The sequence below is a fragment of the Pteropus medius genome, unplaced genomic scaffold, assembly GCF_902729225.1.
Source record: "Pteropus medius unplaced genomic scaffold, Ma_sr-lr_union100, whole genome shotgun sequence".
NCBI lineage: Eukaryota > Metazoa > Chordata > Mammalia > Chiroptera > Pteropodidae > Pteropus > Pteropus medius.
Genome location: NW_024354503.1, coordinates 7,670,131 through 7,807,981, shown reverse-complemented (window position 1 = coordinate 7,807,981; position 137,851 = coordinate 7,670,131). Strand labels below are relative to the sequence as shown.

Here is a 137,851-nt window from a genome sequence, read left to right as displayed (position 1 = left end):
CCCCCTTTATCCTATCTACCTCCCCTCTCCTCCCCGACCCTCTGGTACCACTAGTCTATAGTCCATGTCCATGAGTTTCTGTTTGTTTGTCCTGTTCATTCGTTGATTTTAGGTTTATATCCCACATATAAGTGATATCATGTGATTTTCAATTTGTTCAGTCTGGCTTATTTTGCTTAGCATGATCATCTCGAGGTCTATCCATGTTATCACATATTCACTGTCTTAAATCATCCAGGCTATGGAGGAGTCCTTTACCTGACTTTTCTTTGTCTAAAAATCAAGTTCAATAAACCTATTCATTTCTTTCATTCCATTCTGTTTTATTAGGTTTAGTAAATGATTGGGGATCTTCTAAATCTATAACATCAAGAATATGGAGGTAAGACATCGTACCTACCCTCAAAAGCTTGCAGTTCCATGTGGGAAAGAGTTAAGCAAGTGTCATACAATGGGAAAGTGGTAAAATCAAGAGAAACACGGGATGGCACTGGGACACAAAAGTAGAGGCCTAACCCAGATTCAGACTTCTGGAGCAGATTATATCTGAGCCGATGCTTGAACAATACACAGGAACTATCCAGTAAACAAAAAACATTAGTGGAAAATATTAAGCAGCTATCAAAGTACAAAAAAGCATAGAAGTAAAAAAGCATAGTTAATTCCAAGTCCTAAAATTCATTACGAAAGACTGAAGCGAAGGGTCTACCTAAAGGAGTGCCGAAGGATGAGACTTACCAGATAAGCGGGACCCACGGCATGTAGGCAGTAAAAAGAATCTTGATATTATTCTCGTTAGGGTTAAAATAAGTGCCAACCGTGACTCTTTGTGCCTAGATTTGCTGGCTCTAAAATGTCAGAGGAAAGAACAATGACCTTTCAATGTTCATTTTACTTCCTGGTTTTATAAATTACTCTCTTGATTTTCCATTCTTCCATGTTTAGTCTTCTACTTTGAGAGTTCTGCCAGGTAAATGCTCTTCTGATTGAAGAGTGAGTTTTCTCTAAGAGGAAAATGCAAAAGATTTTAATGAAAGGAAGAATGAACCATCTGAGCTCAGATCCTCTCAGCTTCTGGTTTAAAAGCCTCTGTTTGCTTTTCACCTTCCAAACCATGAAGGTCAAAACCTTTACTTCTCATCTCCCCACCTCATCCACTACCTGCCCCACTTACCCCACAACCTGGTCACAGTTTGCCTTTCCAGTCTTGCCTCCACACTTTCCCCATAAAACTTCATGCTATAGCCATTCTTGGTGGGTCACTATTGCTAAAATATATCACACACAGGCCCTCTGTTCATGACTTTGCTCATGCTCTTCCCTAGGCCTAGAATATCTTTCCCTACTAGTCTAGCTGGAAAATGATTTTCTCAGGCTTCAAAAACTAGCACAAACATTACTCTGTATCTGAAACTTTCTGTAATTCTGTTTTTACTCTCAACTCTCTGATTTTATTGAGAAAAAAATTGCTTCTTTGTCAGTCCTCCCATTTTACTTTATAACGCTATCACTTTTCATGCTGCATGACACTCACTTGTGCTTGTGCATCTTAGTTTTTACTGAGTTGTAAGGCCCTCAAGGATGAAAACTGCTTTTTATTCATATTCCTGTCCTAGCAACTAGATGAGGCCCACCAAATACTAGATGTTCAACACATATTTGCTGAATTAAAATGAAACTTTGTCACAGAGGAAACATGAGTTGGGTTCCTCATGCCCAACTATTTTATTTATTTTGGTAACTTACAGAGAAATCAATCATGCAACAATTTATAAGAATCATAAAGAAGACCAAAGAAATCTATCCCTATGGTAATCTTGTTATTTTTACGGAAGAAGGAACAAGAATGAACATGCAAGTTAGATTGGTTTGGTTTGTTCATATTTAGTATTGTGATTTCCCCATGATTTGAAGAAAATACCTTTTTTAAAAAGAGGTGTTTACAATTAAAGAAAAAAAATATAATAATGATTCAATTATGGCTAAAAACTATTTTTTTTATTTAACCTATTGAGTTCAGACTTATAAATAGCTGAGACACTAGCCTTGTCTCTTTGGCTTCCGTGAACCAAATCATTTAAATCATAGCAATAAATTATTTAAGTAACTTGATAGGTATCAGCAAAGAATAAAGTTTTATTATAATGCCATATGTGATTTCCCATTCTTCTATTCATTTGCCAAGCATCTCTCTCTATCCCCTGAATCAGTCATTCATATAACTCATTGAGATCACCAATCTATTAACCCTACCATTTATGCTATATCTATTAACTTCTTTGTGTCGTAACATCTTTCTCTACACAGCTTCAGTTCCATATTCCTTTCTGTTATCTTATTATAGATGCAATTAATTTCCCCTGCCCTCTTCTTTATTATCACACCCAAATGAGAAAATCACTAGCTCTACACAAATCTAACTATGAACTTTCTTTTAAAAGAGATTTCTACATTTTTCTTTTTTTCGTTTTTCATTTTCACCTCACTCTTCAGTTTACTCTAATCTGGCTTCCAGCTATGCCACTCTAAAAAAGATTTCTCTTAAAAAGGAAACCGATGCCTCCCAAATGGCTAAGTCACAGAAAAATGTTAGACTTTTTAGCCAAATTCAACAAGCTCACCAACAACTTTCTGTTCTTGGAATACTCCTTTTTCTTTTTTTCTTTGAAAAGATGTTCTCCTCTTTTTCCCCTTATTTCTTAGGCGACCCCTTTAGAGATACTTGCCAACTCCTCCTTCTCCATTACCAGACCTTTAAATATTAGAATTTTGTAGGGCTCAGATCCAAGTCATCAAATATTTGAATTTATCTTTATTCCTTAAATGCTGTTAAAATAAAACAAAATTCAACCAAGTAAATTTGAAAATCTAATTGGTTTTATTAAACGATCCACGAATTGGGCATCATCCCATCTAGCAACTAGAAGGGAACATGGATAGGTTTTACAGAATGGAAGGTTTACAGGAAGGAGGGCAGTGCAAGGGGGTTATTAACAAAAGAAAAGGAAGGATTATTTTTAGACCTAGATATCTTTTGGGGGATTAAAGGAATGACAAGTGTTTTTATCATGCAGATTGCATCTTCCTATGGGGACTTAGAGGGCCTATATGACTGATTACCTTACTGGTGCTTGACCAGAAAATTCCAGACTGGTTGATTAAGATACATTTCTGGGAGAAGTTGAAACTGCAATTAGATCAGGTATTAAATCTAGGTTTAGTATCATGGGCTTTTAGCACAAGTGACACCATTTTGACACGGTATTTATATTTCCTCTTATTTCTTTTTAAATCATGAATATAAATCAGATTTATATTTTTATCTAGACCTCTCTTCTAAGCATTAGACCTAGAGCCAAATGCTTAATCTATCACTTGAATATTTCACAATTAAATTGTACATTTATTAATTAACTTAATGATTGAACTTCAATCTGCCTGACACTTGTTAGGTAATGAAAAGACAGTTACTCATGCATACTCAATAGAACATTATGTCACACATTCTAAGTCAAAAACTCCATGAACAAAATATTCTTAATATTTTTTTTATTTCACTGAACCACCATCAAGTTTCCTGTAGAATTCTTCAAGGTATACTTTACTTTCTTCTTCTGAAAAATACACTGCTTTTTATTGTTTTCAAATGTAATTGACCTCTTTTCAAATGAACATTAACATTTTTTTCCCTTTCAAATAAACTTTGGAAGTCTTTACTTGTGAGCCCAAGATTCATTCTTCTCTGTGAATACAAAGCAATTCTTGAAAGCCTGGGGGTAGTGGTGGTGAACTTGAGCTATACTAACAAATAAAAGAGAACCTACAAAGTAAACTGATGTGTTAATAAAAAACTGAGGGGTGGTAGTTTCCTTGTCCCTACCTGTGGCTCTGTGACTGACTAAACAATGCCAGCCATATTTTTGAATTCTGAGCGTATGATCCTTTTTTTTTTTTCCCCCTCTGAGGACTGGGAATATATTGGTGACCATGTCTATGAGTCGGTGAGCATTTACTACATGCCTATTATCAGCGTGAGCTCTGAATATGACATTGGAGCTGGGTCATTATATAAACTATGAGAAAAGTAAGGATAAAGACCCACTTCAAACTATTCCATAATAAATAAACCACTAGACTTATCCCTTGTCTGTGTTTCATCAAAAAGAAAAACTATGCTCCTAGCATCAGTTCATTTCCAGCATGGTGGAGGCGTGGGATGAGTGGCTTTTCTCCATAAACCTTTCAGTAATGAAGCCCTTCTAGCTGGGAACCTCATCCTGTCTGTCTGCTTTTCACTTTGAAAAGCATGTTTATCAACTCAGAGATGAATCATTGTAGCATTTATGCTAAATCGACAATCCAGGACTACATAGTTATTTTCCATTGCCAGAGTAGAATTTCTCCTTTATTTACATCTGAATTTCAGCCCACTCCTATTGGATAGAAAGCCTGGCTTCCTCCCAGACCTACCAAATCTTATTACAGTGTCCTTCGAGGATAGATCTGATTGGTGTACACTGTCTTGAGGGCCACCTTCAGCTCAGTGAGAGCCCTGCTGTGCTGCTCTAATTGGTGTGTAATAAAGATGTCAGCCACTCTGAGTCATCGGTAAACAGGAGTCAGAGTGCAGAGTGTCCTGAAAGGATGCGGGTCTTTGTATTTTTCAGAAGAGTCAGTCTTCGGCTTTGTTCTCTTCCAACAACTGATAATGTATAAGAGATTTAGAATATAAAGCTTCACATTGAGTTTTATCATTCCTTAAAAAGAAATGTCTGTCCTTTGCGAAGCAGTATGCTGTGGTGGTTAAAGACCTAAGTTTATGAATCAGACAGAAATAGATTTGGATCCTGATACATACTAGGTGTTTGAGCAAATGAAATGATGTCATTAAATTGAAATTGCTTCCTCTGAAAATTTTGGCTCATCTTAGTATCTACCCTGTAGAGCGGTTTTAAGGATTAAATGGAATACAATACATAAAAGGCAGAACATAGAACCAGGCGCAGGGTAAGTTTCAAAAACTAGCAGATATGATTTAAGAGTATTACATCCATTGTCTGTTTTCATAATAATCCAGTGTTCTTTCAACTGTCACTACCATCATTAATTTCTTTTTACTTAGTCATTCCTTTGGCTTAGTCATTCCTTAGCATCACCTTTTATATCACATCTTCCTTTTCAGCTAAAAATGATCTATTCATCCAAAAGAAGTAAAGACAAAAAGGTACTCATGTCTGAGAAAAGACAGCAGTGGATAACACAGCTATTACTTTAAAAACTCAAACACTAACATATTTCAAATTAATTGAACCCAGAATCTACCTAAAATCTGGTTATATTGTTTGTTTTTGTTTATTTGTTTTTTGCTCTTTTTTGTGATTTCTAAAAATATGAATGTACTTAAAATTCAGTAGTTAGGCACTCGATCATAGAATATTTACAAATATTCCAGAATTTGTAGGGCATTAAGTTAGAAATACAACAAATACAGTGTAAAACTTAAAGCACAGAAAGCCCATATTCAGATATTTCTATCTGAAGATCGGATTTACACTTGGGTTTTCAGGCATGTTGGTAACCACCTGATGTTTGAATAAGTCTATGGCTCTCTTTGATTACTCTGAGAGATCTCTATCTTAACCAATTCAGTATTACTCACAACTTTGCTGGAGTGGCTATTTGCTGTTCTTTTGGCCTTTTCTGTTTCGTAGATGAAATAACTTTTCTACATCTGGTCTTTGAGCAATTTCTCAGCTTCCAATCTCATATATTCCCATATTACAAGAGTTACTTTAATTTCCTAGGGCTGCCATAACAAAATATCACAGATTGGGTGACTTAAACAACAGAAATTTTTTTTTCTCACAGTTCTGGAGGCTGGAAGTCTAAGATCAAGGTGTTGGTAAGTTTAGTTTTTCATAAGGCGTCTCTCATTGGCTTGCAAACAATCCCCTTTTCACTGTTACCTCTCATGGCCTTTTTCTGGCACCCTTTTCTCTTCTTAAAGGACAACAGGCCTACTGGGTCAGGGTGGCATGCTTGTACCTTCATTATTAACCTTAATTACTACTTTAAAAGCCCTATCTTCAAATACAGATATATTGGAGGTTAGGGCTTCAACATATGAAATTTTGAGAGCACAATTCAGTCCATAACATCCTTGCAGACTAATCATTTGATGACCCTACTTAGTAGAAGACTGAAATAGCTGAACACTGTTCAGGCAGTGTCCAAGGAATATGATGTTCACCCCAAGGGTGGGGAATGGGCCTACTGTAAGTAATCAAATGAGGGTCTGAAAAACACTGAGACATGTTGGTTCTACGAGTTGGTTAATAAAATGCCACTTTTCCCTGAGATTATTTAATGATCATACTAGTATGTATATTTAGTTAATGGAATTAAAAATATTTTTTATAGCTAGATATTTCAAACATACTGAAAATTTTAAGAATAATAAAATGAATATTTACATATTTATCCAACTTAATCAAACAAAAATTTTTTCAGAGCATTATTATAAAAGAACTATATTTCTTTTAAAATATATACAACAGTACAGATATATTTGAAGCCCTTGTGAATTGCCGCTTGATCATCCTTCCTTCCTTCCCCAGAGGCAATCATTATTTTTGAATTTGGTGTTTTTTCCCCCCAGGTATAATATTTTTTATACTTTTGCTTAATACAAATAGATTATTGTATTTTAAATTAAATTTTATATAAGTGGCTTCATAATATAGGTATCAATCCCAAATTTTCTTTCATACATGTCAGTCTAGTTATTTTATTTTAATTATTATGTAGCATTCTAAGATAGAATATACCACAATTCACCACTCATTCTTCTCTTTAAATTGTTTTCTAATTGCTGGCTATTACAAACAACACTGCAAAGAGAATTTTTATACCTAATCTCATTGTGTGCATGACCATAAGTTTCCTTAGAAACCGTAGTGGAGAAAAACATTTTTCTTCACCCTCTTAGGGTCTCTGACTGGGTCTGAAAATTAAACTGACAAAGAAAGATTAACAAGAAAAAAGTACAGAGATTTATTTAATCTAAGTTTTATGTGGCACAGGAGACTTCATAAGGAAATGAAGACCTGAAGAAATAGTTAAATCTGAGTATTTTCATACTTGGTTTAATAAAGAGTAGACAGTTGTGGAAAAATATGTTAGGTCAAGCAGTATGAGGTAATTGTAGTAAACTGAGGACGATTTAGCAAGGCCTGTTCTGATTCTTCTCAGCATTTCTTTAAAGTTTCAGGAGTATAGAGACAGCACCTCTGACATGAAGGTTGTTTGACTTCAGGGGAGAAGGGCAAAGGAAAATTCAGAGTGACCTTCCTTCTGCTGTTTTCTCAAATTCCTTGTTTAAAATAGTTGAGGTACGAAGGTGGCATATTTTGAAGCAGCATGTCCTGAATCTCCTCAAGTATATGCCCTTAAAAGTGAGACGATTTCATATCTCTAACTAAATTGAGATATTGGCAAATTGCCCTCTAAAATGGTGGAACTTATTATACTCCACCCCCACAACAATCACACCAAAACTTGGTATTATATTTTCATTTTTCTCAATGTATAGGTAGGTGATGTTAGCATTGTGTTATTTCAACTCACATTTTCCTGATATCTAGATAGCATCTTTCTTGTGTTTATTAGCAATTCGGTTTTTTTCTTTTTCTCTTATATCTTTTGCTCATGTTTCTATGGTATTATCTGCATTTTCTGATTAATTTTCAGGGTTATTTATATGTTCTATATTCAAATTCTCTGATAAATACATTCCTTGCTAATAGATTTTGGTAGTCTATAGTTCATAAATAAATTGGTTAATAGTTCATGGTTAAATAAGTTTATCTTTTGCTATATAGATAATTTTAATATAATCAAACATATCCCTCTTTTCTTTTATAATTTTTGGGAGGAGTTAAATAATCCTTCCCTATTCTGGCATCAAAATATTTATATTTTTCTGAAATTTTAAAGTTATGTTTTCACACTGAAGTTCTTAATTGAATGTGAAAAGGTATATGAATGTACTAACAATACTGAATAAATAAATTTGTAGACATTCTTACATACATTATCATTTTTATATGATAGCTCTAATATCTGAAATGTTAAAGAGGTGATATTCTTTCTACTGTTTGCTGTATCTGATGATTCTTGCCCATGGTAAATTTGTTCCCCACAGATTATAAATTTTTATTATAATCTTATATTCACAATTCCTTAGTATGTGGAAGTCCCGGGAAATGTTGATTTGGCATGTCCCTCCAGAAAGGTTATGCTGCTGGTTCTTTCAAGCACTCCAAGAGTACCGTTATCTAAGACTTCTTTTTAAATGTTAGGTCTAATTATGTTTTTTTTAGAGCACTTATGCAGTGTAAAGTGGTTACGAATTCTTTAGGGACACTTATTTTTCCTACTAGGTTCCAGACTAATATCTATAAGGTTCCTTATAAGGGTGAGTTTCCTTGATGGAGTAGCTATTCTACTCTTATTAGATAAGAGAATAGCCCTTTGGGGGTCCTAGCTTAGTGCAGGATCTTATTTCAGATTTACATTATTTTCCTAGACCCAAATCCTGAGTAAATTCTTAAAACCCAAGGAAAGTAGAATAGCAACCTCCTCCACCCACTACCCACCCGCACCTCCATTCCATAAACCCAACACCCAGTACAATGCAAGTGCTTCAAAACTTTGACACTCTTATCTTAAATATTTCTCATATTTTCTTTCTTGTTCAACTATGTATTTAAAATGATGAAAAAGTACTGGCATCATTCTAGTTATTTTGTTGCTTACAACTTTGCCATAAATGAAATATATCAAATAGAATTGCTTACTGACTCATTTTAATTGGGCAAAGCAGGATTTATATTCTAAAATATACTAATAAATAGCACAGTTCTATAGTTTCTAGTTTCTTTTCAGCATTTTTTCTATTCAGAAATCACTTGGGACATATAGCAAACAGCTTAAAATGAAGATTAATTTCCCATAAACAGCACTGCATCATGAATTATTTATTTTCAGAATTTCAACTATGACTGACTGCTAAATTTCTGCTGTATTGTGAATTGCAAAAAAAAGAACACTCAATTGAGATATTGTACTAACAACAAATGTTCCTGATCTCCACCACTTGGGAGTGGGAGCAGGAGCAACTTAAATTTTTCCAATTTATGTCAATGATGTGTTGGTATCCCATACGGGTCATCTCTCTGTTTCCAGCTGATCTACTGCTAATATCACTTACCTAGCTATATACAGAATTAAATGATTCAGTCTATGTAATTTCTATGTAATTTTATTTTATTCTAGAGAGAACATCCAGAAAAAAAATCAACCAAAATTTATTTTATACATTTCATCTCTCTATTTTTGCTTCTTTTTCTTTTTAAAACCCTTGTTCTCATTTGCTCTTGGGAAACCAGTAGATGTCATTTGGCTAACATAATCAGCAGAGTTAAGGTCTGCTTCAACTGTTAGTGTTCCCAGACATCTGTTCAATATCTCTTCTTTTTGTTTGCTATGTCATTTCAAAGAATGAGTAACATGGCAGAATCAGACAAATAGAGCCAATGTAAGAGATTTTCTAAAATTAGAGCTAAGGATGAGAATAAGCATATGTTTCTTATGTTATGCCTTTCTTTCTCTCAACAAACCTGTCCTGTGAAAGAAGAGAACAAGAGACTCTTCCAGAGTCCCCATTCTCTGCTCATTGGAAATAATATATATCTTAAGAGAATTCATTTGTTCATGAAGAATAGGCATTAGAGAATAGGTTTCTCACATTCTTCTTTTTTTATACAATGTTTTGCTTCTAAATAAACTTTTAAAAAGCTCTAACATATGTAACATATGCTACATTTTTTCTCACTTATTGGGAACATTAGAAGTCATTTCTTGGTAGCACATTTCCAAGTCACTTGAGATAACATACATGTTTCTAATATGAACCCTTTTGTGACTATCCATCCTAATTTTCAAATCATGTTTTTTATTTAGGTTTGCCTTTGACATAGAAATAATGACATTTGCCCACCAGAACTTTCACATCAACAGTCACGGTTTTGCACTAAAAATATGTCAACTTATGCAGATAGTATTGTTTTATGAGATAGATCTGTGTGTTTTAGAATTTCCTTTTATTGAAACATTTTGCAAATGTGTCAATGGTGAAAATCCTGTTGCAATAAATAAACATAACAGAGAGGATATTTTTGTTACTATAAAATGACAAAAGCAATTTCTATAGTAGCTAAACAATTAACTTAATTGTTTGGATTATACAATACATGTTATATATGACATGCCTAATATGCTATACATTATAACACGTTATGTTACAAAATTTCTATTAATTAGTATTCTTTAAAAAGTAGAGTAACTTCTGGTAATGAAAGATATCTAGCAGAAAGTTATAGTAGAAAATCTTTCATATCAGATAACCATGTTTTAAAGTCCTGTTTCTTCCGCTTATTACTGAGCTCTCCTTCACAAAATCTTTATTTTCATCGTAATGTACTTTCTTTACATTAAAAAGTTCTTGGCGCATAATATAGTCTCTCTTATTCCATTTATTAAGAACATTTAAAAAGGAGAATAAACCATGTATTAAATAAGTAAGGTAAATTAATATAATTCAGGCTCTTCAGTGACTTTAATAATTGATTAATAATCAATTCATTGTCTTACTTATGACAATATTGATAGTGAATATAGTACCAATATTATTTCAATGTTCATCAATATTTTGAAACTTTGTTATAATTTTCAATGCTGCTTAATAATAATCATCTCAAACTGAAAAGCTTTAGTCTCCTCTGACATCTAATTAAGCTTCATGACACGTTGCTCTTCTCCAGCTCCCCATTTGCCCTTGGTCAGCTGCATTCTCCATTAATAGGACATGAGTTACTTAGCAGTAAGAACATATAGGAATGGATGATCTATGAGACATGGGTCAAAAGCATTGTAGTAGTTTTTGCTTTCTTCAAATGGAGTTCCAAGGCCTGGGAAAGGGCTACTACCCATGTAAATATAAAAAATGAAAGAATTTGGAGCAAAAGGCACCAAATTTATGACTTGCTGTTATAGATGTTCTCCTATACACTGAGATAAAAATTCATCAGTAAAACATATCAATTATAAACTTTTTTGTATATAATAGTAGAGTTACAAAAAATATGAGGTAAAAACTGACAGAATTGAAGGAAGAAATAGACAATTCAACAATAATAGAGTCTTCAATATTCCATTTTCAGTAATAAACATAACAACTAGACATGACACAACAAGAAGGCAACCATCTGCAAGTCAAGGAAAGAGACCTCAGTAGAAACCAAGCATGTCAACATCTTGATCTTGGACTTCTAGCTTCCATAACAGTGAGAAAATAAATTTCCATTGCTTAAGCCATCTGGTCTGTGGTATTTTGTTAAGGCATCCTTAGCAAACTAATATAAAGGACTTAACTTTGAGTCTGAACTGAGAGGTCATAGTGCTAGCCTCTAGTCTAGGGTATCATGGTTTATATGGTTATTTCCAGGTGTCCCTGATTTTTAAACACCTATGAGATTTTCTAATCCATCTATATTACTAATACTCACTTTAAACCTTTTTATACAGACAATTGTAGAGAGCTATTTAGGAATCTAAAAGTCATCTTAAGTTCTGAGTAACTGGCGATAGATTTTGCATTAGACCACAAATAATAAATTTTATAAGAAATCGCCCTGGATTGTAGAACACCCATTTAAAAGTTATAAAATAATTTTGTTAACAAACTGCTTTAGAGACAACCTGGATGCTCTGAACATTAAAATAAAAAAATAGAGAGAGAGAGACAGAATCTCACTTGAGTAATTTGGTTACTCAACAAGTAACATTGCCTCCTTTAATCCCACAAGGATTTCACCTTTACTATGTGATTATTTAAAGAGAAGGAATCCAGGGGAAATGGCAGCTTCCTTGTTGAACATTCTGTGTACCCATGATCTCAGAAAATCCTGCCTAACATTATAGAAGACTGTATAGCAGTAGGTGAAATCTGAGAGCTTTCATAAATTAAGTGCAAGAGAAAAATAAATGACTAAGCAATTGTGATTCCAAAACAACTGTCAATTCCAACCAATAAGAAATACCTTATTTAATGTGCATCAACAGTGTCTAGAATATTTGTTCTTAAAATAGTAGGTATTTAGCTTCCTATATCCATAAGATTTTCTTTCTTTTAATTTACAATATCGGAACACATTGCCTCGAAGCACATGTTGAAATGTTGGTGATAAAAACACATCATAAAAGGAGTAGCAAAGTTCCTATGATATACATTCTCAAAAACTAAATTAGGCTTATTAATCTAATGCTTTTGTTGTGTTAGAGTTCAAAGTTCCTATGATTGCAATCAATTTAAAAGACTTCTTGTACTATTGATATGTAAATACTCTGACAGTTTCATCCTTTACAGAACAAGTAGAAATGTTATATCAAAAAAAAAAAAATGGAAAATTTTGGATGAGAAATATAAGACTGATGAGAAAATCCAAGAAAGGATATCAAATATTGATGACAGTCACTGTCTTGGGATCTTTTGCTGATCCTGTTTTATTTAAAGTTTTAGTCTGAATAGTTACTGAAGGAACAGGAAATAAAGCAGGGGGCCTTGTACAAGGCTGAAGCATTTGAAACCCAAAAATGAATGAAGTTAGGACTCTCCAAGACTAAGGTTATACGCTTGATGGAGGAGGGCAATATTTGATCTCCATAATTCACTATGTACAAACAAATATCAGTTCTATGGAGGTCAAAGGTTAAATGTGAGAGGCAAAAATGTAAAATATTTTGAAAAAAAGAGGGAAAATTATTTCCTAAAGGAAAAATTTATAGATTTCAAGATTTTAATATTAGAAAATAGAAAAGACAAAATAGTTTAGAACCCAAATTAGACATTTATATTAATAAAACAAGATCTATGAAATTAACATGAAGAGGCAAATAAAAAAGAATATAAAGAAATTAGTGATATATGAAGCAAAGGTACGATAGAGTTTCAGTTCAGCTGCATAAAGAAAACCTATAGCAATACTAATAAAAAAGACATATTAATAATGAGGAATAGAAGGGAAGATGAATACAAATGTAGCATATGTATTTTAAAAAGTGGAGATGATTATAAAATGTAGGCAAATAAATTTCAAAACTTCATTGAAAATGGTTAAATTTTTAGAAAAAGTACAATAACCAAAACTTATTTAATGAGAAACTGAAAATTGCAATAGTCCTAAAATCATTGAGAATATGAGATTGAGTTTATATATTTACATAAGGAAAATACCAGTCCCAGATCATTTTAACTGAGTCTACCAAATATTCAAAGAATAAACAATCTTAGATGAATTCTTTGCAAAGCTATATATATATATATATTTAGAAATATACACACAAGTGGTAAAACTGTAGAGAAAATAAAATTAATAATCAACAAAATTTTGGATAGTTAACTTTAAGCAGGAATCAGAGGCATTCTGTAGTGATATGAAGGAGAATTTAAAACTATTGGTAATGACCTTAAATCCTTTATATCTTAGACTGAGTGGTAGATATATGGGTACACCTGTTTTATTTATATATATGTATATATATACAGATATATATAATATACACATATATATGTATACATATATATACTAAAATTTTTTTAACTATTAGCAATGTCAAAATGGTGTAAAACAATAAAAAGTTCTTAAGCTTTTTTATTTGATTTTTTTTCAATAAATAAATAACACATTCACAAAATTCAACAATAAAAAGGATGTAGAAAGTTGAAAAGTAAAAATTTCCTTCCTACCCTTGTCTCATTCCCAATTCCCCCAACAATTAATGTCATTAATCTCTTTATATTTCTCTGCATTTCCTTAATGTACAAGCAAATATGAATATTTTTTATTCCCTTTCCTTCTTTTTACGTTAAACGTAACATATTCTGTATGATATTCTATACCTTGCTATTTTTTTATGAATATATCTCAGAGATCTTTTTAATTCAGTATATAAAGTGTTCTCTCATTTTTTTTAGATTTGTATAGTATTCTGGTTTATTTAAGTAGATTAAATCAGATGTATATAGTATCTTTTCCATAAATATCATATTTTTAAACATTTTTTTCATTATTTTTGTTCTTGCAGTTATACTATGAATACCCTTGGAAATATATTTGAATATATTCTATGAAATATTTCTCATGTATGCAAGTACGTTTGAAGGATAAATTCCCAAAAGTGGAATGAGTAGGTCAAAGTCCACTGCCTTTTGTAGTTTTGATAGATATTGCCAAATTGTCATATATTCTAAGAGCAATGTAAGGGAGAGTTTATTTCTCCACAGCTTTCTGAAGAGTGTGTTATCAATATACTCCATAGTTTGAATTTCTACTTCTCTCATTTGGAGTATGGAATAGCATCTTTTCATATTTTTAGAGACACTATATTTTCTTTTCTGTGAACCATCTGTTCAGATCAGCTGCCCATTTTTCTTAGATTTTTCCTTTTCTTATCAATTGCTAGAAACCTTTTAATATATTTGAGAACTTGGCTTTAAGTCTGTGATATAAGTTAAAAAATTGTCCCAGTTTATCATTGTCTTTTGACTTCACTTATGATTATTTTCCATGAGGAAATGTTTTTAATTTTGTTTAGTCAAGTGTATCCCATTTTTTCTTTTTCGGAATTTGAATCATAGATATAAAAGACTCTACTCTGAGATTATCAAAGCATTCTTGTATGCTTTCTACTAATACTTCTATGGTTTCCTAATTTTTATTTGAATAGTTTTAATAAATTCGAAATTTATCATAAAATATGGCATGATGTATGGAGCAATTCTGTTTTTAATAATAATTTATTTCACAAAGAGAAATAACATTTAAAGTAGTTTACTCTTTAACTTAGAAAACACTAGTGTCAAAAATACTATGTTTTTTTTAATGCAGTATTTTGAGAATATGACTCTGTAACATTCATGTTCTCACTATGGGTCTAATACAATGTTTTCACATATTATTTAAAAAGTCATGAAAAAGCAGTTAAAAAGTCAAATAAAATGATAGTGGCCAAATAACTGCAAAGTCACCCTTTCCCAAACTCAACTATAGCAACGCTGAGATGACCTCAGGTAAAATCTGATGCAGTTTTTTTACTCCATTCTAGTGAACTGAATTAAATACTTTTGTATGCTTAGATTAACCAGTTAAGATCCACACTCCTCTCCATTTTTTTTTTTAAGATTTAAGAAAACCTAAACTGTAAAAGATTTAGCCCATAAAATTCCTATAGTAAATTCTATGTGAAAAGCATGTCATAAGGTAATAAAGTAGGGGAAACGCCTGGATCAACCCGTGGAGAAGCTCTCTCCCAAAGAGTACAACAGCCTACCTGTATACCACATAGTTGCTTGGCAGACACCATGATAGCAAAAGGCTCCAACATCCTGGCCTTCTAATTGCCTTAAATCATTGACAAATGTAGAGAAGATAGTCAAGAGCTAAGCTGAGTAGCTGTGTTGAGCTGTATCTCATCCCATTTTCTTGAATTCAAAGAACACATGTTTCTAAACACGTTCGTTATCTTCGTTTAGACATGGGTCTGATGAAGTTTCATCTTCCTGCAGGACTGGGCTTATGCACATCTATTGGTTGCTAAGATCCTAAAAGTCTGGGAATAGTGGATATGTGCAAATCTGTTTCTAATTTGAATATTCCCGAGTGTTGCCTCTTTGTATTAGTAGATGTTAACTAATGGAGAATTCCAAACACAGTAAATAGCATGGAGAAAATAAATGAAGTCATATGCAGGCAGAACAGTTTAAAAAGGTTAGGAGAACAAGAAAAAAGTTATTCAGAGAAACAACAATATTACCAGATTGGTTGAGCCTGGTTTTAATACTAGCATTTTCCTTCGTTTTCTGTGTGACTTCTAGCAAGATAGACTTTTTAAGTCTCAAATTATACACTGATAAAATGAGCAATTTGGATTACTTAATTTCTAAAGCATCTTCTAGTAGTAGCATTTATTATTCTCAAAGAAAACAAAAAGAGAAGTAGGTTTTGATTGGGAGGTGGTTTTTGGTTAGTGTTAATAATTATCTTTTGTCAGTTTCCATTAATCAAACATATTGAATAATTGACAAATATTCTCATAATTATTCCACGTTAAAAGCACGCATGTTTACATGCTTTCCATTTAAAAAAAAAAAAGCCTTAAATTATATCTACAGTTTATTTTGCTATTCTTGAGAAAATTTTGTTAAAACGTCTTCATAATGCACATTAAATGACAAAGGAGCAACTGTGGCAAAATAAGGTTTAAAATCCTATGCTTTAGAAAAACGCTTTCAAATTCACTTTAGTAAATACATTGCGTAATCCACCACTTTTTTTCTAGAGACTGGCTAAAATTTTCAGTATGTAATCAATGAGGGAAATAAACTTATAGAGACCTCATAGACAAATAATTCCCCAAAGTAGGCAATCTGAAGTGTATCTATATTTTCTTGTAACCAGTAACAGAATACTTTATTACGAAAATAATAGATTATCTGTTTTTTCTTCAAAAATGTAATCAATCAATTGTTGATGGTCTGAAATATTCCTTTGTGGAAGTTTATATGTGAAATTAAACTCAATTTTTCTGTTCATTTATTAATACGGCATTTAGTCTGCCCAAACACAGACTTTTAGTGATTGTCTATATGATTAGAAATAGGGAAGCTCCATGTTTCCTTTAGATGAAAATCGTTTGCTGTTTTTTATTTTATTAAAAAAAAAATTGTATTTACTTATGGCTCTTCCTAGAGGAGTTAAAATCAACATTCATGGTGTCTTCTGGTCACATTTTGAGACTTTCTCATGATGAGTTTCTCAAAGATTTTTATAATATGACCACTTTCTACAAAACAAAATTTATTAAATTTACAAACCAGCAGGAAGTAATCCTTTTTAAGCTGCCTAAATCAGTACCTCTGGAACCACAAGGCCAGAACTCCATTTAACTGTGGTACATAGAATGTATCTAAACCTATCCAGGAAAACCATGGTTTGTTGTTCTGCTGGGGATAAGGGAAAATAACAGATTAAATGGAAAGATCAAATTATGTATTTTATTAGAATTTTTTTATCCTTTCTGATGAAAATCAGTTTATTTTTCAGTTATAATGAATTAAAGCAGTATAGAATTTACCTTAAAAAGGACAAAATTGGGCAGAACCTGACACTTCTGGCTGACCCGGGAGGGTACATTGTGAGATGCACTTCTCCCTGAGCAGCTGAAGCCCTGGCAATCACTGCCAGCACCTAGCAGAAAGGAAGGAACCAAAGAATCTTAATGGTCATCCCCAAAAAAGCATTGATATGAAGAGATTATGTTGTATTTTCCTATGAAAATAAAGAAGTCAGATTATCAAAAACCAGCTCATATTGTAGATACAATTATTGCCCCCATTGGAGTAACTTCCAAAGATGAGAAAAAAGAGTGCCAAAGGTCACGTGAGTTAAACTAGTAAGTCTTACTAGTAAGTAAACTAGTAAGTCTTCATCACACTTATATAATACATAATTTTATCTGCTTTTTGCATGCCTTCTTCACTAGAATGTGACTTTCAGAAGGCAGGGGTTTTGTTTTGTTTACTGCTATATCCCTGGAACCTAGAACTGTGCCTGGGGGAGAATAAGTACTCAATAAATATTTCTTAATGTTAAAAATGAGATAAGCTGAAACCATCATCCAATCCACCTCACTGCTTCAAGGGGAAGACTTTATAACATGCTGGCTTGCATCTCCATTCTATCATTCTGGAAGTCAAGAAGTGATTTTTTAGTGATTTGGAGTTTATACCAGTTTTATCAAATATATTTGGTTGAATCAACAATAAATTCAAAATAGCAATGCGATAGGGCCACACATTTAAAGTGCATTTAAAAGCATTTTACACTTTCAAATACTAACACCAATTTCATATGTCTCCATATTTTAATGACAAATTTATTTATAACTCTTTGATATGTTTTCTAAGTTCACACAAATTTGGTTTGTTAAAAAGATTAAAAGGGCATATACAAACATTCACATTTCCAAATCTGAAATTTCATTTAGTGACATTTTATTTAACAAAACTCCATTCATCCTCAGAAATAAAAATAAAAATAAAAAAAATGAAATAATCTAGACATGAAATGAAACACAATACTGTGGTTTTAAGAATATAATAGTGACCTATAAAATGTTTATATACATTCATTAAAAGAATGGAGATAATAAACTTTACCAAATAACATATTCCTAGGATTTAATCATAAAACTAACTCTGAAAAGAAACAAAATTTAGTAGAAGATAACATAAACTACAGTATTTTTCATGTATTGTGGATAGTCGAGCTTTATTTTGGAAATGATGCTAAACACATTCTTGAAGACTGGCAAAAAGGATGGTGCAGAGGCAAATGGTTTCCACCATACAGACTGTCAAAGATCAAATAGTAAGAAACACAAGAAAATTCTGAGTTTTTCCTGAGCATGAACCATTTACTCTCTTCTCTATAGAAGGTTTTCCAAATTACTCATTAACCCTGATTACCATATATTTATATAACTGACAAGAAACATGATCTATATTGATTACCAATATGTTACGGTCTTCCAGAAGACTGGCTGTTTTCTGAAAACATTTCAAACATCTATCCTTATTCTACAGATTATAGTTCCTTTTTCGATACTATCTGCCGATCCTTTATTTTCAGTATTTTTATAATAGAAGGCCTAATAGGAGATTATAAAACTGGAGGTTTGAATTATTACAATGTAGAGAAAGGCTCAACCATGTAGCCAAGAAAAGGGAAAAGCATAGGTCTGGTAAAAAAGAAAAGAAAAACTGAAAGAATAAAAATCAGAAACCCACATACAATGAACCAATATCTAAGATATATGGTTACTAAAATTATAGAGAAGTCAATTCAAATAGTGGGAAATAAAAGCATAGGGATAGTTAAGGATAACAAATTTGATTGCAAGGTTCAGAAAATGGTAGCTGCAATTAAAACATGGAGAAGAGAGAGAAAGTTGGAAAGCCAGTTAAAATATATAAGCGTGAGCAATTATTGTATAGTTGTGGTATCACAACTATAAATTTTCAAAATAAAAGACATGTAAAGATATCAAATATAAAACCCAATTGATACAGAACTTCTGATAAGAGAGTTCATAGACTAAATGGTTGTAATATATAGATTTGTACATCATGGGGAGATCTTAGAAAAACAAAAAACTTCCTTATTTATTTTATAATTGTTTCAGGGAAAGTGTGACCATAATTTCTTTCCCTTCGCTTCTTTTCCTTCTTTTTTTCTAGTTAAAGTGACTAAATAGGCATTTTCTCTTAATGTGGCTTTCAATATTGGAGTAATAATTGTCTTTAAATTCTTCCAACTTTGTTTAATTGGAATTAACTAGGATAATCAGTGAAAAACAATTTACTATGGTTTTGAGCTCAAAATGACTCTTTATCTGAGATGTCTTGTCATATTTCCAAGAATAAGTGTAAGCCATGCATATGATATAGGGCCCAATGGTCTTAGAGTAACTTCCAAAGATAAAGCTCAAACATTGACAGAAAATTTAGGAGAGACAGATATTATTCGTGGTTCATGATTCCATCATCATCAGAAAGAGAAAATCCTCCCTTTGAAGATGAATAACAAAAAGATGTTTCTTATTAGGGAAAAAAAAATCTTGTTAAATGCATACTACTGGCTACTATATAACTTTGCTAAAATAAATTAAGATCTTCATGCAATCTTTTTGGATTTGCTTCTAAATTCCAGGCGCTTTACAAGGCACCAATAACAAATAGTTAACAAGACAGACAAAAATCCCTGCCTGTATGGAGTTTATATTCTATTAGGGAAAATTTTTAAATAAACAAATAATGAAGTGATGTGATATATTAGACGATGATAAAACTATGGAGAAGAAATAGAACAGAAAAGAAAAATATAAAAAAAAACATAGGGCATGTAGTTTTAAATTGGCAAATCTAAAGAGTTCTAAGAAGGTTACATTTGAACAAATATTTGAAGGAGATGAGGAAATAAATCTGTTGGTATCTAAGAGAAAGAGGCAGAAAGAACAGAAGTGCAAAAGTTCTGACGTGGATGAATGCTTGGCAAGTTCTGGGAACACTGAGGATGACAGTTTGACAAGAGAATAAAGAGTACAGAAAACATTCTTAAGTGATAATCTGAGAACAGCGAAGGCCCAGGGTGAGAGGATATATTGTATAGGACTTTAGAAGCAAAAAATTAAAGCATTCAATAATTATTTGTGCATTGTACAAGCAAAAAGCAAAAATGCCAATCCAATCAGAGAATATGCTGTTCTGCTATGCTGGTGCTTGTTAACTTCATTCATACCAGCCCTCCTCATACTCCACTGCAAGGACTTTGGTTGATACTGGCAGAAGGTTTTGAGAAGAGTGAAATATCTGAGCACACTCTTGCTAACGTATTGTAACTTGACTAGGGGCCACAGACCAAAGCAAGGAGACTAGTTTCCAGATTATTAAAATATTCCAGGGGAAAAATGCTGAAGTCTTAAACTAACAGGTGGTTAGAGAATGATCAAAGTGTGGATGTACATATTTTGAAGGAGAGCCAACAGTATGAGCTAGCTGATTGGATGTGATTTTGAGAGAAAGACTGGAGAAAATGACACCAAAGTTTTAAATCCTAGACATTTGAAGGTTGGAATTGACACTTAGTGAGATGGAAAAGCTAAATGGGAAGCAGGTTCAGGATGAAGGAAGAGAAGTTTGGTTTTGTAAATGTTAAACATGAGATGTCCATTAGCTCTCAAAGTAAAAATGTTTAGATACATGAATTCGAATGAAAGGATGTTACTAGTCTTCACCATGAATCCCAGATACAAAGAATATCTAATAATGTTCTAGCACTAAAATTATATTGTTATATATTTTTAAATTTTTGGGTAATAATTTATAAATCATCATGAAAATATTGTTACTATTCAACTGAATGAATTGTTTATTTGTATATAACATAGCATTTTTAAAAAGGCAACAAAGTATGTATAGTTTCTGTCTGATATTTTTTATTATTCAAGTTAAAAAGAAAAAGAAGAAAAAGACATATTTATTTTTGTTTTTAGAGAGAATAGGTACTCAGAGATAAGGGATTTTGTTGACGCTGCTGTGTGAAAACAGACTATATACCAGAGCCCAAACCATCATGTCCCCATGGCCTTTTTTCATTGGCCAAGTATTTAATTCTTGGTATCAGAAACCTTTGGCATTTTGAAATAGTTTTCTGTATTTATAATTAATAATACACTTTAATATACTTTTTAGTGACAGTGGACACCATTTCTCTGGCTTTTCATGCATTCTCTGGTTGCACTGGGTTTACTCTGATTCAGGATGCTCTGTAGCCACTGCTAGAAACTTGGGCTAATCCTGACATAGCTTTAGGAAGAGATAGCAATAATGATTCTTGATAACCTCAAAAGCTGTGCATAGGAAAATCATCTGTGCTTGAGCCAAAGAAAATAAAGTCTATCATAGAAGGTTCTAGGTAAATGTCTCTTTTTCCTCATTAGATGATTTTTTTCTTCCACAGGTAAGATAAATGAGGGAAACTCACAGAAGATACAAATGTGTATTTATTGAATAAGTATATTTCCAAGTCAGGCTGAATATTTTTATTATACTTAATATTTTGAACTGGGACTATTTTTATTAGAATTTATTTAAATCAATACATTTTTATAATTCAAATTTCTAAATTTAGTTACTTGTCTAAGCCAATAACTTTATATTAAATGTGAAAGTGTTAGTTATTTTATTTACTGATCATTCTTGTCACTACATGCAACTTAAAAGTTAATTTACTTCTTTAATCAAACTATCTTTGAAAGCTTGTCTGGAATTTTAGAATACTGAAAATATGATTTTGATGAAATGAATTATGTGTTTTCACCTTCAAATCCCATTCAAATATCAGAAAATTACATGTATCCTCACCAAAATAACAAATTACAATTTCTCTCATAACAAAGTTATTGTTGTCCATTTTTAGATGACACTTTATAAATCTCCATTTTACAGATGCAACAGGTCTAGTACTACCAAATTTGACATTCACCATATGCAAAATAAATGCTTTTTATAGCAACAAAATGTATTTATTCGATGTATTTATTTATGTATATTATGCCATTTATGATATTGTATTGGAATAAATATATCCCTGAAAAGGTCAGAGATATTTGAGCCAAATAGTTATTTAGTATTCCTTTCAAGGACTTGTATAATTACCTCTTAGACATTTTTTTCTGGAAGTTTTGAAAACAAAACTACATGTTTTTTGGAGTTTTATTTAACTTTTGAACACATATGAAAACTGGAAAACTGGACTAGAAATGAGGCAATGCTTTGAACCGCTCTTATTTGTAAATCAATTATATATAGTTCATTGCATTTTTCAAAATAGTTGAGGGTAATTTCACTTTTAAGTTTTGTTAAAATTTATTTTGCTATTCATCTAGGTCCCTCTCATTCACCTCGAGAAATAATTTTGACAGAATAAATGTATTGATAGAGTTAAAGACAAAAATATTTGCATTGAAATTAAGTCAAATAACAACAGAACATCTTCTAAATTGTAACAATATCCACTATGTACTATAAAAGTGCATTTATTGTATTTAACTCATATATTTATTTGGTTTATATATTTTTTTTATTTTTAACAGTATCATTTGCACCCTTCCTTTGAAAAATAGCACAATTTCGGTGTTTCAATCCACAGAATTGCTCTTTTTATATTTTTTCCTGCAGTCCAGGATAATAAATTCCTACACTCAGCACACAATAGACTTCACAGTATTATCTTCACATGTGGAATAAATAACCGATGGATATTTACAAAATGAAAACTTAACTTAATAAAAAATTATCATTAAGATCATGATATAATAATGTTTCAAGGCCAAGTCTCCTTTCATATTTTTACTTACTTGCCCTTTTTAAAATAGTAAGTAGTGCTGAATATCGAATAGCATATTAGAAAGCGGTTTTTCAACTAAAACAACAAAAAAATCTTTTTCACTACTGTAGACAATTACACACTCTGAATATTTAGCCAATTGTCTACTTTTGTTCCAATATATTTTATATTACCTGCTTATTCTTATGTGATCTAATGGTCTCATAAATTTAAAATGTACCACTATTTTTAGGCTATATATCTATTTAGCACATATAAAATGGAATATATGCCTATTAGCTTATTGACGTAAAAAATGTAAATACCATATCTGAAAGTTCGAATACCATGCCAGAGCTTGGCTCATTTTATTTTGTGTGTTGAAAATCATTCTGAAATGTCCTCAAGGCTGATGGCAATTTTTCAAGTAATCATATTAACACACACAAAATAAGAAGAAGCAAAAGATAAATTATTAACTAACCAGTCCAGTCAGATGTTCAGATAAAACAACAGAGTGTACAGGCCTCAGCAGGATTTCTTGATATAACTTCTCTAAACATGTCCATAAACCTTTAGGTTGTTCGTAGAAAGAAAGGAAGTCTGTTCCTGAAGTCACACTGCTTTGGGTCTAAAGGTTTCTTTTTATGAAGAGGGATAAATATGTTCCCCAATGTCTAAAACAACTCTCCATTTTCTTGATGCATTAGAGGGATCTCTGCTCCCTCAGGAATATTACAGACGCTGCAAATGTTTAATTTAACAATGTGACCTATTTAACAATATTAAAGAGAACCTAGCTGTTTGGCTTTGCTGCTTATGAATGTATGAATTTTCAGTACTGTAAACAAGTGTTTTATATGAAAAGACTTAATGAATGTCTTTGCTTACATTTATGCAAAATATTACCGAAATAAAAGAAATCATGCATGTTCATTTCAAAAACTTGCTTGCAAAACTCTATTTAATACTTGTACATATTTTTAGCATAGTGCCAGGTTTGTCAATAACATGTGTTCAAGTTACTGTATTGAACTTACACAATAAAGACTTATTACTGTACAGGAATGCTCACAGCAAGGTCTCAAATATCCTTTTTCAAATGATATCTATATTTCACCCTTATACTATAGATGTATTTAATTACTTTTTTGGAAAAGAATATAAATAGAACCCATATTCTAGTACCATTGCTTTATTCCATTTTTAAAGAGGCACTCTTCATACTTTCTAGAGTATATTTTCATGACAATCTCTTCCTTTTAAATATCTGTAAAAAAATGTGCAAATATCACTGACAACATAAGGGAAGTTATTTATTTTTAAAGCAGCTTTGGAAGCTGCTGCCCCTGAAACAATGGAAGAAAGAAAAGATACAAGAATACAAGGTAGAGCAGGTGAGATGAGAGAAGTAAATGAACTAACGGCCTATTCCAATCCAAATGTGATAATTCTTTGATGTCTACATAATTACAGGAAGAAAACAGCGAAAAAACCAAAGCATAGCTCTTAAAATTGAGAGGCAAATTTAGTAGGGCAACAGCCTAGTGTTTGCAAGTGAGTGTGTGTGAGTGGGAGTGTACTATCTAAATTAAATTGAAATATAGGGGTGCTTATTTGTTACATTATGTAACAACAGACATAGCTACACCACAGAGAAAATCACCTGAGAGAAAAAAAACTCCCAAATGGTACTACTTAGCTGATGCTGAGTGAAAATTCATAAGGTTGACAAAATATCCCTTGACTAAGCAGCTTCAAAAACATTCCTGGAAAATGAGTTTACTCATAGACTAATCTAGATATAACACTTTCAAAAGTGAACATTGTTATAATTTGTTCATTCATTTTAAAATATTTTACACAATCCAGCCAATTCTCAATTGCTCATTTGAAGAAAAGCAGACGAGCAGCCATGCCAATGCAAAGTTCCTAAATGAGGGGCAGGGAGATAGTGTGAATGATACTTATAATTAGTTAGGTATAGACATAAAAAAATGCATTCTTAGTTATTTTTATATATGACACCAGTCTTATAATAGAAGAAAGAAATTGGCTATGCTGTTTGACATCTGAAGCTAGTAAAATTCTGAAAATTGGCAATAAATGGTGCATACCAAGGGAAATTAATGAAAAGTTCACTGCCCTTCTGTACTTAGTTTCTTTTCTATTTTATTCCAATGCATCATATTACTGTAACACTTGCTTATATAGAATATAAAGTCCAAGGCTATAAAATGTATGTCAGGTAGGCAAAAAGGTAAGAACAAAATGGTCAGGGTTCTTACAAAGAGTTGATGTGGCTTTTTATCCCCTATTAATTTCCATCTCTGTAATATTTATGGGTAGAGCAGATAGTCATTATTCTTCCATACTCGACTAGTTGGTGTTTTTAAGGTATCTTTCACTTATATTATTTATGTATATTTATTATTTTTATAAATACTAGACAATCCATTGATGATACCATAGATTGGTGTACCGATCTTGATTTTAAGATTTTTGGCTGTAAAATTACAACTGAAAAATTTTAAGCTTTTAGTTTAAAATTATATAAAGGCTGTTACACACCTTTATTTCTGTCGGTTTCCAAGAGTTCCTCGATATATTTCTCTTTCAAAAGAATACTTTAATGGTAAATTCTCAATCTCAAAAATTACCACTCTGAAAAAGTGGTAAAATTTTTACTTCTTCATATTGGAATTTGAAATTTAAAGTAAGATTTTTAAAATGTGCTATAACTGCAGAAATTATATGAACTAAAATCTTTCAATAACATAATGATTCCAAATCTATATTTAAACTATAAATATGCTATCTCAGATGGCCTCAGATGCTTTCATTATGTCTCCTGGATGCAATTTGTTCTTTCAATCTTTTCTGGAAAGAAAATGTGTTCTTATAGGATCATTAGGAAAATTAACCTAAATTTGGAAAAAAAAAAAGTATATTACTCTTCGTCACCTGATAGTGCATACACTATGTTGATACCTGTTGTTTTTTGTGGGGTTTTTTTTGAAGGAAAATATACTTCACTAAAATGGCACAGATTCAAGATTGCATTAAAATTAGGTTAGAATTGCCTTGAATAGGTTCGCTAAAAGTCTGTTTGACAATATCTCATTTTCATTAACTTTCGAGGAAGTAGTTTATCAGTTAGCATCTCATGTAATACTATAAGGTCTCTAAGACCATTGAATATGTATGATTGATTTTATAAGCCTGTTACATCAAGAATTTATTAGAGCTCAGTAAAAATATATATGTATGTGTATGTATGTGTGAATATATAAGTTTTTTCAACCAGAAAACAATAATTCGAAATTAGCCCCTTTTCTGTACATGGCAACTTTTATGTTCAAAATTAGCTGTCAGAACTCTATTCATGTATGAGTTCTCTTTCTCTTGGTTAAAGAGTTTTGAGGGGAAAATGTTCTTAAAGTACATCACACAGAGATTTAAGGGGTCTTGAAAAAAAAAGATACATTGTTAAGAAAGCAATTTAAAAAGAATTCACTTTCTTTTAGAATTCCACATCTTGATCTGCGAAACATATCTTTTCTCAAGACTCCAGGAATTAAACAACATAGAAGAGTTCATGCGTTCAGTTTACCAGATCATCTGCCATTCCTTGTCTCTGAAATGCAAGGCCATGATATCACATTTTCTGCGAAATGAAAATCAGTAGACAGGAAATACATTTATCATAATAATTTCCTAGAATTTCCTAGTTCCCTGTGCCCATTAAAAGTACATTTGAGTATGACAGGGTTTCAGAGAAAAACAATGAAACAATCACTATGAGAGCTGAAATATGGCTTCATAGGAAACAGGGCTCCATTTAATTAGCTTTGATTGTTTATGTGTCTTTTCTGTTTTTTTTTTTTTGTTCTAGTTCACATCACTGGCATGAACTCATGAACCAAACTTTTACAATTTTAGTTATTACCAAAATTTACAAACTTGACATAAAGATTACATTGGTATTTACAAAGAACTTGGCACTTACAGAATAAATTATTGACTTTTTTTTTTTAATCCAGGCCAGGGCACCCATGGTTCAGGCAAATGGGAAAGCCTGATGCCTTATTATATATTATGCAACATTAACAAGAACAAATAAGTTTCCAGCTGGTAATTCCTCCACAGTGCTGTCCCTGTTGCTGAAAAAAGAAAAAAGTACCTTCCATTTCTAATCAATAGGGAGTGCAGAGAAGTTATCAGTCAGTCCAGAGAGAGCAAAGGCTGCATGTTTTCTTCCTCGTTTTTATCCATGCGTTTTAATACTGTAGGGTCCACTACTGATTGGGATCTGGAAATTATAAAGTCAATGTCAGTGAGTTATTACCAAATGATCACATCCTCTTCTCTGCCTTTTCTCCACTATTACTTCTCTCAATGATGCGGTTTATCTCTCCCTACATTAAGGAATTTATGAACTGAGAATCCTGCACATTCAGAAAGAGAAAGATATGTACCATGGGGTTTTGCATCAGAGGAAACAATCCCCTCTGGCCTCTAAATGTAATAATGAACAGCAAAGGATTCTAAATATACAATAATAGGCTTAAGATGCCCTCTTCAGAATCTTTGATACTGAGAATTGTTAGTATAGTACAGATGGATTCCAATAGTGCATTTCCAAATGGGGAATTATTAGAGTAAAATTATTATTATGAGACATAAAGTAGAAATGAATGGGGCCTTGATTCCTGTCTTAAAGGGCTTGATGAAACAAATTCAACATGAATATACATTTTTAACCATCTTTTTCTTTTATTTTTAGTGATCACGTTAGGAAAAAATGTCAGAATTTGAATGTGAATTATATTCAATTTTCCACTAGAACATTCGAATAAAATCAATCTTACTCTTGAAAATTTCGTGAAATGTTTTAAGATTTTAAAAATGTTAAAGCCCTGGGGGTCTTGGTGAAAAGAATTGAAGGGCTAAGGAAGTACAAATTGGCAGTTACAAAATAGTCATGGGGAAGTAAAGTACTGCTTAGGGTATATCGTTAATAATATTGTAATAACTAATATGGTGTCAAGTGGGTACAAGACTTACAGCAAGATCACTCTGTATGTTATACAAACGTCTAACCGCTATGCATATGGCTTAAACTAATATAATATTGAATGTCAACTGTAATTGAAATATTTTTTAAAAATTAAAAACCTGAAAACCCCTCTTCTTTAGGCAGCAGCACTTCATGATTAGGAAAGTAAATAATTTGAAAACCTTTTTGATAGAAGGTAGGAATTATATATTAGGAAAAACACAAAACTGGGAAGGAGGAGAATTAATGAAACATGCTACGTTGTTGCAGGAAGCTGCCATCCAAATAGCTATGGCATTAAGGAAGCAGCTGCCCTTTTAAAATTTTCCTTGGTAATGAATTTTTCCCCTGCTGCTGCATTCCAGCCAATTGGCTATTGCTGCACCTCTTAGCAGACCTCATTAACTTTCAAACAGAAAGACTTTAAGCGAAATACAACTGCACATGCTGATGAAAAAGAACAGCAATGGAACTAATTACCAAAGCAAAAATAATTACAGGATTAATTGATAAATTGAGTCCTTCATTTAAATAAACTTGAATTCCTTTCTAAAGAGGGAATGAAACAAAGGTGAAAATACTAAAACAAAGAGGTTTTATTTCCTAACTCATTTTCACTATTTTATCTCAATAATAAGTGTTAGATGCCTATATCAGAAAGGAGACTGACCAAAGTCGAATGTGTGTGTGCACGAGAGAGAGACAGAGACAGAGACAGAGACAGACAGAGACAGAGACAAGGAGTAATAATTTATCTTAGAAAAAGAACATGAACAAAATACATTTTAACACAGTGAACAACTGCAGAAAACACTTAGTAATTAGACATTTAACAGTTTCTCTTAGATTCAACTAAAAAATTGGTTTTTCAAGATGAATCCATACTAAAACATACAGAGGTTCATTTATTGTCCTGCATAAAATGTTAACTTGATAACTAGTACCGACTAGACTCTAAATTCCATGAGCAGAGACCTGATCAGTTTCTATTTACTTCAAATACACGTGTATTACAGAGTTTGTTACACAGTAGGACCTCAATGTCTTAATTTCTATCCAGTAAATAGTTTCCATACTGAAAGAAGTTAAGTATTAAGCATTCAAAATGAAGGGTTATGAAGATAAAGCAATTTATCCTGTAGAGAAAAAATTCTTAACAAAAAATGTATTTTTTAAATTCACATAAAGTTAAATCTATTACATAAATGTTGATGTCTAGCTTAATAATATTCAATGAGTACACACCAAGCTCTTCAGATAGCACAAAGTACACAATTTAAGCATTTACCATAAAGTTTTATTAAAATGCACATCACACACACACAATCTTTTAAATCCTTATGTTCCTTGACTAATTTTTAAGAATATATTAGAGGATATGGTGATTTTCATGAAATATTTTAAATTATAATAAGATGTTCAGTCTGGGATTAAGTTCCCAGTTTGCCTTTATCATGCATTACAGATACAGGAATTGTTGACGAGGAATGCTGGCTCCACATATAGAACAATTCCTCGGTAAAACAAGCCAGGCAGAAACAATTTCCAATTAAAATGATTAAGAATTTTTTTGGTATCTAATTGCCACAAGTATCCTGTTATTTCGGTCCAGTTTTTTTTTTTTTTTCTCTCATACAAAACAACAGGGTTATTTGTGCAAGATCATAACTATTAAAGAATTGGTCTTTTTCAGCTGCAATAGAGGGAGATGTCCATCATTAAGACATAGTACATCTTAGCAGTCTCCACAAAGCCTCTATTGTCTTTGCAACAAATAACTTTTATTTTTTTCATGAAAACCAATGATTTAAATTTAATTATCCAGGTATCATTTATTCATTTATTATGCATCTACAATATTATGCTATACCTTAGTGTTTAAGGGGCTAGATTTAGGACAGCGGTGGATTCCAATTCCAGTTCTGCTATTTACTAGCTCTGTGACCATGGGGAGGCTATTAAACTTCCTAAGATTTTGTTCTATTATTTGTAAAATGAGGAATATAACTTCTACATCATATGGATATATCGAGGATTAAACACAATAATGCATGCATAAATCCCAGCACAAATTCTGGCAGATAGCAAATAGTAGCAGTTAAGGAAATGACTTATAAATTCTATTGCCTGTATTCCAATATTAGCATTGCTACTTTGTAGCTATGTGACATGTGACAAGTTATCTTCTCTGTATTGGGTCTCTTCATTAATAAGATGGGATACCATTACCTTTTACTTGTTTAGAGAAGCAAATGAGTCAATACATACAAAGCATTAGATAGGGTTTGGCATGTAGTAACAACAGATGTTGAATATTATTCAATAAAATTGGAGTTCATATTACCATAATGGTATTAGTACTGCTGCTTACTGTAACTGTTATGTGCTAAGCACCACCCTAGGTACTAGATATAAAAGGTAAAAGATACTCTCCAAGTTTAAGGCACCCACAATCTAGTGAACTTTGTATTTTTTTACTGATTATATTATCCCTCCACAAATTTACACAAGGGGACAAGGTTTTCTTCCTACACATCCAGCTAAATTCACTGAAAGGAAGAATTATATACAACTCTTTGGTGAAGGAATGATTTTTTTCCATCTCAATCTAAGGATGACATTAAACTGGAAAAGCAAATAGAGAGGAGAGCGGCATGAAACCAAGAAACAATTGTCTTCCATTCTTGATGGGGAACTGCCATTCTTTGACATAGAGAAGATGAGAATCAAATGAAACAATTTTCTTAATTCAATTTTTTCAGAAGTTTTCAAATAAACAATAAAAGCTTCATATGCTACAAAGCCTACACAAACAAAGGATGTCTGAGATTCTAATTAGCCCATGTCAGAGCAAGGAACTCAAGGTTGGAGAGGTTGATAAGCTATAAGCCAAGTCTGCAGGGGACAACATGGCCTAATTAATTGGAGAAGAAAATCAGGATCCATAAAGACTTCAAAAGGTGGATAGACTGAGCCAAATCTATCTTGACAACAAGATGGTGTTAATCAATTAAAATAATGTGCTTGGATGAAAAAGCTAAACATAAAAATAGAGAATTATGAGGATATGGATCTAAAAGTAAAGAGGCTTACTAGTTTTAAGGAGCCCAATATGAGTCAGCAATGTGCTTGGGATGCCTAAAGGACAGCAACAGTGACAACAACAATAGCAATGAAAGGAAGTCAATGAGGTTTACACTGCAAAGTCAGAATTCTGGAACCTCAATGCAAGTAGTAATAGTGTCAGCTATCACTTATTCAGTTCTAAACACTGCACTTAAAAGGGTCCACTGACAGCAGAAGACTCCTGCATTTATTCAACTAGTCTCTAGTGAGCATCATTTGTGTGCCAGTCCCCGCGCCAGGTACTGGAGATTCCAAAGAAAATAAGAGAGACAAAGGCACTAAAGTCTCCATGAAGCTTACATTGGGGCAGGGGTGGGGGGTTATAAAGTTAAATAAAATCAGACTGATAAGTAATAGAATAAAATAAAGGAGTTGATTGATAGGAAGTGACTAGAATAAGAAGGAAATAGAACTGATTAAGATCCGGTAATTGAGAAATACTAAAATACCCTCTTGAGAAGATGACCTTTGACTGAGGCCAGCCTTTAGACAATGTAGGAAAAAAGAATTCTAGCCACAGGTGACAATTATAAAGATCCTCGGATAAGAACAAGCTGAAGAAGCTGAAGGATAATAAAGGATGTTGTGTCTTAAAAGTAGGAGAGAGAGAAAAAGAAAATAAATTTAGAGAAGAGAGGTAGGCAGGATCAGATCATACAGCACACTGTAAGCCATGATATGGGGTTGATTTTATATTGTATAATTAGCAGTCATTTAAAATTTTAAAGCAGAGAATTTGAGGAAATATATGCCTTCCCTTCAGAAAATACACTATATATACATATACACATACACATATACTGACACAGTTTCGAATATAACTTTCAGTACTTAATAAACTCCTGTGCAACTCTAACCATGAACCCCTTCATTTAGGAGAGCATAGAACTCAAATTAAGATGCCTTGATTTAAAAGAAGGGAGTTGAGAAGGCTGAATTCAGTTTAAACATAAGCTTGATGGTTAGTGGAGAAATTAAAGCTGGAGATGTCATAGGCCTTTTCATTCTCTCCAATGAGTGGTGGAGCAGCCTGGGGAAAGAGAGACATCACACACACACACACACACACACACCACCATCACCCACCAACACCACCCACCCACCACCACCACCACCACCAGAAGCATCAGCATGAGACAGAGCAATGACAAAAGGACCATGAGGCTTTCATCAGAGAAGCATGTAAGACAGTGTTTGGGTGGCATGTGAGATGCTCTTGGGTTTTTCCTGAGCTAGGTAAGAACATGCTTGCAGGAGCTGTGGTTCCTATACTTCTGTGATAGAAAATGAACCAATAAATAACATCATTATGTTATCTAAATGAACCCTGGGCTGGTGTGGCCTGTGAAAACCTGGAAATTAATGTCTTCCAGTTTGCTATAGAATGCAAACTTAGAGGCAAATACACAGCTGTGCATGTCTGGTAACTACCCTCCCCTCCATCATGTGTTCAATAAATATGCATTAATTGAAAGATAACAGGAATAAAAATACCATGAGAATCAAAGAATCAAAGTGAGACTCTGACTCAAAAATGAACTTTATAAAGATTAAAGGTGTAGGTAAATAGAACGTTGTACCCCAGGAATGACTAGACTTTTAAACAGAAACTTGATAGAGATACTGTAAAGAGAACATAAGCTTTTAATGTTAGTGTTCGAACACAAAAATAAGCTTTTAATGTTTGTGTGTGTGTACTATGAATCCCTTTCTTCAAATGAAATCTTATACAGAAGTCTAATAAAATGCTTAGGTAGAAAGAAAGCCATTTTCATTGCAGCAAAGACAGGGATTGTCCCCACCCCATCCGTTGGCCTGAGGCCTTCCACTAGAACATGAAGTATAGTTTGAAAAACCACTGGATTTGGTGACTTCTAAGGTTCCTGCTAGATTGTAAATTTGGACCAAAACTGAGTCGAGGTTACCTCAAATGACTTTATCTTTGACTCAGAATTCCTAGACATCTTATCATGGGAGCACGAAAGGCTTTAATATCCCCACCAAATATCTACTTCAGAAAAATATAAAACCTGGAGTTAGACTTGGGATGCCTCTGCCCTGGCCCCAGTCCCCTCCCCAGCTACCTGCAACATACCTCTTCATGGACTTGGGGGAAAGTTCTTTTTCTACTTCTTTCACAGGCATGCTGTAGGAGTCCACATTGTATTCACTGTCATCGTCGTACTCGTGGTCTAGCAGTGTCCTTGCCCATGTTCCCATGTCATAAGGGGGCAGCATTCCTCCAAACTCAGAAGGTAGGATCTCAGGATGAATTAGTTGGTGTAGACTGTTCAGGTTGTTACCATGCAAAAATATCTACAAACGCGAGAAGAGGGTGGGGGAAAACACACAGAGGAGAATCAATATGATCCAAATGCTGGAGGGAGGAAGTGAGGATAAGAAGAGCAAAAATAAGTTTCCCATGTCCATTAAAATAGTTGAGCCCCTCAACCACTCTGTAAAACAGGCAGGCTGGTACTGTTATCCTAATATGTCATATAAAATTCTTGAAGGTTAAGGAATTTTAAGTAGCTTCTAGATGATCCAACAGCTATTGGGTTTAAGAGCTGGAACCAGAAATTTAGTTTCATAGTTGGGGACATAAGCAGAACCTGATGTGCATGTTGATCTGTACATCATCCTAATGGTTGTGCAAAGCTGATAATGTACATAGAGAATGCTGTTAAAACAGATTCTCCTCATAAGGGACACATCGATTACAGAGCCCATCCAACTTGTTAAGTCCAAAAGCTGTCGTCAGTAAGTCTTTCTCTTTATTACCAATAAAAATAAGAATATCGTAACCTCTAAATTACTACTTTACAATGTAAAGTATGTGATGTAAATAAAAGTATATTGGCATCATCATAAAGAACGGTAGAGTGAAGGTTAACGTCCCAAAGGACCTATGTTCTGTAATTTTGCCAGTATCTTCTCTATTAGAGTTTTCCATGCTTATTCAAATAGAAAATGGAATAATGGATTGAAAATGTAAAGCTGTATGTATATATTCATTATTGGTATTACTCTGTACATAGAGCTTTTTGTTAAGTTGGATAATTATTCAAACTATATACTCAAGATCCGTTTCTCCATAAATTGCTACCTCTTTCTTCTTCCTTCATTTCAGTTTCAAAACTGCAGATCAGTCTTATCTGATAAAGCACTGTTGTTATCTCATATAAATTTATATAATATTTACTTAAGAATTGTAGTTTATAAGTGACTTATCACTTCTTGGCCTTTTAGCTAAGATCAAGTGTAGTTTTATAAGTGACTTACAAATAATTTCATACTTCACGTTCATGATGAACAGACTAACACATTCATCTTTGCTTTCTATCCTTTAGAATCCACCAAAGTAAACATATAGAAAAACAAAAAAAAAAAAGACTAGTCTATCAAATAAATAGTCTACCAAATAAAATGAGAGGGATGGGTGTCATCAATCAACAAATAATGTCAACATATTATGGAAGAATAAAAGCAAATGAAAGCAAGTCACTGGCCAAAATAAGCAGAGAAAACAACTGCCTGGAATACTTGATGTGTGACCTACAGAGGTAGAAGATGCCATCTGTCCTATATTACATTATGTTAATTGGAAACGTTACACCTTTCCACTCCTATTTCCAAAGCACAACAGCCCAGGAAAATATGGAGTACACACACTCACACACACACACACACACACACACACACACACACACACACACTCCTAGGTTCTTCTCATAAAATAACGAAAAGTATTTTCCTGGGTAGTTAATCTCTAGCATCTGAAACCCTTATTTTATTAGGTATGTAACTTTTATTTTAACGGATGCATTACTTTATGTAAGAAACTTTCAAGTCATGCAAGAATTATGGTAATAAATTCTTAGAAAAGTAAATGTAATCCAGCACACTACTTCCTCTCTCTTCGCTAACACTCTGTTACCTCCTCCCTTAACATCACTGTTGGTTTTGGCCTTGTTTCCTCTTTCACTGAAAAAAAAAAAAAAATAGGGCAACCAGATGAAACCCACCCACCAGCATCTGGGTCCATATGCTTTGCCTTCGTTCCTAGTACAATGAAAAGATAAACTTTACAAAGGCCAACCTCTCCACTTGCACACTAGAATTCATCCGTTCTCCTCTACTCAGTTATATTTCTCAAGCAATTCTCTCTTGTCTCTCTCAATCATCAAATTCCCTCTCTCTCTCTGCTGGATCTTACCCATCAGAGAACAAACAGACCAAGTCTACTCATCCTTCTCCCTGCATAAAGACACATAAAATCTCTCTTGGCCCTACTGCCACCTTTACTTATTATTCTATTTCTCTCCTTCCCTTTATTGCAAAAATCATGAAAGGTTTTGTCTATATTCATTGTCCAAATACTCTTGTCCCATTTTTTCCTGAATCCAATCCAAATAAGTGTTGTCTCCCACCACAGTATGAAAATAACTCTTGTCAAGAGCCTTCTAATTGCTAAATTCAGTATCCAGTTCTAGTCCTTATCTTTCTTGAATTCTCAGCAGCACTGGATATAGTAGATAACTCTCCTCATTGAAATATTTTTTTCCCAGGATCTCTTGTTTTCTCCTACCTTGATAGGTGCTGTCTTTCAGTCTCTTTTGCTGTGTCAGAGAGCTCCAGGCTTCAGTTCTTGAATTTATTCTCTTCTCTAACTATACTTACTCCTTAGTGATCTCATTCACTCTAGTGGCTTTAAGTATTATCTATACACTAAAAATTCATATATTGAATTGAGACTTCTCCTTTGAACTCCATGCTGGTAATTCCATTCTCTACTTCCTACCCACTTAAACGGTCAGTGGTCACCTCAAATGTAACAGGTTCACAACTGAAATCACAATTTTCTCCTCAGAATCAGCTCCTCTCTATTTTCAAAATCAGTTAATAGTAGGACTATACTTCTAGTTTCTCAGGCCAACCTTCGACTCTTCCTCAACTCCTCTCATAATCTACACTGTTATTAAATCTTTTTGGTGTAACCTTCAAAATATCTCCCGAATTCAAACATCTGACCAACTCCATTCCTACAATCCTAACTCAAGCTTCCATCGTCCTTCAAATTGTATTACTGCACTAACCTTCTAACTGCTCTCTCTACTTCCGCTCCCACCCTCTACGTTCTATTCTCAACACGGCAGCCAGAATGACCACGTCCAAACATCAGTCAGACCATGTTATGCTGTTTACAATTACCCACTGGCTTTTCCTTTCTCTTAGAATAAATCCTGTGAAATCCTTCATGAACCCCTCCTTTGAACACATCTCCTACTACTCGCTCCCTGCTGAAACACGCCATACACACATTTGTCTCAGAACAACGTCCCAGGACATTTGCAATGAATGTTTCTTTTGCCTGGAGATTTCCGCCTCCAGATGTTCCCATGGTTTGTCCTCCCACATCCTTCAAGTCTTTGCTTCAAAGTCTCTTCCTTTCAGGAAGGCCTTCCCTAGCCTAGTGATTCTTTTTTAATACTACAAAACTACTCCAAATAGAAAGCACTATCTACTTTCTCCACATTGAGTTTCTTTACAATACCTCTCACCTTCTCACATATAATTTACTTAGTTACATTATGCATATAATGCTTTGACAATTAATAAAACATAATACATTTTCTTGAAATCTAAGACTTGTTAAAATATATATATTATATGAAGATTCTCTTTGAGAAATTTTAAATGAATTTACTTCTAGTCTGGGTGATAAGGATGCATTGAACTTGCTCAACTATTTAATTTTTGCTCTTATATTTTTCTTTGTTTTAACTAGTTCTGTGTAGTAACATCATTTTTTGATATTTTACTATTTTTTCTCCTTATATTTTCTCTTCCTCTATTTCATGCAAGAAGCTTTGACCTTTGCCTCAGAGTACCTTAAAATTCTAAAAATTAGCTTGAATAATACTTCCATTCTTATTTTATTTCCATAAGTTGTGTCATTAAAGAGAATATGCCAGGTGACTGGAGTGGAAAGGAGGTGGATAGAATACTTTTGAAAACTGGCAAGGAATAGGTACTTTTGAGGTCGTGGTAAAAATTTGTACAAACCAGAAGGAGAACCTGTTTTCTGCCAGTTCTTGGGAAGGGTAAGATCAGAGCCATGGACTAGTGCACTGGAGTAATGAGCTGAAGCCAAGCCATTGGGTTCTAGCTCCAGCAAAGATGCTCTTTTTTCACAGACACCTTGAGAGCAGAAGTAGACCTTAATTCAAGGAACTAATACTGGCTTGACCAGTGAGAATGTCATAAGTGGCCATGATGGCTGGGAAGTTTGGCTTTGCATGAAAGATTCCAGGTATTGGTGACATTATGAGCAGAAGGGACCCCTATAACACCTAAGGTTGATATTCCTTCACATCAGCCAGGTGTGTCAGAGACTCAAACTCAGATTTAATTTAAGAAAACAAAGAACCAGGTGTTTCCTGTTTATGAAAGAAGATTTACAATTACTCCTTAGGTTTTCTTTTACCAATTTTTCAGAGTGTAGATTTATAGCTCCTGAAGTATAAGGTATTTAAATAATATTATGAAGCTTAATTACTTGGGATACTAGTAAGAAAAAAGAATAGCTTTGTATTGTGCATCGATTATATAAGTTGAAATTAAAGGGATTTTAACCTGTAATTATTTTTTCATATGAAAATTTGCAAGTCATATAGTTTTAATTAAAATGCTAAAGTTGAGATAGTTCACTTCCATTTGGAATAATGCTAGCAATGCATTCTTCTACATATTGTCAAAATTGTCAAATTCTATCAAATAACCCCCAAACCTGAAGCTTTCCTGGTTTTCTAGAGTTAATCCTCTTCAATCTTTTTCAACAGAGCAGAATCATGTTAAAATCATGTCAGGATAAGTCACCCCTATATTCAGTCTTTCAAATGCTTCTCATTTTACTCTAACAGAAAGCCCAGATCCTTGCAGCGGTATACAATGCCCTGTATGACTTGGCACACTATATTCCTTCCTACCCAGTCCTCTGCTACCCAGTCCTCCCCAATAAATCCCTCATTCTGCTCCTGCTGTTTGTCAGATATATCTGGAATGTTTCTACCTAAAGATCTTTTTTCTAGTCCCTCTTCCCAACAAATCCGCATATTCAGCTCTACTACCTCCTAGCAGTAATTTAGAACAAATTGCTTAACCTTTCATGCCTATCTATAAAAGGAGAGAAAAAAGCCTTGTTTTAAGGATTCCATGAGTTAACATATGTAGAGTACTTAGAACAACATTGGCATAGAATGAATACTACAAAAGCATTCACTAGTGTAATTTATACTAAAAGCCCCAGCAGGTGTTTTGGATCATCCCTTCACAAAACAAAATTTGAAACTGCTATTTGTGAGGCACGTCAACACATTTTTCTGAATTCTAAAATGTAAATTAATTTGATTCTCAGCGGTAGAAACAATTCCTAATATCAATTATAATTGTTTACGGAATTCTTCCTCCTAAAGCATTGGAAAATTCTCAACAAATTCATAAACAGAAAATTGTCACTAATGTTTGATACAAACACATACTTAACAATTATTTCACTTTCCCCCTCACAATGAGGCTTCTATTGCACTGAAAAACTGAAATACCTGAAGCGCCTTCTCATTCATTGAGAAACATGGAAAAATATCTTCCATATAGATTTAGAAGTATTTTACTGGGGAACTAATCATTTGAAAATTGGCACAGCACAACGGTAAAAATAACTTTAAATGTGGAGCTATTTTGATTCAAATATTGCTGCACCACTTTACAGCTGTATAAATGAGTAAGCAAGTTACTTATTTATCCAAAGACTCATTTTCCTCTGTTCTGAAATAGGACATAATGCTTACGAAGCTTACTTTCAAAGCTGTTTAAGAGGATAAAATAATATGCATTAAAATGCATTTTAAAAATATTTTGTTAATAATAACGATAAATGTGTTCAGCATTTACCATGTGCCATGCACTGTGCTAAATGCTTTATATAAATTATCATATTCTCAGAAAACTGATTATTTTGTTGTATATACTTTGAATATCTTCATTGTTAGCTAAAACTGAATCTCAGAATTCAAGTAATGTGTAATTTAAAGAAATATTAATATAACTACATATTAACATTCTTTCTGAAATGTGTGATTGATCATGACAATCACCACAAACTTATATTACACATCACATAATTCACTATATTCAATGCTATACATATCGTGAAATAACTAACAACCATTTATCAACATAAAATTATAGCTTTTATCTAGACCTACTTGAAATTAAGTGTACCAATAACAATATAGTAATATGGCAATTTTTTTTTTTACTTTTAAACAGGCTTTAATATACAAGAAATGTGCTAAAATGTTCTTCCCATTCATGGGAAAATAAGAGAGTTAGCTTCTAAATATTTCTTTCACAGATAAACTGCTCAGAATTAATATCAAGTCTTTAAGAATTTTAAAATGTTAAATATTTATGTAGAATATAGAAGCACATTTACCATAGCCAATATTAATACACAATATGCATCGTAATTTATTGAATGGGGAGGAGAAAGGATATAAAAATAAAGTAACAAACAAATACCCTTTTCCGAGTCTTCTCCTTCAGGAAAGGCCGGATCACAGTATACAGGGCATGGATATACCACGGTTGGTTGACAAAATGAATTCCTCCAAATCGTGCCGGGAAACTGTCCTAGAGTAACATGGAGGGGGAAAAAATCAATATCCTTCCATATATTGATTGAGAAGGTTTATGGAAGGTCATATGGTATAGAGATTTGCTATTCCACACTCTTAAATGAGATTATTTGCATAGGTCGAAGAAGAAGAAAGGAGAAATTTATTCCATTAAACATTGTAACTTTCATCCAGAAATTGAAGCATATGTAATAAAGCAAATCCTTTTCAAGAACAGACTGTCGATAAGAATTTCAGCATGTTTAGGAGTGTCATATTTTAAATCTGCAAATTGCTGTGTCATTATAGGCCAAGAAACACATATAAAAGACATTAGAAATTTGTCAAATAATAAACCTACGATAGAGTTCTATTTAAATTATTTGTATTTACATTAGTGTATTTAAATTGTTTTATTAAATTTCTCTGTAGTTATCTATAATTTGAGTACTGTTAGATATCGAAACTCACTTTATTCTTTCTCTTATTATCAACTTTATTATAAACATTCTCCGTACTATGGAGTCAACATAAATGGACCTGCTGCTAGTTCAAAATTCCACAATGAATTGACCACAAAGAAAAATTCCACCACTAGAAGTGTTTCTCAAGTGGCATCATAATGATTGGCATTCCTCTGGGTTCTACTTAGAGCATAAACAGAAACAACAAAAAAAAGAAACTGAAATAATTGTGCATGCATTTGTTTTATTTAAATGTTCTCCTGAACAAGATTTAAGATTAAAAATATGCTCAATATAACCCCATTAAAATATTTCGTTTGGCGGGGGGAACACTTATGAGCATTAGTAATTAATTAGTGGTTTTGTATACTGATTTTCAGAGCCAGTGAGCATTTTTTTGCAAAGCAATTTCTATCTCTGAGAACAATACATTATTAAAAAAACCCACAGTATTTCAGAAAATAAATAAATTAGGATAGCTAAACATAAAATATGTCTCCTTTTATGTCAATGTCTTTAGTTCTTTCATATACATGTACTTTCTTTCGTCAACAGGTTATTACAATAGAAGTGAATTAGATAGAAATGCAGACAAGTATGTTTTGAAGTTATGAAATTTTATACATAAAAAGATGATAAATAATGTAAAATAAAGAGAATGCTAAGGTAAACATCCATATGCCTTCCACATTTCTTCAGCTTGAGAAATATAAAATGATTGGTAACCTTGAAGTTTACTGTACTCATATTCTTTCACCCTCCTTCACATTTAAAAATTTTATATTATATTTTAAATATAAGCATTTCCATTGCTTGTATTTCACATTTTATTTTACAAATATTATAAATATATATTATTTACTTTTTATTTTATTTTTATATTTTATATTTTTGCTACATATGTATGTACTCCTAAAATACACTGTTTTTTAAGTCTTTAAACTTTATAAAAATCATTGCAGTGGAGATATTCTATTGTCATATAACATTGTTTTTGAGGTTCATTATATTTGAGGTTTATACATGTTATGTATAGCTATAGTTCATTGTCACTGTTGTATAATATAATATATCATTGTATGGTACATCACAATTAATTTATTTTCTTCTGTCCATGCATGTTGTTTTCCAAATTTTCAGTACCATTACCAGAATCAATGCTATGCAGATTTCGTTCTTAGACATGTCTCTTGTGCATGTTCAAGTGTATGAGTAGTATATTTACATAAAAGTGTCAATGTTGAGTCATAGAGTGTATATGCTTCAACTTTACAAAATTGGTAAAAGCAATTTTACCAGTTTGTACTCCTCCTTCCCCCAGTAATCCAGGAAAGTTCCAGCTGTTCCATATACCACGCTTGGTATTGTCACTCTTTCTAATTGTTGCCTACCTGAAGCATATAAAATAGATTCTCATGAGACTTTAATTTGCAAGTTGTTTGGTCTCGCTCATTTTGTTTAATTCCATCATTAATAACACTGTTTGGTAACATAACCATTTTACACATAGGTATTTTGTTTCTGAGTTCTTGAGGGCCTGAATTTGTTTGTCTCTGCTGATCTCGGTCATGGTAGCTTATTTATAGCGAACTCATATTTGGCTAACATTAATCTTTGGAAATCCTGAAGGAGCTAGCTTGAGGATGCTTCTCCAGACAAGATCTGTATCAGCTCCCACTAAATGCCATCAAACTGGTTTGGCTTTAATTTAATTTCCTTACTGCACTACCTGAAGCAGAACTACTTAGTATGCTTTTAAAATATACTCCTGAATGAGCATTTAATCTCTAGAACAAAACTGAATGAATGCTAGCTATCAAGTTATTAAACCAAAAGTCTTAGCTTAGTGATTTTTAAACTCTGAGAATCTCATGGAGGCCATGCTTCTTCAATCCTGAAAAATGACTATGCACACTGATACACATAACTCATGGAATATGTCATGGGATTTCTTGGATATATCTTTAGATATAGAATAATTTGATCAGTATCAAATCACAGTTGAGACAGGGTGAAAGGGAAGGGAAAGCACTGACTTCACAATCAAGTAGATCTAGGTTAAAATTCTGACTTAATGTCATCTCTGTCCTCGCAGGCATCCAAGTCTGAAACACGGCCATAATCTTTGATTCTTTCCTTTTCCTCACTGTGATACCCCCCATTTCCTTTCTCTTTCTTCTCCTTGTGGTATTACCATACGGGTATATTACATCTTTTGTAGTTGTCGCACAGTCCTTGGATACTCTCTTCTGTCTTTTTTGTTTGTTTGTTTGTTCTGTTTTCTTTTTTCAGCCTTTGTTTTCTTTGCTTTTCAGTTTGGGAGATTTCTTTTGATATATGCTCAAGTGCAGATATTCTTTCCTCAGCCATGTCCAGTCTATTAATAAGCTTATCAAAGTCATTCTTCATTTCTGTTACAGTGTTTTTGGTCTCTAGCATTTCTTTTTGGTCCTTAGAATTTCCAACTTTGCTTGCATTGTCCCGTTGTTCTCGCATGCTGTCTACCCATTAGAGTCCTTAGTATGTTTACTAAGTTGTTTTAAATTCTTGGCCTGATCATTTCAACATCCTTGTTACATCTGATTCTGATAATTACTCTGTCTTTTTCAAATAGTATTATTTTGCCTGTTTTTTATAATGCCTTATGTATTTTTTTCCCGATAGCTGGACATGATGTACCAGGTAAAAATGAACCATTATAAATAGGCCTTTAGTAATGTGATGATAAGGTACTGGGGGTAGAAAAAGCATTTTACAGTCCTGAGATTAGGTCTCAGTCTTTTAGGGAGCCTGGGACTCTGCACTGTAAACTCACAAGTGTTTCTCAGTTTTTTTCTCCCCTCTTAGGTGGAACAAGTAGTCTGGTATTGGGTATTTCCCTTCTCTGATGTGGAAGGCTAGCACTGGTTATTTCCCTACCCCCAGATAAGTTAGGCTCTACTAATATCCCAGCAGGTTAGGCTCTGTTAACCAGTTTCTCTTGAGGGCAAGCTTTGTTAAAAACAGAGTGCTCTAGCATATTTCAAAATAGTTCCTTTGACTCTTTCTTTGAAAGAAAGACAAGGGAATTTTTCAACAACATTTACTGTCAGAACTGGAGGTAAATCTCATGATTGGTGCTACCTGAAGTTTTTAAGTCTCACCCTTGTCTACAATGAGCCTCCAGCAATTTGTCAATTACAGTTCAGGCTGTCCTATTCTAGCACTGATTCCCACACCTGTTACCCCTCCCAAGTCTCTTCAGTGAGTTGTGACTCCCTGCATTCACCTCTATCTCTTTAGTCTTGGCGGTAGTGGTTTGTCCTGTGTGCTCATCTCTCTTATGGATCTAGTGGTTTGTCCTGTGTGCTCACCTCTCTTATGGATCTAGTTGTTGATTTTTCAGTTTGTTCAGTAAAAAACTAATAAGCAACTTTCAAGCTTATTAGGACAGAGTTGTTAGGACAAAGTGGGAACTTCCAAGCTTCTTACAAGTGAAACTGGAAACTGAAGTCTAATTCCCTCATTTTTGAACATGCCCCAATTCCTGTAATATTTATGGCCCCACCTTTTCTCCCATAAAAGCCCGCCATCACCAGCACAATGCCTAAGTCCAACACTGCACTTGCCATATTACCCTGAAATTGTCTATCTCTCTGAATATAGAAGGCATGTGTTTTATATCGTCTATTGGTGCTGAGCCTGGCATCCATTTCCACCCACTTCATGCCCCACCCAACAGGACAGAGATAAAAGACAAAAACATATGAATCTTACAGCTGGGCTTCTGAATAGGAGACTTCTCTCAATGAGGTGCACTTGAGCAAGATATATAGGACTAAGAGAGGCAGCAGTTCCCTTCCTGATGTAGTGACAGCTGCTAAGCAAGTTCTAGAAGGGCAATTGTTTGCATCAGTGTCTGGACCACACCTTCCACTTTCTAGGTGACACTTTGGAGGGTGAGAGGCTGCAGGGACAGCAGCAGTGCAGAGGGAAAGACAGTAGTTTCTTGACCTCTGGATCACATCTGCAGGGTTGTGACCTCAAAGCCAGGAGAGCAGTTCCATCTCCTAATTTTCAATGTCCCAGCTCTTCCAATGAGGTTTTAAGCACTAACTTTCTGTACTAAATCTGTCTTTCCTTAAATTATCCAGAGAGATCTCTGTTTTGTGCACTGAACTCTGAGCCAGACTGTGCCTGATTCATCTTTATATTCCCAGCATTTCAAAATGTGTGTGTATGTGTGTGTGTTTGTGAGTATCCCAGAAAGTAACTAGATGAATATTTATTGAATGGAATAAATTCTGATATTTACTATTTAAATAAACTATTTATCTTCTCCGAGCCACAATTTTCTTATCTGCAAAATGGGAACAATATTTAGTAAGACTGCTATTGGCTAACCATAGCTATTACTCATTGAACACATCTCTGAGGTACTGGGCTACCATATCAACTATCAATCCCTCTTGATACATGTGGAAATGATCACAGAGATAATCTTATGATGTGTATAAATATGTTTATATGTATCATATATACATGTAAGTGAATTATTTATATATTTCTACCAAAAATATGTTTACCTTGAATGTCTAGCTATTCAAGAAAATTAGAGAATCCAAACCATTCATATATTATTCAAATTCTTCAATTGATTTTAATGAAATATAAAAATTATGTTAAGATAATACTATTACAAGCAGACTGTCAGATCTGAGAACAAATTGATATTATTTCTGGTGCAATCAGGTTACTGTTTACAGTCATAAATGTGAGCAAACTGAACTTTTCTCTGAGAAGTAAATCTACAACTTTGGTCTTGTTCCACAAGACTGTCTACAATTCTGAAACCTATCAAATGTGTTAAGAAGTGTCCTCAGTGTGGACATTGGAAAAAATTGTATGTATAACTTACCCATTCAGAATTAAATCTTTTAAGGTTTTTTTATGTTTGCTTTTTCTTCCTTTCTTGCACTTTTCTTGAAGCACTTGGTTTCAACTATGATGTGTACTATAGGAAAGTGTATTTAATAATAAATTATAATTGTAGAAATTACACATTTAATCCCATAATTCTATCCCTAAAATTATACTAGAATTAAAAATATTGTTCTTTTATGATATCTTTAGTATAAATATAAAACATGTTTACTGTAGAAATTTTGAACCAAAATAAAGCATAATTTTTAAAAAGTCACTGAAAACCATATCAACCAAAGACAGAAACAATACTCTAAGCATTTTGGGGTATGCTTCCAATTGATTTCAGTTAAATTTTATATACATGACATAAGATTCTGTATAGCAGTCTGAAATTATGGTAATAGTTTTTTTGTAATGGCTCATAGGTATACAACATATATAATATCACTCACTCTAAAAGTGTGCCTAGTATAGAAAGTAGAAGGTGATTATTGTAGCAGTGAGTACTACTGGTTCCTTAAGTAGCATCAATATCAGTTTCCCTCAGATGTTTAAACTTATTAATATCGGTCTGTTCTGACATGCTATATACCATGTTTTTCTAAAAAGGTCTATGAGGGTATCCTTTCTAGATGGTATAATATTATTTGCATACCTCATATCCATCCTTGTATTAGACTGTTGTATTAGCTATTCGTATATGCATCCTACCCATTTTCTGGAAGGCAAAGATTCCTAAAAGAAGTCATGTTTATCCTAATTCCAAAGCCCTGCTCCCATTCCCAGCACTAGGATCCTGTGCAGTGTTTGGAACTGAAAAGAATGGCATGTAGTTGTGATTCTATATATTTAGTCTTATCAATAGGGGAGAGATAGATCCAGGAAAGTTATTCAATTTCTTTCATGAGGGAAACAGATTTTTACCAAAACATTTTAACTAGCGTCTTCTGCCAAATTGAGAGAAAACAGCCAGAAAACTATTTAAGTGCCAACTAATTGAAATGTCTTTTCTGTCCCAGTTTCAAAATTGGTAATAAGCCATATGTAAATAAACGCAAATAATAGATTGAAAACAAAGGATCTTGTCCCTACTACAGAGATTATGATTTAAAAGGAGATTGTAAACATGCAGGAAGATGCTTCACCTCTATCCTCTTAACTTTTAACTGGCCATTAAAATGTCATAAAGGAACTTGGTTAGATGCAAAAAATTGTGTAGAAGCAAAATTTCACCAAAAAAATAATTGCTCTGTTATGTAGCGAAATAATAATGATTAACATTTTCTACAACTAATTTGCTTAACACTTAGGAGACTGTCATCAGAAAAAAAAAAAAAGAAAAAATTAATTGGATGGTTAAAAAATGAACAGTCAATTTCTGGTACAGAAAACAAGTCACCCTTCAAAGATAGATCACACTGCATTTCAAAATATGAACTTAGCAAAGCTTTCTATTTGATGAGCAATATCTGAAACAAAATTCACGTAAATTACAGATTAAAGTGTCACAATTCCTTGGAAAACAGTGACTTTATTTTAATAAATGTTTTAAGAAATAAGGATTAACCATGATGTATCATTTAAGAGTGATTAATAGAATATATTCATTTCCCATTAATATGTAGCATTATATCTAAAATTCTTTTGAGAGTTTAAATTTTTTGAGATATGAATATATTTCAAAATAATTTTGCCCTCCCAAAAGTTAGAGACCTTAAATCTAAATATGCACTAAAATATAGATAACTTTTTAGGCTGAATTTTTTATTTTGAAAATTGATGTTCTTAATATCTGTTTTAAGACCTTTAGCAAAACGTCAGCTATTGTTTAAATTATGTATCATGGATACAAGTGTGTCAACATGTATTTCTTTTAAGAGTGGGCAATGGAATGTGCTCTACCCAAAGGCAAATACACATCATTTCTGACATTTCTATTTAAAATATAGCCAGTTTCTTCTATCTTATATGCATCAGCATTTGACTAAAGAAGATTTCATAACACCGTGACTGCTGATAAATCCCTTTTAACCTGTCAATCTCATTTCATGTAATTCAGTTTCCATTATAGAGATGTGCTAACTTTGCTCTTTTTCAGTTTTGTCTGCGGGTATCCTCTGGTTTAATTTTTTTTTTTTTAATTAATTGGTGTTGCCTAATATTCTCCTTTATAGGTACAAAAAAGAGAGCTAATAGGGGCTTACTGCAGGGCTATATCTTCTCCATGCAAATGACTTGAAAACTAAGGCGTAAAGTCATCATGTTCTTTAAATTGTGAGTGGACATGTGCTGTAGGGAGGGTGGGTCTCACTCACACCATTTTCATGGCAGGAGGGTTTGCCTGTATTGCTTTGGAGATTCTACAACCAGCATTTATTGTGTGGACTGGGAGTCTCTCAACTTCCACTCAGGAGGACTAGGAAGAATCTTTTAGAGTCACTCAGAATATGGTGGTGGTCAAGGGCTGCTCCAGTATGTGAAGCTACAGGCCCAAAGAAAAGCAAGGAGTTATCCCTTCCTCAGCCAAGATAGCACATGATCATCATCTGCTCACCTGAAAATGAGATTTTTGTGATGTTCTTATCACTGTTGTACTATTAATCTAGGCCATCATTTCCAAATTTTTAATTGTTTTTAAAATCTTAAATAACGGTATAACTTGCTTAAATCTACAAAGAATAATCTCATTTCCTCTTTCATCAGTAATTTATCACTGGTTATATTCTGATTCCACAGGAAAAAAAGAAAATAAACAAACACAATGCTATTCCATTTTTTAAAATTTTCATGCTATGCTTTAAACACAGTATTTTAAATACTCTTGGCTTCTAGGTTCCAGTGATAAATCTACTTACTTATTAGATAAATGCAGCTCTGTCAGCAAAAGTATCTCGATCTCTCTCTCCCGGTATCACACACAAAATTACTAAATAGACCAGAGGGTTATTATCGAGAACAAGCCAAGTACACTATGACTATATAGTTAGGGTCTCTGAAATTTATGGGTGAGAACTGACCAATCCAACTCAAAACATCAATTATACTCTAATTCCAGACAAATTATTATTTGCTCTTTTTTTTTTTTTTTTTTTTACCTACAGTTGATAACTTGGTGCTGGCTAACTTTGCTTCAAATAAAACCTTCCCATCCTGTGAAGGATCCAGAAACACAATGTTGGTGTATAAGTATGGATAAATCCCTATACCTGAATTAACCTCTCAAATTTCACTGGTGACTCAATGTTATCAACTTTGCAGAAGGAGGGGAATGTCTGAGTCTTCAGTACAGTGAAATGCAGACAAATGACATATTACATAAAATATTCCTCCTCAAAAGAGCTCTACCTAGCTAAAAATATTCGTTGAAGTAAAACAAACACTGAAAACTAATATGTAACATGTATAGCCATTATATAACTGAATGGGCAAGATCTCTCTTTCCTGAGCAAGATACATGTAATATTTTCACCAGCTACTTTTTCTGTCAGAGAAGGCTGATAATAGATTGAAACAAATCACAGCCACAAAGTCTTAACATGAAGATACAAGGCTTATTTAAGTTAGTCGCTGCTGGTGTGTATGCCTGATATGTGTAGGGGGTGAGAACATGTACCAGGCACATGGAGAACATGACACAAACCATTCTCACACCTCTTCACAATCCACGAAGTACCAATTTCAATCAAGTATATCAGCAAGAGAAAATCCAAAGTAAAAACTATTATCTTATAAAAATGTTATATCATGTTTCTAAGTCAGGCTCTTTTATGAAAACTGAATGCATAGCAAGGGTAACAAATAATGGTGTCATTTCAAAGCAAAATAGAATTTTCTGTGACTTGTATCTTAAGGTTTATAGCTCCAATCTGTAAGTCAGTTACAGCAGAAAGAGCTTACTATTATCCCAGCCACTATATCCATAATGGATTAGGTCTCTCACTTGACTTTTAAATGACTTCAGTAACACACATTCAAAAGTGCCGATGTTCTCATATTCAAAATAGCCAAAGGGGAGTTCAGCAGCAGAACATCAGCTAGAGGAATTGAGAAGAGCAAATTATAAAAAGAATTAGGTAGAAGTTGTTAAGTGGATATTTCAGGATACTCCTGCCGACATCAGGCATGAGAAACTAGCCAAAATTGTTTTTAATGATGAAACCCAATGCTGCAAGGCTTTGGCAAGAAAAGACCCATCATAGTCTATTAAGAGAATATTTTTGGCAAAACATACTTAGGTACCAATACTAGTTATAGAAATCAATTATAAAAAAAATCATTAATTGGAGAAAAATTTTATATACAAGAATGTTTTCTACATATTTAGTAATGAGGAGAACACTGGAATCCATTTAAAGTTATTTCAGCAAGAGTGAATAAATGAATAATGTATTTATAGTATATAATATTAAAGAGCTATTTCAATGGCATTTTCAAAGAATTTGTAACAGAAAATAATCAAAATATAATATTAGGTTAATAAATCAGGAAAAATTTTAATTTATTTTAAAAAGGAATGTAAAAGAAAAGACTTGGAAAAATGCATCAAAATATTAGTCTGGTTAACTCTATGTAATAGAATAATGGATGAATTTTATTTTATTCTTTGTATATTAGATATTTTTCAAGTGTTCTGAAGTGACAATGTACCATACATACACATATACACTTATAAATATAATTTTTAAAAATTAATACAAAGACAATAATATAACATTCTAAGCATTGATTAAGTTTGACAAATATTTACTGAAAACTACGCAAACTTGGAGAATGTAAAGGGAATGTGAATGAAGCAGAATCCTTACCTTGAAGGAATGTATAATCCAGTAAAGAGAATAAGTAACACAAAACAAGGAAATATCATTTCCAAAGGTGCTATGAGATTTAAAGGGGAGAAAGAATAAAAGAGTGAAGAGAAAGGTTGGAAAGATGAGGAAAGTACTCCCTAAAGAGGCAGTTTTTGGAAAAGCGTGGGGTCTCAATGAGAATCTGGTAGTTGTAGATGAGGCAATGGAGTGGGTAAAAGAGAATGTCTCAAGGAAAAAGAGCAGCAGGAACAGAGATGGGAAGACTGGGCCACCTTTAGGATGCAGTAGTCAGGATCGTTTCGAGTTGAAGGTAAGTGTATAAAAGTGTTGGTAGTGCAACTGAGAAGATGGTTTTGGAGTCTACCTGGACCGTCCAAGTTGTCTTGCAGAAAAGTCTGTGTGTATGGATACTTGACATATTAATATTTATGTTGTAGTGGAACCACTTTAATGTGAAGACATCTGTCTCAAGTTAAAAATAAAAATCAATTAGAGTTTTAGTTTATTTATTTATTTTTTAATGGCCAAGTAATGGCACAGACATTCATCCACCAGGTCTTCTCATGACGGCTACTACCCACCAGTGGCAGCAAGGATGAGGCTGTTAGGGTTAGGGATGGGACAGGACTGGAGGAATACCTGGGAACTTATGGAGATAAAAGATGGAATAAGGGTCACGGGTGTCACTGGTGCACATATCTTGGAATAAAAAACAGTGATTTTATGTTTTGACCTGCCCAGTTCATTTGATAAAGTCTTGCAAAATGTCCAACTTTACTTGATTTCAAGCAGAGAGAAAGTGAAGATGGAGACATGGGGTCAAAATTATTAGCACAATGCAGGTAACTAGAGTTTGAATTTGAGTCATATCAAGGAGTTAACAATAAAAGGGAAATAGGTACACATGCTAGAAATGTGAGGAAGATAGAGGCTATACAACTTAAAAATAATTGGATGCAGAGGGAGCATGGGAAAATCTCAAAAAGCAGGTTAGTTGAGAGACCATTAACTGTACAAGAAGCTGAAATAAAAAAGTGAGGGGAAGTGTGATATGTCCAATTTCAAATGTTGGTAGGACATGTGGAGATGTCCCCAAGTTTAGATAGTGCAGACTAGGGCAAAGACATAGAAAAGCAAAAACAGAGCAAAAAGAAAAAAATTGAGATTCTTGAATATGTTGAAAGGCATTTTAAAATGCTACAGTAATCTGTATATTTTAAAATAATAATACATACATTTTCTCCCTAATATAAGTTCTTGACCATCATCATAGAGCTGGCTTCAGTAAGGAATTGAAGAGATCACTTAAGCTACAGTGATATTTCCCAATCATTTGCCAGAACACTTTTAGCTCTACCAGCTCCTTCCAAGACTATGTGGTGTCCATATGGATTGCGAGGCAGTGGGTTATAAAGATAGCTCAAGAAGATCTAAATATATTTAGGCACATGTCCTTCAAAGAAACACACATGAACAACAGTACAACTGAGGCTCAGGGTACAGACTGCCCCCTCCACCTGACACTTCTAATGTGTGACTCTCATTCAGTCTCTGAATGCTACCTGCAAGGCTAGCAGTGAGGATGATGCCTCGCTTTGGCTAATCTGGAAATATTAACTTACTCTTGCCTGTTAGTTTTACAACAGGAAAGAAGCAAGGATTCAACTTGGGATCATCATCTCCTCTCCAAAATCCAAAAACATTGATAAATGTACTTGTAAAATAAAAAATAAAAATAAAAAAACTTCTAATTCAGTGTTTCAAAGATTTTTACTGTGCTTTTCTTGTGTTTAGTACAAAATCTTACAGATACTTATAATTCTGGTTAATGTGAGAAGATTTTAATTAAACTACAGAGAAATTCTTGTGGTCTGTAGGATTCTTCTTTTAGCTTTACTCCTTGTGACTTCATGGCAAGAATTAATCATTCAAAACTAATCTCTACAAGTTTCCCTTCACATTGCTGTGAAGTCCTCATACAAATAAAACTCCTTCGGAAGTAATATTCAACAAGTTGTCAGGCCATGGTGCACTTCGTGGGAGCGGAGATGTCAAGGATCAGCACATACTATCTCTCCATATCATTCTACACATTCAGGGGCTCCATTCACTCCTGAATCTTATAATGGAATTGGGGGGTTTGCATTAGTCCTTGGTCTGCTCATTTGCATGAACAGATATGTATCTCTATTTGTCTAAGCATTCACATCAGGGCAACCACACATATCTGCAATCTCTCTTTCTATAATCTCAGTCATGGCATATAAATTTTTAAAAAAATGTCCAGTCCAGCTACATAAATTTGCATAACATCCTCAAGGAAGCATAGATTTTTCTGAATAAAGAAATGTTATTTCCAACTATTATATGTATGGATGTGTGCCTGTGTGATTAAGAGAGCTCTCTAGCTTCAATCTCTTTCTTGTAATTCGTGAATAGAAGAGGAAATTCCATTTCTTGCCCTTCTCCCACCCTGGAAACTTAAGTAATCACAACAATTCAGACTTAGTGACAAAATTGGTAGATAACTGTTTTATGCAACCTGTGAATCTGACTGGGGAAGTGTATGCCATTTTAAATACTGAAGTATGTGAAATATTAGACTGTTTTGATCTACATAATTTTTAAATGCTCACTCTCTACTCTTTAGAATGTGGCTCAACTGTGAGTTATAGTTTAGGTAGTTTATCATTGGAACAGATCTTGTTGATATTCCTTTTTTTTCTATCATCCACTTCTCATTCCTTCAACATGGGTCTTATCTGTGTTCATGTTCATCTATCTATTATCCATCTATCTACCTAAAAACCTCTCTCTCTCTCTCTCTCTCTCTCTCTCTATTTATCTAATCTATCATCTATCTATCATATACCTATCATCTATCATCTATCTATCTCCCTGATGGAAAGTTCCATTTGAAAGTTTATGTGTTAACTCTAAAAAACTAATCTACACATTTAGGTAAAGTCTTGAAAGAATTCCTTTACATGTAAATGTTAAAGAGGAGGATTTTACTTTGCAGACTTTTGCTCTTATCTCTCTAGTATTTTTTCTATAATATAAATATGGTCAAAACCAAAACAGAATAGCAAAAAATATCCTACTTCTTTTAATGACACAAAATAAAAATGTTACGATGTTGGTGGTGGGATCTAGACTCTGATATTTTCAATTTTTTCACCATTCAGAAGGTACCTGTACCTATCTATTGACTCATTGATTTTTATATTTTGAAATAATTATAAATTCACAGGAATCGACAAAACTGAACAAGAGAATCCCATGCACCCATTCTTCAGCCTCCCATAATGAGATATTTTATTAGAATAAATCATCAAAAACCAGGAAATTGATTTTTGTACAATCCACAGAGCCTATTCAAATGATACCAGTTTTACAAGTATTCATTTATGAGTGTGTATGTATGTACTTCTATGTAATTTTATCATCTGTATAACTTTGTGTAACCATAACCCCATTCAAGATACAGAAATGTTCTATCACCACAAGGCTCCCTCTCACTAACCCTTCAGAGTCACACTCAACTCAACTATTGGATTGAGCCAATCTCTGACTTCTAGTAACCAGATTAATCTGTTCTCCATCTCTAAAATTTTGTTGTTTTGAGAATTTTGTATAAATAGAATCATATAACCTTTTGAGACTAGCTTTTCTCATTTAGCATAATGGCTTTGATATACATCAAAAATGTTGTATGCATCAATATCTGTGTTTTCTTTCCTTTTTGTAGCTCTTTTAAGTAGCATATCATGGTATGAATGTACCACAGTTTTAACCATTCACCCATTTTAGGACATCTGGGTTGTTTCCTGTTTTGGGCTACTATGTTAAGAATATTCACATATAAGTTTTTATGTGAATGTGTTTTTATTTCTCTGTGATAAATGCTCCAGAGTGTAATTCCTGCATCATATGGTTGAATGTTTAGTTTTATAGAGACTGCTAGAGTGGCTGTACTATTTTACATTCTCACCAGTAATGTACGAGAGATCCAGTTTCTCCACATCTTTGTCATCATTTAGCATTTTCACTATTTTTTTTTTTGTTTATTTTAGCCATTCTGATAGATATGTAGTGATATCTCACTATGGTTTTATTTGCATTTCCCTAATGGTGAAGATGCTGATTATCTTTTCATGTGCTTATTTGTCATCTGTGTATCTTCCTTAGTGAACTATCTGTTCATGTATTTTGCTAATATTATTATCAGATTTTTTTTTACTGTTAAGTTTTTAAGAATTCTTTTTTATATTTCCTAGATAAAACTTATTTCTCAGATATGTGGTTTGCAAATATTTTCTCCCAGTTTGTAGCTTGTCTTTTCATTCTTTAAAGTCAGTGTTCCACAGAGTACAAGTTTTTAAAAAAATTTTTATTTAGTTCAATTTATTTATTTATTTTTTCTTTTATAGATTGAGCGTTCGGCATAAAGTCTAGAAATTTTTGCCTAGCCCTAAATCCTAAATATTTTCTTCTATATTTTTTAAAAGTTTTATAGTTTTGTGTTTTACATGTAATTAACAACAATCCATGTTGTTAATTTTTGCATAAGGTTTGAGGTTTAAGTCAAAGTTCATTTTTTTTTTTGTCTATTTGTTGAAAAATTATACTTTCTCTATTGAAGTGCTTTTGCACTTTCATCAAAAATCAGTTGGGCATTCTTGTGTAAGTCAATTTCTGGGTTCTGTCTTCTATTCCATTGATCTAGGTGTCTATCTGTCTTTCAGGTCAACATTCTAATATTTATCTGTTTAATTTTATTGCCTCTTTATAGATTTGACCAAAAAAAGAAAAAAATCTATTTCTTTTAAGATTGTAAATTAAAAAATCTTTCCAAATATAATCTAAGTCAATTTTTGAAAGATAAATAAAACTTGATTTTTAAGTAAAAAATTTTCCTTCACCAGAAAAAAAAAGCTGAAAAATTGTCATATAAAATCTTTCAATTTCACAAGCCAAATAATATTAGTTTAAAATGTTTCCTTTCAAACAAAACAGGTTTATATGCAAACATGAAAAATATAAACCACAATCCTAAGTCAAAAACACATATCTAAATATTGACAAAAATTAGTAGGAAAAAACACAACTAAAAAACATTAATTTTTTCCAAAAAAAAACTCTGACAGAGATAAAGAAACAATCGACAACAAACAAACCTTTGATGTTTATAATTTATAGAAGGTCCATAGCCTCTTGAATAAGCCCACAATTGCATGATCTTAATTTTATAACTGAGAAAACTGAAGCACAGAAGATTTAATGATTTAAAAGATTAAAGCTCAGTTCAAGCTGGCATTAGTCAAGGTGAACATGGACTCTACTGTAGTTTCAAATCTACTTCTTAGTCCACTTTGGTGCAATTATTTTACTCATTAGTAAGTGAGAACAGAATCAAATTTGAATATTAGACTAGAGGTAAGTATCATACTAAGAAAATACCGCATGTGCTCCTATAGTGGTGACACTGCTTCAATCACAATACAAATAACATCCACCTTTATCATTTTCCTAGTTTAGATGAAAAGGAAAATACACTTGATTGATAATATATTTATTTAAGGAGCATTTGTTAAGCCTAATTTTTTTTTTTTTTTTTTTTTGCCACTTTCTTAGTAATGATGAGTAAAACACCAACCCTGCCACCTCTGGATTTCGCCAGTTAGTTGAAATAACATTTTAATACTCTATATTTTACCAGAGAGCATTTGGGTGGCTTACAGTGATACCTAAAAATATTTAAAAGTAGATTGGCATTTTCTGATTTAAAATGACAGGCTAAGCACATCTATTTGTCTCCCTTACCTTTGAGGCTTCATTAAAAATGATGGGAAATGAATATTTTTTTAAAAAGGAAATGAAACATAGTGCGAGAAGTAGAGGAAAAAACACCATTACATAAATCATTTCAAAGTATTTTTAGAATAGGAGGAGATAACAGTGAAATGGATAAAACAGAGGCAATATAATACGAAAACCAGGGGAAAGAAGTACAGATATTAAACAAGAAATTATATATTTAAACCAGGAATTCACTGAAAAACAATCCAGGATGATAGCCATGCCACAAACCTAGAAAGCAGTTAGATGAGTTACAAGAAAAAGTGACTGGACTAAAAAAAATAATGATTTTTTTTTAAATAGAAAGAATTTCATGAGTAAAAACTACAAAAAGATAACTATATGAGCAGTAAATAGTGAATGAAATACTGGTATGTGAGTTAAGAAGAAAAAAGTCTCTTACTTTTAATTATAAATTCTTATTTTTATGAAGAGGTAAATATCTTACTTCATATAATATTTCTGAATGGAGTTAAGTATAAAATAAGGAAAAATAAGATGAAGAGCCTCAATAAAGTATGCAATTCTAGTACACTGCTAATATATCCCTGGGTGTTTTAGAAGCAGAATTTGAAGTTGTACCCTCCGACATTGTTCTGGAAACAGTCACTTAAAACTTCATCAGATACTTTAACAGATATGTGAGCTGGAATTAGAACTGCCATTTGCTTGTGAAAACAGAGGTGGCCTAACAAAGACACCTAATGCAACAGAAATTCATCTTTCCTTTGTTCTGTGATGAACTGAACGATAATCTTTCCGGAAGAATTAAGATGTTCCTTATAAAACTATTTTGATGCCATCCTAATGCATCACAAATAAAATAGCATTTAAAGCCCTCGGATGTACTCCATGTAGTTTGGCAAATCAAGTTTTGTCTCAGATATTAACGTGAAGAAGAAATCATGTACTGTCATTCGGATCTGCACAGCTTGGTTCCACTCCAATATTATTACCTGGATCAGTTTGAAAAGAGACAAAGTGAAGCAAATCTGGATAAAATGTTACTGAAGATAGGGCTGACCTTTAAGCTTAGCCAGCAGGGAGTGAGCAATTCTCCAAGCATTCATAAATGAGTCTGAACAACATATAGTTTTAGGTGGCATAAAGCTTGACTTCCAAATGACTCATTCCTGCTTCTTACTTCTAGAGCATTAAGAACGTTAAAACAGAATATGGATAAGGTTTTTGAATAACTGGGACTCCACTGAAGATTAAACATTACACAATGAATTCAAGAATACAGTCTTTTATCTTTCTCTTATAATAGGATCAGAGAAAAGATCAAATATCAGGCACAGATAGAATTGAACTAGAAAAAAAACTAAATTTACACACTTTTATTAACAGCCTATTAAAGGCCTGTTTCAAAGAAATAAGAAAGAAATGATATAAAAGAAGTTGGGATATTATAAGACAACACTGTGATGGTGATAAAATGATAAACTGTAACTTCCTGCCATTTATGACAGTTGGCATTTGCAGAGCTTTGACAGAGCTTTGACTCTGCTCTCTGTGTGGCTTGCGGAACGTCTAGTGTGCAGAGGTGATGAGCATTTCACTAAGGGAGAGTAAAGCATCTTCAAGTCTAACAGCATTCTCCATGTAGGATGATTCATGACAACTATTCTCAGAGTGTTTTGATAAAAAAAAGCCTCATCAATCTGTGCTTTAATACACAGCTTCCTTGCTATTGATGAATTCCATCATCAAGCAATATTTGTTAGAAATATAATACATAACATGCTTAAAGTGAACCAACAACATGTTACAACTATTACCATGTTTCTCTCTGTTTAATCCATCTTTTATCACAGGACCACTAGATTTATCCATTAAAATACACTTATCCTGCCCAATCGAAACTTGACTGATTACCTGCAGAAAAAATTCAAAGTTTAGAGTGGCATTCATGACTGTCTATTATTAGGTATCAACTAACTTTTGCAACCTTATTTCCTATTTTACTTCCTCAAGAATGTTAAAATACAAATAAATTAACCTACTTGCCAATACCCAAATGCATCATGTACATATTCATCTCTGTTTTGTTTTGGTTTTTTTTTACCCCAACTGTTCCTCAGCCTACAATGTTTTATAGCAAATTTTCCTTCTTTCAAAATCCTTCTAAGGACAACAATGGATATCTTCATTCTTAATTCCTTCCCTAAATAATATATAATTGCCCTTTCCTTTCTTCCCCTTTGATAGGTTATCTGCACTTTTACAAGCATTAGTGATTTTAAGTTAACACCACCTTTACCTATTTCATAATATTATCTTCTAATACTGGAGAAACATTTGCCACACTGATTAAAACATATGTGGAGTAACTATGTTTCTTTTACTTGGGGATAAACCTACAAAATATTTTAAATTTAGAAGATGGTAACCAGATGAGATACTATTTAGAAAGTACGTCACGAAAGAAAGAAATGCAAGAACATTCCCTAGGTCTTTGGAAAGAAAAATTATAAAATAAAAAAATATCAGATAGCTTTAAATGTTCAAAGGAAGAGATATTCAATGTTTTTTGAACTAGTGTTATGTAAAAGACAGTGTATTTGGTGGAGTGCCATTAATCGAGTGTTCAAGAGTTGATAGAAGAACCAAAGATTGCAGGATTCAAAGTCAGATTTTAGCTGAATTTAAGAAAGAGTTTTGTGGTCAAACTCTTAAAAATGAAAAAGGCTGCCATGTGAGACACTGCACTAGAAGGTTCTGTGTATAAACAGAAACTGCATAATTATCTCTAAAGACCATCATTGAAGTAACTCTTACACAAGATGACTTGTGTGGCTTCTAAGTTTCCTTTAAATGTTAAGATTCTAAGATTCTAGAAATGTTTAATTATGTTTTTCATGACATCTGACATAACATGTGCTCCTATGTTGTGCACCTGCTAAAACTGATTTCGATCTGTGCAGAATGGCCAACAGCCCAATACAGAATCACACAGAATGCCAAGAATCCCTCCCTATTAGATTAGAAAGATCACATTAGGATGCTCTCTGATATTTTAATACAGTTTTCCATTCACTTGCACTTATTAGTCTAGAAAGTCTACAGGATGGAGAAAAGAAAACCCTAGTGCACTATTGGTGGGATGGCAAATTAGTACAGCCACTATGAAAAACGGTATAGAGGTTCCTCAAAAAATTAAAAATATAGCTACTTTATGACCCAGCAATTCTACTTCTGTGTATTTATCCAAAGAAAACCAAAACACTAATTTGAAAAGATATATGCACCCCTACGTTCACTGCAGTGCTTTTCATAATAGCCAAGATATGGTACATATATACAATGGAATATTACTCAACCATAAGAGAAATGAAACTTTACCATTTGCTACAACATGGATGGACCTAGAGGGTATTATGCTAAGTGAAATTAGTCAGATGAAGAAAGACAAATACCCTACAATTTCATTTATATTTGGAATCTCAGGAACAAAATAAATGAACAAACAAAATGAAAACAGAATTATAAGTACAGAGAACATACTGGTGATTGCCAAATGGGAGGAGAGGTTAGGGGTCTGGGTGAAAAAGAGGAAGGGATTAAGAAGTACAAATTAGTGGTTACAAAATAGCCATGGAGATGTAAAGTACAGCATAGGGAATATAGACACTAATATGGGAATAACTATGTATAGCACCAGGTGGGAAATATACTAATTGGAGGGGAACACTTTGTAAATTATATAAATGTCTAACTGCTATGCTGTACACCCAAAACTAATATAAAATAATATTGAATATCAACTCTAAATTGAAAAAATCAAAATTAAAAAAAAGAAAGTCTACAAGAAAAAAATGCATCTATTACCCTTAATTATAACAGGATACAAAATGTTTATAATTTACCAACATTTGATCATATTTTAGAAGAAAATTAATTTAATTAAAAATCCTTACAAAATAGAATGTACTTCTCTCTAAACGCACAGTACACTAATATATAAATACAATTTATCATTAGATCTTGAGCTTTTCAAGAAAACTTTTTCCTTAAGAGATTTTACCATGCATAACAACTTATTTAATTTTTTTCAAGAATATCTTTAAATGGCCTTCTTCTTTATGTCCTGTATTGGTGCTTTGACAAAACTTCTGGTTTGTTTTATTTAAAGTAAGCCTGATGAGCTCTAGTCTACATGACATGGCAGAGCCCTCACTTCCTATCTATGCAAATGGAACAATGCAAGCAAAGACATGGGGTAGGAGAGTGTCTGGTGACAAGAAAGACAACTATGATTACCATGTTGAGGAGGGACGGGACAGGGGCAAGTTGGAGGCAAGGCCACCGATCTGTCTTTTGAGAATAACCAGGAGAAAGGTAATAAAATTTAAATGAAGACAGAAAAAATTTGGATAGGAAAAGACATAGGTAAAAAGTACTCTCCCCTTCTTTTTCATTATCACTTGGCCTGTCATTAATGTGGACTTTCAGCAGCTGTGGGCTGGATTGCTATAAAGTCACCCATATTCCCACTTTCTTAACTTTTTTTTCTTTAAAATCACCCCATTCAACAAATATTCGTAGGATGAAATCATGAACAAATAAATAAAGTCACATTAATTTTTCTATATCCATTTCTCATGATTTGTTCTACTCAAAATAGTCACTGATTCTCCATTCATAATATATAGATTCAAATTCCATCCCATTTGAAGAGAACCTATCAGATCTCTTCAGTTTATTTTTTACCTACTTTATATCAACCCTTCCCATCAGACTGCCTAGATTTATTACATTTCCAAAATGCAATGTATGAATTTTTACCTCTATACCTTAGGTCTGCTGTGTCCCCCCTTACATCACTCTACATGCCCATATCATGTCATCCTTGAAGATCTAGCTCAATTTACAATACTTTCATAAAACCTTTCTATCATTCTAGTCCATTCACCATAACCCTTCCTCTGAACTATTAAACAATTTCTGTTTGTAAAAGTTATTTCATCATTTATTGAATTGCTCTTAAAAATATAAGAATATAATGAACAGCAGAAATAACATTTACTGTTTAAAAGCATGATTGTTTTTATAAGGTGTAATTTATGTCCACTTTTTTGTCTTTTAGTTAATTCATTCATGGCTATCTTATTCATATACGCATTAAAATATTTTTAAATAAGATTTATTGATGGCTGTTTGACAGAATTCAATATCCTTCTTTCTTCCTATCAAACACTGGTTAGTACATGCCATGTATATCAGCATAATATGTTGAATTATATGTCAACCTGATAGCTTCAGAAAACATGCCTTTTACAGCATATCTGATCTTTCACGCCAAAGCATATTTATATTTCCACTGACTCTGCTTCCCTATGTCTTGCTATAAATTTCCTTTGTGGTCCCCAAATGTGACCCATCACAGTTATATGTGTTGGCACTGCATAATTTTCTTAAGATGAGTAGCTGCAGCTGCCTCATTCTATTAATTTACTCATCCAACTATGTTTATATTACTTAAAATAGAAGCTAAACTTTTTAATGTGGCACATTGTATACTTACTTATTAAATAACTTGCTTTATTTTCTATATATATATTATCACTGAAATAAAGTATTTTATGATTTAAAAAAATACCATGTTCCCACAGTAAAATGTGTAAAATGCAGAAAGTACAAAAAAGAAAATTTCATCAGAATTTTACTGCTTTCACATAATCATTGCTTAAATTCCAATGCATTTTCTTCTCCTTTTTTAAACATATTATTAATATAAATGTGATCATATTTTACATTCTTTATGTCACACATATTTTACTTAACATTATGCATAACTATTGCCTCTGTTAGTACAAACTCTTTGTAAACATTACTCCTAACAGACGAAAGATCATCCATCATAGAAGCAACTCGGTGTTGCAGGTACTTCTTCATGGGGATCGATATTCTCTTTCATTTCATGAGTTCTGTCTCAGAACTGGCTCAGGTCAGGAAACTAGGCATGGTATTAGAACTTTATATTGAGACAGCTGCCTTCATTCCTTTTCATTTCTTTTAGATGAAAATTGTAAACAATACTTATTGTCTCCCCATCCATTTTCCCATAGGAATATCACAGTTAGTAACCATATCCATAGCTCCATGAAGGCCAGGCCCTTATGGCTACCACTCCAGCTTTAGCACTCATTATAGTAATCACACCCAATGTATTTCTCATGTTTAAATGCCATCACTGGCCAATATTATTTCTGAATCCTATCATGCCCATTGCTCAGGAAATCCTTTCATTGACTTTCTCTAATGTATCAGCTCACTTTCCCATAGTCCTTTTGATTACTACTTCCCCTGAATCCTTCAAATGTCCGAGATGTTGCACTCCCCAGTGTATGCTCTCCCAAGAATATCCTATCCTATTTCATGACAGGTGAAAGTTTTAATAATTGCAAGTCTATAGCCATGTCACCCTGAACAAGCCCGATGTCTGATCTTGGAAGCTAAGCAGGGTCAGGCCTGGTTAGTACTTGAATGGAAGACCACCTAGGAAGGCCAGGTGCTTGTAGGCATAAAAATTTTAAAAAAGGAAAAAAAAAGAAAAAGGTGAAAGACTGAGTGTCTCCTACCCTCAATATAATATTGGGGAATTAAAGAGAGGAAAAAGAAAGAATTACAGATCTATGATATGTCCACCCAGAACCAGTAACACAATCCTCCTTGCTAGCCAGCTGGTGAGTTATTTACCTGAACTGAATGTTATTCTTGCCACTGAGGAGCTTTTAGTCTAGCTGAAACAGTGAGGAGAGATATGTGTGTTAATCATGTCTATAACAGGTCTCTTCACGTGGTTTCAACAGAAAATATTTGTGGTATTTCTAAGAGTAAAAATCCCAAGAGTCTTAAATCCTAGAAATAAACCAATGAGTTCCACATATTATAAAGCACTAATACGTGTTATAATCATATTTAGCCATTTTCTCCTAACCTGGAAGAACAAAGGTAGGAACTATAAATTTCAAAGAGAAAATTGTTTAGTTTCTTAAAAGGTTAATAATTTACAGAAAATGTGAAAGAAAGCTTTCATCTCACGTAACTTCAATAGGTCAGTTTTGTATGATCTGCCAAGATGGATGATTGATTACATTATATAATAATTTTATTTTGGTCTAAAGGAATAATATTCTTGTTATATAAATTTACTTAGTTTCTCTTAAGCACAGGACAGCAAAGAACTGTGTGAGTAGGACTGACTTTAACAAAGTGCCTTCTCTGACTAGGTATCACGCCAATCTCTCTCATGCATATTCTCTTGTTCAACCTTCATAATAATACCAGGTAGAAGATATTAATCCCTTTTTTAGATGTGATAACAAAGACTGGGATTGATTACACAGTCTATCTAAAATTGAAATCTGGATGAGACAGAGGCAAGATTTAAGCCCAGGAATTCTTGATTCTAAAGTTTGATCTCTTCCACCAATTGTCAAGGGGAAAGATAATTTTGCTTTCAACTATACCCTATATAATTGTTCTCCTAGCAACTCTTTATGAAGAAAGCAGGTAATCAAAACATGACTTTCTCAGCAGTTTGCATGGTTGAAAGAAGACAATCCTTTCTTCTGTGGTCACAAGATGAAATACAAACCACAGTTTCACTTCTTTCACCCTATTCCAACTTAAGAATATTTTATATTTTTAAAATTAGGTTACAAGTAACATTATGTGAAGCTTCTAGGAGGAAAGTAAAGGAAGGGAATATTTTAATTCCAATACATCAGTTAATACATAAGCTTCCAGTAAACAATTCCAAAACCTGGAGCTAATAATTATAAAGAAAAAGTTTTTAAAAAAGAATCTTGGGCCATATGAAAAATGTAGCCTTCACTCAAACACATAAACTATGAGACTCAGGGATAAAGAAGGAAATTTCTACTTCTGCAATATTTGCGACTTATTCTAAGAAGTGCAGGGGCTTACTTTAGAGGCAGCAATAGCTAGAGAAATAAAACTGCAACGGAGAAAAGACTAACCACAGCTACGGAATCTTGGGAGCTCTCCATGGTGCTGCTCAATTAAGCCTAGGCCTCCTGTAACGGTTTCCATGCAGCATTGGAGTCATGTTTGCTCTTCTTTGAATTAAGGCCTTTTCGAGATCTAAACACTTATGAAACTAAAAAACAGCCTCTTATGATTTACAGCAGAGTGTTTTCACTCTCCTTTCACTAACTAAATTACATCTCTAAGTTCAGCGTATAACAGTAACCCACTATGATGCTGATCATCTACCCCATGTTGAGACAGCAGACTTCAGTTACCACTAAATGTAGTTTGTCTTCCAGATGTAACAACCCATCATTGCCCCATGTGGAGTAGAATGTGCTTTCCTTAGCCATCTTAGGAGAGATAATGGGCTGGCCAGAGGCATCTCTTTGAAATCTTTTGAAACCAGGTGATAAAGTTGACTGAGTCACTACTCATTTTCAAATAAATCTGGTTTTCTAAGCTTTGAAGTATTGGATTAGGTCTACCTAAACTGATTTGCAAAAAATTATGAGGTCATCCCTTGGAATTTTGATTTTTGGAAGTAAACTTTTTCCATATTTCACTCCAGAAAAACAGGTCTGGAGATTTAAAGAACATTAAAAAAACTATTACTATATGAGAGAACAATATTTTTTTCCTAGAGTCTCATGTAAAGATAAAATTATGGGTCATAACTTCATTTCTATCATCTTGTGATCATACACTAGATAATGATTGTCTTTAAGGCGTTAAGAAGCTTTCGAGTCAATATGTCAGACTGAATAAACACAATTTCCTCACCACCTTCCACAAATTTAAGTGACAATAAACAGGACGAACTATAATAATAATAAATTTACACCAACAATGAAAACTAAGTGAGGAAGAGTTACATTATTAAATCAGATATTTGATAAAATTAGGAAGATGAAAAATATATGTGGTTCTGACTTCCACTTCCAGCAGGTGAAATAGTCATACTTCTCCTTATTCTTCTCATTTAGTATAACTAACAAAAAATGGACATTATGTATAAAAAAAATTATTAAGGCTGAAAAGAATAATACAGACCAGCTATGGATTTTGGGATCCAAAGAATAACATGATGGTAAATTCCCTGGGTTTCATTTTGCCTCATGTGTCCCAGATTTAGAACCCAGGAAACTGACAATTGGAAACTCTAATCAGCACAGACCAAAAACACCCTTACAATAGCTGCTCTCAATGGGCAAAGGACAGAGAAAGGTGCATACTAACAACATACAAAATTTTAGACAATAACTACTCTATTCCAGCAATATACCATAGAAAAAGAAATGTGACCTCACTCCTACCCGCACCAGCAAAGAGCAAAAAGTGAGCCTAGAGCTGCACCCTCACCAGGTTGTAATGAGGGACCCCGCCCCAACCAGTGTGGTGTCAGAGAAGTCTGCATGAGCAGCCAAGAGTCTCATCCGTTATATCAGTCTGTAATATCTTGGTTGCAAGATTGTACAGTATTTTTGCAAGATGTTACCAGTGAGGAAAACATATATGAAATCTCTGTGTTCAATTGCTTACAACTGCACATGAACCTACAATTACCTAAAGTGAAAAGTTTAATAAAAAATACATGTGATTGTGAAACTCCATAATACACAGAGGATTAAGACCACAGATACAATGACCAGGCTATAGAAGTGCCATAAAAGGGATCAGAGAAAAATTGAGAGGAAAAAATAATAAAAATATTTCTTTTACTAATTAAAAGTATCCATTAAGTTCTGGTGCACACACAAAAAGATCTGCTCTTAGATGCATGCTTATAAATGCCAAAATGAAGAAAGGTCCTAAAACCTTTTGTGAAATACAGGTACCTACAAGGTAACAAAAATTTGAAATAAAGATTCTTGTCAGAAATAATGAATACTTTACATCTATAAATTAATGATTTAAAAGTACTAAGGGAAATTTATTTTGAATCTATATTTTTATAACTAGCAAAACTATCAACCAATGTGAAAACAAAATAAACACATTTTAGAGAATGCAAATATTCTACAATTTTACCTCCACTGTATTCTTTCAGGTAATATATATATATATATATGAAAAGAGAAAAGAATTCAAGGACTTGAGGAAATAACAAGCAGCAGCTAATAAAACAAGAGTGAAATTTAAATTTTTTCTAGGATAACAGGCCTAATATAGACCGAACAAACAAGAGGTAAAAATCACAACATGAAATAAAGAGCTCCTAGAATATCCTCAAGGGGAAAGTAGATCTTTATAGTATATAATATGACTGAAAAACTAAGTACTGACAATGTAACTTTTACATTAATTTATTAATTTCTGTACTGAAATTATATTGACTTATTATGTTTTCATCATATGACTAAACTACAAGTAAAACTCCAACCTGAGTTTTTTAAAGCACTTGATAAATATTGACAAAAAGGTGAATGCTGGTGGACTCTACATCCTAAAGTCTGACAGGTTCTAAGCTCTAAGGTCACAAAGACTTGTGAAATCCTTTCCGTATGTTAGCAGCTAATATTCTTTTCTGGCAGTTCCTCAAATTAAGTCATCTCATGCCAAAAAAATACCATATTCTCATTTTATAAAAATTAAATTTCAAATTCAGAAGGTTCCTAACTTCAAAGATGAGCAACAAAAACATCACTATAATTTTCTTGAAAACAATCTTAAGACTATAGAGAAATTATTTACCTTTTTCTCCTTTTAAAGTTTAAAAATACTCAGGAGAGTTAAACTGACTGCATCACAGTTGTGTTACCTCTGTTATAGGGATACAGTTATAGTGACCCAGCTACGTAGAATTGCCAGCCTTCTTATCTAGGCAAAACTTGTCAACTATAGAGATTGAAGTCAGTTCATAGACTGAATTGTAGGATACATTTATTCTTTTATGCTTGTATGTAGGAACTAAACTTCCTTGAAACAGTAATTATAACCTCTTCCTTTCAGAGAACATAAACAAACATGGTATAAAGAGCTGATTGAAGAGTCATCAATGTTATTTAGGGAATCAGCATTGTGAAAGACAGCGTAAGATGTACATAATTCCTCTTCTTCCTAAGATCATAGTTAGCCTACATTTCTTCATCTCATTTGTATTTATGAGTCACCGCTCAACCAAGTTTTCTAGCTACTAGAATTTAAAAGGAAGCAATATGCACTGTTTTCAGGTCTGGCCCATAGAAATATATCATATGTGGTCCTCAATGCCTTTTCAGCTTATAGGGAAATATAATGGAATTGAGCAAAATGACTTTGGAAACCACACAAAGAAAATAGTAGGGCAATAAGGTGGAAGGAATGTAGGTCACTGACTCACTACAAGAAGCACCATACATTGATCCAAAGCACCCTAATGGACTTCATGGTAAGAGAATCGAAGCAATGTACACATTTTGATTTGTTATAGCATTTATCATTATCTTATTTAACTTACACTCACCCACATCTTAAAATTCTAACTGATTGGGGCCTTTTAAAGTGCAATTGACTTTAAACACACTCTTATTAATTGTGCATCAAATAGTTCCAGGATAAATCCAAGGAGGCATTTCTCTTATGAGTTTACTATGGCTTCTCCAATTTCAGGTATAAAGAAAACTAACCCCATTAAAAACAGATCTTCAGATAGTTATAGTAAAAGATAAAAAATATTCTGGTTTTCAGATCAAATTTAAGAGAATAGAACAAGAATGCATAGATGAGACAGAAGAATCACTCATGTCTAAGATTCTAGCAATAAGGTACCAGAATTTTAAAATTTAAGACAACAAAAATGACACTTTAATTTGAGACTTCAAAATATTTTGGTTTAGATGTTCATGAGATTACAGTTATGAAGGTAAAATGACTAAACATTTGAAAGATTAGTATGTCTACTTTACCAACATCTGTAGGAAAATCTGATGATACTAGGATCTTAAACAATTTTTCCAGGTTTTAAAGGTATGATTGACAAATAAAATTGTACATATGTAAGGTACAGCACATGACATTTTGGTATACATGTATACTGCAATATGATTGCCACAGTCAAGCTGACTAATGTATCTATCACCTCATATAATTACTTTCTTATGTGTGTGGTATGAACACTTGAAATCTCTCTTAGCAAATTTCAAGTATACACTACATTATTATGCTATACATTAGGTCTCTAGAACTTACCTTATAACTGAAAATTTGTAGCCTTTGACCAGAATCTCCTCATTTCCCCCACCATTCTATGCTCTGTAACTATGAATTCAATTTTTTAGGTTCCACATATAAGTGAGATCATGCAGTTTTTGTCTGTGCCTGGCTTAACTTCACTTAGTATAATGTCTTCCAGGTTCATCCATATTTTTGCAAAAGGCAAGATTTCCTTTTCCTTTTTAAGGATGAATAGTATTCCATTGCATCTAGACTAATTTTTCAAAGTATAAATGGGCATTTCTATTTAGCAGTTTTGATTTGATGATGTTCTGCTGGGAGAGAAGGATATATCAAGATTCATTTACATTGCTACTAAAAAGAATAATAGAGAACGTGCAGTTACTTATCTTTTTTGTTCTCTAGTTAAGGACATGTCTAAACATTCAATAAAATGAAATACAGAAGAGCTCATTTTATTCATTCAGTTTTTATTATAGATAATTACTTTCTATCCATTTAGCATTATCTCAATGACTCAGACCAAAAAATTATTATTCACTTCTTTCTCTTTCATTGTGTCAATTATTTGATTATTTGAAGCAAAATAATAACTAGTCTTTTTTTCAGTGGTTGAAAGTATAGAGCTTTTTTTCAGTGGTTGAAAGTATTAGTAATTACATTTTATTACTAATTACTGATACTCTCTAATTCAGTAACTACGTGTTAAATAACTCTAGAGCATTCATCTTCCTACAACTAGACATTTTAAACAGATTTAGCTGCTAATCAAAGGAAATAAATAATTTTAATGCAAAAAAATGATATACGTATGTACATATGTGCATATATGTGTATTGTGTGGATTACATATATATAATATATAGCCTGTTATCAAAGGTTACATAATCCTTAGCCTGCTTGTTGAACTGAATATTATATATATAGCTTTTACATGTCTATCTTCAGCTTTTAAAAAGACTTCCAATGTCCTGCTTCTGAGCACTAAATCTCTCAGCCAAACCACCACATTCTCACATTACGGAATAAAGCAACATTAGAGTTTTGACTCATTTTGTTTTAGGTTAAATAACAACTGAAAGGAGGCACACTTAGCTCAGACAGCTATGCATGTGATGAACAAAACGTCACCTTTTTTATACACTCCCCTTGTCACTGTTTCTTAATATGGTTCTGCCTGTGCATACAAAATCTGGAAATAAATGCTCCCTACTTCAGGCTCTCTGAATGAATACAGTTCATGAGTCACTTTCAAAAAATTAGACATTCTTTCTGCCCTCTCCTATTAATGTACCATAATGCTGCCTTAAGTTTATAAGGTAGCTTATATGCAAAATGATTCTACTATGTGTTGTCCGGCATATTATAGGCCTGGAATCTCTTGGCAGGTTAAGGATTACTGCACAGAACACTGCTGGAAAGCACAGAGTCCTTCTGTTTTATTACGAACCTTTAATTTACTATCTCACAAGTTTCTTTTTAATCTTCTCCTTTAACCATCCTACACACACACACACACACACACACACACACACACACACATACACACGTACGTACAATTTCAAAGCTGGCAGAAATTGTGAGTAGGATTTGGAGGACTGAATAAGCTAAAGCTAGACTGAAGTTAATGTAGCTCCTCACCCCCTAGCCTTGGACAGAGATGCTCTAGTCATTAGCATGCTCTCGTTTTTTGGCAAGATCCCCTAGGTAGGACTGAGCTTCCATACAAGCAGAGCCAAAATTTATAGCAGCAGCACCTTTTACCTTCCACATGAATGACCAGAGCTCTCAGATCCAGCAGATTGGTGGCTGCTCATAACACTGAACTATTGAGTCAAAAGAAAGGGCTAGCATTAAGTAGTGTGAATTAATTACATATTCTTTATTCTTTCACAAGTCCTGGTTATTAAGGGCTCTTACGATATTTGGCACTGATTTAGGCATTTTGTGATGGCCCTACATCTGAGTCTTAATGTAGCAATTCAAAGAGCTATTCAATTCTTTGTTAAAGCCAAACCCCTTGCCAACAGACCCATATCTTGACTACATTATGTTCTTTTCAGCAGATGGAGTTTGGGGATTCCTGTGAAATTGTGAAAGCAAAAGCACAGACACAGCAGGACAGAGCTAAAGGGGAATAACAGATAAATATATCCAAAGGACAATGAAAGCACAAGCAGGGTCAGGATAATTTTTTTAATCACAAATGGATTCATAAGAGCATTTGAGTTTTCTTTATTAAAGAGTTTTAAGAATGTACTATTTTATAAGAAAAAATAAAAATAGAGCAACTGCAACCAAAAATTATTAAAAGCGCAACACTTCTATGTAAATTCAAACAGTCTAAGCTGTTCCAGGTATTTCTAAATATTTCATGTTTTAATTGGCTTCTCAGGCAGATATCTTAGAGTCTATAAGCCACATTCACTTAATCTTGTATTGATTCTCTAAGATGCTTCCTGATACTATAACTAACCTAATCAATTAACTTCTTGTAAGTAGCAAGACAATTTTCTCTTTGTCTTTTCTTTCCAATGAAGCTTGAATACTTTATTACCACGAAAGTATCTCATGTTGCCTCTTATCTATCAAGGTACAACATTGTGTCAATAAAAATGTCTAATGTCTTTCATTAAAAAAAAAAGTTTGGTCTATGGCCATGCCACCCTGAACAAGCCCGATCCCACCTGATCTCGGAAGCTAAACAGGTTCGGGCCTGGTTAGTACTTGGATGGGAGACAACCTAGGAAGACCAGGTGCTGTAGGCGTAAAAAATAAAAAATAAGAGATTATAAGCTGACAAGGTCCTTGCAATCTGTGAGGTCAACCAAGGGCTGCCTCTCCTAAAAAAAAAAAAAAAAAAAAAAGAATATTCTGCACACAGAAAGCATATAGAATTGCTTCAAACCAATATTAGGAGTGGCTTACAAATTTGGGGTTGTGTTGATATAAGTTCTCTTTAACTAGCATAAAAGCACCTTTTCCTTGGTCTTCATCATGGGAGGCTTGCCGTCACTCATGGAAGAAGAAAATGGTTCTGACACTTGGTATCAAAACAAGTGCAAGTCCACAGGTCAGCCATTTATGACTTCTTTAGTTAACATTGTTTTGTTTATCTCAATAAACAAATGTCACTTGTATTAAAATGTGAGGATTTGGCATGAGGGAGAGAAGTTACTCTAAACTGAGCCTATGCACTTTTTCTTAGGCACAGACCTAGAAACAAAAGAAACAATAAGATTCAAGAAAGACATTGTTGGAGTCAGCCAACTTGGACTCAAGCCTTGATGTCAGTTGAGAACATTCCAGTGTCAAATTCTCTGAAATTTCATTTCCTGTTCTACAAAATGAGATCAATACAATTATCTCCAGGGCAGTTTGGGGGTTCTCTAGATCTAACCCCTCCTTTCTTTGATCTGAGTCCATTTTTCTACCTGAGAGATCTTCCCAAAGCAGAAGAGAGACAAGGTCACTTTCCTATCCCACACTTCTCCCTGTCTAGGAAACACAGGCCAAACCACACAGCATGCAATTTTCCATCTCATAGAGCCAAGGCTCATCCTGCTTTTCCCAGCTCATCTCTGGTCATTTCAATTCACTTCTCATTTTAACCACATCAAAACAAATTTATCACATGCTTTCAACCCTGTATAGCTGTATGTTTGTTCAAAGTACCTCCACTAAAGGTTCCCTGCCCAAAATGCTCTTCCCATCTTTGTTCACTTAGCAAACTAATGCTCAACTCTCAAGGCTAAGGGTAGCTCCACAATCGTCACCTTTCCAACGGTGCCTGGAGCTTCTCCCAAAAGAAAGAAAAGAGTAATTCTCACTAGGCGAAATAATCTCATTTTTTTGTTTGACTTTTAACATGAAAAAATATTTTATTTGTCATCTAACATGAAAATATCTACATGTTATTTAACCACACAGTGAAATGGTTTTTTAAAAAATGCAATCTGTATATTTACAATCTGAGCACTAAAAGCAAATATATTATTTAGAGTCCCAAAATCAATCAACTTTAAGTCTTTAAAGTCTAGGTAGTCACTGAATTGTGAGAAAACCAGCACACATGCAGAAAAATATGGCACTTGAAAAATTAGTTCATGTGCATCAATTACTTGAGCATTGATAACACCTATCAATTCTAATATAAATCTTTAAAATTGATATAAATGAATAAAATGAGATTCAAACAAGTTCAAGAATTTGCCCAAGTATTTGATATATGACAGAACTGTCATTCAAACTCAGGTCTGTCTGCTTATAAAGCCCATTCTATTTCTACTCTTCCACATTGTCTCTCTATTCGCCTCATACTGTGATCATGGGTGGATCTTCTAGCAATGGTCTATGTGTCTTTATTCAAGGTATCAAGTGCTATCTCTAGCCAGTCACTCAAAATACTTTTTTGCTTGAGGGCAAAGGGGGCTGGTGTGTGCAGATAGAGAGGTTATGAGGAAGAGAGAGGGGCTTCTTCAAAACATAGTTACAATCCATTAATAATGCATACAATTAAAGTAAATTTCCTCTCTGGCACCAAACCCATGGGTAGCCTTTCTTATATGTGGTTCAACTCCCTAAACTATTTTTTATGTTTTTCTAAATAAAAGTAACATACTATAGCAGAATTGTGAGCTGATATAAATCATCACTGAGTTATTAAAAATATTCTCACCTTCTAATTTCCTTGACTTGGTTAATTGGAGTGATTTATTATTGTGGTGGTGTTGGTGGTCATGGTGATGGTGGTAGTTGTGTTTAGTGACCTAAAATTGTGTATATATCTTTAATTTGAACATTTTATGGTCTTATGTCAATCTCAAACATGTTTATTCATGCTCTGCAAGAAAAATATATCAATGCACAATAATATTTCTCATAGCAAATGCAAAATAAACAGACTTGACTAGAAAATTGAGAAAATGAACTTCAATATAAAATTAAATATGTAATCATGTATGCTATAATAGAACATTTTTAGCACATCTTATAATGCCATTCAGAATTATCATCATTTTTGGATATAGATAAAGACATAGACATAGACACAGATGTAGAGCATTTAAAAAATAAATTTGAACCAGAGAAAACATTGAATTTAAAGGTTAATAACATGTCAAATTTATTGGCAGGAAGAGCTCCCTTATTTTAACTGGCTTCCAAACTGGCAACCAATGAGGAATCAACCCTGCTTACTCAGTATAGGTCCTGGAAGAAAGTAAGTAAAGAGAATTTAGACGTTATGGAGAATAGAGATAAGAAAGACAGAATAGGTCCTGCAGGGTAGAGGACCATTTCCCTCTCTAACTTAAGCATGGTGGTTAAATCTGACTGTAGCTCTTGTCACGCTAACACTTAGCACTTAAAGAAGTTTGCATGGTGGTCAGGGATAATGGAGAAGCTCCCAAACATGTCTGAATTGTCAGCTTTTTCTCCTGCAATGACTTCTCATATTACTACTAAATGTCTACATACAATGTTGTAAGTTGGCAAATAGCAAGGCACTAAGTCTATCCTTAATGTTTTTTTTTTTTTTTCAGTTTCTCAGGAATAATATGAGTTCTACAGTCCTTCATGCAGCTAAAGCCCTTGTCTAGCCCTGGTGCAAAGAGAAGACACAAGTTAAATAGTGATAATAATTCTAAAAAACTAGGTTATTGTTTTGCGTTAAATAACCTGGTTGGTGGTAACCAATTTTCTTTACAAAATAAAAGACATTTATTACACTGCTGGCTTTAGGACAGAATTAGGAATGATTCTACATGATATACACTTTTCTAAACATGTGTTATCCTGTGCCCTCTCCCTCTCCCAAACCCCTGTGGATTTTTTTAAGGTGATGTTTAAGATAAGACAGAAGCGCGGATGACTCACCAAGAGCAAGACGGGAAACCTGCATGGGGAAAAGCCTATGCAGAGAAATAGAATCAGAATGTCTTATTCACTCCAGAGTCAAAACTCAAAGTGTGAATTCAATTTAGTTACGATGTGCTGCCACCTGGAGAAGTGGCTCATTTTTAGGAAGTAATCAACCATCAACTAAGAAACCTACAGATACAGTCAGAAATTACTATGGAGCAGAGATCTGGATAATTTTGGTTTATTTAACATTAAAAATAAAGTCTAACATCCTGGTCTAATGAACAACATATGTGTCTCTATTTGTCTAAGCATTCACATCAAGGCAGCCACACACATCTGTAGTCTTTCTTGTCATAATTTCATTCATGGCATATAAATTTAAAAAAAAAATGTCCAGCCCGGCTACATAAATTTGCATAACATTCTCAAGGAAGCATAGCCTTTTCTGAAAAAAGAAATGTTGTTTCCAGCTATCGTTATGTGTATGGATGTGTACCCGTGTGATTAAGAGAGTTCTCTAGCTTTAATCTCTTCCTTGCAATTTGTGAATAAATGACAAAGATATAATTAGTTATTTTAAAACAAGTGATATTTTCAATGGTAACTGAAAACAAGTAACTGTTGACTTGCAAACTTATGATAATGCATGTTGAACATACAGAGAATAACACTACTCAAGAGTTCATTTAAAAATCTTTATAATTTTTTTAAATTTATTCCATAAATATCATATATAATGTATCATGAACCAAAGTAAAGACAGAGCAGAAGAAGGACATCCTAAAAGCTAAAAAGAAATTATCAGTAATTTCTTTATGGCATGTCACTAAATAACTGATTTTCCAGCCAGTTATGCCATTCACTGGAAGATGCACCATTCCTATAGAAATTCTATGTGATAGCATTTCTACCAAAAAAAAAAAGAACAAAAAAAAGAACGAAAATCCCCAACTAAGTCTAGAAAAGTAATTCCAAACAGTGATTCTGTATTTTAGAGATCAAAATGCATATTGACTGACTTTCCAACAGTTTTTTAGGGCAACATGAAGACATTGTCCATCATGTTCCAAATTCACCAGGTTAAATGATATAATGAAGGAAACCTTTAACTAATTAACTAATATACACATAAAAGGAAAAAGAAACAAAAATAAGCCTAAATAGCTAACAATTAAAATCCAAAAGACATTGCTTGTTCTGATTATCAAGATAAACAATCTCAGCTTATCACTCATATTTATGTTTAGGCATAGTGAAGGCTTGTGCCAAGTATCACAAATTCTCACCAATGAAAAGGCTCACATCCTTCATCTTCTCTTCTAAAATCTTTTGTTTTAATGTTTGTGCTTGAAAATTATATTTAAAAATTTTTATTTTTTAAGTGAGACATTTTGTTATCCTAACACATTAGTTATTCTAACACACACAAATATAGGAGACCAAGAAAGTAGATAACTTGTAAACCTTTACCTGAAGGCCTTCAATAGCCAATCGTAGCATGCTGGGTGTAAGTTTAGAGGCTTGCTTGAAGGTGAAGTTACTCCAGTCTATGATCAAAACAAACCCATTCACCTGAAGCTCAGGATCTTCAATCATGGCTTCTAAAGACAGTAAGATGGCACGCAAAATATCCACCAGTGTGTACCTATCAGCAACAGACAAGGACCGCATAAATCTGACAATCACTTTTGTATAAACTATAGAAAGTTTTAGCACACTAAAAACTCCTTTCAAAACACCTCAGGAATCATAAGATGATTTTGTTTAAAAAATATTCTTTGAAGAGAAGCTTGATTTGCTGCTTTCAGAGGAAATACATGTACTCTATCAAAAAAAAAAAAAACTAAAATGCTTTTGAAAATATTGTTAGCTTCATATTTTATAACAATTTATTTTACCTCTAGGCTTTCCTATGGTTTTCTAAAATTTTATTTCAACTACCCCGAAAATTAGGCATGGTACTTTAAATAGCTTAAGAATGTTCTCAGTAGTACTGACATTTCATATCCATATATCTGAAAATTTTGAGAATGAGATTTAAGAAAGCATATCAATAAACAAGAACAGTATATGTAAACAGCTATGGTTATAAGTGCCAACAGGTTTTAATTACTTGTATTGAGTCTGTATCATAAAGATAAAATTAAAAAAAAAAAAGAAGGCAAAGTGTAAAGACAGAAAGAAAGGAAGATCTATGAGAACAAAGGGAAAATTACTTGTCTATTTAAGGCAGGCCATCCAAATTTAGGGGTTAAATCTTTGTCTTTTTCTGCCTTGCATCTTAGCACAGTACCTGGCACATTATAAAAATCCAATAAATGCTCCTTATGTTCCTGTAAAATGGACTAACAAGAATGCAAAGACACTAACTGTAGAGTAAGACACTACCTCAACAAAGGCAGTGGAGGTAGGAATGGAGATAAGAAGCCAAATTTGATATTTCAGAAGAAACTTGTTAAAATTTGACATTTAATTAGATGTCGGGACTAAGATTAAGGAAAGAGTATAAGATGACATACAGATTCTATCTTCAGAGCCTGAATAAATGGTAAAATCTTTAATCAAAATCAATAATGCAAAAAAAAGAGGGTATAGTTGGGGATGGCTGGAAATGTAGCTTGTAATAGAACCTATTATATTTGAGAAACTTGTAGTAAAACCAGTTGATATCAGTTAAACATCTGAAAAAGTAGATCCGAAACTCAAGAGAGAGCTCAAGGTTAAACATTCTGGAATCAAAAGCATACTGATCCTAAATTCAAGGAAGTGAAGGAGTTAATGCAATCAGAGCTGAGAGAAAAATGAAATAATTATTCTAAGAGAATTCCAGTATTTTAAGAGGAATCAGCAAATTAATGTAATACATTAACCATTTCAATTTTTGAGTGCCCTGCACTTCAAGTTGTTTTCTCCTCAGACACTCAGATGGAAATGTTCAGAAAAAGCTAAAGAAAAAAAATCCTGATTGATCTCAGGAAGAGATGGGATGAGGAAGATGGTAGATTAGGAATAGAAAGCGCTGGCATTTAGTGGAAGCGATGGGCTCCCCAGGAAGACACTATAAGACAGTGAGTACATATGAAGGAATAGTTCCATTTTTACTTCTAAAAACATTTGGATGTGAATGGAGAGAGCATAATAGTTCAGGAAAAAAAATGAATAATTATCAGTGAAACTTCAGGTGACTTCTCACTTTCCCTGAGCCTCATTTCCTTATCTGTAAAATCAGTACAATGGTATGGAATAAAATCTCTCTTGGATCCCGGCATTAACCAAGTATACTGCATGGTATCAAAAGACTTCTAGATGGAATCTCTTCCCTGTCCCTCAATAGCTGTGTAGCCCTGGTCATGTCACTGATTTATAATTCTGAGGTTCAGTTCTCTTACATGAGAAAATGGAAATATCTATGCTCATCTTACTATATCTCACTGGCAGTGGTAGGGGGTGGGCGATAGCAGGCAGGTAAGGAAGTCAAAGACATGACTGATTTGGGTGAAAGCATTCACACAATGCTAGGTATACAGCAGATATAGTACGTGTTGGTTGGAATACACGCATAGCATAATTGTGTTGTAATGGTAACCACAGACATAGTGTACTAGGCAGGGTATCATAAGAACTGAAGAGTATTTGTTTTTATCTTCTACTAAAAACCTAAATGATGATCTTTAGATAACTTATTGTTGTAAAAGGCAAGAGTCAAGGAGTTATTTTTAAATCTCTGGATAGTATACACACTATTATAGTCCTAAGGAGATGACATCCTAAACTATTTCCTGAACACATAAAAAAATAAAACTTTTTGTAGAACTCTAGTACTTGTTTGTCTTTAAATCTATGAAATACGTATGGCTGACTACCTTTATCTGTCACTTCATAGTTGGCCTATTTCCTTTTTTTGAAAAATGGCCTAACAGTATTATGACCAAAAGCCTATAAACCTACACAAACTGGAAAGTTGGAGCAAGAAAGTTATATTTCTATTTAAAATGTAAACCCTCCTCTTTAAAAACATCCATGTAAATTCTGAAGTGTATAATAATATCATGGTAAAGAAAATTAAAAATTAGAGAAGTCAACTCAGAACTTTTCCCTCGCTATGGTTATTCTTGTTACCTATAATAATACCAAATGGCATATATGCCAAAATAGCTTGAATCTTGAAATCAGCTTTGGAAGAACAATGCATTGTACATAGTAAGAATAAATCATGGCTGAAAACAAGAGGCAAATTGTTTTAGGTAACACATTTTAAGTACAGTTTTATAAAACTGTGTCCAAATCAAGAAAAAAATTATATATATATACATATATGTATATATATATGTATATATATATATTACTATTCCAAAAAAACTAAAATATGGCAAATCTCAGGATCAGCAGGTTTGCAAGGTTTTCAAGAGTAAATCTAATCGTTTTAAAATGTAATGTCTTGCCCCGAAAAAGAAAATTAAATGATCTTCATATAAATCATATTAATGTATAAGTTTAAGAAAAGAAACATAAAAGCATCCTAGCTAACTGCATTCAAAGAGCAGGTCAAAACCACTCTTGACACTCCAGTCCTTGGTTGTCAAACATGTCACATTACTACCATTAGCAGCTCAGCGGGCTATTCCTAAGCAGAGCGTTATTAAACGAGATCTTGCCAAAGTCTGTAAAATATCTTCCAAAGAAATGGAGCATTTTATGAATTTTCTCTCTTCGGGAATCCTAACATCATTATTCTCTTCGAAATTATTTTTAACTGTTACAATTTATAAATTGTCAGTATAATAAATATTCCATATGTTCATGTTTGGGGTTTCTACCCCAATTGTAGGAGCTCCACCATCGCTATTTTCCCCTCATATGTTGGAAAAAAAGCCATAAATAATGAACTAGCACATTAATGCAGCTGTTGACTCCTGACTGCGCTTCCCAAAATAGCATTAAGTAAAGCCTGTATCTGAAATCAACTTGGAGAGGATGATGTGCAGCATATAGTAAGGTGAAATAATGATATTGGTAAAGGATTTTACAACTGGGATACCAGTCCATGTAGACCATTGTTCTTGAGGAGATCAAAGCTGCAATAATATGTAAAAAACTAGATGGAGAAGACTTTGACTCCCTTGTCTCCTATTTACTAGAGCTTCTCCTGCCTCTGGCCATGCAAGGTTTGGGGTGGCTAGCTGGCCTGTGCTTCTCTCTTGAGGTTCACAGCATTTCATCCTTTACCACAGCTTACAATCAGTGCAAAGAGCAACCTAAATCACAAAGAGGTCATTCTCTTCCTACTCTCCACCCCTTTCTTTCAGCCTGACAGGGAAAAACTGGCATCTTAGCATCACATTGAATAGCATGACAACCAAGCAATTTCCCTTTGCCACTAAATCAATCAACCATTGTTAAATTCTTCATTAAGGCTGCTCCCGCCCCTCAGTTTTCATTAAGCCAGGTCTGAAGCACTTCCTGTTAGAAAGGCGCTAGGGTAGAGACAATGAGAAGAATTACCTTTATTAATGCCTTGAGGTATCATTAGTGCTGAAAGTGATGAACCAATCTGCATGTTTTATATTACTGAAGGGTAATCATAATAATACCTCTATCTGTGTTATTGGTTAAAATTTCCAAAGGAATTTAAAATGCATTTTCTTAATCTCATAACAAGCTCAAAGTCTCAGTGCTGGTTTTGTTTCTATTATTTTGGAGATGAGGACACAGATGATGTCTCAGAGAAATTTAGAGATGAAGACACAAGGTTTCAGAGAATTTAAAGTTTCCAGAACCACCATGAGAAGCTGGTCTTTCAAACACTAGTTTTCTCCACTGCCTATGGTATCTGATACCTAGAACAGAGTTTGATGAATAGCTGTTCTGTTTTTCCATGTCTCAGTGGCATAATGTCAGAAGATAGATCAGGAAGTCAATACCAACATGGCACCACGCCAAGTACCAAAGCACATTCCAGCCTGGCCCTAGCACAGGTTTTAGTAGAGGAAAAGCAACAAGACATTCATAAGATTTGAGACAGGAAGAGGCTAAGTCTACAAAGCCTGGAGAAAATATGAATTCCGAAACATTCATGTGTCTGGTTTGTATCACTAAGCACAGATTATCTGTCTGAGCCTCGCTTTAACTTTACTGCTATGGGAATGCAGGTGAGTGAGAACAAGAATCTTTGGAAATGAAACATCTAGAGGAAAAATGTCTTTCCTTGGGGGAAAAAATAACTTTTTTTGTGCACCTACTTCCACCAAAATAAAATAAAATAAAACAAAACAGAATTGTGCTAGAAAAATACAAACACATCAGAAAAGCAACTCTTCTTTTCAGGGCAGACTAATCTAAGCAGGTGCCTGCTTAATATAATCTTTGTCTTCAGGATATTTGTTCGAGCAACTTAACTTTCTGTTCCTAATTGTATTCTGATGTTCCATCAAGACTTTCTAAACCGTTGATTATTTTTTTTTTAATTATCAGAGCTTGCTTTTTTGATATAATTATATTTAATTGTTTTTTTTCTAGATTTATGTTGTTGTTTATACACACAAAAAAAGTTTGACCAATTCACTGGTTTTGGGTGAAATACTTAACTGCTCTCTGCCTCAGTTTCCTCATCTGCAAAATATAGATATTAACAGGACTTATCTTGCATGATTGTAAGATTTAATAAATCAATGTTTGTTAAGTGCTAGAAGGATGCCTGACACATGCTATAAAAATGTTTTAAAATGAATGAATTAGTTAAGTATTAATTAAAATGAAACAATGAGAGGTTGAATTCAGTGAACCAAGTAGGCAATGTTCTCTGTATACAACATTGAGTAGCCTGCAGCTGCACCTCTGCCCTGAACTTCCAATATTGGCAAAGAGTACCCTCACTAAGCACTTACAACCTCTTGGGCAGCAATTTAGCTTTTCAAGTTTTTCCTTCCCAGAGAGGTTGTATGTCCCTTGATGGTACAAAAATGTGTTACTTGTGTCTTTATTTGCCCGTAACACCTACGAAATTTCTATGTAGCAAATGCTTGACTGAAGTGTACTTTTAAAAAAGTTGATTGAAAAATTGAGTACTATTCACGCAGTTATAAGGACCCAACATACAGAGACATCCTTTCCCTCATGTCAATAGCTCCATTTACTATGTTGAAAAATACATGTACCTGTCCTCAACGACATAAAAGAATTCAATCTTTCTCCAAGAATGAAGGAAATATATTAATTTACTAAAGATAATTTATTAATTTATTAACTTGGTTCATGTTTTAAAATATATTTAAACATTTTTGAGGCATCCTTTCAGTATGTTATATTAACTTCAAATTATTTTCTTCTCTTCAACTTTGTTTAAAGTTACATATTTGAAACATGAAAAAAGCCTGACTTGGGCCAGACCCAATCAATGTCCCACTAAAGGTTATCACTCTTGGGTTTTGTTATTATTTCAGAGTTATTTCACTAATTACTTTAAATTACCCTGGTTTTTAGAGACTTACTTTTTTTTTTTTTTCCTCCAGAGATTTGTTCCAATAGTTCACAAACATTTATCAGGATAATTTTTTTCTCTCCCATTTTATATGGTATGAATCAAGGGCATAGTATGGAATAGGCTGTAGTGTCCAGAGTATTTATTAAAAGAGTATCTCTATAAGGAAGCAATACAGAAGCTCTGCTGGGACAGAAATCCCATGGAATCCACACTTGCCATTTCTAGATTCGACTTAATCTCAAAATCTGCCCATAATACAGCACAGCAATGCCTCCAGGATTTTGAAGGTAAAAATTCCTGACCTTACACAATATCTGACACTGTGAAGCAACAAGTTGAGAAATACTTAAATATTTTAATAAACTGAGCTAAGAAATCTTGAAAAATCAGGTGCCTCCCCTCAAGAAAAGTTAAACCTTTTGTTTGTTTGTTTTTGTTTTTAACATTACCAAGTAAGAGTGTTTCTCCTTAATTATCTAGTTAATTGACTGTTTTAATATATTTTAGTCATTTTTATTTTATTTTGTATTTTATTTTATTTTAGTATATTTCCACAGAAGAGTAAAGCTTTGTGGCTGAGATTAAAACAAATATGTGTAGTCTATGGTTATTTGTTTTTTATCATTTCAATCTATCATCATCATAAAGCTTCTTTCAATTTGGAGATTGGTCACATTTTAATAAATGGGAACATAATCATAATTCAATCTGAAGCTACAAATAAATGACTGACCATTCATCTAATATTTTCTTTTTTATGAAAAAGCCACACAAAATAAACAAACAGAAAATAATATGTGATTTTGGGAAATTTTAGGATATTTCAAGATCATAGCAATGTCTGACCAGATAGCCTTCTACCCCTCCCAGATCTTCATTGCTCTAAGTGATTATCAATGTCCATTATGACAAGCCAAAAAGAGCTGCAAGACAGTCAGCGCTTTCTGAATTGCCACTATTTTAAGAATCATTTTAGTGTAGCTGTATTTAATTTCTAATGGTTATTAACCAAATTTCCAATAAATGGCTGTTTATTGTACAAAAGTATAGAGAAATACTTTATAAGTTTAATGAGATAAAATACTATTTGCAAGCTAACTGAAAAATTACAGACCAACTGTCAGAATATATGTCATCATTATATTTTTTCAGGTGACACAATTTTCTCATGAATATTCCCAATAAACATGTGCCAGTAATTTTCAATTTCTCAGATACCTGTTCTCATGTCCTAGGGTCTACACCATGATCTACTTTTATTCCAAACTTTATTTTCTGAAGGTAATGTAATCTCTTCTAGCCTCATGGTACATTATCCTCACATTCTGTTGTTGAAATCAAGTGGAAATTTGAAGGTATATGCTGAGTCCTAAGCAGGGCGCTATTCTTCAGAAAAGGAATACAGCATGCAATGCCTGGAGGGCTCCCACATCCCTGTGATGCAGTGAGACAATCAATTGTTTTTAATTTTGTGGAGTTTACTTTTGTTTTCACAAATTATGTTAGACAATCTGAAAGAAAGATAATTTTGTATGACTTTTTTCCAAGGATAGCCTGCTCAATAAATGTAATAAGTCAACTGAGCCTGTTCTATTCTTTTTTAAAAGAACCACAGTCCACCCTGAAAGTCATTTTGACATTTCAGTATTTTATTTTTTTAAGATTTATTATAAGGTGGGTACACTGTAAATATTATTTTACTTTAGTCATCCTGAAGATTCCATGTCTCTTGTAAAGGCCTTGGAAATGGTCCAATTCAATAACCTGAAACTGACTGGCATTTCATTGCAGTAAAAAGAGACACTATTTTATTTATAGTCACCATCACACACATTTACTATTCCCAGTCTCCTGAGAAGCACAAAAAAACTGTTTTACAAATTTAATATAGAAGAAAGTATGTATCAGATAACTTCCTACTTAGAATTCTTTTTTTAAAAAAGTACATAACTCAATTCAATACAACAAATATTTACTGAGCATTAACTCTAGTTCAGGTGCTGTTATAAAGATAATAATATACAGATTAATTATTTCAGAGGTTCTTACAAAGTTCTTCAGAATTTATTTTTAAAATCTTCCTTTTCCCTTTGAGAGGTTGGAAATAACCTGTTTTCCAAATAAAGGGGAGTATTTTTCTACCACATTCCTGGAATTTCCCTGTGTAATTGTGGACATTCCACCTGTTGTTTCCTTAAAACAATGCTATTTTATTTATTTAAAACAATGCTACTTTAAAAAAAAATAAAGCTGTTCAAAGCCAGGTAATTCACTGACAACTCAAGGAAGGTGGTCAGAATTGTGTTTAGATGTTCAGTCTTCTCAAGAGACAGGTTATTTGGGCTGGCAGGATCAGAGAATGGAGGTGAAAACCCCAGACTCAGAGAACAGGGGAGGAACAAGAGAATTTGGCATCTGAGGAATATATCCACCTAGTAAGGCAAACATCTAAGGAAAGTAGTAGAAATTTCTGTAGGAATCAAGTCAGATAAGACTAGAGGCTACAGAGTATAAGAAAAAAGGGATTCAGGCCAAATGTGGGAGAAAGGCTGGTGACATCCTGGTACTGCCAGAACGGCAGCTGATCTGCAGGTTTCAGGGCAGTTCTTATGCACATATCCCAATAATAAAGGTTTACAGAGGACAGACATGCCTATTTATCCACTAGTTCTAGTTATTGGGTATATGTAGATCTCGGATGAGAAGCAGGCAGAGAGAAGGAGGAAGTGATTTTAAGAATATAGGAGGAGGAAACAACTGAATTTTAGACAAGTTCTAAATAACTTGTATATCTTCTGACCTTAGTGTACTATAAATTCTTGATTTTTCCTGTTCATTTCCAACCATAGAAATCGAATTCACAATTATTAGTCTATAGATCCTGATAGGGTATTTTTGCAGAATACAGTTTCTCATTTCTAATTTCAAATGTACAAAATTGTAATATTTAAGATTTTGTATAGATTTAATAAAAATAGTTCTATATACCAATTAATAAATCCCTTCCCACTGTAACTTTCCAGGGAGATAGATTTTGATTACTAGTAACCTATCCTTTAAATGAAAACATAAGATAGACAACAAAAACTTAGTTGTTTTAGTAATCTGAGATAATCACCTTCCCATATACATGAAAACTATGTGTGATTTTCATCTTTGGTTTATAAATCAGTGTAAATATTAGTTCACTTATAAGAATAAATAAAAATAGGTCTAATGTAAATGAATGTCTCCCTAAACGCAATCTGCCTAATATCTTTAACAGACTTTTGAGACACATTTAAATATAAAATTTTCACCACTCCCATTTCATTGTAGCTCAATAAACAAAGTTCCAGTCCAAATGACATATGAATATTAGGCTTTTTCATGAATAAATTTTTCCAATTTTGATAGATATACACAATAACTGGTTTGTGTGACCCTGTAATGTACTTCTCAGATGGGGCGGCCGGGGGGAAGCTTTTTAAAGAAAAATTTTGGTCAAAGGATGGCATTTTATGGTCCTTTATACTTAGCTACCTGATAAAAATATAGTGAGATCTCTATAACCAACCAAAGTAAGTAATGGAACACCATTTCCCCTCAATAACTAACTCTATCTCTCTGAGTTTCTGATCTTTATAATTTTATGATTCTCCAAGTAGTAATTTGTCTTTATATTTACATAAAAAAAGTCAGAGTAGTTCTCAACCTAGAATTACACAGAAAAGATGACTAATTAAAGGGTAAAAACCTGTTTAAAAATGTTAAACTACATTCTAAGATCTCAAGACTCTGGGTAGCCTATCTAGAGATCTATATGATTTCTCAGTGACTGAGAAAGTCTTTTACAATTGCTCCAGAGATAGTTTAAACTAACCAGATGCATTAAAAGTCACCATTCACAGAACTAAAAATACACCAATGCTTTAACAACCAGCTTCATATGATTCATAGTTCTGATAACATTCTTAAGTTCTGTGAAACATGTTAACTTTGAACTTAATTGAAACTACCTTACACAAGAGCCTTTATAATTTCTTTTATATCTTTCAATCTGAGAAAAGAATTCTGATTAGGAAATAGAAGAGTCACTCTATGCATTTTTCTATCATAATGTAGATGAAATAAGACTTCTTTCTCCACCATTAAAAATCAAGAGCTCAAAAAGTCTACTAAGTGACATATCTGAACATTTTCCACTTTATTCCAAAAGATGAAAAATCACTTCAGACAGGAAACATATTTTTTAGATTAGTGGCAGGTGTAGAACAAGCACACCAGTCAGCCTTTATTTCAGCATCGGTGGGCATGCTCAGTGACAGAGGATACAGCTCTTCCTTTTTATTGAAGTGACACACATCATATTATTCCTTCATCTATGCATCACCAAGACAAAAAGTTCCCAAGCAATAAAACTACTTGATCTTGGTTGAACACCAGGCTATTTTTAAAAAACAAAACCTCTAAAGAGATGATAATGATGATGATAAGAGGAGGAGGAGAAGGAAGAGGAGGAGGAGGAGGAGGAGGAGGAATCTAGTTTAAAATTTCTTTAGAAAGGAGGAAAAGTTGTCTCCATTGTATACTAATTTCTCCACAGAACAGTAAACTTATTCAGGAGGTGAAAAATGTAGCAGCTTTAAAATTTAGAAGTTAAACGATTTATATTGCAGCACAATAAAGTGGTTCAGGAAGCACTTTAAAGCTTCAGTAGAAACTGGAGCCACTGAAGTAAGAGTTTCAAAGAAAAAGAAAAAGGTCCCATCCCACTCCCTAGGGTGTCCTCCAAAAACTCATTTGTCAGTTCCAGTTTCTCTTTTTCCCCAGAAAGATAAACAAAAACATCAAAGCTGTAAAGCTATGACACCACTCGGCATAAATTTTGGAAAATGAATCCCTAATACAAGTTGGAATTTGGGATTTACCTGCTCTGGTCCCAGTTGGCAGCGAAAAGGACCAGAATCTTCCTGCCATAGTGGTCCAGATTGGCCAGGCCCCCAGGGAAGCCATCCTTCAGTGCCTGTTTGATGCCAGGGTCAGTGGCCTTGAAGCTTTTGAACATGTCCAGGTTCTGCTGCCGGTACTCAAAGTATTGGGCCAAGAGGCGGAAGGCCTCAAAGTGATGAAACTTCCTGGCCCGCAAGAAGCGTAAAATGAAGGCATCATCCGTGCGCAGAAAACCAATGTCCGGCCTTGTGATGACCATATCCCTCACCTCCTGGATGTCCTGGTGCAGTGTGTCTGGGTTCTCGTTGAGCTCCAGGCGAGCTTTCTCCAGGGTCTCAGGAGAGAGCCCAGCTTGTAAATGAGTCATTGTTCTGTTTGTTCTTGAGCCTTCCCTTCCTCTTGCTGACTGTCCCACAACCAACCTGGCCCTTGCCACCACCACTCTCTGGCTTCCAGACCTCGATGCTGCCTGCTTCCTCTTCTTTACAGGAAATGATTTGTTTCGGTGTCCAATCAAGTACCCTGTTGCACCTGCATTCCCACAGCTTTTCTATGAAGGATATAAACTTCTTTCCCCGCCCCCTAAAAACAACACCCCACTTCGGTTCTCTCTTCCCTTTCCTTTAAAGAGATGTGGACGTCTGGTGGTCCCAGCACTCCTCTTCTTGTCCTTTCGCTCTCCTAACAAAACACCCCTAATCGCACCCAGCACCGGTGGCGCTTATCTTGGTACTGTCCTCTTCTCTCCCAAGATGTAACGAAAACAACCCCACGCACATCTCAGCCCCAGCACTGTGCTGCTTCTGCGGTCTCCACCGAAGGATGCTCCTGCCAGGGATAATGATGGGAATTCTGATTAATAATAAGGTGGCTCTTCAGCGCTGAGCTCCAGGCTGGGAGAGAGCGTCTTTGCCAGAAAGAAAGAGAAAGAGGGGGAAAGCGAGCTTATTCCTCCTTCTGCTTATTCAAAGATTTTATTTTTAAAAGACATTTGTGGGATTTTATTTAAAATTATTATAATCTAATTATGTGGAGACTCTTTAGATAGCTCATCTTCCCTTCTCCCCTCTTAGATACACCGTGATCTCATAAGGCGCCAGAAGGGTTTTTGGTGGGCTCCCCCCTCCCCACCTCTACCCCCACCCCAACTTCTGCCTTCCTCTAGCCCTTTATTTCAACGGACTTGCCGCGGGGGTGGTGGATTGGGTAGGGGGGAGGGCTGGAGAGATCTCTCTGGGAACGTACATTACAAATGCAAGGTGGGGGGAGAGGGTGGAGAAGAGGAGTAGAGAATAAAATCAAAATGTCTCTACTTTTTCTATAAAACCCCAGAGCAAGATTGAAGAAAGAGCAGACGGCTCCTACCAGCAAACCCGGAGGCGGGGACGCTAAGCAATGCGGCACTCCCCGGCATCCATGAGCCGCGGCTTCAGCAGCGGCGGCGGCGACGACAGCATCAACTCCTTTCGGTGGGATGGATCCAGCAGAGAAGAGGGGCGGTAGCCGGGACCCGCGCCGAAGACGTACTGAGGAGCAGCCGTAGCCACATCGTCCGCGGGCAGCCTGCTGCCTCTCCCAGAGGGGGCGGGGGGTGGGGTGCAGAGCTAGGGCCACGGCTGTCCTGGGTCCTCGCCCGGCCCTGCCATTCTCTCCTTCAGGAGAGAAGGAAGGGAGCGGGAATCGAACGCCTGGATGGAGAAGGCCACGCGGGCGGCAGCCGCCTTTGTGCGCCCGAGGCCGCCGGGGCAGTGGGCGCGGCGGGGCTGCTGCTGCGGGGCACGAGCCTCCTGCTGTGCGCGCCCGGGCGGCGGGAGTCAGGCGCGCCCCTCTGGCTGCTGCTGCTGCGGCTGCTGCTGCGGCTCCGGCTGCCGCTACTAAAAGAGGACTCGGCTCAGCCCAACTCCTCTCTAATTATCCCAGCACGGATCTCGCTGCTACGTAAGCACTCACTCAACTCGCGCACGCACTCCTTGCCTCTCTCCCAGACTCGTTTGGGTAGGACGGCAATTTCGGGGACATTCAAATATCCCGAGCCCCAAGTTTAGCCTACTCCTACTCCTCGTCCCCACTCCCTAAAGGGTTACCCCGGCAGGCATCGCCTGGCCAAGGCGGGGCAGAGACGCCTTGCAGCCTCCCCACACCCCGCTCTCACCCTTTGTGTGCAAGACCCCGGGGCCGCCCGAGTAGCCTTTGTAGACCGTAATTCACATTGACACACATTTTCTAGTTCCTGTAGGAGGTAATTTTGATGTGGAAGAAGTACCGAAACATTTTGTACTTTCCACATTCGTTAACAGAAGTGTTTAATTTAGAAAAGAAGACGAGTGTTTCTCAAGCATCATGTTGATGATTAAGCCTCCGGGGGAACTTAGGTGAACGGTATTTCAACCATAAACTCTGGCCGCTAAATTCCTATTGAAGAGGACGAAATCAGCGTGGGGGCAGGAGGAACGGTTCTTGAGGGGAGCAAAACTAGGCACTCCTTAATTCACTTCTTATCTCATATTAAAGCAAATATTTCTGGACATACATACTATTGTTCACTCAGTTTTATACATCTGTATGCTAGAATCATCATAAATGAACATGGGTCTTTAAGCTTAAGATGACTATCTACAGGTTTGAGGAAAAGAAATGTTTTCTATTTTCAAAGCATATGTTACTGAGCATGTCACTAAGATCAGCTTCTGGCTTACAAACTGTAGAATGAGGTCTTGAGTTCAAGTCAACTCAATGCAAGAATATCTACTGACTCTCACCATGTGTGGGCATTGCCTTAGAATCTATGGATAGATGATCTTGAAGACAAGAAAATATTATCATCTTTAATGACTATCAGAACCCTCAGATCCCAGGAACACAATTTTTGTTGTTCTCATGGCAATAGTGTTGAAAGAAGGAAGGAAGGAAGGAAGGAAGGAAGGAAAAGGAAGAGGAAGGAAGAAGGAAGGAAGGAAGGAAGGAAGGAAGGAAGGAAGGAAGAAGGAAGGAAGGAAGGAAAAAGAAAAGAGAGAGAGAGAGAGACAGAAGAAAAGAAAAGAAAGAGAGAGAAGAAAAAAAGAAAGAAAAGAAAAGAAAAGAAAAAAGAAGAAAAGAAAAGAAAAAGAAGAAAAGAAAAGAAAAGAAAGAAAAAGAAAGAAGAAAGAAAGAAAGAAAGAAAGAAAGAAAGAAGAAAGAAAGAAAGAAAAAGAAAGAAAGAGAGAAGGATGGCAGACCTATACCATTTTATTAATTAAATTAATGCAAAATAATGTAGGAAACAATAAGAATAAATTACACACATACAATCATTTTTTCAAGGAATTTACATTTTAATTGGAGACAGAAAATAAGTCTTATAGATATCTGTGTATTGCATATATACACTATATATATTTAAGGCCCTTCTAGAACTATGTGATTATGACTCTCCAAAACATTCTGAATGCAATGCGAACTGTTAAATAATTTGATTCTTACTTTAAAAAAATTTTAAATCATTTTGGGCCAGAATTCTAAAAGTCGAAGAAAATTTGTCTCATATCAATTGTATAAAGGGGTTTTAACCATCAACCAAAATTGAGAGACAGTTCTCTATGGATCTCTCGTGTTTCTGTATATCTTATGAGTAAGACACTAACTGCCCTTTTTTCCAGACTGTCTTTTCAAGGCTATATGTATACTGAACAGCCTTGGAAGAGCCTTGGAAGTTAGAGATTTTCATCTGAACAAAGGGTAGATTTGCTTAGAGCTTTGGAAGACAAAGATAGTGTCTCTCCTGAGCAAAGGGCAGACAGGCTTATTTGAGTTCTCTCAACTCAGAGCTACTCTCTTGTAACACCATCCACTGTGTGTACAAATATTACTTGACACTCTTCTACTAGGCTCATGAGAATTGGGTCTCAAGAAACTACAACAAAATATGCTGATGCTCATACTCTTGCTGCACATGAATGAAAGGAATTTTGCATCTTCTACCATCATCTATGAAACTATGGCCAACTAACTTGTTAGTTTTCAAGTAGGGTTAAAACTCAGATTTTTCAAGGTGCTTAAAAATCCATTTCTTAACTTTGTCCTCTGAGATGAAAATATTAGACTATATTTTTAGAAAGAAACAAAATTAAATTGGTATGGTGTTACCTATATTTAGTCATGATATTTTTATATCAATAATAGGATTGCTTCAAGTAGGGTTCATTTTAATATATCAGTATATGATATAAATAGCCTCTATCATGCAATATAAATAGCCTCTATCATGCAATAAGCCTCTATCAAGTAAGGTTCATTTTAATATATCAGTATATGATATAAATAGCCTCTATCATACTGTTAGAGTAGGACAGTTAGATACATATAAGAATATTTTTCATTATACTTACAAACTCTTAAGTCCTTACAATGATTGTACTATTATTCTTTCTATATTTATACATTTGAAGTCAGTTCCAAAACCAAAATAAATACCAAAGCCATCTAAGAATTAAACAAGGTATTTATCCAGATGACATCAGATCATTTGATTCTCATTCAATATTAATTTACTTTGCCAAATTAATGCAAAGTAATTTAGGAATGAGAATGTAAAAATAAATTAACTAAACAAAGGATTAATTAAAGCGTTATTAGAAAATAATTAAATCAAGGACTTAAGGTATTTTCAAGCAACCTGAAAGGACCATTTGGTTTCCTGCTATATTTAAATTGGATAGAGTTAAGTAATTCATGTTTTAACACATTTTATCCCATTTATTAAATTATATACACAAACACACACACAGAAAGGGGCAAAAACAAAGATGTACTGCTCAATATATATTACAAAGCAAACACCTGTGTAAATACCCACCCAGGTTAAGGAATAGAATAGCACCCAGAAAGCCCCCTCTTTTCCCCTCATAACTACGGGCCATGTTACCTTCATTTTGAAAATCATGAACGTTTTCCTTTAAAATTTTACAAACTAAGTCACTACGCACTACAATTTAGTTTTTCTTGTTTTCTTTTAACTTAAATTAATGTAATCATTCATATGTAATTTTGTGATTGGCCACTTTCATTTATTATTATGTTTGTGAGATTCATTGATGTTGTCTCATGTAGTTAGTTCATCTTATTCAATGATGGTGTATGGAATTTCATTTTATAAACAATAAATATACTTATTCATTCTACTGCTAATGGAAATTTAGTTGTTTCCTATTTGGGGCTATTATAAATCATGGTACATATCTTTTGGTGCACATGAACACACCTAGAAATGAAATTGCTGGATTATATGAGATGCGTGTCTTCAAATTTAATAAATAATGCCAAACGAGGTTCCAAATGGTTGTGCTATCTCACTATCCCCACAGCAGTTTATGAGGTTTCTCCCTGTGCCATACTCTCAGAAGTTCTTATTATCGTCCATCATTATAACTATAACAGTTCTGATTTTGAACAGGGATATTGCATGGTGGTTTTGGTATGTATCCCCATGATTATTAATGAGGTTGAGCAAGTTTTCAAATGTTTTGGCTAAATTTTTTGTATAACTTTTTTATGTGAAGTGTCATTTCAAGAATTCTGCCCATTTTTATAATGGGTCATTTATTGTTTAATTATGACTTGTAGAACCTCTTAATAGATTCTCAACATGAGCTCTTTGTCAGTTCTCCATGTGCTGCAAATATTTTCTAGTCTGGCTTGTCTTTCACTCTCTTAATAGTGTCTTTTGATTAATACACTTTTAAATTTCAATGTAGTTCAATTTTCCTTTGAATAGTGCTTTTTGGATCCTGTTTAAATGAGTAGCTCTGATATTACCCTCTAGAAGTTTTATTGTTTTTGTCTTTCATATTTAGGCCGGCAGTCCACTCGTGACTGAGTTTAGTGCATGATATGAGAAAGGAATCAAGTATGAGGTTTTTTTTTTTTAATATGACTATTCAATTGACTCAGCATCATTTGTTGAGATTATTTATTAAAAAGACTGTCTTTTTTCCTACTGAACAGAAGAGCTATCGTTGTCACAAAATAATTGTCCATATATTCAAGATTTAATTCAATATGAATTTTAAAGCCCACAAGACATCATTATTGTATATAATTGATATTTCTCAGTGTTTTTTCAAAGTGCGGTCCCCAGACCAGCAGTATTACAATCATCCAGAAACTTATTAGAAATGTAAATTCCCACCCCTGACATACTGAATCAGAAATCTTGGTGTGGGACCTACTTCACAATGCTTCCGGCCACTCTTTCACGTGATTCTAATTTACACTAAAGTGTGAGAATCGCTCTAGATTTATGTACACATTTATTGCTTTTTATTATTCTTTATTCCTTCTTGGATATCTGTATTTCAATGTAGAACATTGTCTTTTACCTAAAGAGAACCCTTTAATATGCGCTTTAGTACAGATCTAAGGATTATAAATAAATTTTTGTTGTTTGCCTGAAAGTCACTTTATTTGCACTCTTCAAGAATATTTTTGCTAGATATAACATTCTAGATTAGCAGCTTTCTTTCAGCACTTTCAATATTTTTATCCATTATTTTCTGGCTTATATTATTTCTGTTATAAAGTTAGCTATCAATCTTTTATTATTCCTTGGAAAGTATTCCCTATTTCTCTCCAGCCTACTTTGTTGTTGTTTTTTTTTTCCTGTCTTTCATTTCCATCAATGCTACTCTACTCTTTTTATCACATTGCTCTTTTATCACTCTTATATTCTTGTATTACTTTATACATTCTTTTAAGATCTTGCTTCTTGACTCTATTTTGATGGCTCTTACCTGTTTTAGAATGATCTAAGTCATCGTACAGTATCTCCAAATATTACTTTGGCCCCATTTTCTTTCTCTTCTGATTCCAGAATTCCAATTATATAGGTGTTTTATCTCCTCACTGCTTCCTCTATATTTCTTAATGTATCATCTGCATTTCTATCATTTTTTCTCTCTATCTTTTATTTTGAATATTTTCTGTCTCACCTGCTTTCAATTCATTAAATCACTCTTCAACACTTGGCAATCTACTGTTCTGTTTCTTGACTGTCTCTTCACTGAATTATTAAATTTATATTATTTAGTTCTAGGATTTCTACTAATTACACACACAAACACACACAAACATATCAGTTATACTGTGATTATCAATATCATTTTTTATCTCCTTGAACATAATAAACATAGTGATTTAAAAGTCTTTGATAACTACAACGTCTTGGTTCCTGGTGGAGCTTCTCTATTATCTATTATTTTATCTATAGTTTATATTGGTTTTCATTTTTATCGTATTAATTTTTTGAGTGTCTGCCATAATTTTATACTCTTATCATTGCACTTATAAAATTATTTATAGATATGAATTAAGGCCTGGGATAACATAGTCTTCCTCCAAAGAATTTACATTGGCTTCTATCAGTCATCTGGAAACACCTGCACTTATGGATTCTAGAACTTCGAATCCTCTTACTCCTATTTCAGAGAATGAAATTATTTGCAGCTGAGCTGCAGTCTCTATGAAGGCAAGTATACTTCTAATATACTTCCCTTTAGTGGGCCCTAAACTCTAATATCCGTCTTATAGACCTTCAAAGTTGTCAAAAGTACTGGTTAGCCTCTCAAACTCTAAGCTCCTCTTTCTTTAATCATAAAGTGATTCTAAAGGAAAATGTGGCCCCAAATACTGGATATACCTCATCTTACTTCTCTCTGATCTTATATTATTAGCTCTCTGATATCTTTAGGGAGTGTTGCTTCTGCTGATTGTCACTTCTAGATGTTCTCAGTAGGAGTATTGATCTCCAAAATACCTGAACAGTCTATTTTTCCAATGGGACTGAAGGATAATTCAAACCAATTTCCAAATTTTCTTATTACTTATAGACAATTTTTTAATGTTAGAGAGCATAAACATATCTATATTTATAATGTATAATTAAGAAATATATAAAACTATTTTACCAGCAGGAATTATGTCTGCATAATTAAATCACTATTGAGAGTTTATGTTCACAAAAAAGCAAATATTTACTTAAGAATTAGAACATATTTCTAAATTTTCCCTTTAGTATTTATTTCTCAAGTGCGTATTTGTTTCATCATTTGTCTCACTCACAGATAAATGACAGCTGATCCCAAAAGTATAGGAAAAAGTTTATAGGTTTAAAATTAATTAAATTAAAATTTAAAATTAGGAATTTTAATTTTTAATATTGAGATAATTTTAGATTCATATAAAGTTTTATAAAATAATATAGAGAGATTGAATGCACACTTAGCTCAGTTTCTCCCAATGATAACATATCACAATCAGAATACTGACATTGATATAGTCAAAAGGCAGAACATTTCAACATCACAAGAATCCTTTCTGTTGTCCTTTTTCAGCCATACCCACTTCTATAAGCTCTACATAGCCTCAAATAAAAAAGACCAGGACCTCTAATGTATTTAAGTTCACCAAAGACTTTAGAGTTTTCTTCCTTCTGCAATTAGATGATTAATAATTAGTAGTCTCCTCAACACAAGGAAGCATTAAGAGAACATTAAAATAATATCTGGACAATCTCCATTGTCACAATAATAGTTAATAATGTCCACTGTGGTAGTTAATAGGCAAAATTCTTTCTTCCAGAGGTTTATTTTGATTTTTTTCCTGCTTTAAAAAAATGTATCTCGGTAGTACTACAGATAATTTAAAATTAAAACTAGGATATTGCCTTTAAAACAATTGCATAGACTAGGTGTTGCAGATGCGGTTGACAAATTCTCATTTCTTCTTAGTGTTGTGTTACCAATGATATCACACCTTCACAGAAACTAGTAATAGAAAATTGATCCAGCTAGTCCCCTGATGATACAAATGCTTCCCAGAGACCATTAGATGCGGTGGAGATGACGGTATTGTTCTCTTTTCTTTCTGAAATATAAATGCAATCAAAGAACTTATTACATTAAATCTTAGTCTGACAAGTTTTACTCAAAATTATAGTATATATCATATATGACTATTTTAATATCATATCACAGACCTATATTAATTTTTTATTCATTTTACTTTATTTTATTGTTCAAAGTTACATATGCTTTTAATAAAGTCTAAAATTTTTTCTAAAAGGACATAATTTACCTAGATCACTTAATTCCACACATAAATAGATTTAGTATAATTGTTTAGTTAGAACAAGATTAAAACAACCATCAACAGCCATCCTAAGGAAAAAATACTACTTAAGAGGTTTGAGGTGTGTGTGCGCATGTGCGTGTGTGCAGGTCAAAAGAGTGATGAAGGTCTGGACGGATAGATATGAACCTCAGCTATTTTTAACACAATCAGCAGCCATATGCTGACTCCCTAGACGGCTGTTTGGTGTAAGCAACATTAACTCCCCCAAAATGAGTCCCCTGTTTTCTGATAGTAAAGAATCTATGAGATTGAAGATGCTTCGACAGATAAATATGTGGAAAACTACTATTTTCCTGAGTTTCTCAGAGCTGTCATTTCTTAAATGAATGCAGTTGTATCCAGGCTTGTCGTTGGCAGTGAACATGCCTGTGACTGAATGTCACACCCTGTTGGTGATGTCTTGTCAGTTGATAAGAACAAATTCGGCTCTGCCTCATTGCTCTTGTTGTGAGGCATATAATTTTAGTTGTAACATATTTTCATACCAACTGCTCAAACTTGAATCTATTTCATTTTCTCAAGAACAATTTTGTTCTCAAAAATATTGACAATCCTGTTATTGTATCATATCTGTCAATAGTCATCTAATAGGGCCTGAGTTTGTTTTAATGGAACATAATTAAATAAACTTTACAAAAGTTAGAAGTAAATTTTTTACAATAAGCACATAAAAATTACGTGTGTTTGCCCTGCCTATAGGCCCAATGCTGAGCACATATTAAGCACTAAAAAACTGGAAATAGTCCACATAATAGACCAGTAAAATTGTTTAGATTCTTGGGAGCAGTTGTCTTTGGCATTTGATTTAATGTGTTGTAAATTGGTTTTCTATGATCTCTTTTCCAGGTCAGCTAAATCATCCTTTGAAAGTGTTTCCCGTAGATTTTAATTGGTTCTCTTCCTCTCAGGCTACAGTTACAGACATGCACGTACCTTTCCCAAACTGTTTATCTTCTGCCTTACTAAAGAAAACCTTGAAACTGTCCAGTTGGATGTGTGTTGATGAATTATTAAGATGGTATTCTTAGTGATACAAAGGGTGCTTTAAAAAATCATTCTAGTAAGTCATCTGTTAATATTCACACAAAGTTTGAAGAAAATGTTTAAAGATGCAAATGGAGTATCAGTCCTTTACTAATTAATTTATTCTTTCGCCAAATATTTATTGAGAACCAATTACGATATAGGCCCTGTGCAAGCCAATTCTCCTCTCTGCTTCAAGTCACCACTGTAGAAAAAACTACAGATAATGATCTGAACTATTAAACTTATTTTGCAAAAACATCATTTTTTGGATTATATAGCCAAGGTCATTTCTTTTATTTTAAGGTGAAAACAGATCTATAAATTCAAAAAAAAATTCTTGTGGGTAACAACCGACACCAGAGATACTGTGGCTATTCATATTGATGCTGTAAACAAAAAGGTGTCCTTTAAGCATCCTTTTAGGAGCAGCTCAATTTTTTCAACCACCCAAAACAGTTTTTTCAACCTGTTTTAGATACCATCCCATGAAACCAAAGATAAGTCTTTGGGTTTTGTGCAATCCCTGGAAAGCTTGCTTTATCCAACATTATTTGAGAAAATAATATCAGAAAGAAAGGGTGAGTTATAATAATACAACCTGGAATCCTACTCTCAGTTATACATGTAAAGGTAAACAATTTCCAAACATCAGTACTTTAAGTCTTAGTGGTAGCAGTATGATATTATGCACCTTATACCTGATTATTACAAAGTGTGTCTGTTGGCTCCCTATAATTAAGAGCTCCCAGCCTGGGCTTCATCAGCTGAAACAAATCCCAGCTAGTTTCCATGTCTGAATAATTAGATGTCTTTGACAACAGTACTTTTGATAGCAATTTTCTCTTTAGCAATGTCAGCAACTACATTACTATCTCTGTTTCTGGTTGACCCAGCTCCTCACAGCTGATTTCAATGTTAGCTGCTTCTAAAGATTCTGGTCTTTCTCAGCTTTCCAGATCAATCAAAACTAAAGTGTCAACCAGAGGTTCTAAATTCAAAATGTCAGCATGTCTAAGCTATTCCTCTATCATGCTGCAAATCTATGATTTTGGGGACCACTGCAGCTTCTGGGTGCTCAAATTATGCTGCCCACTGACTTTCCCCCACTTCAGCCACTTGCTGCCACACTCCCTAGAACTGAGTGTGCCAGAAGTTGGCCTTAGCCAACATCTGTACATTCCCTAAGCCACAGCATCTCAGAACACCCTTATATCTAACCCATAGATGGACCTAGTCCACAGAACTGAGCTATGCAGCCTGTCCCAGACCCTTACATACTGACTACCTGTCTGGTAATCTGCTTTGCTGGTTCTGGTTGCTCTCTTCATGGCCAGAATATCGCCTTGTATCTGAAACCAGACACCAGTCCTCTCAATATACAACTTTTCCAGAAGTCAACCATGACTTCTCTAATTTCTGAATATTCTGCCACCCATCTAAGGACTAGAGGCTGTGCCTTGAGTTCCTGAACATGCATCCAGGCCTCAGAACTTATTTACTGCTTCCAGAATAATGATCAAGAGCATATCTCTCCTCTGACACTGTGTGAGAAAAACATAAGCCCTTCCAGACAAACACCCAGATTTTCTGCCTCCATCTTTCCTCCTTTATCCAAAAAATATTGTTTCTAAGTCCACCAAAACTATAATTCAAGGCAAAACATTCCTTGAAGAGGCCAAAACAGGCCTTCAATTTGCTACTCACTGGATTTTGCAAATTTCTCTTCACATTTCAAAAATGATGGAGAGCTTTGTGTTGGCCATCAGAAGGAAAACCATCTATAGTATATAGACCAGGATACTCTACCCTGCAAAAGTGGCTTTGGCTTGGCCAAACTGTTAGCTGTCTATTTCTACTTAGCTGCAAAAAGTAAGAGACATTTACTATAAATACTTCCCTACACCTCAGCAACTTTGCATATGCCTATCAAGTTACTATGAGAAAGACTAGAACAATTTTCACAATGAGGCAAAACATAATAAGAGTATAACATCTTAATAAGAAAAAGATGTTAGTTAATTTTCTCCCATTAGAGTTTTCAAATTGTCTCTGACTAGAACACCAATCACTGAAAATAATATCCTACTTCTATCTTCTGATCCTGTAATCCTCTAGAAGCTACAAAACAGGACTCTAAAAATAGTTGCAAGTTTTCTGGGAACCAAGTTACAAGGGAATACCAAAAGAGTTTGATGTATATTCATTGTGGAAAAGTAGAAATAAAATACTGCTGTTATAATTTCAAATCAAAGAATAAGTAACTTTGTAAGGCTGTACAAATTCCTGAAATATAAAATAACTTAGGTTAAAAAAAAATTTCCAGCCCAAATCTTCAAAATATACCCTGGTTCATGTAAATTGATTTATTCACTATCACCTATAACCATACATTTGCTTCCAGTGCCACCCATAATTCCCAGCTTGCCGCCTCAGAGTGGAGCTCATCAGAGATGTGGTCAGTCTTCCCAGAAGAAGGCTCTGCAAACTTGATAGAGCTTTAACACTCAGAGGCCAAAATCACAGCAGTCACTTGGAGTCTGACATATCTAACACCAATTGAAAGTAGGACTGCCTTATATAAACAAAGAAGCTCCGATAAATTTGAATTTCGTATAAACAACGAATAACATTTTTGCAGCATAAATATGTCCCATGAAATATTTGAGACAAACGATAATTTTTTTCTTAAATTAAATTTAAATCTAACTAGACATTCTAGATTTTATCTGTCAGGCCTAGTCAAAAATTCTGTTGCTTGCAGTAGGGGAGAAAGAACATTTAACAGTAAAAAACAGAACCTATTTTATCAATACCGGAAATGGAATCAGGGAAGAAATAGAGAAAGGAGCCAGTAAGACCAACCTCATGATAATGATACTACACTTGTCAGGTCAAGTGATCAAATGTCTGCAGGAGAGTTCCTTGCAGGACTATGAGATGACAGAGAGGAAAACATGAGCAGTAGATGCGAGAAGGACTTTCCATAGGAACTCACCTAGGGTGTCTGCGGCCTGGAAAGCCTGAGGTGTTTGAGTTTCCTGGTCTCTCTTCCATGATTGGCTTGGCTCAGAGGAGGACAGAGGCTCCAAGACATTCCTCTCTCTCATGTGAGGGAACTGAGGGGTTCGAGAGGTGACATTTCAGAGAAACAAAGTGTATGTAATTCCAGCTTTTGAAATGTGCTATGGTTTAAAAGATCTGGAAACAGCAGACATGATTATTTCTGCTGCATCCACAAGAAGATCCTTGAGATTCTTGAAGGAAAAGAATAAATCTTATTTATATTGCCTTCTCTAAACCAGATACAAGCCTGCCTCAAAGGAGCCGCTGTGGATGTTTATGTCGATTCAGTGTTTTATGATTATGAAAATGAAAATTATTTTTCTCCAAAGGAAAAAAAATGGGTCTTTCTGAGCATCAAGAACTGTATATTTGTTTCAAAAATGATCAATAAATCAAAATTTAATTGAGATGTTTTAAAAAGAGGAGAAAAGTAATCTGATAAAAATAATTGCATCTGTTTATTAATATAAAGTTGACATATTTCACTTTGTTTGAACACTAAAAACTATCTCTGTGAAAGATCAAACACTCCTGTCTTACAGGACATGGCTACCTATACTCTAGCGACAGAATGATTTTAGTGTGACCATGGTTATTGCATGGATGAGGCATACCATGTGGAGGAATAATGAGTTTTATTAATATCTGGTCATGTTCCTCTAAAATAATGTCCCATTGTCTCCTCCTCTCATCTCACCCTACTAGCATAGTGCCCTGACTTGGACTGCCAAGAGATTCACTTTTATAAACAGCACATCTTTTCCACCAAATGAACTGCATAATTCAAAAGGAAGACTGGTGCTTCAGCCTAATATGCTTAACCCAGAAAAAAAAATCACTTTGAGCATAAACTATTATATTAGACACCATGAGAATAGGAAATGGCATGAAATTAGGAGCATCAGTCAAAGCAAAGCTTTAGCTTACCACATAAGCTTTATCTTTTACTATAATGCCCAGACTATCTGGTGTACATGAAAATTAACTTAGCTGGTATAGTTTAAATTACCTTTTAAAGTTTATGTAACTATTTGTATAAAAATATTTTTATTTTTTTACAGTGGTAGTCATAGTTTTAACAGCTTTAAAATACTATGATGACAATAAGATTTTTTTTAACCATCTTAACCTATTCTATTTTATATTAAATTTATTGGGGTGACATTGGCTAATAAAATTAAATAGGTATAATTCAATAATATATTACCTGTATATTGTATCATGTGTTCATTGATAGATGATTAGATAAAGAAGATGTGGTACATATACAATGCACTATTACTCAGCCATAAGAAAAGATGAAATACTGCCATTTGTGACAGCATGGATGGATCTTGAGATTATCATGCTAAGAAAAATGTCAGGCAGAAAAAGTTGATAACAATATGATTTCTCTTATATGTAAGACATAAAATTGAAAGCAATAAATGAACAAAACAAACAAAACTCATAAAATACATGTTAAATTTTTTCAAAATTGAGCATAGCTTATAGTCTCAAATAATATGTTAACATTATACTAATCCCTATTAGCTTTCATCTCACTTCCATGAAAACGACAAAAGGAGAATGTATTCTTAGAAAAACATTTACTTCTTGCAGAGAAATCACCAAATTCATAATACTAGCAACTGTTCAGGTGAAGACAGAGAGATAAGATCAAAAAGGGATAGTATGGAGCTTTAAGTAATTTGGCATTATCTTATTTTTTAGTGTGTGTAGTGAGTATAAAGTTTTCCTTATCATAGCCTTTCTATCTATTCTGTCTTAAATGTTTCATAATAAGCTTTTAAGAAAGAAAAAGTAATCTGAGTTGCTTCAATCATACACATGCTTTGGTGAATTATATATAGGTCAAGTTATGTGATGCAAATTTATTTAGTGTGATTTTTGTCTTTAGATGAACAATCAGCCATCCTCTCTGATATTCCTATATTCATCCAGTTATGAATCAAAGGGAGATATTTTAATGAGCTATCAAGATGGCTTTGGATTTTTAAGAGGGTGTCACTTAAGAGGGTTCTTCAGCCTCATAAACCCCTTCTAACTACTCCAGTTTCCTCTCTTCTCCTCTAAACTTTTTGAAAAAACTGTTTAAAATCACTATCTCTGTCTGATGAGTACTAGATTTACCGAGGTGATCACTTCATAAGGTACGTAAATATCTAATCGCTACGTTGTATACCTGAAACTAATACAATGTTATATGTCAACTGTAATTGGAGAATAAATTAATTTTTAATTAAAAAATAAAAATTATATAAATAAATAGAATCACCATTTTCTCTTATTCATCCTCCATTTACCCTTGACCATGTCAGCTGACCTGCTCCATTAAAGTTGTACGCATCACCTATTAGTGGTGTCACTAACAAATTCTTGCTAAATATTACTTAATCTCTGTACCATTTTCACTGTTAATAATCCCATATTTCTTGTCATATTATCTATTCATCTTTAGGCTTTCATGATAAATATTAATTTATTTGGCTTCTCTCTTTTAAGTCCTGTTTCCAGCACTTATTAGCCATTTTCCTTGACAATTTTACTCTGTTTATTTTTACCTGTAAGCCTAACTTCCTTCACTGTAAAGATTACTCATTGCAGCATTACTTGGACTGCTTATTGTATCCATACAATGGAATACCAGGCAGCTATTTGAAAATACAAAGTAAATCAGTTGCAATTACCTGGAAAAATTAAGTAGCACAAAAATAATACAATCTTAAAAAAAAAAAAAAGAATCATCAATAGCAACATAAGAGTAGGAAGAGTTAGGGAATATGCACTAAACTTTAACAAAAGTTGTTTCGTGGAATGGATTGTATAGTATAGTTACCTTCTAAATTGTGTATTTATATTATTGTGAATTTTATAAAAGTGTATATTAATTTGATGGCTGTGAAATATAAAAGAGAAAATGAGAAATAGGGAAATAAACTTCATTGTATTGTCAGACTGATTAAATGATATAGCATTTAGCACTGTCTGTGGTAAGCCCACAGCTAATGTTAACTATTATTATTACCTCACTACACCTTTGCAGTTTCATTATTCTTCTCCCACTTCTAAAATGTTTGTGTTCCTCAGGGTTGCATGTCAGTTCTTTCCTATTACTTTATACATTTTCCCCCCCATTCCCACGCCCATGACACACCTCTCTAGCCAAATTACCTTAAGGAGCTCCAGACCCCCTTCCACAGTCTGGAGCATATTTTTACTTGTAGCTCCTTCAGGCTGAAAAATGCAATGTGCACAGAACTGAAGTCTTCATCCTGACCTTCCATAAAGTACTCTGCCATTAAGCCATTGCACAAGCCAGAAACCTGAAAGTCAACCACAATTCTACCATTATCTTTCAAAACAGTCTCTAGTCCAGTCAACTCTTCCCCTTTATCTCCTTCATCCACTTCCATCTAGAGCTCATCCGCTTCCATCCAACTCCATTGCCATTCCCTTGGTCAGGCTCTTTATCACACTTGTAACCTCCTAGTATTGATATCATTGCCTCAGTACCATCTAATTCATTTATTCAAGAAGCATTTACTAAATAGGGTTTATAGCCAATGGAGGGAAAAATAAGTAAATTTGCAATCACAGCTTCTGTTTCCTTCAGTATCAGCTTTATTATTCTTATATCATATAATATTATACATATATAGTTAACATTCATTTTTTAAAAAACATAAGCATTTTCATGCAATTATATTATAAGATAACAATATGATAGTGATAGTACCAGCGGGATCTTGAAGACATAGCATAGATAAAAACCAGGTTAGAGTGGGACTGGGTGAATTTAGAGAAGACTTCCTGGAGGAAGCAGCTGAAACTTAAAGTATGAGTAGATATCGACTGGACAAAGGGAAAAAAGAGAAGTGTCCCAGGCAAAAAGTACCATATACAATGTCTTCGAAGCCTACCTAGAATGTCCATGAAACATTCTGTTCTAATGTGTCTAAATTTGGTACCAGGTTTAAAGAAACAGAGGCATATCCTTATAAACGTTGTAATTTATAGACTGATTAGACTCTGTCCTAAGGAGAATAGAAGCCATTGCATAATTTAAAGAAGTAAAATTACATAGTAAGACAATTGCCCTGGCCACAGTGGTGCCTTTCAATCAGAGTAAACTTTGTATCTCCTCTTTAAGATCCTTCAGTAGAAAACTACAAGACCCTATTAAAAGAAATCAAAGAAGATACAAAGAAATGGAAAGATATTCTGTGTTCTTGGATTGGAAGAATCAACATAGTTAAAATAACCATATTACCTAAAGCATTATACAGATTAAATGCAATCCCCATCAAAATCCCTTCAGCATTTTTTAAAGAAATGGAACAAAAAATTGTCAGATTTATATGGGAGCACAAAAGACCCGAATCACCAAAGCCACCCTAAGAAAAAAGAACGAGGCTGGAATCAATATTCTGCCTGACTTCAAATTATACTACAAAGTGACAGTAATCAAAATGGCATGGTATTGGCAGCAAAACAGACATACAGACCAGTGGAACAGAATTGAGAGTCCAGAAGTAAACCCATATGAATACGGGCAAATAATTTTCAACAAAATAACCTAAAACATATAGTGGGGAAAGAAAAGCCTTTTCAATAAATGATGGTGGGAAAATTGGAAAGCCACCTGCAAAAGAATGAAACTAGACTGTTTTCTATCACCACACACCCAAATTAACTCAAAATGGATTAAACCTGAATATAAGACCTGAAACAATAAAATGCATAGCAGAAAACATAGGAATAAAACTCAAGGACATTGTACTTAAAGAGGAGTTTATGAATTTGACCTCAAAGGCAAGGGGAAAAAAAGCAAAAATAAATGAATGAGACTGAATCAAACTAAAAAGCTTCTGCTCAGCAAAAGAAACCATCAACAAGGTAAAGAGACAGCCGTCTGAATGGGAAAATATATTTGCAAGCAACACCTCCGATAAGGGCCTAATATCCAAAATATACAAAGAACTCATATGACTAAATAACAACAAAAACAAACAATCCAATCAAAAAATGGGCAGAGGACCTGAACAGACACTTCTCCCTAGAGGACATACAAATGGCCAACAAATATATGAAAAGATGTTCAACATTACTAGTTATTAGGGAAAGGCAAATCAAAACCACAATGAAATACCATCTCACACCTGCTAGGATAGCTATAATCAACAGGACAAGTAATAACAAATGTTAGTGAGGATGCAGAGAAAAAGGAACCCTCACACACTGCTGGTGGGACTGCAAATTGGTACAGCCACTGTGGAAAACAGTATAGAAGTTCCTCAAAAAACTAAGAATTGATCTACCATATGCTGCAGCAATCCTTCTACTGGGTATTTACCCCAAAGACTTGAAAACCCATATCCAAAAAGATATTTGCACACTGATGTTCATAGCAGCATTATTCACAGTGGCCAGGACATGGAAGCAATCGAAGTGTCCTACGATAGATGATTGTCTAAAGAAGCTGTTGTAGATATATACAATGGGATATTACTCAGCCATAAGAAGAGATGAAATACTGCCATTTGCAACAACATGGCTGGACCTTGAGATAATCATGCTAAACGAAATAAACCAGACAGAAAAAGTTGAAAATCACATGATATCACTTAAATGTGGGATATAAACCTAAAAGCAACAAAGGAATAGGACAAACAGAGACTCCTGGACATGGACAATGGACTAGTAGTTACCAGAGGGTAGGGCGGAGAGTGGGAAGAGGTAGAGCTCTATTTCCCTGTTTCAAACTCCTGACTTTTGTTTATTTCCGTGTTGACGTCTCTTGCCATTCACTCAGCTTCAGCAAAATCAATCTCTTAGCACATCCTTGAAAGCAAAAATGCTGTACAGTCTTGCTTCTGAGCCTTGGCACACTCTGTTCTACATTCTGTTCTCTAATCCTGGGACATACTTGTTCCATCCTTCTTCACTTTGATGGTAATAACTACTAGTCATTCTGGGCTCAATATGAAAACAATCTCATTATACAACCTATCCACTTCTGTTCAAGATTCACCTATACTCTGTACTCATAACACTGTATGATACCTTATTGCATCCTATATCATGTCATAGTATAATTGCCTGCTTCTCCTTTTTTGTCTTGCTCCCTAGTGTGCATAAGTTCTGTGAAGTTAGGGCTTTGTCTCATTAAGGACTTGATAAATATATGTTTAATTAATGAATAAAACCCCTTGGTTGTCTGGTTTGGAGAATATAACAAGTTTCTCAGGAAATTCAAAAGCTCTAATATTTTTATCAAATAAAATATTATAATAGCAGCAATTTAAAATAGATAAGAAACAGCTTTATGAATTATATGGTAGAAATTGCATTGGTAGGAGTCAGGAGGCCAGGTATTAGTTATGTCTTTCTTACTTGCTATGGTGTTAGATTAGGTTATTTAAGATGTTCTAATTTTTTTAAATTGTAAATTAAGGATGTTCAGTTAAATCATTCCTAAATTTTCTTTCAAATTTAAAATTATTTACTCAGATAATAATATTATATTTAAGTAGAATCTATGTAAAGTACAAATGTTTCTCACACTATTTAACTAGCAATATGATTTGTTTACTTCTATTCAGTTATGTAAAATGGGAGTAAAAGGAAAATATATATCTTTATAGGCCTTCAGGGCTTGACTAAATATCTTTTATGCTCTCCTGATAAATTGGTTTGTTTTTGTAATTTTGCTATCTAATGGAAAATTTAATTCTTAAACAAAATTGAAGTGGAAAACTGTTTGTCTCAATTATAAATGGTGTCTTGAAACCCAATCTTAAATCTACTCTTAGTAATTCAATTCTAATCACTATGATTCAACCTTAGATAAAAATTTGCTTATCAATTGAATGGTGTTTTTCTCTGATTCTATTTGTTAGTACGTTTTTATGCATTACCTTCTTTGATTAGAACAATACAAAAGCTGGCATGAAGAATTCAAAACATTAGAATTATACTTCTTCAAATGAGCATGTTTTAATGTCAGTACATTGCCATTCGGCTATATGTCTGGAATTTCCAGTTTCAGATGAACAAGGTAATATCACCTTTGAGAATCTATCCACAAACTGTCAGAGCAAAATTAAAAGCAATTCATCACAAGCACATACTGACTGTCTTAGTAGAATGGGCATTGATTATGTACCAATTAAAGCAAACACGACTCACACTGAATGGAAATCAATTGACTCTATCTGTATAATAAGCATGATCCTCCTTCACTGTCTCAGAGAAGGAGCTATGAAGATGATTGGAGAGAGTGACGTGCTCTGTATGTTTCACAGCACTGTGTTAGAGTTCCGGAAAGCTGAAGATGGTCCCAAAGAATGTGTGGCCAAAGAAACACCAGACACAAGCATGCATACACACCCCACCTGAGTTAGCTGCCACCTGGCCTAAAGAGGCACCTGGAGAGGAAATATTGTCCAGTGCTGACCCCAGGGACATCCAAGGCTTCTCCATGGAGGAAGAAGACTGCACTAAAGCGAGCATCTGGGCAAGGTGCAGAAGAGGCCCCTTCCTCCATAATGGCCAGGTGTTGTGCACTCCTTAGGATAAAAGCATTAAGTATGTGCCTTTATAATGTTGGAGTTGATGTCTCTCTCGCCTTCCCTTTACAACAATGGGAATTTTACAATGGGCCCTCCCAATGCTGCTATGATACACTAACAGCATTTTTAAAACAAACAAACAAAAAATTACCAGGTTCTACACAGTGCGTTATATAGCACTAGAATAATGAGAACAAAATGACTTAAATCTCATCGCCTCAATTTATTAGTTGTGTAAACCTTTTCCATTTATACAGATAATTGTGTATTGCAGTGCGATGAAATGAGCAACCACCATGGTGCCTGAAAAATCTTTTTGGGTCGTGTGAATTCAGTAAACTTTCTACAAATCATGAGAGCAACTGCTTCTATTAAAAAGCTCCTATAATTCCATGCCATTTTTTCCCCACAGAAACTATTTAATCTTACAGTATTATACAGTACATTTAGAAAAACTGCTGATTATAACCCTCTTTTCTCTTATTTTAATTTGTAATTTTTTTCTATTATCAATTATACTACTATACATATTATCAACCTTCTTATGAGTTTGTTGATAAAAAGAAGGGAAAAAAATCTATGCTGATTTCTTTAGATTTCATACTTGTTTCATGCAATTTCTTTTTTTCTTTCTTTTTTTTTTTAGTGGTCTCATAGAGCAAGAAAATATATTACCTATATTTGATGTTTTTTGGGCTCTCGATACAAAGTGTAACCCACTAGTTCAATATTTTGGGGTTTTTTCCTACTCTTCTTTCCCTCTAAATTTAATTGTGCCTCCCTCTGCCCTCACTTATTTATATCTCTATTAAAATATTTGTTTTGTTCTGTCTAGCAGCAAATTCTTTTTTGCATGTTTTACTCTATGACAGGATTGTAAGCTCTTAAAGAGCAGTGTCCATGGCTTTTTTATCTTTGCATCCTCTACAGGCACAAATAAATAGTACTCTCCAAAGAGACAAAACTCAACATTTTTGTGTTGAAGTTAACTGAGTTTACCTTAACCGCTTCCAAAGTAATCTTACTTTTTAAAAATCATTTAGGGAAAAATGTAATTTCTTGCAAACTGTCAGTCACTGTGGTTACCATGTAAAACCAATGATCAACAAGAGTCCATGTAAGAGATCCATTTAGTCACCACGTGAGGCAGCAATGTGCCCTAAACACACAAGTTGTAAACCAGATCCAAAGATCTGAGCTTTAACCGAAGCAGTAATATACAAAACAGCATTTTTCTTGCTAATACTACATAATAATAAAGTATCTAAATCAAAAATAAAAATGTCTGTCAGTTATATGGTGTTTTATTGACAAAAGACTAAAATGTCAAGTGGTCTAAAGGCATACATTATATACACTATATTCAATTGCTATTTCCAAATAGCTACCTGTTCAATGTCAGCTGAGCAAAATATTTGGCGAAGTGACTCAAATTTATATTTTTTCTACAACCTTGTATTTTTTACATACTTGTCCTTCCATTTAACACATATTTATTTGGTGCTTACCATGCTAAAAGCTCTATAAAAGGTGCTTTAATACTTTCTATTTGAGATTTACAAAGTCATTTTGCATTCTTTATATATTGCATCCTTATCACAACCCCATATTTGTCTCTGAGGCAAAATACATTTTAAAATTCCCACTTTATAAATGAGAACTGAGAGCACAGAAGTTAAGGTGCATGACTGAAACCCCCTTGTCAATACATGCCTGAGCCAGGACCTGTAACTCAGAACCAGAAGTTTTCCAAGGCTCCTTTCCACTCTACTACACAAGCTTATCTAGAGGGATAGCTGTGATTGTTATATTCATTTGAATATTTTTCTTGCATAATTCTTACCCTTTAACAAGGCTCAATATGCAAATGAATTTATTTACAGGTGAAATGACGTGATGTCCAGGATTTACTTTAAAACATTTTTGGTAGAGGGGAGAGGGAATTGAGTGTCGTGGAAATTTTAAAGTCAATTGGTAAAATGTTGACAATTGTCGAAGCTGGGTCATGTATGTTTGAAAGTTACACTCTTCTCTTTGATTTTGTGCATGTTTGAAAAATTAAAGAAAATATAGAGGATTTTAAAACACTCATTGGAGGGCATAGCTGACAAATTACTTCTGATGCTGGCAAGAGGTTAATTCCAGAGAAACCCTGAGATAACAATTCTTAGAGTTTTAGACCTGGAAATTCTAAATTCATATCATTCAATAAACAAAACTTACACTTTTCAAAAATGTTTACTGAGTATTCAGATTCTTCTATTGACTAACCAAATAAACAACCTAAGGGGAAATAAAGCATAAATAAAACAAAATTAAAATACCTTCTCAGAATAATGAGTAGAACAATGTGAAAGGGGGAAATAGTAAGAAAGTACCATTGAATATGTTATTTTCAAATTCTATACAAAATGACTTAAAACACTTTAAATTTAAGATTTTTATGAAACTTAGAATATATTATTATAAATAATACAAGAATAAGACCAAAATATATATACAAATTTAATATAGTATTAAAAAGAAAAATAAAGTTTGACTTTGAAAATCATGATGTTGGACTAATACTTTACTCTGATATGGCAATACGGCAGAATGGTGACACAAGATAATGACTACAGATTCTTTATGAATGCACCATACTATAGTTGTGACAGCCCTACCTGTAGCATGCCACATGTGAGATCACTTGGGTTTAGGCCACTGAAATTCGAGGAAAGGGTTGCTTTTGTTGAAGGGTTCTGGAAAAGTCTGTCTTGCTCTTCTAGGAGATCCTCCAGAAGCAGTGCTCTTTCTCACTCTCTCCACATATAAATGACGAAGCATGAAGCTCAGTCACCACTGGCATACATCCTAGAGCCATGGGGAACTTGTTTTAGGTTGAAACCCAAACTGTGTATGTTTGCACAGAGAGACCAAAGGAGCCTGAGTCCTTCATAACATATTTGGTTCATTGACTCAATCAGTGCTAAGCCCACCCTTAGTTATGGATTTCATGCGATGTGAATCCTTATGTGTAAGTTTGCATCACATTTTCTGATAGTTGCAGATCAAACAAAGCAAGTGGGATAAAACTGGAGAATGGCATTAATATCTCTAAAGCTCAGTTCCTTGATCTGTTAGACTCTTGTCATGGTTAAATGTCATGTTTGTAAAGTTTCTATCATAGTGCCACACACATTCAGTTCCCAATAACTTTTAGTTCCCTCTTCTTCTTTGTATACTGAGACTCAGTATTTTTTCCACATATCCTAGACTTACCAAGGAAAGTGCTTTCTGTTTCTAATTTCCTAAGGTAAAAACAAATAAATTGCACATGGTTCCTAGGAGGAAAGAGTATAATTCCACCACCAGAAAAATGTTTTTTTCTCTTTTGTTCCCAGTAACGAGACTAGATCAAATCCCTTATTAATTTCCACACACCTAGCCCAGCCGCACATTTTTTACAAAATTTTGAATTTACATGCCTGAAAGAGCTGTTGTTCATTTTGGTAAAAAAAAAAAAAAATTAGAGTATAGAAATATAGGATCGAGAGCGGACAGTTCATGTTCTAAGTCTAAGACCAGAAAAAGTGTTTCCTCGGTAAACTCTACAGGCTATATGTAGGCAGTAATTTTTACATGAAAGCAAAGGAGGAAATGTACTCTATGGTAGGCACTAGACTTCGGTTTCAGACAGCCAAAAACATATAAATTCATATGTAAAAGTAGTGGAAGACTGGAAGTCCTGTAGGTTACTATTTGCAGTTCAAGGAATCAATTGGTTCAGTAACTTCTACTCTGCAAACTGTGATCTAAACTTTCATCTTTTTTCATAGAGACCTTGGAATATCAATCAGATGGACACTGTGCTGGGTAATAAGCTAGACGGACTTAAGCTGATACAATAAAAGTTTAGTATTTCATGTCCCCTTGAGAAAGATTTGTACACTTATGAACTATATCATTTATGTGGTTTGTAGAGTCATTGGATAAATGACACCGATAAAAATAACGCCCATGTGTAACACAGAGAAGGTTTTTAATTTTGTGTGTTGTCAGACAGTGTTTATGATACTTTAAAGCTTTCACACAGCTAGTGACAAACTGTAATTGAAGAGACAGCTAGTTCTAATATAACTCGACTATAGTTTTTGCACTCAGAACACATTATCAAAGACATTTTTCTCCAACTTAAAACACATCACTGCCCTTCACTAGTGGATTTAGCTTCCTTCTAACTGTTTTCACTTCTCCTGCTTACATTTTTTTTTAAAGCCACAGTTAGACTACTTTAAGCAGCTTCAGTGAAGCATGCAGTTTGGGACTACATAGTTTCAAGCAATATTGACCATGATGTTTTTAATCCATCAATGTCCATAGCTTTTAAAATGGACCGAAACCCCTGTGGAAAAGAAACACGAAATCTAATAATACAGAAAGCTCTGATTCAATAGTACATGGATCTAGCTACTCCTTATGTATAACTTTCATTGCTAATAAGGCACTTTAAGAAGTTGAAATCTATGAAACTGCTTAATCACAACTCCTAAAAGATCGTATTCTTGTCCTGCATGCAAATAGCTGTTCTGGCAATAAATTACTGATTTATATTTATACCACTTATTTTACTATCATACCTGTCTTCTAGATCTCTGATATAAGCCTTCAAATTAGGAATAAAAGGTTATAATGGTTAGTAGGTAAAGAATTAATATACCTTAAATAATTTTACAGTGATTCAAGTATTTATTAAATACTTTAGCACCAAGCTAAATTGGAAAAGAGTAATAAAGAAATTATAAGGCTTACTTTCTATTTTAGAATTTAGGTGACAAAAAAGACAATAAAAGTTGTAGAGATGTATATATATTTTTATGTACACATATATGTATTATATAGAGCTATAGTGATATTGTTATATAGTTATACATAATTATGTATTATATATCATATAGTTATGCAATTATATATTATTTGTATATTATATAACATGTTTAAATATGCATCTAATATACATGTAATGAATATTATATTTATATATAGGTTTATAAATGTATACATATGCATTACACATATGCATTTAACATACAATGTATATTATACAATATATATTATATTGTCTATAATAATATATCTACATGATAGAGTACCAAAACTGAGTTGTTTTATTCATTCAATCAACAAACATTTTTGGGGTAGAACAGAGATTGGCAAACTTTTTCTGTAAAGAGCCAGATAGCACATGTTTTAGGCTTTGAAGTCCATATTTTCTCTGTTGGAGCCATTGTACTCCCCAGTTCTGTAATTCATAAACGAATGAATGGGCGTGGCTGTGCCTAAGAAAACAGCAGTTTTTCCTGTAACCTACAAGGCTCTGTATGACCTGGACTCTTTTCCGTTCATGGTCATCATTGAACCCTTGCTTGCTCATAGACACAAGGTCTCTTTGTTTGTAGCCACCACCACAGGGCTTGTTATTTGTTTCCACCCAGAATTCTCTTTCCACAGATAGCTCCATGGTTTGTTTTGCATCTCCAAGATTTTACTCAAATAACACCTTCTGAATGAGGCCTTTCTTACCATGTCATTTACTATCGTGGTATGTAATATTGAGACCTCCCCACAGGTTTGTCCAATACTGTATAATTTGCTCCAAGGCATTGATTTAATCCAGTGGTTGGGAAGAACATAGACTTTGGAGCAAAAATGTCTGGGTTGAATTCTGGTTTTTTTACTTACTGACTGTGTGACTTTAGGCTAATTATTTAATCTATGACTAATTTTCCTTTATTCATAAAATAAGCATACTAACAGTATATAACTCATGGTGCTATTTCAAATAGTTAATATACATTTAGTTTAATACATATATAATACCAAATTAATATTGAACTGAATGAAATTTCTAAAATAATAGAGAAATAAAAAGTAATATTCAACAAAAGGAAGCAGAAAAAGATATATATATGTAAAGCAGAAAACAAAATAAGTTGCAAAAATAAATCCATATCATTAGTCATTAATTATAATCATTAGCTCCACTATATGTAAATGGATTAAATCTACCTATTGAAAAACAGATTGCTGAGATTTTTGAAAGAAATACAGTTCTATGCTGTTGAAAAGAGAAACATCCAGAACGCACACACACACACACACACACACACAGATTAAACATAAAATGATAGCAGAACATATATTTTGTGAAAACTAACCAAAAGAAACCTGAGATAGCACATTAATTTTAGACAAAATATAAATTAAGGCAAAATCCATTAAAAGAGATAAAGCGGTACATAAAAATAAGTACGACTCCATCAAAAAGATATAATAATGATGACCTTGTATGTACTTGTCTCAGTCTGTTGGGGTTGCTATAACAAAATGCTACAAATAGGTGGCTTATATACAACAAACGTATTTCTTACTGTTCTGGAGGCCAGAAGTCTGAGATCAGGATGCCAACATGGTTGGATGAGAAATTCTTGTATCTTCACATGACAGATGGGACCTAATAAGGGCACTAATCCCATGACACCGATGGGACCTAATAAGGGCACTAATCCCATGACACCGCCACTCTCATAACCTAAGCACCCCCGAAAGGTGCCACCTCCTTATACCATCACATTGGGTGGTAGGATTTCAGCATATGAAATGGATGGAGAAAAAAACATTCAGATTATAGCAGCATCTAAGATATATGTGCAAGAATTTTTATTGTAGCACTATTTATAATAGCAAAAAGTATGACATTAACTTATTAAAAATTGTGAGATAAGAAAAAAATTTACATTGAAAATATAGCCTATATGCCACACTTGTAAAATCTGTATGTAAGTTTATATTTTCATAAACAAAGAAAATAGAAAGACATTCATCAAACATTTGCAGTAGTTATTTCTGGGTAGTAGAATTCCAGGTGATGTTAATTTTTAAAGTTTTTTCTTAAAAAACAGTTTTCATTATGTTATAAAATGGACATTATTACATAAAAATTTTAAAACCAGGGAAAGAAATAATTTGTTATTCAAAGGTTTACCAGAAACCAACAAAAGTTTAAATATATATGCATCATGACATCAACATTAATTTTTATTTTCTGGAACGAACTGCTCATTAGAGTGCTTGCAAAACAACTATTGCCAGTTGAATGTTGGTCACATCCAGATGTTTTTATTTCTTGTTGCTCTAAACTTAGTTCAGTACAGCAATTTTCTCCATATAACCATAGTAAAAATTTTTCACACATTTACTGAGAACATAAATACTCATTAGCATGTCTTATTTTTCTCCAGGGTAACCTCAATCCATATCATGACCCAACAACTCCAAGTTCTAGGTTTCCACACTTCAGTTTTGCAAGGATGAAGATATATCATTTATGTGTTCACACATACATTCTAAACATTTGAGATGATATGAAAACCCCCTGCTCTCATCATCTCTCATTTAAATCATTTTGCACAATGCCACAGGAGAAACAGTTTCAGAAGAAATAAAATAAACTTCAGTTGTTACATTTTACAGCTCCAACCAAAATTGTCTGGCCAACTAAAAAAAAAAAAAAAAAAAAAGCAAAACTGTGTTTGAAAGGCCATTCTATTGTCAATATAATGAAGAAAAAATTTTCTCTGCAACCATGTGGAAGCTTTCTTAAGTAGTAATCCCACTAGGTGCTTACCTTAGCGAACTCTTTCTCTCTCTCTTTCTCTCTCTCTCAATAATAATAATACTATCATTACTATAATATCACACACACACACACACACTTCTCTCTTCTCTCTCTCTCTTCTCTCTCTCTCTCTCTCTCTCTATCTTTCCCATCCTTGTTCTTAAGCCTTGGTTTAGGCTTGAAGTAAGGAAAAGTTATCTGCATTAAATTATAGGTAAAGTTAGAATTTTGATTTTACTAGATTTTATTTTTTAATATCTAAAAATAACTAAAAAGTTTGGAATCTTTTCAAAATTCTGAGAAGAGGTAAAAAAGATTGATCCTGAAGAGTGTGTTTGAGTGGTGATATTGCGGGGAAGAGGGAAACCTGTTTCCTGGTTGTACCATACCGAGTCAAATCCATATAAATAACAATTACGATGTATTCCTAAAGTCTGGATTATCCGTCATTGGCCCAGTCCAGGCCATGCTCACTGTGCTCCATTCACATTTTTGCTCCACGAGTGCTTCCAAGTTGACATGAGCTCTGATGGCCTTTCCTGCAGTCTTAAGATGGCTGATTTCCACTTAGTACCAATCAAAGGAACTGCACTGCCATTTTCAAAATGTCAAAGTTCCACAGTAATCTGATGTAACATAGAGAAAAATTCACTTACTTTGTTTTCTTACTAAGTCAATCCTTTTATGCATTGTTCCTTCTTCTTAGAATAAATTACCACCTATAAAAATGGAGTTCCATATGATTGTCCCACCAATCTCCAGAAATGTCCATATATGTCTGCTTCTCAGATATGAATATAGTTTGAGCTCAAGCCAGAATTCCCATTATATCAGTCAAAATCAATACCTCATTAAGTTACTCAAACTGAACGTTTTTATACAAAAGAAGTTACCAAAAAATAGTTCAATGCACACAATATGGCTAAAATTATGATTGGAAATAATTAAGCATTTAAATATATGCACACATGTAAGATTATAACTATCTCATCCTACTAGGTTATATATCATATATAATTATGATTTTTAAATTTATGTCTTTCTAGAAGTGATGTCAAGACAGCTCTTTCAAAGGACATCAATAACACCAGTTCTCTTTCAATTAACACCAACAACAAATACTCTTTCCTTTTTTTATTGACATTTTTTTATTCTTGGGACTAGCAACCGACATATTTCTTTATTTCAAAACCTCCCATGTTATAGTTGTGTGACAGGCACTTAAAAGGCCATAATAGGCAATAGGATGTCCCAGGTTATACAGGCATATGATTAGCATATAAACTGAAAATCAGTTATGTGTAGAAGTAGATAGAATGTACAGTTAAAAATAATTCCAAAATGAAAACCTAGATCTATCTTTTCAAAGTACATGCCTGGTGACATCTGTATTGTAATAGAAAAGCCCGATTCTTTATTTAACATTCAGCCTTTGACACTTGATTTTACTGCTCATCGTTGGTTCTCACATTGTAAAGAAAATTTCTTATTCCTGTCTTTCTACCTGTTCAGTTATCATTATTCGTACTCACAAAATCCTCCTCAATAAATCGAAGTGCATATATTTATGTCAGAATGTGCATAATTAGGGTATATTTATGTATACATACAAGTGCAATAGTGTAACAACTGTGCCAGAAAAGACTGATTTCCAAAGAGAAGGAGAAAATGGGTATTTTAAGAATCTACTGTCTGATAAGACTAAAGTACCATCAACGAATTATCTCATTTAATTGCACAGTCTATTAAAATTACTAATATATCCTTCTCTTGCTAATAAGGAAACTGAAATTCAGAGACATAACTTGCTAAAATGTACTCATTAATTAATTATGAAAGTAGGATTTGAGCATAGGTCCAACTCTAAAATTCTTATTTTTTAAATTATGCAGCAATTCCTCTCTTTTGTGCTTCTATTCAGATACAGTATGGGATATGTGTTATTTGCTTGAATGCATTTTTTTAAAGACACTATAATAGTAGATGTTTGCACATACATGAACTATGTGATCACAAAGACTGAGAACATTAATTAGTCTGTCGAAAACATAAGTCTTATCTAGTACAGCTATGTTTTGGTTCCATAATAATGAGTTAACTGAGGGCAAATTCAACTAAAGGAAACCCTTTGGGGTCTGTACACATGTATATCATGCTAGTCATGGAGCTCTGCTCTGGCTATATAACTAACTTTCATTCTTCAGTGCACCTCTGACCCATATATTGCAAATTTATTTACAATAAACAAACTGAACAACCAGATATATGCTTCAAAATGCATTCCTAGGTCAGTAATCAATACATAACAACACATGCAACACTCTTGTTTAACTTCTATCTAATACATTCCTCTAATCAATATTAGAAAGAACTTTAAGTTATAGTCAAAATAGTATTAGATTTTTGAGAAGGAAAGAAAATATAAAGTGTAAGGACTCCCTGTTAACTCTTTGTCTCTGCAGACTTTATTGTGTAGAGATTGGTATAATTTGTACCCAAATCTTAAAAAAAAAAAAAAAAAAAACCATAGAAAGACAGATATACTTACCTGCCTAAAAACAGAGTATGGTTGTGTTTATCTAATAATGTATATGTAGATTTATAGCAACTGAATACATTTACAAATCACTTTTGGTATTATAAAATTCCTTCAGAATTAAAACATTAAATTGCTGATTACTGCTCTAGAATAGACCTTTGAGAGTCTGCCTAGAGAAAATAGGAGGCCCTAGAAGGGCTCTCAGAAATATCTCTCTTCTCAGTTATGCCAATTAAAGATTAAATTTTCAAGACCTCTCTTTAAATCACCAATCATTCGCATCTAAACACAAATTAGTCCATTTATTTTGATATGTTTCTCACTATAGATTAGTATATTTATTTATTTCTCCCCTCTTTAATTCCACACCACCCCCCCACTTCCACTCCTGACCTACGGATGTTGCCGTCTCCCCTTAAGAACTGGATCTCTGAAGGTGGAGTATACCCTCCCACGCGCTCGCAGCGTGCACCCAGGGCCCGGTGCACCTGGGGTATGGTCCGTGGCTCCACCTGGGGCACAAACGCAGACCCTTCTGCATGTAAAGCAGACGAGCTAACCATTACACTATGAAGCCACCCCTTAGATTAGTATATTTAATAGAAGAAGAAAGTATAAGTAAACTAGATGAAATTTGGAGAAAGAAAGGCCTTAGTAGGGTCTCAGAGTGGGCACAGTGTGAGAACAGTGACCAATTTAGGGATAGAGAGAATTGGAGAAATGCCAATACAGAATAGATAAGAGACGAGAACTAGGAGAATGCTCAACACAAATCCAGCATCCTAGTATTTTGACAATGGCAAATCTTGATGTCAACTGGGTGTCATATGTTTTTGGTTCTTGCATACATCATTCTTCATTCTACCTGAATTAGTCTTATCAGCCAAGGAGTAATAACTTTACAGTCAATATTTCTGTAGTGAAATAGAGAAATTAAAGTTTTCCTTAGATCCTTTTGTCAATTCAAAATCGCAGGAAATACATTATTTGTCTATTCATAGTAAATAATGAGAAAAGTTTTAGCATACATGCAGTTTATATTGGAGGAGATATATTGTGTCTATAACAAACAGAATGCTCTGCAGTGAGAAAGGAACAATGTGAGTAAATAAAAAAATTATGAAAATTAAAAATATAACTACTAAAATAAAAATTCAACTGAGAATTAGATGATAAAATGGAGATCACCTCTGAGAAATCAGAACAATTAAAACAAGATGAAAATGGTTCTTAGAAGATCAATTTATGCCATCAAATATGTAATTAATAGAAATTCCAGAATAAGAATGAAGAAAAGGGAGGGAGGAAATTATTATTTAGGCAATAAAACCAGTATCCCAGAGTGGAAAACAACAACAACAACAAAAAACCTGTATTTAAAGAAGATAGCATTAAAAAAAAAAGAGTCACATTATGAAACTGTAGCATACCAAGAATGAAGAGCATATCCTTAAAACCTCCAGAGATTAAACTATTCGCTTACAAAATTTTATATAAAAATTCTCATCATTAGAACCTGGTAGACATAGAGCAATCCCTTCAAAGTTCTGAGACAACACTTTTTCTTTTAAGGCATCCAAACTAGACAATTATCAATCTTTCTGAAGATAAAATTGAGACATTTTCACTTGTGAAATAATTCAAAATATTCACCTCCACAGCCTTTTTCTTAGGACGCTATTTAAATCAGTGTGCTCCAGATCAACAAAGGTCTTTATTTAAAAAAAAAAAAAAAAAAAGCAGCAGGACACGTTTGAGATGTTAGCCAATCTCTTCCATTCTTAGTTCCCTTTTTTTTTTTTTTTACAGGGAGGGGCCATGTCTACCTCTCAGATGATCTTGGAATGATGATCTTAATTCCTACCTCATGGGTAAATTTCATATTAATTTCATTGTCTTTAGCAATAATTGGTTTAGGAGTGAGACAAGAGCAAAAGTCTGCACGATGGCTTCTAGGGAAGGTTTTGTTAATTTTGAATAAAGAAATTAAAAAGAGGCTCTGGATATTTCCATGTCTATGTGTGATAGAATTGTGGCAACAATGTTGCCACACTGGCAGCAGCAAGACAGTTGGACAAAGATGATGGGGTGAGGTTGGCAGAGCAGAAAGATGGAAAGTAATGACATTCTTGTCTTTATTTAGTTGCTGAATTAAACAAACCTGGAATCACTACATCTCAGGCTTTCTCTTGTGTGAGGTGATTACTTTGGTAATTACTTAAGTCATCTGGGTGTGGTTTTCTGTTACTTAGAGTCCAAATTATTCTAGTGATACAAAGACAAAGGCATGGGACTCAAGAAATTGTGGGATGAAATATGAAAAATAGAGGAAGTCTCAAGATAGTAGTTGTGTAATAGGTGTACATAGCAAACAAAAATAGAAAATATTCTAGGGAAAAGGAGAAGTTAATAGAATGCTTGATTGGCAGAGAGATCAAAAAATGAAAATATGATCAATCAAATAGTGCACAGAAAGGTAAAAAAAAAGAGAGAGAGAGAGAAACTTAACACAAACGACTGCACACAAAAGAGAAAAAGCTCATGGCAAACTCCTAGTTCTTCAAAGAGGAAGATTTTGCTATTCATAACGTATGAAAATACTGCTTTTCTTTTGAATAGTTAGAACTAACTCATAGAAAAATTAAATGAAAGTTTTGGCTGCAGAGCATAATATAGATATTATTAACATTAACAGTATAAAAGTTTAGGTAAAACACTCTAATATGGACAAGATGGAAAGGAAATATGAAAACACTGAAATCCTTATATATTAAAAAATTGAAGATAATAGCTATCTGATATAAACGGAACAAAAACAATTGTTCAAATATATAAATGTTTGAAAATTTATGTAATAGCCAACTGATCTTGATAGAAAATTCCCACCTTTGGGCCTCTGGCTCTGCTGTTCCTACTGTCTGGAGTGTACCGCCCAGATTTCCACGTGAGCGTCCCTCTACTTAGGTCCCACCTCAAGAGCTCCCCACTGAGCCTTCCTTTACACACCTGTGTAAAGCCGTACCATTGTTCCAAACACTTTTTCCCTCCTAAACATCCATGTTTTATTGTCTTCATTAATATTCAAATTGTCTCTCTCCCCACTGGACAATAGACTCTTTGTGAGCAGGGACCTTATCTGCTTGTTAATTTCTGTATCTCCACCACCTGGCTCACTGTATTCCCTCAGTAAACATTTATTAAATGAATAAATGAGGGAAGTGGATGAAATTGTGTATATAAGCCAGCATAGCAAGAAATTTAAAAATGCAGCATAAAATTGATAATATAAAACATATTAATATGAAGATATGATTTAAAAGACAACCAGAGAAGAAACAGTTAAAAGATTTAAAAGTGATTAAGCTGCTTCTGGGAGGCATTATTAATAGTTTAAATATGGATTATCTATATTTAGTGTTTCAGGATATATTTATAATATTATAATATTTTCTTTTTTTCTTTGTAATGACATTTAATATCCTCAATTTATTTTTTTTTAACCACTGACATTTATCTTCCTAGTCCTCCAGGTTCTGTGCCTTCTCCCAAACTCACAGCGCTATGCTGGGTACAAGTCACCTGCCCCTTTTCCTTAGCTGCCTCTACCAGTATATGCAAGTTCTGTCAGTCCTCCAGGTGAAGCAAGGCAGAATCTGGCCCCTCTGCAATGCACTGAAAGGCTAGGATTATAGAGGTATGCTCCAGGAATTTCTCCCCTTCCTGGGAGAGCTCCTTCAGGTTCTCCTGCCTCCTTTCAATCTCACAGAGTCATGCCAGCCATAATAAGCTACCTGCTCCTTTTCCTGTGTTCTTAATTGAACCAAGGCATCTGAACCCTGTCATTCCAACAGTCTTTCTTGTGAGGTGAGACAGAAACTGGCCTTTGGGCAGTGCACCAAAAGACTGGGTTGTCCAAGGCCAGTTCCCAAGTGCTGAGCTGTGCCCTTCTCGTGGAGTGGCCAGAACAGATAAAATGAGATTGCTTCTCTTACTCATTTCACTGTGATAGTTCTTGATTTTATGCTCATCTGGAGTATGACAATTTTTAACTGGATCTGGTCTTCTTATAAAGTCATTTAGCTTCACGTAATAAGGTTAAATTAGTGTTTCTGTGGGGAGATAAGAGCTGGGACTTCATATTTTGACATCTTGGTGGGCCCCTTCACTTTATGAACTCCTTTTATAAATGTGTATTTTATAATTTTATAAATCACTAGTTAACTTCTTCAACTATAAAGACAAATAGAATAATTTTAAAACATTGTTAAAAGCCTTGTAATTGTGGTCAAATGTCCTGTGGTTTGTAGGATTCTTCCCTTTAGCTTCATTTAACTTAAATGTTGAGGCAAAACTTTTAATGTGAATATTTCTTAAATAATAGTTTTGACATTACAATAAAAGCTACTCAAAATTTAGAGGGCAATGCTAACTCTTTGTTACTTAAATGCTTACCTTTATTTAAGTTCATCTAATACAAGTACTATTATAGTATTTACTTGTGTGAGTTATGACAATAAATAAAAACTCTGCTTCTTAAAAGCTTAACTTACTGAACAGCATACAATCCAAACAAGTGCCAACATCCAAACAACTCACTTCAAAAGACTAAACACATACACCAATGATACTACAACCATTTTTAGAAATCCTCCTTTGAAATGTTCTTCTAAGTCAACTTAGAAAACTGTTTTCACCATTTTATAGTTTCATATTTTATCTGTAAATCAAAATTCCACATCTAACAAACATAAAATGAGATGCAGGAAATTATTGCCACTGTCTTAAAGTATAGAATCAACAGCAGCACAGATGATATGGATAAACGTACATTAGACAGATGGAGAGCGATAGGTGGTCACTGTACCTGGAACAGTTCAAGGAACAGATGGTATTTGTCTGTGTTTTTGAACAAGAATGAAGAGACACATTTATCTTATATGAAATGATAATCCAGAAAGATATGAAGGGACAGAAAATCACCTGAAAAATGGCATGGTGAGCAAACAATGAAGATAAATTTATTTTATGTGTTACAAAACAAAAGATCCTTTTTTTTCAGTTAAAAACACTACAATCTAAAGAAGGTTGATTCAAAGCCCAAATAAAAATATAGGAAATACATATTTTGAGAAGTTACAGATCTTAATCTTTTTGTTAAATCAATTACACAAACACAGAATTATGTACAACTTATGGTAGAATCTGTTATGTTTCAGAATGCCTTTTACTTAGCATTCAAAAACTCTTTGTCCTCTCATTCTCTCTGAGTTGCCTAAGTAACAGAAATGGATATGATAAGCTATTTGGCCTAAAGCAGTAATGATGGATAATGCAGTGTTATTTATCCTTAAAAGCCTTCCAGGACTAATAACAAAATAATAAGATATTTTTTAATACCAAAAAACTTGTACATACAATTAAATGTTATCCTTCAGAGTTTCCTTCACCTTGGAAAACTACAATATATCCCATTCCAGTGAGGCTGTCAGTAGAGCAGGAAGAAAAAGAGGGACAAGTCAGAAAGATTTCTATGTCCAAAGTAAAATACAAGTAAAACATTAATTTCAGAGTTCAAGTGTTGTATTGAGAACGCTATGTATAGAGAATGTAAATTCAAATTCAGCTGTCCATGTGCACTGAGAAGCAGAAGAAGGTAATTTACAGAGAGTAAAAAATGAAGCTGACCTGCTTGAGAAGCCACCAAGAGACAGAGAGAGAAGCATCAGGTCATCACTGTCTAGCTCCTGGCTTCGGGACATCCTGAGGATCACCTGGTTTTAGTTAAGCTAATTTTAATGAGTTTTTGTTCTTTGCAACCAGAGTCTCCAGCCTATAACAGAAAGACTCATAGAGTGCAAGCTTATTGGAATTTGTAACACACTTTTAGATTCAAACATACTTGAGTTTTAATCATAGATCTACCAGGTATCATTTTTCTAAGAACAAACCCAGGATAATAATACTATTTTCCATGGCTCTAGGTAATGACGGTAGAGAAGTAAACAGAAGCCATACCTTTAAAGACCTAGAGAAGTCAAGCAAGATAAGTTCAGAAAACCCTACATTGACTTTACCAGAAAGAAGGAAGGAAGGAAGAAATGAAGAAAGGAAAGAAGGAAGGAAGGAAGGAAGGAAGGAAGGAAGGAGAAGAGAAGGAAGGAAGGAAGGAAGGAAGGAAGGAAGGAAGGAAGGAAAAAGGAAAGAGGGAGGAAAGAAGGGAGGGAGGGAGCGAAGTAGGTAATAAGTAACCTTATAAAGAGTTGTTTTGGTAGAAAGTTAAGGCATAAATCAAGTATGAAGGGTGAAAGTAATAAATAGCATAGTAAGAGGTACAACATGGGTGTGGTTCTTTGTACAATTGTTTACTTGGTTTTTAATGCATTAAATTAACTTAATATGGAATTATATGAGGTTTAAACTCTGATGGAAGGACATAGACTCCAAAGAGTGCTCTCATTTTATTAGGTGGTGAAGAAAATTTTGGTATTGATATTAGGTTTATAGGTTTGTGGGCAACATTTTCAAAATGTTCTATTTGATGATTCTGTTTTCTTTGTAGAAAACAACATGGTTTGCCCAAAATATGAAAGGGCTCAATGGAAGGGTAGAAGGAGAGGGCTGAGAGCAGAAGAAAACATTTAAAATGGCACCTGTAGAGAAAGAGAGTAAACTGACAGGGGAAACATAGTGGAATTCTTGGACAACCTTGAAGGCCTGGGGGGTACAATCTCCAGGGCCATTAATTTATAGTGATAATGTCTGCTTGATTGTGTGATTATTTTCAACAATACTGCACAGCCCCTATGCAGACATAAAAAAATGTAAATAAATTTGTTCAACATTAGGTTTGTCTGTGTGACAAAATAATGGGTCAACAGAACTCAATATACATGTAAGGGATTGATTAATATTGTGCACCATGAAATTTAACCTAGCTTGGAGATGATATGAAAATGGAAAATGTATAAATACCGTAGATGTAGAGGAATCTGTACTAGAATTCATGATAGGGCAGAAATAATGAGAAGAGTGGTAATTAATGTAGTCGTTATTTGTAATATTTTCTGGCTTTTGAACACCTGTGTAATATTTGAGTACTTCTTGCCTTATGAGTCCTGTTTATCCAAGGTAGACACCAAGAAACTTCCTTGGAAAATTTTTCTACCAAAGTATAGGCATGTGAACAATTATCAAGTGCATCCTCTTAGAATATCAATTTTATACAGTGAGCAATGTCAGGAAGTAGGCAAGAGTGGTTCACTTCCTAGCAACTGTATAAGCAAAGATACCTGACTCTTCAAGAGAACTGGCTGGGAGCTTTGAGCATCCAATGACACCAGTGGCATCAGTGGTACCAGTAACACCAGTGGTACTGAAGAGGGGCAACAGGGATGTATTCACTAGAGTAGCCCCTAATGGGGTCAAACACCATTCCTGATTTCTGGCATTTAGGCATGGCTCTCTGGCTTCCTTGAGCTAACTAGTATACTTTATTTATTTGTTTGTTTGTTTGTTTGTTTGTTTGTTTGTTTACCTAAACTATCTAGGTCAGATTATTTTGCAATTAAAAATCCTGACTGATACTCTGAGTGAGATAGGTAGAAGAATTAAAAGGGGGTGATAAAGTTGAACAGTTCTGAATGACGATCTAATCCAGAATATGGCCGTGGAAGTGAATGACTAAGAAGGTAAAGATGTCTGAGAAGAGACACACAAAGGATGGGGCAGCCTGGATGTTGGCTGTTCTTCCAGAGACATTGATGTCACCTTGACTCCTGGAAGGGAGTGAAAGCAGAGCATAAAAGAAAAAATGATGACAACATCTACAGATAACACAAAAGCGCAACTTACTGCATGAATCTTGAAGAAGGAAACTTACATGAAGGGAGGCTGATTTATGGTTCCAACATGGTAGTGTGGACTGAGAGCCAATTCATTTACCCTAAGGTTTGGGAATAAGATTTATAGTTTTATTCTGAAAGGGACGCAGGTGATGCGATGTCCTCTGGGAGAGATAACTTTCAAGATAGAAGAGGAATTTTGAGAAAATGCCAGCAAAGAAATCAAGGACGTAGGATATTTGTTAACAATTGAATTGTAGTTTACCAGTGAATAACCAAAAGGTATTCAGGGGAAAAAAAAAGAGTAAAGAATAAAATGGCTAAGAATAATGTGGACTTATGTAATCAAAAATATGCATGAGGTTTAATTTCCATCTCCATTGGCTTCTGGTATATAGGGGACCTTCAGCTCTCATTAGGTACAACTAAAGTCTAGACAGATAACCCATCTGAGAGTAACAGTCTACCATCATGTACATTGTATGTGATACCTTCCTGAGTATTCATGTGTACTGAAGTCTGGCTTCTGAGAGAGTTGAGGTCTCTGAACACTATAGGCTTCTCCAAACTCCCTGAAAAGTATATGAATTGAAAACAAAATAAGAGAAGAGACTGATGGCTAAAAGCTGTTGACACCCAGACTTCCAGAGCTTATTTATAGGCTCTGTTGGGAGATGAGGTCTGGAAGATGGATGAAGACCCAATGGGACCTAAGGTGGTATGACTGGAGGTAATCCTTCCATGTGTCATATGTGACAGTAAGAAACCTCACACTTACATTAGTAGAACTTCATTTCATGATTATTACAGCTATTGGTAATTTCAACCTGTGGGGTCCTATAAAAGTCACTTTACAACTTCTTTTAAGCAGGAGTCATTTCAAGTATATTAAGACAACCAACTGTCTTCCCAGAGCCTCTTTTTCTTCCATTTTTATATCTCATTTTCTTATACTGTTTCATAACCAAATTTCTTTATTACCATTCTCAGTTTTGTTGTGTTTCTTTTTAAAAGGGCTGAATGAAATAGTGTTGTTTTTAAATTAAATTTATTGGGGTGACATTGGTTAATAAAATCGTATAGGTTTCAAGTGTACAATTCAATTATACATTATATGTATATTGCATTGTGTGTTCACCACCCAAAGTTAAATTTCCTTCTATCACCATATATTTGACCCCCTCTTTATCCCTATGCTTTATCTTACCTCCTTTGCTCATAGGTCTAAACTGTATAAATGTAGCCTAAGATAACAGCAGCTTTTTAGTCAATCATATCTAATGTCAATTCTTATAGTTTAGTATCAATTGAAATTCTTAAGTCTTTCTTACAAGTGTCCCTAAGCTTAAATTATGTTTGTTTATTGGTGGAATAGATCTTAAAAAGAGAGCCTTATATTTATTCTTTTATTTGACAAATATATATTGGGTACTAACTCTATGTTTGGCACTTTTCTAGGAGCTGGGAATACAATGATCAGAACAAACCAAAACCCCTAATTTGATAAAGCTTAAATTCTACTTGGGGGAAGCCAAAAATAAATGAGGTAAATATACATCAATATCACGTTAGATGACATTTGGCGTTATGAAAAATACAGGCATGAAAAAAATAGAGACTGCTAATAGTTGGAGGTACAATTTTAAATAGGGAGTCAAAAAAGAATCTTCCTGAAAAGGTGGAATGTCAACGAAGACCCCAAAGAGTTGAAGGAATGTATCACGATCGTACCTGAGGGATGAGCATTTCAGTATCAAAGCTCTGAGGTAGGGCTCACCTGGCCAGTTCATGAAATAGCAGAAAGGCCAACATGACAGATGTGGCAGGAAGGAGAAAGAAGCGGGAGATGAAAGAAGAGAAATAACAGTGCAGCACATCGAATAGGGCCTTCTAGACCATAGTAAGTACTTTGTCATTTACTCTGAATGAGATGGGAACTGTTGGAATGTTTTCACCAGAGGAGTGATTTGATATTCTTTCAGATGAGATCCTCTGGCTCCACTATGTTTTGTAAAAAAGTTATTTGAAAGAATGTGGCCAGTTAGGAGGTGATTTGTTCAGGATTGTAGAAGCAGAAATGATGAGACAGGGGTATATATTTTTTGTTAATAGACTGAGTGTGGATGCTATAGACTGAACATATGTGTTCCCCCCAAATTCACATTTTTAAATCCTAACCCCAGTATGATAGTATTTGAAGGTAAGGGCTTTGGGGAGTAATTAGATCACAAGGGTGGAGCCATTTAACAATGCATTTGTTCATGTGTGTATTTCCATGCTGTATTTTCCAATTTAACAATTTAAAAAATAAAAGAGAAACCTCAAGGATCTTCCCTTCCCATTCCATCCTCCTTCTTAATATACACACAAGGTCTGAGGAATTTTCAAAGTAGGATAGGAGGTTGAAGGGAGTTGAAAAAATAAGAGAACCAGCCCAGTTTGTTTTGTTGTTGTTGTTGTTGGTTGGTTGGTTGGTAGAGAACGTAGGGTAAAGAGGAGTAAGAGGAAAGAATGAGGCATCTGACCTACTCTATGAGATCCAGGGAGAGAAGAATAACATTCTGCTGTGTATCAGGTGGTACAATTCTTCATTTGAGCAATTTTGGTAAATAATCAAATAACTTTTCAAGGGAAAAATATTAGTGTTAGCAGTCAGCGTAGTAGTGTATTCTCCACAGACATTTAGCTGAAGGGAGAATTACTGGAGTGATGGAGGTTAGACAGAGCGAGGAAATGAGATCTAGCACACAGAGGGGAGGTTTGCCTTCAACAGGGCACAGAGAATTCTATGATAATGGGGCAGGGAGCAGACTCTAAAAGGACAGAAGCTAAGAGGTGGAAAGATGTGTATACATGTGGCAGTTGGCTGAAATTTTCTTCTGATAGTCAGTATTTTTACATATGAATAAGAAAGCAGGATCATTAGCTGGAATAAAGATTGCAGTGAGGTTGTTGGAGGGTTGAGGGCATTTTCCACAATTTCCTAAAGATCATTAGATGTTTTATTCTATAATATAATTCAATGGTTAACACCTATAAGCTAGAATCTCAAGGAGGAGAGTTTATGACAAAATCAATGAAAAGGAATAATTTAAAGTTTTAAGAATATATACCTATATAACTATACCTCCATATTTTTTACTAGTATAAATATTATTATAGATAACTTAGATCATCTTCAATTATAATTTAATTAGTCTAGAGTCACCAAATTCACTAGGCCACCTAGAAGTCCCCCACCAAACCTTGACCATGCAAAAATACATACATACATACATGCATGCATGCATGCATACATACATGCATACACATACATGTGTAATTTAATTTCAATGTATCATTGTCATTGGCTCATTACCTGAGCTTAAATTTTATATGAAGACTATCCAAAATCCAAGTGTGTAAGATAGAGGCTCAGGAAAAAATAAAGAAAGAAAGAAAGAAAAGAAAAGCCCAACAGAACCTTTTTACATCAGAAATTCTAGTTTCTTTCTCTTTTTGTCCTCATTCTGAGAGTTTCCTGAGGTTGACAGTCTCAGTTTTATAAGATTTTATATAATATAGTACCAGCCTAACATTCAATTTAGAGACCATAAGAACGTGCACTACACCAATAAATGGGTGATGTGGGATTTATGGAAAAAAGAAGGTCACTATTATTCTCCACCAAATAAACTTCTCTATTGTTTGCTGTTTCCACAATAAGCATGTCTAACTGTTTAAGTTAAAAAGTAAAGGTTTATTGTTGTTTGTTTCTTTAAAAGAAACAAGTCTTTTCCGTAGGAATCAATAAACTCTAATGATGACAGCTTTGAATTGGAGCTCCTGGGTTTGTAGCCTGAGTCTGCTACTTCTACCTGTGTGAACTTGGGACATGTTATTTAAACATCTGATGCCTTTGTTTGTTTACCTACAAATGAGGTAAATGTGTTCTTTCCTATACTATTAATAGAGTTAACATATGCTGAATCTTTAGAAAAATGATGACCATGTAAAAGCGCTTAATAAATGTTAACTATTACTATTATTCCTTTGAATAGTGATATTTCTTCATTTGTGGGGTTTGTTTTGTTTTGTTTTGTTTTGTTTTGTTTTGTTTTGTTTTAGTTTTAAGCTCAATCTCCTCAAGTCTCAAAATAGCATATTTAATGTTTATTTTACTATATTTGTATGTTACATTTCCTGTTCATGTATTAGGACATTTTTAAAAAGTCCCTTTTAACATAGGTTATGAACACTTGTACTTTTTTAAACCACCTATCATTTCAACTCTTTCCTATAATTTGAGAAATTAATTTACATCTTACCAGTCCTAGTGAGAAAGCAGTTTCTCTCTGATGAAGCTGAAAGCTCATTTCCCAGCTTCCTTTGTAGCTAGGGCATGCCAAATGTAACCCAGAAATGATCAATCAGATTTATCCAACTTAAACAATGAACAGGAGTTAATGATTTTAAGATTCAGGAGCCATGCAAACTCCATCTGGTGGCAGAGAATGGCAACAATGGCAAAAACAGGTTTGGGAGACATCTGGGACAAGCCAAGCAGGGTAGTGCTTGGTATCTGGTGCTTTAGTCTGGTGCTGTGAACCTTGATGGTCAGTCTCAGCACCAGAGGCAGCAGTGTCTCCACAGGATTCTTTTGGGGCATGTTACTAGCCTCCTTAGCTGATGCCTTGCTCCCTCATTCTTACTTTTCAAATCCTACAGTCAGTAATGTTCCCAATATCCTCTCAGTAAATTAATTTTCTGCTTAAATCTGTCAGAGTTGTTTTCTGATCTTTACAACTAATGAACCTTGACTGACACAATTTAGTTTCATGTACTATTGCATGGTTGAATGTATACTCCCTCAACTAGCCTTCCTCTCATAGCACCCCGCAAATATCCCATATAGAAACAAATTATCCTGTACTAGATTTATAGAAAGAAGTTAAATTAATAGAAAACATACAGAATACTGTGTTAGTTTCTTATTACTGCTGCAACAAATTGCCATAAACTTAGTGACATGAAATGAGTCAGGCAGCAAAAGTTGAAAATGATTTGATTTCACTCATATGTGGAATAGAAAACTGAAAGCAACAAACAGACATGACAAAGAAACAAACACTCATAGACACAGACTGTGTATTAGTGGTTACCAGAGGGGATGAACAAGTGGGAGTTAGATAGACGTAAAAGGAGTCAAATATTTGGTAACGGAAGGAAATCTAACTTTGGGTGGTGAACACACAATGCAATATATATGATATACTGTTGAATTGCACACTTGAAACTTATTTGATTTTATTAATCAATGTCACCCCAATAATTTTTAATAAAAAAATTTAACCCATAAATTTATTTTCTTATAGTTCTAGAGCTAATAAATTCAAAATGTCTTACAGGCTACAATCAAGGTGTTAGAAGGATTTGTTTCTTCTGCAAGCTCCAGGGGAGAATGCATTCCTTGCCTCTTCCAACTTCTAGAAGCTACCCGCTTTCCTTGTCTTATGGCCATACCCCTTGAATCTCTTGCTTCCGTTCTCACGTGTCCTACTAATGACTCTGGTCTCTTGCATTCCTTTTATAAGGACCCTTATAATTATATTTAGGGCCCACCAGGATAATCCAGGAAAATTTCCCCCTCCCAAGATTCTTAATCAAAAAAAAAAAAAAAAAGATTCTTAATCATATTTGTAAAGTCTCTTTTGCTGTATAAGGGAAAGTTTACTGGTGCTAGGGACTAGGATGTGGACTTCTCTAAGGAGCCATTATTCATTCTTTCACAAGCGCCTGTACCACTTATTACTGAATACAGCCTAAATTAAGTAATCCCAGGTTCTTGGGGAGACTTTGACCTCCCGTGTATTAGAAGTCCTCAGTCTCTGCCAGCCCTCAGCCCACTTCCAGGGATTAAGAAGACTCAACTTTGCCTAAAAGAAAGCCAGTGTGGCTGCATAATGGTGGACAAAGAGAGAAGAAATGAATCACGCAGGGACCTGTAGACCATAGACATCAGTGTTTCTGGTTCTTGGGCTTTTGGACTCAGATTGTGAATTACACCATCAGCCACCCAATTCTCAAGACTTTGGATTTAGATTGAATTACACCATCAGCATTCCTGGTTCTCCAGCTTGCAAATTAGAGATCATGGGCCTTCTCAGCCTTCATAATCACATGAGCCAATTCCAAATTACCTCTTACATAAAATAATGACAACAACAACAATAATAATAATAGAAAGAGACACTTCCTGATGGTCTCACTGGGTGATCATATAGTTGACTTTACACATCGGGAGCCTTTACCATGCGGCACATCTCTTCTTGTGGGACAAAAAGGCCTAGTATTATCAAAGCAGTGGCTCACTCTCTCTATGGTCACTCTACTCTACCTGGTCGCCTTTGCTTTCCCTTGGACATCTCAATTAGCTCTGCAGAACTCCACACAGCCTGTCCTTCTGAAGGTCAAGTGTCATTCAGTGAAATTAAGAATTCACACTTTCTTTTTGGTTTCAGTGCATCAGGGTATCATCTGTCTTTATTCTTGCTCTGAGTCTCATTCCTTTCCTTTCTTTTGGTTGGTCAACTCATGCCTTTGTTTCCTTCCAACTATTAATATAAGGTACCTCCTTGTTTTATGTCATTATATTTCCTTTGTTTTCTCTAGAAATGTGAGTCATCTTCAAATATTTGAAGGGTGATTACATGATTCAGAGATTCAAATCATTAAGGATAGCTCTAGGGGAAGAACTGAGGAACTAGTCACTGGAAATAATGATGAAATAGATGTTGGTTTATTTTTTTTAAAAAAAAAAAAGACTTTCAGACAGTCCTCTTTAGAAGTAGAATAAGCTACCTTACAAGTGAATAATTCATTAGAAGTATTCAGGCAAAGGCCAAGTGATCATCCATCAGGAACAGTGTTTTAAATAGAGGAAATTCTATCACAAATAAATGGTTGAATCCAATGATCTCTGAATTCTTTCAACTCTATATTTTGTTATTCCAAGTCATATGGTATATGTATTAAAATGTGGTTTTTCTTCAGTTTGATACTTATTTCATATTTACAATACTTCTTTTATGTTGGTAGTGGCTCTTATTTTGTATAAAAGTAGATATAAGTATGAAAATAAAAGTATATGTTCAATATGAAAGTAAAAGGATAAGAAGATAGGGAAAAAATGTAGTCATTTTTATTCAGTGTGAGATTTTCTGTGAGGGTGCTTATGAAACTAGAGTTGCATTAGTGAAAAGGACTAGAAATATATGCCTAATGTGTGCTAAGACTTTTAAAACCAATTATCTTGTGATAATACATATACTACCAGGAGCTTGAATAAAATATATGTGATACTTGGGTACTAGCAAGTCTGCCCCTAAGAAAATGTAGGTGCAGTAAGTTGAAACCTGAGCACAAAAGCCAAATTCAACTAGGGAATTGGAAGGTAAAGAAGCCAAGAGAACAGATGGGCAGAAGAGGCAATGAGGTTAGCAACAATTTCTGTGATAGTGAGGCTTCTGCCAGTGGTGCCACCATTAATGCTTGCCATCTAGAAAGGCACGCCATTAGCTTTTATTAAAGTTAATTCTTGAGATTATATCACATCATCATAAAAGATCTAGTTCTACTATCACTCATTTTACTTGGAATGCTATTCTAGCAAATACGCCCAAATTTAACTTAATAAAGTTAAGATTAGGGAACTTTCTAAGCCATGTACAATAATCAGAGAAGTGCTTATTGAGTGAATTATTCACTTGGCCAGAGTGTATATGTGTTCCATCTGGAACTGGTATGAGGCATAGGATTAGTTCTTTGCAGTAGGTGTTAAAGAGAGTTCAGAGAGTTTAGAAGCTAAACTTTTATTGGAAAATCCTATTTTAAAAATAGAACAAAGTGGGTGTTAGTCCTCTGGAGAATGAGGTGGTCTCCCCTGATGTCCCTTGAGAATGCCCATCAGAGAGATGCCTCTGGTAACCCTGTTACCAGAGAATTCATACTATATTCTTTGAAACTAAAGGGCATCATTTTCAGGAAGTTCTGTATGTTTAGAGTTCTGTATGTTTTTAAAATTCAGTTTTTTTCTAATGTTTTCTTATTTTCTTGATAATTTCTTTAAGTTAAGATAGTCATTCAAATACCTACCTATGACTTAGCTCTAACTTTCAATACTTTATAACCAATTAATGGTCTCTCATGTTCAAAAATCTAAAAAATCAAGCTAAAAACATATAAAATACATCAATAATATCCTTCTACTATTAAACCCAATATTAATTATTTAGTTTCTGCCAAATATCATTCATTATAAAACTAATGTTATCTGAATTTTCTGGCTTTTTTTTGATTTATAAATGTTTTAAGGTTTTAATTTCTAGTTGTGTTAAAAGCATTAAGTATAAGAAATTTATACCTGGTAAAATGTTTATAGATTTTTTTAAAAGTAATATTTTGATAATAATCATAAAGTCAACATGGGGAAAATCTATTTTAAAAAGTAAATCTATGTATTTATTATGTGTGAGTAATCTGGATTTGTGCCTGTTATAAATTATAGACATCAACTTGCTTTTGATTGATAAGGAAAGAGAATCAAAAGAATAATCTTAAGGAATAGAGTGCATGTGAGAGCTTAGGGCTCACTTGTTTGATGCCCTAGAGAGAGATTCAGAACAGCTCATACACCTGAGAAGAGAACCCCAAGGGCCCAGCTGAATGAGGATGAGACAGAAGAAAGTACGAGGGAATGTGGAATTTCCTGTAGACCCATCCCTGATCTTTGGTTTCTTCTACTCCTTCTTCTTATAGTAACAGCAAGAACGAGAAAAATTGCAACATACTTAAAGAACATGTCATGCTAAATATGTTTTCATAAAGTAAAAAAAGAAATCAACCGGACTATTATTTTCTATAGGAAAATGTTCTACCAGTTCCTAAACACTAATTTATACAGAAACTTTGGGAAAGTAACATATTAGTGAGTTGGAGACTACCTATAATGTTTTATTTGTGTCCTTATATGTCTCAGATATCTTAATATCTAATATACATGTACATATTACATGATACATAATATAATATATAATTGAAATATACTAAATAATATGTACAGTCCTGCAGGTGTTATTAGAAAGACAAAATTCTCAAACATTTCAGCAAAAGTTCATTTTCACATAAAAGCATAGCACTGTCTACTTTCTGCTAACCTACATGTTTCATGAGAGGTAAACAGTATATTATTCAGATAATGGGAAATGATGAAAAATTATTATCCAGACAGATCATTCCTGTGACAGAGCAGAGGAAGGTGCAAGCAACTTTTGCTTCACAGTGAGAGAATTATCTAGATTATTGCTCCAATTCAGTAGTTTACCTTGGAAGTAAGATTTTGAACTCAGAAGCCTCTAAGGCTACAGCAGCTCTACCTTCAGACTCAGAAACCATGGTAACCAACCACCACAATGAAGATAACTTCCTGTGTCGCTGTGTATTTTCTAGATATTTACAGCTGAGACTTGAAACACTGCTGCACAATCAGCCAATCCCGCAGAGTCTGTAGTGAGCTTGTTGCCCTTTATTGACATAACTGGTATCAGTTTCTGGATGGATGTGCAGATAAGGCAACATTGTGAAAAGAAAGGATTAACTTTATGCTGTTCTGTTTTGTTGTAATCATTATGTGACAAACTATGGTAGCTCTATTGTATTATTTTAACTAAATTCCCAAGAGGCAGAGAAAAGTGAGGAGATGTAATGTTTTGAACATAAAAACAGATGCTCTTATTTTTTCTAAATATGACATTTATATTTTTCTCATAAAGAAATATCTCGGATATTATGTCTCATGGACTATAAATAAAATAAAAAGCAGACTTCAGAATATGTTGTGTGTGTATATGTTGGAGGACAGTGGTAAAAGCTAGAATTCTATTAAATCAAATATCATTGAAATGTAGAAAGCTTTATCATTTTGGGGTTTCACATTTTTTAAATGTATCATTAAATAAACAATACTAATTAGCATGTAAGTCTTTCATTCATAGCACCTAAAATATACTGAAAGAGCGTAATAGTTTACTTCAGTCTTCTGCCACATACTAGCTGTGTGACCTTGGGCAAGCTACTTACCATCAATACCATGCCTCAATTTCATCATCTCTAGAATGGAGATAATAATAGTTTCTATTTCTTTAGACATTCATGAAGAGTAAATGATATAATATATGAATATAATTCATAAATACACTTAGAATTTAGTGTTTCATAAATGTTAGCTATTATAATTATCATGATAATTATTTTACTATTATTGACCTATTTAATATAAAATTGGATTTTCAAAATAAAACAAAAAATTGAAGACCAAAAAGTTAAATAAATAAATACTAGAGAAAAGGTAATAGATACACAATTGCTTGAAATTATTAAAAAAATAAAATTATTGTCTTTTTAACTAGGAAAGGTCTTAGTGATCAATCAATGCAAAAGACACATTCATTGTACAATTGTGACACTAGAAACAAGAGGAGTAGTCGCTAACCCAGTGTCCTGGAGCTGGTCTGGGGTATAGAGGAAGGTTAGGAGAGGGCATTAACTCAAATTTCCTAATTCCTAGTCCATTTCTACTCCATTACACTAAATTTCTTTATAATTCTTATACTAGAGATGAACTATATTAAACTCAGCTTTCAGGAGATACAACTTAACTTGAAAAGTTAAGAAATCTAGTAAATAAGATTTTTCTATTATGTGTGTGTGCATGCCTAAGTGTAAGTGTGCACAAATGTATATGTTGTGTTCTTTAATAACTGACAATGACAAAGTAGCTTCTTAGCTTGCTGATAGTGTTATTACATGTTTCAAAGTTATCAGTAGGTGCATTTCAGAGGCTAAGTATATCAGCTTTGAAATCAGACAGACCGACATTCGAGTTTCTAATCCTGACTCACATTTTAATCGTTATGACTCAGTTTCCTTTTTAGTAAAATCAGGGAAATAATAACTCCCTCGTGGCTTTGTTGTAAGGGTAAAATGAGATAAAATAGATATAGCCCTTAAACTACCTATAACAGTAAATGTTAGCTATAATCATTATCGAAGCTGAGTACTTCTGATTACAGATCTGTAAGTAAGCAATTCCTTAGTGCTTTCCCAGTATTTCTATGTCCAGTTTTTCATTGCTAAATTTTACACATGGGTGAAGCAAAATCAGGAATATTTGGTAAAATCTAAGGGTTTTTGGAAATACTGAATTTTCTAGAGCTCTATTCACTCTTGAACATCTTAACATACGCAATGTCTAGATTGATATCAGAGTCTCTTTCTTAGTTACATAAAGAATTATCTGGGGAACTTTTAATTTCCAAGTCTTCCTGCCAATTAAATTGGAATTTCTGAGGTAGGACCCGGGCATGAGTAGTTTGTAAAGCTCTCTGGGTTTCCAGTGTCTGCCCAAGGATGAGAACTATTTAATGATATTAGGTATGATTACAAATCCTTTGGATGGCAGGACACAAAATTCACTCAGATAGATGAAAAACAAATTCTTTTTCATTTACTCTTCCAAACAAGAGAAGGCTGCCATGTAAAGCTACATAGGGGTTTGTCCCCAGTGACGTGGTAACAATAAGCTGGAACTGTACGAGGTTTATATATGGTAAGTGGGGTGGGATTATCTAGGGTAGGGGGAAATTAGGTAGATTTCATGGGCTTCCTGGAGATTGGCTATTTTGAAAAATTCCTCAGGCCCAAGGAAGAAGGGGCCATCCCTAGAAGTTACATATCTGGGGCTCTCTCGCGGTTGGGTATATGTGTACTATAACGCAGTGATGTTAGAACTTGACAGGGGAAGTAGTTAAAGTGGGAGCTTAACAAACTGCCTATGAAGAGAAATTGAGAGTTTTTAGCCATGATTTCAAAACTAAGTCAGGATATCATTTGTGAAATATTACAAGAACCAATGCTCTAGATCCTTATATAAAATGCATTGCTCTGTCAATGTACTCATACAGCAGTGCATTAAAAGATGACATCATAAAAAGAGCACCGTATTGTTGATCAGAAGACTTGGGTGCTGGATAGGGCTCTGTCACTTACCAAATATGAGACCAAATCAATTAATCTGAGGTTTTGTTTCTTTATCTATCAAATAAGTAGGACATCTGCCCTGTCACCCTCACAATGCTGTGATGAGGATCAAATAAATCAATACCGATGAATAAGTGCTTGGTAATCATTAATGTTCTCAATGTAAGAAATAATTTTTTATTAGGTGTTAGTCTTCTTGGCATGAGATAGGAGGGAGCTGAGATGAGCAGATAAGGGAAGGCAGAAGAAAAGAGAGAAAGAAGTTGGTAATTGAAAATAAACGTAGCCTTTTGGCCAAGACTAATGCTAAAAGCAAGCTCTTTTTCTTTTGTCACATACCTGGGAGGAGTTAAGGGTCCTCTCCAGTACTGTAGGAAAACAAGTATTCTTCCCTCAAAGTGGTTTTCCTAATCCATTCATTCTTTTCAATTCCCCTGCATTTTCTCAATCCCATAATACAGCAGCCAAGGCCTCAAACTGCCCTTTATAACCCTTCTGGAGAATCTTGTCCATTCC

The 137,851-nt window shown here is 34.0% G+C and overlaps 1 protein-coding gene and 1 pseudogene across 1 annotated transcript; one reads left to right on the top strand and one right to left on the bottom strand.

Moving 5' to 3' along the window:
- Positions 1-26,355: 26,355 nt before the first annotated feature.
- CLVS2 (clavesin 2) lies at positions 26,356-88,072 on the bottom strand. Its single transcript, XM_039854172.1, has 6 exons — positions 87,764-88,072; positions 86,377-87,305; positions 75,457-75,631; positions 39,835-39,945; positions 33,347-33,567; positions 26,356-27,378 (listed from the first exon to the last, which is right to left on the bottom strand). Exons 2-6 carry the CDS (start codon positions 86,763-86,765, stop codon positions 27,291-27,293), a joined length of 984 nt encoding a protein of 327 aa, XP_039710106.1. The 5' UTR covers positions 86,766-87,305; positions 87,764-88,072; the 3' UTR covers positions 26,356-27,290.
- On the top strand, positions 70,771-70,889 carry LOC120596359 (uncharacterized; annotated as a pseudogene).
- Positions 88,073-137,851: the final 49,779 nt, after the last annotated feature.

Bases quoted from the DNA above. Each gene is read 5' to 3' on its own strand.
- CLVS2 (XM_039854172.1), bottom strand. From the start codon at position 86,765: ATGACTCATTTACAAGCTGGGCTCTCTCCTGAGACCCTGGAGAAAGCT. The intron at 39,946-75,456 runs GTAAAGGTTTAC...ATGTTACTCTAG, and splicing joins TGGCTATTGAAGGCCTTCAG to GACAGTTTCCCGGCACGATT. The intron at 27,379-33,346 runs GTATGTTGCAGG...TATAATTTCCAG, and splicing joins TCCCCCAAGTCCATGAAGAG to ATCCCAATCAGTAGTGGACC.